Source organism: Ranitomeya imitator, chromosome 5 (genome assembly GCF_032444005.1).
Source record: "Ranitomeya imitator isolate aRanImi1 chromosome 5, aRanImi1.pri, whole genome shotgun sequence".
NCBI classification, from domain to species: Eukaryota; Metazoa; Chordata; class Amphibia; order Anura; family Dendrobatidae; genus Ranitomeya; species Ranitomeya imitator.
The window spans coordinates 98733830-98878008 of NC_091286.1; the positions used below are offsets into that span (position 1 = coordinate 98733830).

The 144179-nt window shown below is 44.1% G+C and overlaps 2 protein-coding genes across 2 annotated transcripts; one reads left to right on the top strand and one right to left on the bottom strand.

Annotated features, from left to right (window-relative positions):
• Positions 1-7273: 7273 nt before the first annotated feature.
• DSTN (destrin, actin depolymerizing factor) lies at positions 7274-50065 on the top strand. The gene is made up of 4 exons (XM_069768966.1): positions 7274-7410; positions 32798-33069; positions 42134-42210; positions 49286-50065. Exons 1-4 carry the CDS (start codon positions 7408-7410, stop codon positions 49393-49395), a joined length of 462 nt encoding a protein of 153 aa, XP_069625067.1. The 5' UTR covers positions 7274-7407; the 3' UTR covers positions 49396-50065.
• A 7595-nt stretch (positions 50066-57660) lies between these two features.
• On the bottom strand, positions 57661-91708 carry LOC138681452 (cystatin-like). The gene is made up of 4 exons (XM_069768969.1): positions 91541-91708; positions 77546-77766; positions 63174-63278; positions 57661-58011 (listed from the first exon to the last, which is right to left on the bottom strand). The coding sequence occupies exons 2-4, from the start codon at positions 77756-77758 to the stop codon at positions 57928-57930; spliced, it is 402 nt and encodes a 133-aa protein (XP_069625070.1). The 5' UTR covers positions 77759-77766; positions 91541-91708; the 3' UTR covers positions 57661-57927.
• Positions 91709-144179: the final 52471 nt, after the last annotated feature.

Here is a 144179-nt window from a genome sequence, read left to right on the forward strand (position 1 = left end):
TGCACGAGATTGTGATTTAAACGGGAATCCCCTGGGAATGCGGGCCGCTTCACAGGAATGAACTTTCAAGGCCCAACACCCTGGCACGACAGGTACATCGGAAGACGACCCATTATCCCTATCGTGCTGGACGGAATGCCCCTCAACGCTTTGCTGGACACAGGTTCCCAGATTTCATCTATACCGTATATCCTTTATAAGAGGTACTGGGCTGATGCAGATATTGATAAAGGGCCCTCTGATGTTGAACTAGATATATGGGCCAGTAATGGTAAGTTGGTACCGAAACTAGGATTCAGGGAGATGACCATAAAGATTGGTAAAGTAGAATTGAAGAAACAGGGTATAATTGTTGTTGATGTTGACCGGCGGAACTGTGAACCAACTGTATTGATAGGAATGAATGTGTTAGAGAACTGCTTTTCCGAAGTCATTTCTGTCTTACAGCAAATTGCTGAAACTGCCCAATCCTGCCAGCAGAGAGTTCTCCGGAGGGAAATAAAAGTATTGATGTTAAGGCAACAGGTAGAAGTTGCAGGTGGAGAAATCGGCAGTGTGAGGGTAAGTGATCCAACATCTATTGTAATCCCACCAAAAACAGAAATGCTGGTATGGTGTAGAGCAGCCATTGGTACTAAGGGACGAGATTATCAAGCCTTAATAGAACCAGTGTACACCGACAGCAGGCCCACTATACTCACAGCACGAGGGATAGTCGAGGTACACCGGGGACGAGTGCCGGTACGACTTTTGAACTGTGGAGAGGAAGAGGTCACTTTGCCAAGGTATGCTACAATGGCAAAGCTATATACTGTTGACAACAATGCCATCACAACCATTGAGCCCTTAGAACCAACCTGTCAGGTGGAAGGCAATGGCTCAGATGGAGAAATGGAGGATTGGTGCCAACAGCTACACGTGGGCATAAATTCAACACCTACCCATCAAAAACAAGGGGTGTATAGGCTAGTGACGGAATATGAACAAGTCTTCAGTAAACACCCATTGGACTTCGGACGGATAGAAGGGGTAGAACACACAATCCCCACCAGTGACCATCCCCCAATAAAAGAAAGATATAGACCCATACCGCCCGCTCACTATCAATGTGCAAAAGATATGCTGAGGGAGATGAAACAGGCCGGGGTAATAAGAGACAGCTGTAGCCCCTGGGCGGCCCCTCTAGTGATTGTCAAAAAAAAGGACGGAACCATGAGAATGTGCGTAGACTACCGGAAGATTAATAACATCACCCATAAAGACGCCTACCCCTTGCCTAGGATAGAAGAGTCCTTAACTGCTTTGAAATCTGCTAATTATTTTTCCACCTTAGACTTAACAAGCGGGTATTGGCAAGTCCCTGTGGCTGAGCGAGATAAGGAAAAGACGGCATTCACCACACCAATGGGTCTATGTGAATTTAATCGCATGCCGTTCGGACTCTGCAACGCATCCGGTACCTTCCAGCGGCTGATGGAATGCTGCCTCGGACACAAGAACTTCGAGACCGTCCTCCTGTACCTAGATGATGTGATCGTCTACTCAAAGACTTACGAACAACACTTAATAGACCTGGCAGAAGTGTTCGAAGCCTTATCCAGGTATGGCATGAAAGTCAAGCCATCCAAATGTCACCTTCTCAAGCCAAAGGTACAGTACCTGGGACACATCGTGAGTTCGGAGGGAGTAGCACCAGATCCCGAGAAAATAAGCGCCATAAGGGATTGGCCAAGACCTACCAGCGCAAAAGAAGTGAGACAATTCCTGGGATTGGTGGGTTACTATCGCAGATTTATAAAAGGATTTACCAAGTTGGCAGCACCCTTGCAAGACACCTTGGTAGGGCAGACGAAGAAACCTTCAAACCGAAACCCTCCTTTTCAGTGGAACGACGAAAGGGAAGACTCCTTTGAACAACTAAAGAAGGCACTAACCGGAGAAGAGGTTCTGGCATACCCAGATTACCATCAACCTTTCATCCTCTACACCGATGCCAGTAATGTGGGACTAGGAGCGGTGCTGTCACAAAAGCAAGAAGGTCGGGAGAAAGTCATCGTCTTTGCAAGTAGAAAGCTCCGGCCTACTGAAAGAAATTCAGAAAATTACAGCTCCTTCAAATTGGAACTACTGGCAGTAGTTTGGGCTGTGACTGAACGTTTCAAACACTATCTGGCCGCTGCAGAATTTATTGTCTATACTGACAACAATCCGTTGACCCACCTGGACACAGCCAAATTAGGTGCGTTAGAACAGCGATGGATAGCCCGGTTATCTAATTACAACATCAAGATCAAGTATCGAGCAGGTCGCAAGAATGGAAATGCCGATGCCCTATCCCGGATGCCACACTTGAGAGATGTAGAAGAAGAAATGGGGGAGCTTGAAGAAATTGAACTACCAGCCTTCCATCATCCCAAGGCAAAACATCATCAGTCAAGTACCTATCAGAAACAACAAGAGGTGAATTTAAATCCGTTAGCACACCATAGATGGGCTGACACCCAAGACAGCAATCCGGCTGTGAAGTTGGTGAAGGAACTGTTAACTGAGCAAAGTGCATATCCCGATGAGGATGCCCCAGAAGAGACGCATCAACTCTGGAAAGAGAGAGGCAAAATGTTCCTGTATCAAGGGAAGCTCTGTAGAAGGTACACCAATCCGAAAACACATGAATTGGTTTGGCAGATTATCGTGCCTAAACAAGATGTCAAGATGGTCCTCGAAGCTTACCATAATGGTGCTGGTCACTTCGGTTGGAAAAAGTTAGAATTACTTCTAAGAGAAAGATTTTATTGGGTCGGGATGAGAAAATCAATCGAACAGTGGTGCAGAAATTGTGGCCCGTGCAACCTCAGAAGAAACGATCAAAAGAACCAAAGAGCACCACTGCAGCCCATAATCACCAAACAACCACTTGAACTTGTAGCCATGGACCACGTGAAGTTGACACCAAGCCGGTCTGGCTATGTCTATGCCTTGACCATCGTGGACCATTATTCACGCTTCTTGGTAGTAGTACCCGTAAAAGATCTGACAGCAAAAACAGCAGCCAAAGCGTTCCAAACGTACTTTTGTAGACCCCATGGATATCCGGAACAGGTTCTCACCGACCAAGGTACAGCCTTTGAATCAGAGATCTTCAGAGAATTCTGTAATATGTATGGTTGCAAAAAGATCCGGACGACGGCCTATCATCCACAAACAAACGGCTTATGCGAGAAGATGAACCATATTGCAATAGAACTACTAAAGACTTTACCTGAGGCAGAAAGAAATCAATGGCCAGAGAAATTGCCTGACTTGGTGGATCTGTATAATCATGTCCCGGTGAGTTCCACCAATTGCACCCCAGCTTACCTTATGCGTGCAAGACCCGGCCAATTACCAATCGATCTAGAAATGGGAATTCTGAAACCAGACGCAGAAGTCCAAGACTCCAATTGGGATATCATACGGCAAAAGCAGTATCGCCAAGTGCAAGAGAGTGTGGAAAGAAGCCTTCAGCAAACTAGAGAAAGACAAGAGCGAACTTTCAACCAGAATGCTCTAGCGACCCCATTAAGACCAGGTGACCAAGTGCTCAAGAGAAATCGTCGAACCAATAAACTGGACAATCAGTGGGAAGCCGTACCCTACACAGTTTTACCAACAAGAGTGGATAATCCTAAAATGTGTCTCATTAGCAAAAACGGAGGCTTAACATCTGTACTAGTGTCAAGAGACAATCTTAAATTATGTCCGGAAGCATTGAAAGAGCCAGACGTTGTCCAGCCAGAACCAGAAGTTATTCAACCCATACAGGTTCAACCAGTAAAGGAAAAAGAAGAGGAAGTGTATCACACCTGTATAGGAGACTTTCCCAAAACCCTACTAACATACCATGGTGCAGTAGTGGTTCCCATGGTGGCCTTTTACCCAACATCAAACCCAATACCAGAAGTCCCAAGACAGGAAGAGGCTGACCCCGTACTACAGGAGGTTCCAGGCCAGGAAGAACAGATTCCTGGTCAGAGTAATCCCATTCACGGTGGACTTGCCAACTCCATAGTCGTGGAATTATCTTTAGCAGAGCGGGCAGATACTACATCCGCAGTAGACAGTAGTACACCACATGAAGAGACACCGCTATTACGTAGATCACAGCGTAGTACCCAGGGTCAATTACCGGCCAGGTATGCAGATTACCAACTATAAAGCTCATAATGTGAATTGTATATATGTTATGCCGTATATAGTTAAACAGAAAATGTAGTATAGTCATTGTTATCAGTCTGCAACGTTTAAGCCCAGTGCCTACAGAGACTTGTCTGTATGAACTTCTTGCATATTCTTGAACTTTTTATCAGCCCGGAGGCACTAAATCAAAGCTCCGGAAAGACTGCTTTTTGAACTTTGCTCCTCACTCTTTTTGAACTTTCTTTAGACTTTATATTGATAACTCCGTTGGAAAAATGGAACTAAATTCCTGGACACAAAGTGCAGTGCCTTTCCTAGTACCTTCAAGGATAGAACTGTATTAATGGACGCTATTTGAAGTGACTTTGTACAGAACTATATTTTTGTTTCCTCGAGTGGTTTTTGTAACTTTTCATTTTTAAGACTCTGTACATATTAATTGTTATTTCAAAATGTTATTGTCCCACAGTCCCGGAGTACTGTTCTTAACTAAGGGGGAATGTGGCACCCCTAGGGGTATTTGCCACAAAAATAGTTACTGACAGTAAATGCAAATACTAAAATAGCAAGACTGCACTACCACCTCCGGCCAGAAGGGGGAGCTCCAGAGACTCCCCTTGATCCATTCTGGTCTGAGAGAAGAACTGGCAGTTGGGCTAAGGAGCTGAAAGTGAGAGGTCATACAGTTGAATCTCTAACAGCCCTGTGACTGTTACCAGGCCTAAATCACCGGCCTGAGGAGAAGAGGGATAGAGAAAAAGGACATTGTGAGAACCGGGTAGCATTAATCACTACCCAGAACAGGCGCAAAGACGGATACCGGATCCGTGGCTGTATTCATTACATATAATACAGCAACCGGAAAAACGTGAGGTGATATCAGCTTCACTAGGGTCGGACGCAGCAACAGACACAGAGTTCAGCGGTACTCCTGGAGGGGGTAAGCCGATAAAAGGGCTCGGGTTGCCCGTCGAACCAGGACCCGGAGGGGACAGATTGGGCCGGCAGCCAGTTCACATACAGCAGCAGGGCCACACAGATATTGCGTACAACAAGAGGCGAAGATCCCGGCAGGGTCAAAGTAACTCAGAGTTCCCATACAGACTCCGGTGACAGGACTGGTTGTAAATCCTTTTTTGTTAAAGTAAACTGGTTAAACGTTTCAGTGCCTCAGTCTTTCATTTGGACAATAGCCATCTATCCAGGATTGGGATCATCACCGCTGGGAGAACCTGCTGCTGATCAAGTAAGTGCCTGTTCCCTCACGATACCCTTTACACTGTGCATTGCCTGAGGCCACAGCACCGGGTCAAGCCACCCGTGACACCCCCCTCAAGAGACAGACCCCATTGGTCCGGTGCTGGGTACCCCGGTCTCTTGGGCGTCACACCATCAATATTTCAATGTCTATGGAAGCCATCAATTTTTCAAAGTCTAAGGATACCATCAATTTTTCAATGTCTACGGATGCCATCGATTTTTCAATGTCTACGGATGCCATCGATTTTTCAATGTCTATGGATGCCATCCATTTTTCAATGTCTATGGATGCCATCCATTTTTCAATGTCTATAGATGCCATCCATTTTTCAATGTCTATGGATGCCATCAATTTTTCAATGTCGATACTAGGGGCTCATTCATCATCAGTGTTTTGGATCAGACTCCTTGAGTCCATTTTTATTATCAAACCATCATCCTTTTCTGCAGCCATGTCTGATTTTGATCCTGTTTGTGGAGCGAAACCACCCATTCAAGTTAATGGGCCTGTGAAAAAAAACAGACAGCCCAAAGATGCCATCAATTTTTCAATGTCTATGGATGCCATCAATTTTTCAATGTCTATGGATGCCATCAATTTTTCAATGTCTATGGATGCCATCAATTTTTCAATGTCTATGGATGCCATCAATTTTTCAATGTCTATGGATGCCATCAATTTTTCAATGTCTATGGATGCCATCAATTTTTCAATGTCTATGGATGCCATCAATATTTCAATGTCTATGGATGCCATCAATATTTCAATGTCTATGGAAGCCATCAATTTTTCAAAGTCTAAGGATGCCATCAATTTTTTAATGTCTATGGATGCCATCAATTTTTCAATGTCTATGGATGCCATCAATTTTTTTAATGTCTATGGATGCCATCAATTTTTCAATGTCTATGGATGCCATCAATTTTTCAGTGCCTATGGATGCCATCAATTTTTCAATGTCTATGGATGCCATCAATTTTTCAATGTCTATGGATGCCATCAATTTTTCAATGTCTATGGATGCCATCAATATTTCAATGTCTATGGATGCCATCAATATTTCAATGTCTATGGAAGCCATCAATTTTTCAAAGTCTAAGGATACCATCAATTTTTTAATGTCTATGGATGCCATCAATTTTTCAATGTCTATGGATGCCATCAATTTTTCAATGTCGATACTAGGGGCTCATTCATCATCAGTGTTTTGGATCAGACTCCTTGAGTCCATTTTTATTATCAAACTGTTATCAATTTTTTATTTGCCCACGCAAAGTTTTCTGAAGCTTCTCCTATCAAACATTAAAACTGGACAGCACACGGACGGCACCCAAATGCTTTGAAACCGTCATTTTTTTTCTTTTGAATACATGTAAATTGGTTGACAGATTAATGATAAAAACAAAATGAAAATCGAATGCAAAACTGATCAAAAGCAATCAGTTATTCTTTAAGCGAAAGAAAAAAAAAATGCATGAATTCGTCCCGTGTGTACATATAAAGTATGGTTTTACAAGTCAATTAAATACACTGCATATTTTATATGTTTCCTGATACCTTGCAATAATTTGGAGCTTCAAATTAAGCAACCAGTCTTTGACAAGTCCTTAACTTACGAGAATGGGAGAAGCTACACTCTACAGCTTAGATCAAAGTCAACGCGTCTCAAAAATCAGACTTTAAAAAAAAGCAATAAAAAGCATCACAGGTAAAACACCACATTCAGCCTTTGTACAGCAGCGTCTCCTCCTCTTCGGCTCTGAATAACCTGTAAGCCAGTGCCACCACTAAAAGCTACGCCCAGGGATAGGCTGTCGTCAGTGATATTCTGTGACCCTCCAGAACACTTCACCTGCCCAGCATCAACAGGTGCGAACACAAAGAAAGTCCTACCCCTCCACTACCTCTCCAGTACCTCTCCAGTTTCTTCCAAGTCCATCCTAGACTCTGTGAGATAGCACTAAACCAACATGGTGAGTAAAGAGAAAAATTATTATATGATTTGTAATGTTGAATTTTAATTTAGTTTAATATTTTTTATAATATATATATTTCTAGAAGAGTAATTTAAACATATTGCTTACTTGTTTTATTTTTATTTCTGTGCTTGTATATAATAATTTTATGCTTGATTGGTTTATAGATTTTTAAAAAATGTTAAAATAGTAAAAAATTATAATGATAGTATGGTAGAATGGTAAATACTCACGTAAAAGGAAAATATGAGCGCTGGGCAGCTCTGATATTGTACAATGGGGCCAATCAATGTAAAGTGCTTTCCTTTATATTTTATCTGTAGAAGCCCCAAAAAAAACATTTTAAGAAACTGTGGCAATTACGAAGCTAACAAAAATCTATTACCTAGTTTTATTTGCATTAGACCATTGTACAGAATTTGTGTTTAGGCAAATATACCTGCGCACTGAGTCGATGCATTCTGTAAGGACCAGTGACATTTAGTTATCTATGCCTTAGCAATGAATAAGTGAAATATTATACTTCCTTAAAGATGAAAGGCTATACATTAAAAATGATGTAAGATCTGTTTTCATTAAATATTTTATCTTTCCTATGAATTTAAAAATGTTAAGTTCCAAATGTTTGTAAAAGAACCAGAAGTTAAAGCAGAAAGCGAGCAGCAGGCGGTCTTCTCAGACACCAAGAACAAAGACCTTTTTGGTTTTGAAATACGATTTTGGAGTAGTGTGACATAATCTATTCCGAATATATAATTAAAGTTCTTAATATTTGCTTCACTATAGGCAGTTTTGTTATAAGATATTTACACCTTTACATGTAACATATTCTTTACAGATTTGCAAGTGTTAGGCTACTTTCACACTAGCGTCGGTACGGGGCCGTCGCCATGCGTCGGCCCGACGTACCGATGCAAACTGCGAAAATAATGAACAACGGGGGCAGCGGATGCAGTTTTACAACGCATCCGCTTCCCCATGGTATGGTTCGGGGAGGAGGGGGCGGAGTTCCGGCCGCGCATGCGCGGTCGGAAATGGCGGACTCGACGCACAAAAAAACGTTACATGTAACGTTTCTTTGTGCCGACGGTGTGCCAAAACACGACTTATCCGTCTCACGACGGATGTGATGTGTGGCCATACGTCGCAATGCGTCGCTAGGGCTACATTCACATTTGCGTTGTTGGGCGCAGCGTCGTCGACGGATACCGACGCATGCATCATGCGCCCCTATCCTTAACATGGGGGGCACATGGACATGCGCCGGTATGCGTTGTAATGCGTTTTACGATGCATGCTTCATTTTGACGCACAAGACAGGGCGCAGACGACGCTACTTGTAGCGTTTTCCCTGCGTCGAATTTCCTGATCTTTACTATCTTATGACAACTCATGCGTCACAAAACGCTGCGTTGTGTATATGCGTTGTGGGTTGCGTCGCCGACGCTGCGCCCAACAACGCAAATGTGAACGTAGCCTAATGCAAGTCTTTGGAGAATAAACGCATCCTGCAAGCACATTTGCAGGATGCGTTTTTTCTCCAAAACGACGCATTGCGACGTACAGCAAACAACGCTAGTGTGAAAGTAGCCTTAAATGCAGCTTGTGTTGCAAATTTTGTCAGAATTTACAGCTGATTTTTTTTAATTTTTCCTCTGTGTGAATGGGGTTTTGGGAACACTTATCAATATGTATAATATTATAAATTTACAGCAAATCTGCCATGTCTGAATATCGTCTGACATGATAAAGGAAATTTACAAGAAGTCCTCACTAGATGGTTTACCCATCTTATAAATGGAAAGCGGATCATTAAGGTGGCTTCACATTCTATGGATGGATGGGGCTCCAACCTCTGAGTCTTTCATGAAAGTGCCACTCCAGCTTTTTTTAATTTTACCTCTGGAATGGTAATCTACTTTCCCTGCACCAATCATATCTACCAGCCTCCGTCTTCGACTGTTACTGGCGCCGCTCCGCTTGTCTTCTGTAGGTTGTGCCCTGCCGGATCGTTGCAGTGTTTGCTGGGTGAGCTGGGAGTCACAAGTCAGTGCAAGTCTATGGGAGCCAGAATGTAGCCAGAACGCCGCTCTCATAGACTTCCACAGAGCTGGTGACCGTTACCTCTGACTTCCGGTCAGTCAGATGTTATGGTAAAAAGATGGCGGTGCGGGACCGGGGCGGTGCCTGGAACAGATTAAGACGGTGGCTGGTAAGTGTAATACTAGGGTCAGTGAGCTTAAATTAATGGCACCACTCCAGCGCAGATACAAAAAACAAACGCTGACGTGACATGGTGCTTGAAGGGAACGTTCTTTGGTCATCAGCTGTGTGGAGAACGGCAGCAGGCCCCATTATTTTAATCAGGTCTGGCTCTCTGCATAGCAGGTGGAAAGGGTAAAGCTATATAGGAAAATAATGCTAAGGTCACGTTCACACATTGAGCATTTGGTAAGTTTTATAACTATCATTTGTAAGCCAAAACTAGGAGTGGGTGATAAATGCAGAAGTGGTGCACATGTTTCTATTATACTTTTCCTCTGATTGTTCCACTCCTGGTTTTGGCTTACAAATACTGAGGTAAAAACCTCACCAAATACTCAACTTGTGAACGTGACCTATAGCCCATGAGATTTCACCTCTTTATAAGACTTGAATACCCCTTTTGCATGACTATTTTGTGTCTGCAGCCACTATATGTCCTGCCTACCTTGAAGGGAGCAAATGACCTTACAAACCCCCCGTGGTCTGAACAGTGATACTCCTTTCCATCTATATTGTACTTCTTGTAAATTACAGGACTACAGGAAGGAAATCTGGTTTTATAATCAGGCTTTGTTTGTAGTCTGTTACCATAGAGACACATTGGTCTGTATAGGAGCTGTATACACTAGATCATTTTTTAGTGCTGTGTAGAAGACATAAAAGGTTTAAGGGGTGGGTGTATCTTTTAAGCATGTGTTCCAGGAAGACATTACAGGTTAGATCCACAGATTCAGTGATTCTTATTCCTTATTAATAAGAATAATTGTATATTTCATTAAAATATGTTCTCCAACAGTTTCATGCAATAAAATAGCACTGTTCATCTGCTCTTCCTGGTTCATAAATAGTACAGTAAATTGATTATGATCATTAATACAAAGGTAAGGCCATATGTGAAAATTGGGTATTAAGAGAAACCACCAAGAGTCAATATAGACCAGTGGTAAATAAAATGTAACCTTTAATTAATCCTATTAAAACCTTACACACAATTATTAAAATGGAACATAAAGTGCACTGGCAGAAAAGAAAATCCACTAAAGGGTCATCCATAACAGAGACAATCGCACACCCCGTGGATTTATACAGAGAATGTTTAGTCCTCTCTCAACATTAAATATAATAACCAGTGTTTTGTATCATAATCTGTGGCTAGATAATGACGAAATATAATGGGTAGAACTGCTCCTATCAAGGTAAAGATCTTCCACTTAACTCTCTCAATAAATACTGGAACGATTTCACCATATAATGTGACCGGAGTCAGATCCGCGTGACAGTCCTGGTCCCATGATAGTCCTGTACGACACTGCCATGCCCGGGTCTATAGAAAAATGAGGTGCGTTGCTCCCTACGCGTTTCCTCTTAGGTAAGATTCCTCAGGGGAGACTGTAACTGGTGAGTCTGTCCCAACACTGTGCCTGCACCCTAATTCCACTGGTCATACTCATCCCACCGTCTGCGCACATCTGCCATAGTGCAGGGGGTAAAATCAAGCAGAACAAAGCAGCAAAATAAGACAATGGAGACTGTGAAAATCTGTGTAACTTCCCACGTGAGCCTCGTACTGATACACACCAGTGGCTGTCACTCTGTACCACAGCGGGCGAGCTAAACTTCACACAAGGGGACAACGAAACAACATTTATTTAGGTTCAATATTTTACCAATATAATGAAGTTGAAGAACACAATTCACATGGGGGACATGTTTCCATAACACATTGATCTCTATGATTAAAGGCTGTTCTGAAAATGTAGCTTATATTAAAGCAATGGCATCAACACAGGTTTCAGGTTCCAAATGCAACAACAAAAATGTTTTTTTTTTTACAAAGTCTTGATTAAAAAAAGTGCTAGCATTTTGTGTATACAGCTCCTATGCAGACATAAATATCGCCATGGTGACAGACCACAAACATACCATGTCCACAGTATAATATTACAATCAAAATTCCCTTAAAGGGGCTGACCACTTCATCCTTATTTTAACACGTGTTAAAGGGAACCTGTCACCTCATTTTTTCAATGTGTCTTGCTGCTGCGCAGTGCAAAACAGGCGAAAACGGCGACTTTTCCTTGGTATTTTGGCAGCAAAGGTGGGGATTCAGGGGACAATAAAGGCACTATTGTAACGCACAGCTCAGGCCCTATTTAACGCTATTTAACGCTATTTTTAGCTCATTTTGAAAAAACGGGGTGACAGGTTCCCTTTAAGTAAATGGCATGCGGCACATTACAAATGCATATACAGTGCCTTGCAAAAGTATTCGGCCCCCTGGAACTTTTCAACCTTTTCCCACATATCATGCTTCAAACATAAAGATACCAAATGTAAATGTTTGGTGAAGAATCAACAACAAGTGGAACACAATTGTGAAGTCGAACGAAATGTATTGGTTATTTAAAATTTTGGGGGAAATTCAAAAACTGAAAAGTGGGACGTGCAATATTATTCGGCCCCTTTAACTTAATACTTTGCTGCTCCACCTTTTGCTGCGATACACCTGGATACGTTTATTTGTGAACCATTCCATTGTAGATTTTTCTTTGTGTTTGGGATCATTGTCTTGTTTGAAGACAAATCTCTGTCCCAGTCTCAGGTCTTTTGCAGACTCAGGCTATGTGCACACGTTGCGGATTCTCTGCGGATCCACAGAGTTTTTTGAGGTGCATAAAAGCTGCAGATCCGCAATTGATTTACAGTACAATGTAATTCAATGAGAAAAAAAAAATGCTGTGCACACTTTGCGGAAAATTCGCTGCGGAAAAGCTGCGGTTTAAAAGAAGTAGCATGTCACTTCTTTTTTTGTGAATCTGCAGCGTTTTTTTACCCATTCCATTATAGAAAACCGCAGGAGACATGCTACTTTCACACTAGCGTCGTTTGGCCTCTGTCGCAATGCATCGTTTTGGAGAAAAAGCGCATCCTGCAAAGTTGCCCGCAGGATGTGTTTTTTCTCCATAGACTTTCATTAGCGACGCATTGCGACTGATTGCCACACGTGCGACAGATGCGTCGTGTTTTGGCGGACCGTCGGCACAAAAAAACGCTACATGTAACTTTTTTTTGTGCGTCGTGTCCGCCATTTCCGACTGTGCATGCGCAGCCGGAACTCTGCCCCCTCCTCCCCGGACCTTACAATAGGGTAGCGGATGCGTTGAAAAACTGCATCCGCTGCCCCCGTTGTGTTTTTACTTCACGGCATGCGTCGGTACGTCGGCCTGAAACACTGCGACGGGCCCGAACCGACGCTAGTGTGAAAGTAGCCTAAAAAATGCAGCAAATCCGCAAGAAAAACGCAGCAAAAACGCACTAAAAATGCTGCGGAACTGCACAAAAAAGCGACAATTCCGCAGGTGTGTTTTCTACCAGGAGAGGCAGAATCCGCACCAGAAATTCCTAAGCCTAATCCGCAACGTGTGCACATAGCCTCAAACAGGTTTTCTTCAAGAATGGTCCTGTATTTGGCTCCATCCATCTTCCCATCATTTTTAACCATCTTCCCTGTCCCTGCTGAAGAAAAGCATGCCCAAACCATGATGCTGCCACCACCATATTTGACAGTGGGGATGGTGTGTTCAGGGTGATGAGCTGTGTTCCCTTTACGCCAAACATATCGTTTGGCATTGTTGCCAAAAAGTTCGATTTTGGTTTCATCTGACCAGAGCACCTTCTTCCGCATGTTTGGTGTGTCTCCCAGGTGGCTTGTTGCAAACTTTAAACAACACTTTTTATGGATATCTTTGAGAAATGGCTTTCTTCTTGCCACTCTTCCATAAAGGCCAGATTTGTGCAGTGTACGACTGATTGTTGTCCTATGGACAGACTGTCCCACCTCAGCTGTAGATCTCTGCAGTTCATCCAGAGTGATCATGGGCCTCCTGGCTGCATCTCTGATCAGTCTTCTCCTTGTCTGAAATGAAAGTTTAGAGGGACGGCCGGTTCTTGGTAGATTTGCAGTGGTATGATACTCCTTCCATTTCAATATGATCGTTTGCACAGTGCTCCTTCGGATGTTTAAAGTTTGGAAATCATTTTGTATCCAAATCCAGCTTTAAACTTCTCCATAACAGTATCACGGACCTGCCTGTTGTGTTCCTTGGTCTTCATGATGCTCTTTGTGCTTCAAACAGAACTCTGAGACTATCACAGAGCAGTTGCATTTATAAGGAGACTTGATTACACACAGGAAGATTATATTTATCATCATTAGGCATTTAGGACAACATTGGATCGTTCAGAGATCCACAATGATCTTCTGGAGTGAGTTTGCTGCACTGAAAGTAAAGGGGCCAAATAATATTGCACGCCCCACTCTTCAGTTTATGAATTTCCACAAAAATTTAAAATAACCAATAAATTTCGTTCAACTTCCCAATTGTGTTCAAGTGGTTGTTGATTCTTCACCAAAAATTTACATTTAGTATCTTTATGTTTGAAGCATGATATGTGGGAAAAGGTTGAAAAGTTCCAGGGGGCGAATACTTTCGCAAGGCACTGTATATACAGGTTCTTCTGCAGCCCTTTTTAATGAGGCCTTTCTTACAGTGTACACACCTCCTTTTCTTTTAGCGGCTGCTGATGGAGGGGGTGTGATCAGTCCTGCCCATTATTCTCCTCCAATTAATAAACACTGTCTACGGGAAAGCTGTTTTTCAATTGGAGGAGACTGATGGACAGGTCTGGTCACATGCTCCCACATCAGCAGCCATTATGTGGTCAGGGACTGTGCAGACTGTAATAACAAGTACCCGAAAACTTGTATATTAGTAAGTGCCACAAAATCATGCCCCCGTCACAATTATTAAAATAAGCAAAAAGTGGTATATCCTTTTTTTACTGTCCTCAGGCATAAGAGAATGAGTCAGTTAAAGTAACACATGACTACAGCATCGGAATATACAGTGTTTTTACATAGTCTGAAAACGTGAAAAAGTGCACAAAAACTATAAATGAAAAATAGTTGGATTTTTCTACATAATTCTTTCACCTTATATTTTACGCTCTTTGTAGGAATGAGAGAAATTGGTGACAAAAATGTATGTACCCTCTCATTACAAAATATATCCATACCATACATGTCTGCGTCCTCTACATCTGCCACATTGTGTCATTCCATGGCCACCGTTACTCAGTTACCTTTATACACTATTGCCTCATATACCGTTGCACTGTTATTTAGACTGAAAGTTAACTACAGACTTGTAAAAAGGAAATAATTACAAATATTTAAATTCATGGAGCATATGTCACATGAGTATAAGGAGGGGAACAAACTACAGAGTGAATAATTTATCACAGCACCAGGTGCATCATCCGTGTGAAACAAAGAAAGCATCTGCATAATTTAGGAGGGAAAATATTTTAAAAACCATATAAACTGCTGTCTGTCCCTGGCGCTCTTCTTCTCTGCACTCCTCCTGTACTGGCTGTGAGCGTCGGTCAGCCGGAAAGCAGAGCGGTGACGTCACCGCTCTGCTTTCCGGCCGCTGTGCTCCCAGCCAGTACAGGAGGAGTGCAGAGAAGCAGAGCGCCGGGGACAGACAGCGGTAGGTAAGTAAGTACTGTTTTTTTTTTTTTTACTTTTACGCTGGTAACCAGGGTAAACATCGGGTTACTAAGCGCGGCCCTGCGCTTAGTAACCCGATGTTTACCCTGGTTACCGGCATCGTTGGTCGCTGGAGAGCTGTTTGTGTGACAGCTCCCCAGCGACCAAACAGCGACGCTGCAGCGATCCGGATCGTTGTCGGTATCGCTGCAGCGTCGCTTAATGTGAAGGGGCCTTAAGGTCATCGATGTTCTGGGGTACAGTCTCTAGCAGCTGTTCCCTAATAATACAACCACGATTAACTGGAGCATTGTTGTCAATGAAGATGAAATTAGGCCTATGCTTATCTTGTAGAGGCACAGTGATTGATGGTATTCAAGTAGTTGGGGCTTGTTACATGAGTAGGGCAGTTCTCTATTGATTAGACATACCTGTCCACACTGTAAAGCTTTAGTCACACTAAACGACTTACCAACGATCACGACCAGCGATACGACCTGGCCGTGATCGTTGGTAAGTCGTTGTGTGGTCGCTGGGGGGCTGTCACACAGACAGCTCTCTCCAGCGACCAACGATCGGGGGAAAGACTTCGGCATCGTTGAAACTGTCTTCAACGATGCCGAAGTCCCCCTGCAGCACCCGGGTAACCAGGGTAAACATCGGGTTACTAGTGCAGGGCCGCGCTTAGTAACCCGATATTTACCCTGGTTACCATTGTAAAAGTAAAAAAAAAAAAACACTACATACTCACATTCTGATGTCTGTCACGTCCCCCGCCGGCATCCACAGGGTTAAAACTGCTTTCGGCAAGAGCGCTGCTAATGCACGCGCTGCTGCCGAGAGCTTCCCTGCACTCTGTCAGTGCCGGCAGTAACAACGGTGATGTCACCGCTGTGCTCTGCTTTACGGCCGGCGCTGACACATTAGCAGCGCTCCTGCCGAAAGCAGTTTTAACCCTGTGGACGCCGGGGGACATGACAGACATCAGAATGAGTATGAACTGTTTTTTTTTTTTACTTTTACAATGGTAACCAGGGTAAATATCGGGTTACTAAGCGTGGCCCTGCACTTAGTAACCCGATATTTACCCTGGTTATAAGTGAACACATCGCTGGATCGGCGTCACACACGCCGATCCAGCGATGACAGCGGGTGATCAGCGACCAAAAAATGGTCCTGATCATTCCCCAAAGACCAACGATGTCCCAGCAGGGGCCTGATCGTTGGTCGCTGTCACACATAACGAGATCGTTAGCGGGATCGTTGCTATGTCACCAAAAGCGTGATGTTGCAACGATATCATTAACGATATCGTTATGTGTGACTTGAGCTTAACACCAGCCCCACCAAAGGCTCCCCTGAAGACAACATAGCGTTCTCCTTGACATCTCCAACATCATTGGCGGCTATCATTTCTGGTCAGTATCAATCCATTTTTATCAGTGAATAGCACTGAGTCCCATTAGTCCCTTGTTCAGCGTAGATGCTCCCTGGCCTATGCAAGATGATGATACCTGTGCCTGATGGTGTGGTCAGGTACCCTTGCAGATTGTGTAACACGCAGGTCATGATGATGATAACGGTTCCAATGGCAATGGCGAGGTCCTGTTGACCAATTGTTGGGTGTCATCTTGGTCTCATGATGTCAAAATGTGAACAGCATGACGTGGAGGACTGATTAATACCAATTCTAATTAAACCCAGAAATGTATTTGTTGATTCATGAATCAAACACCTGTTGGAAATTTTGCCATTAAGCTTCTTGTTTGAAAACAGCAAGTTGTTCAAAAAGTACTGAAACATTGAACAGATGGACATGTTGGGCATTCAAAAGTTTAGAGACAATCACATTTAGTTTAACTGAAAAGGTTAGAGTGTATTTTAGCATCATCCTGAAATTTCACCCGAAATCCAAATATCCCTAACTTATTGTGAGTAATGTACAGATTAACACAAATTTTGGTATTCACAAAGTTTTCTGCTTTGGTGTTTTTGATCTTGTGCTCAGATGTTTCTATGGTTACTGAAGTACTAAGGTACAGTTATACTTATAACCATTTCATAAGTTTTAACATTTTGACAAACGCATCAAGTTTATGCAAAAACTCAATATTTAGGGTATGTGCACACGTCAGGATTTCTTGCAGAAATTTTCCTGACAAAAAACGAACATTTCTGCCAGAAAGCCGCATGCGTTTTTTCATGCGTTATTGACGCGTTTTTCCCACACAAATGCATAGAATAGCGGGAAAAACGCAGAAAATCTGCAACATTAAAGAACATGCTGCTTTTTTTTACCGCAATGCGTTTTTTTTTTCGCTGAAAAAAACGCATCATGTGCACAAAAATTGCAGAATACATTCTAAATTATAGGATGCATATGTCTGCAGTTTCTAATGCGGTTTTATCATGTTTTTATCGCGAAAAAACGCAAAAAAAAATGCGAAAAAACCTGAACGTGTGCACATACCCTTACAGTGTTGACTTTTATTTTACCAAACTGCTCTTCTCTCTGGCATGCTGGATATCAGCTTCAGGGCCAAATCCTGACTGATGGCAGTACATTCTTGTCTGATCAGTACTCGGAGCTTATCACAATTTCTGTGTTTGTATTTGTCATCTGCTTTTTGAAGATTGATAACAGGTTCACAATTGGATTGAGATGTGGGGAGTTTCCTGGCCATTAACTCTACTTCATTATATTATAAGTTTTGCCTTGTGTCATGGTATTCCATCATGCAGGAAAAAGCATTGTTTATAACTAAAATGCTCCTGTATCATTTGGGGTAGTTGCTCTTTGAGGATGTTTAAATTTCATTCTTTATTTATGGCAATGTTCTTTGGCAAAATTGTGATTGAGCTCACTCTCTGGGATGAAAAGCAACCCCAAACATGAAGGTCTCAGGATGCTTTACTCTTGGCATAACACAGGACACCTTTTCTTCTCCAGATTGTTCTTCCAGAATGTTTAACGAGCGCTTGGGAAATCAAACAACACAGCCTTAGGCCAGTCTCACACGTCCAGATAATTCCGGTTCCGGAATTATCCGTGTCCCTGTGCTTACCATGAACATCAGTGTGGCACATGTGCGGCAGCCGTGTGCCGCCCGTGTGCCAACTGGGTACCACACGGACCGTGCAGGAGACAGCGCTACAAGTAAGCGCTGTCCCCTGCATCTGGTGCTGAAGCCGCCATTCATATCTTCTCTCCAGCAGCGTTCGCTAGAGAGAAGATATAAAAATCCTTTTTTTTTTTCGTGTTTAAAATAAAGATCCCTGTCCCCACCCCCTCCCACCCCCTGTGCGCCCGGCCGCTGTTACTAAAATACTCACCCTGTTCCCTCGAAGCGTCCTCTCCACGCCGCACCTTCTCCTGTATGAGCGGTCACGTGGTGCCTCCCATTACAGTCATGAATATGCGGTTCCACCCCTATGGGAGGTGGAGCCGCATATTCATGACTGTAATCGGCGGCACCACGTGACCGCTCATACAGGAGAAGCTGGCGCTGAGAGGACGCTGCGAGGGAGCCGGGTGAGTATTTTATTAACAGCGGGCGGGCGCACAGGGGGTGGGAGGGGGTGGGACAGGGATCTTTATTTTAAACACACAAAAAAAAGGATTTTTCATATCTTCTCTACAGCGAACGCTGCTGGAGAGAAGATATGAATGGCGGCTTCAGCACCACGCTGGGGGGACAGCGCTTACTGTAGCGCTGTCTCCTGCACGGCACACGGACTGTTTTACACGGACCCATTGACTTTAATGGGTCCGTGTAATCTGTGCTCTCCCACGAACACTTACATGTCTCCGTGTTTTGCACACGGACACACGGTCCGTGAAAACACGCTGACATGTGCAGAGACACATTGATTTCAATGTGTCTACGTGAGTCAGTGTCTCCGGTATGTGAGGAAACTGTCACCTCACGTACCGGAGCCACTGACGTGTGAAACCGGCCTTAGCATGGTGTACTAAGCAGGGTTTCTGGTTTATTAATGCACTGCTCAAGTTTCAATAGTTTCACACACAAAGAAAACTTCCTGTCGAAAGATGTAGCCAATAAGAATTTTGGAGCAGAAATTTGAAACATTTTCACCCAGCAGTGTTATTTGATCATAAATCAAGAGTTATGTGACAAAATGTATACAACAGAAACAATGTAATGGAGCTTGGGGTGGTAGCCATGGGCAAGGAACTTGTTTTCTGCACCTCGTCCAGCTACAGAAAAACAGGGTCCAGTTTCAGTGTGTGTGCTCTGCAATGTTTTCAGGTAAGAACTGCTTCCAGCTCTGGTCGGCCATGCAGAGTGCAGCGTCGGCTTACTGAGATCCCACGACAAGGAGACCAGACCAATCCAAGACAACAAAGTCCTTTTTACTAGCATTCAGGCGTGTGCCCAAAGAGTAACAGGAGATAACGTTTTCATGTTTCTTTACACAAAACAATGGTATATTTCAAATAGATACGAACAGCATCATCATTGCTGAAATAGGGACTAATACAGTACTGCAGGTTAAGCCCAGACCTCAATTCTTTTCCTGGTTGGTGCTACTTTAAGCGGTGCTCACTCTTATTGCCACTATTCTTCTGCCCAGTTCTTGGGAACCGAGTAACGATCCATCACTTGCTGTCACCTTACGCTAGGTTCACATTGTGTTAATGGGTTAACGCTAATGGACTGCGTTGCACAGCGAAATTGTCGCAATTAACGCCATGCAATGGGTCCGTTAGCGCACCCATTGACAGCAATGTGATTTTTCTCTGTAGCGCATCGCTAGCGTATGCCATTTTCGGCACGCGCTAGCGATGTGCCGTTATTTTGTGACGGACCTCGGACGCTGCTTGCAGCGTCCGAGGTCCGTTCCTCGCTAGTGCAGATCGGGGATCTGCGCTAGCGGGAATGACAAACTCGACCCCTCTAAAGACATTGCGTTAGCGCCCAGGCTCAACCTTATAAACCCCCATGCCCCAAGCCTTAGAAACTCTATCTTCCTGACTGCAGCTTCCAAGACCTCCCTTAGCTTCTAGCTTCAAAGAGCCCCTTAGGGATCTCCCACAAGCTCCTGTCTGAATATTTCTCAGACACTCCTGCTTACAGAAGAATGCTACCACTGTTTGGTTCTTCTCTTGGTGTTTCTTGAGCTTCCTGCCCTCTTCGTCCACACACACCCGGTGAAGATCACCTTTTCTGAGGGTGTCCTAACTTCTCTCTTTCTCTTTCTCTCTCTTTCCTAACTTACCACAGAAACTGAAACTAAAGGCTTCTTTCACACTAGCGTCGGTATCTCCCCGTCGCAATGCGTCGGGGAGAGATTCCGACGCTAGCGTTTAGCGCATTGCACAATGGAGGCAGCGGATGCATTTCTCCGGCGCATCCGCTGCCCCATTGTAAGGTGCGGGGAGGTGGGGGCGGAGTTCCGGCCGTGCATGCGCAGTCGGAAAAAGCGGTCCGTCAGGAGCAAAAAACGTTACATGTAGCGTTTTTTGCTCCCGACGGTCCGCCAAAGCATGACGCATCCGTCGCTCGACGAATGTGATGTGTGGCAATCTGTCGCAAATGCGTCGTCAATGCAAGTCTATGGGGAAAAAACGCATCCTGCAAGCACTTTTGCAGGATGCGTTTTTTCTGCAAAACTACGCATTGTGACGGATTGCAGAAAACGTTAGTGTGAAAGTAGCCTAACACATAGATCCACATTGCTCCTCCCCAACCCTGGGCCGGCCCTACAGTTAACCCTTGTCATATCTGACTAGGAGGAACTGCAGCCTAACAGGAGGATGTCAATAAAACTCAGTATATTTTCACACATATAAAACATCAGGAGCTGTCAGTGGAACGCCATCCTCTCCACCCTCACAACAATATAGCATCTGTTCTCTCACACCACGCAAGCACAAGGAGAACATCATACTCATTGTAAATGTTTCCCTTGGTGGGATTGAATCGATATCGTAGTTATGTCCTCTTTAGTAGATGTTTGCTGCACTTACTAACCTTTCTTGGGCTCCCTAAAGTTTTCTTCACAGCAATTGAACACCTCTAAAAAATGTTGATGATCCGATAACTGATTTAGGGCAATCTTACAAGCAGAAATGTTCTTGCATGTAAAGCCCTTTAGCTGCAAAGTAATGATGATTGCACGTGTTTCCTATGGGAGGAAACCCATGGTTAACAGAAGAAGACAATAGTTTCAAACTTTGTAATTGTAAAGTGACAAGTCTGCTTTTATAATTCAGTCAGCATGACAAAGTGATATTAGCTGATTTGTCCTTATAAAGGGCTCATGCAGTCGTCTGTACAAATCAGTCCAAGGATGGATCGCTAATGCATGGGCTGGCCATGGGTCCCGGAACTGAACTATGCCAGCTTCATGTATTTCTGTGAAGCAGTCATGCGTGGGTTGGGAGTCCTGCACCCAGCCTATGCATTGTGGTCCAAGATCAGACCGAGATTCACAAACGTCTACATGAGCCCTAACACGTTCTCCAGTCCTGAGCTAATGAGAAGGCCACTGTAGTAACGTAAGCAGGTCATTTAGAGGCAGAATTAAAAAACAGTGTAAAATATGTTTTTGTGATTAATGACTGCAATTTTTTTTGCAATTCATCAGATTACTCTTCATCAGTATCTTGAGTTAATGGAAATTACCACTAGAAAGTCTTAAATTTCTTCTCTCTGATAGCATGAAAGTGAGGGCAGAGAAATATATAGTCAGATAGATGTGTCACTTTAATTTTTCACTGATAAAATTTACCTCAAAGTTCTTCAATTCCTGTTTGATTTCTAGAGATCTTATTCCCCAGAATGTCTGAAGTAGAACTGATACTCAGACTGAGACTACATTGGGGTATGCAAATGATGAGTGTTGAGCGCTTGATTTTGTGGCACTTATATAATAAGTAATTTAGATTCTTCTCCTGCACTTGTTAGTTTAGCCTTCCTCACATAGTACACAGACCTTCTGTCCACATAATGGCAGCTGGTGGATGAGTGAGTGACTAAACCAGTCCATCAGTCTTCCCCAATTGAAAAATATGTTTTTAGTTGTAGGAGGAATGTCCCCATGCTCCTCCATCAGTAGCCATTTTGTACACAGGAGAGCTGTGCAGTCTGTTGGGAGGGCTGCACTAACAAGCATATGATGACCTGTAATTAGAGATAAGCAATTTCTTAAAGTGGAATCAAATTCTCATCAAATTTTGCAAAACTCCAGAATACAGAATCATAAAGGGTCAGGCAAACAGTTAAATACCCTGCAGCCCACCATTTGGTTCTCTGTTTTTCATCTTTTCCCCATACTTCATCGAGCACAATCTATTTGGTCGCTTCTGGAATGCCCGCCAGGGCCGTGGGGTACTCGGTACCTAAAGGGTTGTGTTACGGCGACGGTGACCCGGTCTGTGGCCCTGGGCGCCCATGTTAAAGGAAAGGTCTTTAAAGGGGTTTTTGAAATAAAGAAAGTTTGTGACACCACCTGGGGTATTTGGTCAGGGATGACCGACGCTGCTTTAAGGGGTCCACTGGGGTGATGTTATGGCAGCTGGGATGGTGCAGCTTCCCACAGGTGAAGCTTGGTCCCCAGGGCTCTCGGTGTAGAAGATGAAGATGGTGAGTAGTGCGATAAAGAACAGAGGACACAGGTTTGCAGTCTCTTTACCTGGTTTACTGATGGTAGCAGGCAGCCCCAGTCCAGGGCACCAGATCACAGGTACATGTAGGGTCCGGCCGGCTTGGAAGCGAGTTCAGAATTCCCTTTAACCAGGTGGAGTTAAAAGTCTTCCTTTTAGCGCTGTGGTATTGTAGTCCCTTACTGCCTAAGGCTTCTGGCAAGGTCTCAGTTCTCTCTGTCCCCTTTAGGTAGGACTCAAATCCGTATGACAGGTGACTCAAGCCTTTTTATAAGGTTTCTATCAAGACCCAGGCTCTATGTGTCACTGTGTCTCATGGGTGTTAGGTGGACAAGTTACATGTAGTCTAGCTGTCCTACCAGTTTCTGCTGTGCCTCCTAGAGTATGACACAACCTCCATTTTCCGGTTACCGGTATCTGTGCTCTGTCAGGGAGGTAGCCCAGTAGCTGCTATTCTCCCTTGTTGTCACTCTCCTGTGCTTCGCTCTTTGGCATGTTATCTAAAAGCTGTTCTTTCTTCTGTATCTCGCTATCTAGGAGCTACAGCACCTCAGGCTGTACGGCCCCTCACCCGTCCTTCTGCCTCAGACTGCTCCGGTCTGCTGTCCGGCACCAACTGTCTAAATCTTCCTAACTGCCTAGCAACTGCCCAGCAACTAACTCCTCCTCCCGACCAGAGAGAGAAGCTCCTGTGAAGTCGGGTGTAGAGCTCCCCCTTCTGGCCTGGGGACAGAACGGCATTGTATGTGCTGATTACCTGTTAAAAGGAATCTTCCATCGCTTCCAAGCGTGACATCACTCTCCCCGAGAGGAAAGCAATGCCACTGTGACAACCAGGACCCTGGGGCGTCACACTTCACTCCAGGCTATGGCATAACGTCATGATGTTACACCTGACCTGGCAACAAGGTGCTAAGTGACATCAGGGGCCTACATATTTTATGATCTGGGGTCTGGAGGTACCCCAAAGCGTAATAAATGCCATTCAATTCGCTAATAATTGTTAAGTTAAAGGTAAAGTGGCCAAACCCTTTAAACATATTGACTTTTTGGTACTTTAAATTGATACCATAAAATGGACAACAGTCTCAGAGCCAAACAAAATGTCTTGATTCCTGCTTCTTACATGGAATAAGCCCTTGTAAGCAGCTAAAAAACAGAATTGTTTAGCTACTTATACCCACAGGATTTCTTATGTTCAGGGAATTTGTTGTCCCATAGCAATTTTAAAAGCTGTGTCTTGGCAGGTACACCACAGGTGTGAGTCATTCTTTATATGCTGCACATAGTATACACCTTCTGCCACACAACTGCATTTATAAGGGCACATGCACAAGTTGAGTATTTGGTGAGTTTTCAGGAATGGGTAAAAAATACAAAAGATTTAGAAGTGTTTCCCATTTCAGACATTAATGCCGTATTTGGAATGCCCGCCAGGGCCTAGGGGTACTCAGTACCGGGTCCGGTGGTCATTAAAGGGGAAGTCACAGTGGCAGCGACCCGGTCCGTGGCCCTGGGAGTCCAAATTAATGGAAATATCTTTAAAGGGATTATTGAAACAAGAATATTCGTGACGCCACCTGTGGTATTTGGTCAGGGGTGACCGACGCTGCTTAAAGGAGTCCTCTTGGGAGTGGTGGCACTGCAGCAAGGGTGGTATGGCTTTCCACAGGTGAAGCTGGGTCCCCAGGGCTCCCAGTGTATTTGGCAAGGATGGTGTGGAGGACACAATATTGCAGTCTCTTTACCTGATTTACTGATGGTTTACGGCCACAGTCCAGGGTACCAGCAATAGGTGACGGTGGAGTCCAGGCTGAAAACGAGTTGAAATCCCCATGTCAGGTCAGATTGGAAGCCTTCCACTATGCGTTGTATAATAGTCCCTTGCTGCCCATGGCTTCTTCCAAGGTCCTCTCTTACTCTCTCTCCTGAGACCATTCCTACATGGTAGAGGACACGAGCCGTTTTATAGGGATCTCTTTCCACGGTGACTCCAGGCTCTGTATGTCGCTGTACCTCAGGGGGTAGATGTGGGCAAGTTATCCTACCCTCCGGTTTCTGCTGTGGGGCATACAGTCCCTCACAGCTTCAGGCTCCCGGTGCCCAGTTCCTGCGCTTCAGCTTGGAAATGAACCCAGTCACAGCTCCCTTCCAGCTCCTCAATTCTCCTGTGCTCCTTCCTCTTTTACTGTCTCTACAGACTAACCTCACTCCTCCTCCAAACCAGACTGTATGGGGAAGTTCCCCTGAAACAGGCTCTAGAGCTCCCCCTTCTGGCCTGGAGTCAGAACCTGTTGAATGTACAGATTACCTGTCAAAGGGGATCCTCCTCATTTCCAGGCATGGCATCACCCTCTCCGAAAGAAGGCAATCTATAGAAGGTTCAAAAATAGCAATGGACACTTACTGCTTGTCCATTCTAAGCTGCCCAGTATGGGCTTCATTCTTGAGCAATTTGCAGGTCCAAATTCTGGGACCATAGTCTGTGGACATGAATAAATAAATGTCTGACATGTGAATTCTTGGTTAGTCCATGTTCCCACATAGCATAAACACAGCGTTTACTCTGTTGCATTTTATTGTGCAGACAATGTACTATATTTATCTATTTAACCAGACTGGATGTGATTTCATAAAATTTTATATACACACTGCATTTATAGATATCCTTTTACCAAAACTGGACACATTATGTAAGAGGGCTGCAGAGTAGAATAAAGCTGAGCTGACAGTGTTATGAGAGGAGGAGAGCTGATAGAAGGGTTTGCAAAACTCAGCTAAACTCAGTTGTGCTTCCCTTCCCCCCACAATGACCTTATCTGAGAGGTGTGAGCCATCTGTGCCCTATACCCAACATTGTCTAATCATGCACAAGGTTAGGGTACCGTCACACTATACGATTTACCTACGATCACGACCAGCGATATGACCTGGCCGTGATCGTAGGTAAATCATAGTGTGGTCGCTGGGGAGCTGTCACACAGACAGCTCTCCAGCAACCAACGATGCCGAGGTCCCTGGGTAACCAGGGTAAACATCGGGTAACTAAGCGCAGGACCGCGCTTAGTTACCCGATGTTTACCCTGGTTACAAGCGTTAAACTAAAAAAAAACAAACAGCACATACTTACATTCTGGTGTCCGTCAGGTCCCTTGCCGTCTGCTTCCCGCACTCAGTGACTGCCGGCCGTAAAGTGAAAGTGAAAGCACAGCCGCTGTGCTCTGCTTTCACTTTACGGCCGGCAGTCACAGTGCGGGAAGCAGACGGCAAGGGACCTGACGGACACCAGAATGTAAGTATGTGCTGTTTGTTTTTTTTTAGTTTAACGCTTGTAACCAGGGTAAACATCGGGTAACTAAGCGCGGTCCTGCGCTTAGTTACCCGATGTTTACCCTGGTTACAAGCGAACGCATCGCTGGATCGCATCGCTAGATCGGTGTCACACACACCGATCTAGCGATGACAGCGGGAGATCCAGCGATGAAAGAAAGTTCTAAATGATCTGCTACGACGTACGATTCTCAGCAGGATCCCTGATCGCTGCTGCGTGTCAGACACAGCGATATCGTAACGATATCGCTGGAACGTCACGAATCGTACCGTCGTAGCGATCGAAATGTTATAGTGTGATGGTACCCTTAGAACAGGAGATCAGAGCTGCTGAAATACATCCCACACTGAGAAGCCTAAGATATCGTGGGGTGTGTTCTTTTTCTGCTGTGTTTCTGCCTGCTTATGATTGGGTAACTTGAACAGGAAAAAAGTACACGCCCTCATTGAAAACTAACCGATAACACCCATTGAAGCTTTAATGTTTTTTATCTTATTAGGTACCAATACTTTGATTGCTAATATCTTTGTTACGGAGGCGAAATCAAAGAATTAAAAAAACATTATTCCACTCTGTAGCCACTAGAGATGAGCAGATTGATCCGTGTAGGATGGAGTTTGCGCCGAATCTCCTGAAATTCCTAATTTCATGGTTCGCAAAAAAAAATGGGTTCAGCACTATTTCCCATGCTGCTGAATCATTGGAGAGCAGGCAAATGTCAATTTGTATTGCCGCGCGGGCTTCCCCATAACGCCCTGCAGCTGTGACATCTTATGGATTATAATTATCATACGTTGTACAGTGGTGGTCAGTACTTGGGACATTACACATCCGCATTTTCCAGTGGAGCACAGTTTGTACAGCAGAGTCATTTTCAATTAACAGAATCACTGGGTAAGTCTCTCTCTTCTGTAGAATGTAATCTCTTTTATGGTCAGCAAGGTCCTCTCTCTTGCCTGTAATATGTAAGTTCTTATGATCAGCTGAGTTTTCTCTCTTCTGTAGAGTGTAAGCTGTTATCGTCAGCAGGGTCCTCTCTCATGCCTGTAAAGTGTAAGGCTACTTTCACACTGGCGTTTTTTGCCAGACGTCGCAATGCGTCGTTTATGGCAAAAAACGCATCCTGCAAAGTTGTTTGCAGGGTGCGTTTTTGCCCCATAGATTAACATTAGCGACGCATTGCGACGCTTTGCCACACGTCGCAACCGTCGTGCGACGGTTGCGCCGTGTTGTGGCGGACCGCCGGGAGCAAAAAACATTAAATGTTACGTTTTTTGCTCCTGACGGACTGCTTTTTCCGACCGTGCATGCGCGGCCGGAACTTTGCCCCCACCTCCCCGCACCTCACAATGGGGCAGCGAAGAAATGCATGCGCTGCACCTGTTGTGCAGTGTGTCAAACGCTAGCGTCGGAATCTCTGCCCGACGCATTGCGATGGGGAGATTCCAACGCTAGTGTGAAAGTAGCCTAAGTTCTTATGATCGGCAGGGTCTTCTCTCTCTGGTAAATTGTATGCTTCTATGATTTTCTATGTATTTTCTGAGCAATTTTTTGTGTATTTTCCAAGCAATTGCAAGCTATCCAGTATTGAAATTTGCACAAATTTCTTCACCATGAATCAAATTTACAGGGAAAATTCAGTGAAGTCGGCTAAGGCTACGTTCACATTAGCGTTACGCTAATGTGCGTCGCTGTTGCGTCGGCGACGCAGCGGCGACGCGCCCCTATGTTTAACATAGGGGACGCGTGCGTTGTTTTGGTGGCGTTTTTCGCCACGTGCGTCGTTTCCGACGCTAGCGTCGTACGCAAGAAAACGCTACATGTAGCATTTTCTGTGCGTCCGATTTTCGTCAAAAACGACGCACGCGTCGCAAAACGCGCGCGTTTTTGCGCGCGTTTGCGCGCGTTTTTCCGTGCGTCGCCGCGACGCCAATGTGAACGTAGACTTATTCACATGTCCTGAATCCACCAGCAAGTTTTCCCCACTGCTCACTGTGTTTGTCATTGGCTGCAGTGTTGCCATCACCTTGACAGTAAAGCAGTCAATCAGTGAGCTCAGCGGGCATTCCCATTTAGATGAAACATTCCGTTCAGAGCCGTTGAGCTCATTGGTTAGATGCTGTGCTGACTGCTAGATGTCAGAGCTGTATCCAATGCCAGACACTGGGAGCAGATGTGTAAATGGTAGGTTGGTACGTTAGCACAGCATGATTTTTTTTTATAGCAAACTGCAGCCAAGGGACAAATTTAATTGAAAGAAACAACCCTTTTGCGGTGGTTTTCTTAACCTTAAACCTCAATAATGTCATTTTTACTGTACATTGAAGAGGGTATCCCCCATTACCCATTATAGCGCATTAATTTAAGAAGGGGTTAGTGTGACAGTAAATATCCGAGCATTAGGTAAAGTGATATAAATACCATTATGAGAGTATATATCCTCTTGATCATCTTACAATTGTTTAGTAGGAAAATATAAGGCCTGATTCATATAAAAAAAATTTTGTCTAGTTTTTGGTGTTTTTCAACAGTCTTTCATTTGAGCCTAAGCCTATGTTCCTGTAACAAGGTGGCACGGGGTGGTAGTCGTGGGCGAGTTCACTCAGCAACAGTCAGTGAGCACCCTGGCACCTTGTAAATGAAAAGATAAATAAAGTCCCGGTACTGCAATACAGTTGATTACCTCCGTTCAATGTTCACTTCTCCTTCCCTGGATGGCGGAGAGGCAGACAATGACACTTGCAATGCTTTTTATAACGGAAACATTTACTTGCGGAATAGATGTCTTCAGGCACAGATTACAAGAAGGTTTAGCAGTATCAATATCTTCAGTCACCGGTTATAATTAGCAGGCAGTCCTTCACAGTCAGCACACTCTCTGTCCTAGTTGCTGAACCTCTACTCTGGTCCTGGGAAGCCGTGCTACTCAGATATGAATTCTATCCCTTTTCAACAGTCTCTATTCAGTCCTCAGCCTCAGCTGCTGACTTTCTTCTTGTGCACCAGTCCATGCTCCATCTTGCCCTGTCTTGATCTGAGGCTGATGGACTCTCGTCTAGTACCCTAGCACGTGCATCTCCTTGACCCTGTCCTGGTCGCAGGCTGACGGACTCTTTTCTAGGACCCTAGCCCACGCACCGTCTTGACCCTGTCTTGGTCTCAGGCTGCTGGACTCTTGTACTCCTGTGGTCTCTTGGCTCAGCGTGTACTGGCCTCTTGTCTGAGTGTGTTACCACCATCGCTGGTCCACACTGTTTCTGTACTGCTGCTTTGCCTGTATGGGGTATCCACAGGATGATACTCCCAACTGCTGACTCTGGTCATAGAGGTCTGGAATCTTCCTACTATTGCCCCGTCTCTGCAACACAGCTTCTATTTACTCCTTGTCCAGGGCATGGCCACCCAGGCACTGCACTCTATTCACATCTTGCCCGGGGCATGGCTGCCCGGTCTCTCCCCTGACTTCCTGCTGCTGTTCCCTTATCTACTTGCTCCTTTCTCCCAGTTAACCCTTGCCTGCTTGTAGTCTACCACTGCTCTCCTTCTAGTGCCTTCTGCTGTTCCCTCCCAGTGGCCGTCCTGTCACAACATTCACTCACATGCACAACACATTTGCAGTATATTAGAATACACATGTGGGGATGAGTAGCAAGAGAAGAAGAAGTACCATACCACCCCCCACATTCCCATGATGAGCTTTTGGTGAGCATTTGATGTAGAATTTCTGCACCTGCGTTTTCTTCACATGCGTTTTTGTCACGTTATTGATGCTGCGGCTTTTGTCTCTTATTGTGTCAAAGCTGCTTTGTTTTTGAAACTTCCTGCTATTTGGTTTTGACAAAACTTTATTGACTTTCTTAGGTTTGGGTTACATGAGTTCTTGCTGTGTTCAGGCTACAGAGACGTACTTAGTCCCTTAATGACTGCCGATACACCTTTTAAAGGCGACATTTATGGGTATTTATTCCTCAGCGCTTCTTATTAACAGTGCTGAGAAATTAGGGGTATAGCGCCCCCAGCGTCAGAAAATCTCTGGGGTCTTGGCTACCAGAGAGAACCTGGAGAACATGACCAGGGCCGGTTTTTACAGTCCCCTGTCATGTGTAATCGCAGTTATTTTTGAATAATGACAATTACAAAAAAAAGTCTGGTTTTCAATTCATTTCTCTCACCTCTGATATGATCTAGCAGGTAGCTGCTGGTCGTGTTCGGAGGTGCGACAAAAAAAAAGAAAGTTGACTTAAAAAAATGCAAATGATGAATTGGACTCATACGTCCCGATTCATCATTGCCTTTGTGCCATTTTTTCTCTGGTTTTCTGTATTTTGTATCTTTTGTTTGTTTGCACCCAATTCATTATTCTAGTTGTGAATTTTTAAGTCTATTTTAGATTTGCTTGTCTGTTTTTTTTTTTGCTTCTTGGGGGAAATCTAGCAATTCAAGATGGTTTAGCTTAACTCATCCATGAATCAAAATTTGACACAAGTTCACTCCAGTCCCTTCAATGTATTTTTGCGTATGTCAAGATTGTGTGCATACTTTGCAACTTTTTATACCAATGTTTGACTTTTGCGGCCAAAAGTCGCAAAATCGGTTCAAGACAAAGAAAAGCCCATTTTTAACTTTGTGCCAAATTCAGGAATTGTGTTCTTCATTTTGATGAATTTGGCACCAAAAACAACAGCTAAGGTAATACAGTAAGACAAAAAAAGTGACTTTAAAATGCAAATGATGGGTAGGGGCCGAAGTGATTTTCCTTGGACTCACTGATATTGGCGTTTTTCAGTCTGATACCATTCACTAGGCAACTCTTGAAGGATATCTCCTCTCCTGTAATGATCTCCACTTTGTTGGCAATATGATAATGGCACAAAGACGGCATTTTTTAAGTACACACAGCTCAGAGCATAAGTACAGCATGTGCAATCCAACCTTCAATAGGTGATCCTGGAGGAATATAAAACATTGGCTCAAAGCCTAGGAAAGTATTCAGTCTATTCAAGGAGAGTGACCTAGTCAATTGGTTTTAAATTACTCTCTAGTCTTTGTGAATAGGCTTCTCTGTACTCAGTTCTTTAACAATACGGTAAATAACAAAGAGTGGATTTTAGATCACTTTCTATTGTATTTCTATTTTTGGCGAATGGAATATATTATTAGCTTATACATTTTTAGTCTGAAAAACTGCTTTTAATGTTTTCTCTGGCATAAAATGAGTTGTCCATCAGAGAAAACTTTTGGAAGCTAAAGGCTTACTTTTAGGGCAATTTAAGACGGCCATATAACACGGATGATGACTGCATCGCAATTCTTGCACTGGCCTGTGGCTCTCCTGACCTGAGCATGAGAGCATGTATTTCTATGTAGCGGTCACATTCGGGTCAGGAGAGCCGGCGGCAAATCCGTGCACAGTGATGCAGTCGTCGTCCATGTTAGATAGCGGTCTGACTGCACTCTTAAAAAGTATACACTGAGGCATATTCACTTTTTGTACAGGGTGCACTCTGGTGGTTAATGATGAAGTCTTGTTCACTGGTTACATGGCTGCCATAGTTAGGTGACTGGAATGGTATATCATTAGAGTCACATCCTATGATATGCACTTCCACCATTCCTACCATTCACAAGCATCAGTGATTAGATGATTGAAGAATAGGACGTCATCGCATCTGGTCACAGCGGAGCGTTCTGCGCCGGATCCACAGGGGTGAGTGAATATGTCCTAGTTTATTGCTTTAAAGCAGTGTTCCCCAACTTCAGTCCTCAAGAGCCACTAACAAATCAAGTTTCCAGGATTACCGTAGTATTTTGAACAGACAATAATTCGATTACCTGTGCAATTCTAAGGAAATCCTGAAAAGACAATATCTTAGTAGCTCTTGAGGACTGGAGTTATTGAACACTGCTTTAAAGCATGCCAGTGTTTTCTTATTTATTTTTTTATTTTTACATGTTGGACAACCCTTTTGATAATTAAAATGTTATTGTAATGCTACATGCCCACTTTAGCACCTGTTTCAGAAAAAATGTTTGGCTGGCATCAGCTGTCCCTGGCTCTTTACTGGCTGTCTTTTATCTCAATCTCAAAGTTCTGTGGGCATTGTATGCTTATTAACAAGGCAGCTTTAAAGGCCCATACACATTAGATGGCAGTCACCTGAACGATTCAGTCATCTCGGCCATCTCTCTCATACACCAGAGTGCTCGATTGGCCAAGATCTCCCGTGTTCTCTCTGGGAGACCAATGCGATTGGCAGTGTGAAACTGAACATGCCCAATTGACCTCTTTCCTGATGGCCAGTGCCACATGCACAATAGACCATCGCCGAACCTGTGAATATTGGTGTTTTGGGCTGATATTACTCTAACATGAATGGGAGGCTTTAATTTTTAGGGTAATTTTTTTTTAATAAATCATTTCATGTATGTGTTCACTTACATGTACATTTCCTCTAAGTTTGATTTACTTTAACCATCGCTGAAACACCAAAGTAATTAGCTGGGGACTTATTCTTTCTTCTTCTGGTCTCTGAACCCATATGGGTGAATAGGTTCTTTGTCCAGCATTACAGAACTTTAGTAATTGTGCATTTTGCTTTTTATACAGGCATCCGGGGTCCAAGTTGATGACTCAGTTGTCTTTTTATTCCAAGAAATGAAGCTCAAAAAGTCTGGGAAGAAAGCTGTTTTCTTTGGCTTCAGTAGTGATGAGAAATACATCATTGTGCAAGAGGGGAAAGAAATTTTGTCGGACGACTCTGCTAATTTTTTCCCACGTTTAAAAGCATTATTCCCTGAAAACAAATGTTGTTATGCCTTGCTGGATATTCACTATATTACCGGAGAATCAAAAAAACAGGACCTGATTTTTGTTATGTGGTAAGTTGAGGGTTCCAAGAATGGGGAGTTATAGATAACTAGATGGTGGCCCGATTCTAACGCATCGGGTATTCTAGAATATGCATGTCCACGTAGTATATTGCCCAGCCACGAAGTATATTGCCCATCGACGTAGTATATTGCCCAGCCACGTAGTACATTGCCCAGCCACGTAGTATATTGCACCGTCACGTATTATATTGCCCAGCTTCATAGTATATTGCCCAGCCACGTAGTATATTGCCCAGTCACGTAGTATATTGCCCAGTCACGTAGTATATTGCCCAGTCACGTAGTATATTACCCAGCCACGTAGTATATTGCCCAGCCACGTAGTATATTGCCCAGCCACGTAGTATATTGCACAGCCACGTAGTATATTGCCTAGGCACGTAGTATACAGCACAGAGCCACGTAGTATATTGCCCAGCCACGTAGTATATTGCAGAGCGAGGTAGTATATTGTTGAGCCACGGCGAGGTAGTATATTGTTCAGCCACGTAGTATATTGTCCAGCCACGTAGTATATGGCACAGTGACGTAGTATATTGCCCAGCCACGTAGTATATTGCCCAGCCTTGTAGTATGCAGCACAGAGGCACGTAGGATATTGTCCAGTGAGGTACTATATTACCGAGCCACATATGTCACAGGTTCCAAAAATAAAAAATAAACATACTCACCTAACGATCCGAGGGCCCCTTGTAGTTGAACATACTCACCATTCTCGTCGCTGCTCCTCAGCGTCCCATCTCTGCGCTTCCTGGGATCCAACGGCGCTGTGCCGATGGGCGCGCGGCTGCCACCATCTTGCATTCCCAAGATCTTTGCGAAATTACCCATATGACTTAGCGGTCTCGTGAGACCGCTAGGTCTTATGGGTAATTTCGCAAAGCATCCTGGGAATGCAAGATGGCGGCGGTCGCCAGCGGCTCAGCGGACAACGGAGGGTGAGTATAGCAGTTTTTTTGTTTTTGTACTATTTTAAACATTACTTTCTTTTACTATTGATGCCGCATAGGCAGCATCAATAGTAAAAGGTTGGGGACACACAGGGTTAATAGCGGCGGTAATGGAATGCGTTACCGCCGGCATTAACCCTGGGTTAGCGGTGACCGGAGGGGAGTATGGAGCGTGCGGGGAGCGGAGTGCCAGGGACACAGTGCGGGGAGCGGAGCGCCGGGGACACAGTGCGGGGAGCGGAGCACCGGGGACAGTGACTACGGGTAGCGGAGCACTGGGGACACAGCGCGGAGAGCGGGCGCCGGCCACTGACTGCGGGGAGCGGAGCGCCGGGGACTGTGAGTGCGGGGAGCGGGCGCCGGCCACTGACTGCGGGGAGCGGAGTGCCGGGGACAGTGACTGCGGGGAGCGGAGCCCGGGGACAGTGAGTGCGGGGAGCGGGCGCTGGCCACTGACTGCGGGGAGTATGGAGCGGCCATTTTCTTCCGGACTGTGCCCATCGCTGATTGGTCGTGGCTGTTTTGCGGCGACTAATCAGCGACTTGGATTTCCATGATAGACAGAGGCCAGGACCAATGAATATCCGTGACAGAAGGACAGACAGACAGACGGAAGTACCCCTTAGACAATTATGTATATAGATTATTTCTCTCGGAGGGACTTTATAATTGCTAGTCTCACAGTTGTCTATCTTTACATCAATTTTGTGGATAATTCTAGGTATGAAATAGTACTTATTCTGACTCTTCAAGGCAGTATGAGTCTCTAAATCCTTAGCCATCAATTCCTTAGATAACTGTATGATTGTTGTACTCACATGCCAGGCGTCCACAGATAGTGCCAACTCAGCCAGCAGTGACTTGTAATAAGAGTCCAGGAGAAACAGAGTTGATATTCTCTGAAATCTTGTATTAAATACAATGCAGCAGGTGGAAAGAGTAATTCCAAACAGAGAAGTATACATGTGCATCCAAAGATGGCTACAACAAACTTATAATGAAGATGAAGGGAGGAACAAGGGCTAACATAATCAACTACAGAAGGGAAGAAGGGACAAACTTCAAAGAGCGGGGCTTCTCCCTAGCAGCAACAGAATGCAATGCATAATATAGAAATACTTAACAAGTTGTTTCCATTCATGGGACACAACAGTACTGTAACTATAAAGCAGCCATTAAATCTGAGTCTTATTTCCTGGGATATATCAATGGCTGGGTTCATACAAGCACATTTCACAGTTCGTATACGGGCCACAATGCCCAGAACTGACTGCGGATCCTGAAGTTTCAATCTCATATGTCAGTGAGTTCATTTGTTGTGGTCTGTACACAGGCTGTAAAATACACTCATGTGAACCTGGCCTAAAGCTGGCAATGTATATTAGATACAGTAACTGTCAGTCCAACAATGATTTGGGAGACTGCTATTTCTCCTGAATCCTCCATATACAGAAATGCTTAGCTCAGCCATTCTTGTCCATCTGTTCTTTATAGGGAGAAGCGGAGTACGCCAATGGCAGAGTGATCTGGCAGGAGCTTATCTCCCCCCCAAAATAAAAGGATTGGATGAATTAAAACCGCCTGATCCTTAAGGTACCGTCACACTCAGCAACTTTGCAACGAGAACGACAACGATCCGTGACATTGCAGCGTCCTGGATAGCGATCTCGTTGTGTTTGACACGCAGCAGCGATCTGGATCCTGCTGTGCCATCGCTGGTCGGATCTAGAAGTCCAGAACTTTATTTCGTTGTCAGGTCGGCGTGTATCATCATGTTTGACATCAAAAGCAACGATGCCAGCAATGTTTTACATGGAGCTAACAACCAGCGAGAACGATAAGTGAGTCGCCGTTACGTCACTGGATCGCTCCTGCATCGTTCTGGAGTTGCTGTGTTTGACGTCTCTACAGCGACCTAAACAGCGACGCTGCAGTGATCAGCTCGTTGTCTATATCGCTGCAGCGTCGCTGAGTGTGACGGTACCTTTAGGCCCCTTGACACAATCACTTCTGGGAGAGTCATGAGGCCTCCATACATGTTAGATGGTCAGTCAATCCCAACGTGTACAAATCTCCTGTTTCCTACAGTGGCAGGAGCGTAAGGACAGCATATTATAAATGTAAATCTATAATACTATGTGCCAAAGTGGAAAAAAATATTGTCCTGTGTCGCAGAATAAATATTGGAAGACTCAGACTTATGAAGAAAGGGCTACTGTCCCTCATCTGTCGCTTCACTGTGACATGCTGCCATCAATATATACATAGGAGTCAATAAGTTAAGGCCCGAGGGGTAAGTGTCGCATGTTGAGTTCATGAATGGGCCATTTACCCCCTTATATCAGCAGTACTTGGCATAATACACTTGATTTACTATGTACATACAAAGGTAGCATTTCATCAGTGGGAACAGTAGACCCCAGAGTCAATACTACTGGTTGCCCTTGGCACCCCAATTCAATACTGTATCCAGTACATTTTGGACAGTAAGGGGCCAAATCATAATTTACAGGGGTTTTTTTTTAAGCCACATTTCTTTTTCTACCTTGTAGTTTTTGCTGATGTTTATTGTGCCAAATTCATCAAAATGCCACACACAGTTAATAAAGTTCAGAGCACCTGCGGTGGTTACTGGTGAGCTGGCTAAAACCCCTTTTGTTTTCATCAATAAATTTTGCACAAAGGAAAAAATTATCCTTTTTTCTGTGTTTAATGATTTTTAAAACTTTTAGAGCACAAAAATACTTTTTTTTTTCAGAGATGCTCCAAAAATTGCATACGTATTTAAAATCACTCGAAGGATGGACTGGAATACATTTACAACAAATTTTATGAGTTTTTGAAAAGTTTCAGATGATGAACCAGCAAAAACATCTGTAAACACTAAACCCTAACACAGACAAACACATAAACTCACCATGACCCGAGCTGCCGCCTCACCACCACCAGAGCTGCCGCACCCCGAACCCCCTGTCTCTTCCCCATTATCCCGGAGAATGTAAGTTCCCAAGGACAGGGTCCTCTCCCCTCTGTACCAGTCTGTCATTGTAAATTTGTTTACTGTAAACAATATCTATAACTGTGTTCGTAACCCCTTTCTCATGTACAGCACCATGGAATTAATGGTGCTATATAAATAATATTAATAATAATTAATAAAATAGACTTCAAAAAAGGCATAAACGGATAGGTGAAAGTGATGAAAAAAAAAGATGTCTCAATGACAATGACTAGTGGTGAGCGAATATACTCATTACATGAGATTTCCCGAGCACGCTCGGGTGTCCTCCGAGTATTTTTTAGTGCTTGGAGATTTAGTTTTCTTCACCGCAGCTGAATGATTTACATCTGTTAGCCAGCATAAGTACATGTGAGGGTTGCGTGGTTGCTAGGGAATCCCCACATGTAATCAAGCTGGCTAACAGATGTAAATCATTCAGCTGCGGTGAGGAAAACTAATTCTCCGAGCACTAACAAATACTCGGAGGACACCTGAGCGTGCTCGGGAAATCTCGAGTAACGAGTATATTTGCTCATCACTATCAATGACTTTTGCATTGACACATGGTCATGAAGAAACACATAGAATCATACAATGTCAGAGTTGGAAGGGACATCCTGGCTTATTGTGTCCAACCCCCTGCTCAATGCAGGATTCACTAAACCATTTCTGACAGATGTCTGGGGATCGCCCCCAGACACAGGGCCACAGGTTACTTGGTACCGGTCCTGTCTGTCTCAGTTCTGAGGTTGTCACGGTGGCTGGACCCGGTCCGTGACCCTGCTAAGGGGCGTCCAATAAAGGGTGATGGTGCGTAGTGCGAGGAATAACGAGGACACAGGGTTGCAGTCTCTTTACCTCTTTACTGAAGACTTCAGGATCCTCAATCCAGAGCACGTTTAACAGGGCTATCAGAGACCGGCTGGTCCGATGGGCACATCCAGAGTTTCCTTCGCACATGGAAATCGTTGCCTACCACTAGCGCCTGTGTGTTGTAGTCCTACCCTGCTGAGCATTCGGAATAATCCTCAAAACTGCTGTTCTCGTTCGTTCGTTCTCTACAGCTCTCTCTCTCTCTTTAGTTCCAGATGTTACTAGTTTCTCGTCCCCCAGTATGTTTTGGCTAGGACGCACCCGTATGACGGGAAGGCTTGGAGGTCTTCCGGGACCCTAGAGACGCCCCTCTCCCAATGTTGTCCCCTATGTCTTCTTAGGAAATTTAAGGTAGACAGCCAACCTATGATTAACTGTCCGGCGGAGTTTGAAGTAAGGCCTGAAGTCAGTTACTCCTGCGGTGTTCCGGCCACCGACTACGCGCCTCAGTAAGATGTTGCCTCTCTCTCTCGGCACGACTCCTACTGGCTCTCCTTTGTGCTTGATCTCATTTACACTGTTCCACATTATCCTTCCCTTCGTGTCTCTCTCCTGGATACCGCCGCAGGGTGTGCAGGCACGTTTCTGTTACGTTCTGTTCTGTTCACTAGGCACCTGCCAGGTTCCCACGCCTGAGAGTGACCCCCCTGTGCCTTCTCCCTGCAACACCCCCTGCCACGGGATGTTGCCTGAATCCAACCCAGTCAGCTTCTGACTAACTTCCTCCCCAGCCCCTAGTTTTACCAGTGTGAGGAGTGCCCCAATAAATAAAGCCTTTTTCTCCCCCTAGTGGCCGGAGTGTGAAGTGTAATGTGTTCTGGTGATACCTGGTCAGGAGAACTCCTTAGTGCCATCAGACGTACCGCCACTCTCCTTAGCGGCAGAGTGCCATACTGCAACGACCAGGTCTCTGGGGCGCTGCATCTGTCCAAGCTCTGTTTGAAGACTTCCATTGAAGTACATGTGAATAACATCATAGGTTATAATGGGTACATGTTGTATCCATGAAAAAAATGGATTGAACTCATATGTACAACATGGATATCTAAATGAGGCCTTAAGATGCTGCTGACAAGAGCAATAGTACCGTCAAAATAATTAAAAAGGAGGGGATTTTGTATGACAGTCCATCGCTCCTCTCACTCCTCCCCTCCCCATGTCCAGATTGTGCGACCAGCAATGAATTGTCATGCCAGCAGAGGGTCTAAAGTTGCAACCTATGTGTGCTATTTCAGTTCCCCAATAAGACTAGAGGCTGTTTGTCAAGGTTATGCAGAAATATTTCAGTGTATTATACGATCAGGCTCATATAAATTTAAGTCCTTTAGTGGAAACAATAAAAATAAAAAAAGGTTTTCAAACGATAAACATAAAAAAAATAAAAAACAAAACACAGTTCTGTAAATAGCTGTTTAATTATGTAAAAAAGAACGCACATAATCAGCATCTTCATGTTAGTAACAACTAACAAAAAAAACATGCTATTTAACACTCTGCTGTACATTGTGAATAAAAAATAAACAAACAAAAAATAACTCAAAGCATTCTTCTACCTACCAAAAGATGGAATAAAAAGATGTACGGTATATACAAAATTGCACGTAAAAGTAAACCCATGAACCCATCCTCCAAAAGAAACAAGCCCTCTCACAGCCCTGTATAGATATACTGTAGAAGGATAGTGTTACGGTTCCACCCCTCAGTGTGTCTAGGATGCAGTTACTGACAGCTCGGCCGTCTAATCTGGTATAGGGGTGTGCTGAAGCTGTTGGTACTTTGATTGGATGGCCAAGCTGTCAATCTGTTACATGGGCATGCTGAGCTGTCAGTGTGTTGATTGACAGCTCACCTATCCAATCTGAGACTGTGAGGCATCGACTATCTCCATGTGTTCATTATTCCAGTTAATTGCCATGCTCCTTAACTGAACTGTGTCTCCCAGAACTCTGCCAGACGTACATACAGCCTGTGAGGTTTGTGCTTTCCTGTGCCTAGAGTTCTATACGCTTGATCTGTTGCCTGACTTTGGACTTTGTTCTGACCATCCACCTGTTTAACCCCTTCAGCTCTGATCCGTTATCCTCCCGATACTCTGACCTTGGAACGTTACCTGACTACGCTTTGTCTCTTCTATTTATGACGTACCCTCCTGGCTTCTGACCTTGGACTCCTTGACCACTCTGACTCACGTCTTGCCTGTGAAAAGTGACTAGCGTCACAGATGGAATATGACGGCATTGTGCACATACAAGTTATATTAATAATATAAAACCCACAAGAGAAAAAAATGAGCAAAAACCCTGCTGTAAATAAGTAAAAAGAAAAAAGTGCATCTAAATTACACAGAGTTTTTAGTAATACTGTTTTTGATCAAAAATAGCACAAAAGCCATCCCACCACGACAAGGTAACTCTGATGGGGACAGTCCTACATTGTCTAATATTAAAAACCTTACCATATGTCAATGTTGACCTCAGTGTGAATAAGGGCAGACAACAGGACTGGGCCCAACCAGTAGAACACTAGCCTGGGGGAGCTTTATATACAATCTCCAGCTCAGAAAAGGGTGGCCACACCCCGACTTGCACAGAATGCAATAATACAAAGCAAAAACAACAAAAATTGAGCTTGATTTAAGTTGGTACACATGCAGCACTTAAACGCATGTTCACATTGGCCATAAAACATATAAAACCTATAGGAGAGAAAAAATGAGCAAAAACCCTGTTGTAAATAAGTAAAAAGCAAAAAGCGCATCTAAATAACACAGAGTTTTTAGTAATGCTGTTTTTTAGTATTAGCTAGGGATTGGCTGAAGAGGTCACATGCCCATCAGGCCAGAATCTGATGTTAGGACACCGATCAGAGGAACAGCAGCAATAGGGGTGCTGGGGTATACAGTGCCTTGCGAAAGTATTCGTCCCCCTTGAACTTTTCAACCTTTTCCCACATATCATGCTTCAAATATAAAGATACCAAATGTAAATTTTTGGTGAAGAATCAACAACAAGTGGAACACAATTGTGAAGATGAATGAAATTTATTGGTTATTTTACATTTTTGTGGAAATTAAAAAACTTAGTGTTCAAGGGAACACTAAGGCTATGTGCACACGTATAATGGTCCACTGCAGATTTTTCCGCAGCGGATTTGATAAATCTGCAGGGCAAAAACGTGGATTTACCGTGTTGCGTCTTGCCTTGCGCAGGCGTGTACTACGGAGGACATAGAATAAACTTCAATCCAATATTGCGGGCAGCATGCAGCCAGCAGGTAAGGAAAGGGTGAATCAAACACCCGAAAACTCCGCCCATATGACCAAAAACTGGTCCTGCCAAATTCAGGTGACAGGTTCCCTTTAATGGGGGTTGTCATGCTATTTGCCTATCATTTCTACCTGCTGTCTGTTCCATTTGCACAACAGCAGGATAAATTGATTCACGGTCAGTGTTGCCTCATAACTGGATAGGTTGATTTCACAGAAGTGGAATGACTTGGAGTTACATTGTGTTGTTTAAGTGTTCCATTTATTTTTTTGAGCAGTGTATTTTGTGACTTGTTCCTCTGACATCTAGATACTTACTTTCATAGCATTTTTCTGGACAGTATTCTCCCTATGCATGAAGCCTACATCCTCTAATTTTTCCTGTTTTAGATTTTTTTATATGTTTTATTTCGTAAGTGGTATTTATCTTATTATTTTATTATCACATCTTTTTTAAACTAATCAATAAATTTATTATATCATAAAATGATATTATTTTCATCATTTTAAGTCTTGCACTCATCCAATTTTCTTTGAAACATTGATGCCATATAAAAAAAATATATGCCATAAATGTATGATAGGTGCTGATCCCTTCTGGAACGCACATCTAATGAAATAATGGGGGGAAGTGGGAGGATTTCATATTCTTTGTGCTGTAGAAAGAGAACACAAGACGATGCTCTTATATGAATCTTGCACTGAATGGCTGGAACTACTCTGCACTACACTACTACCATAAAACTAGAATGGAGATAGTGGAACACATGGAGGGCTACCTCTCCCTCCCCCCAAGGCTGCAGGTTGCAGTACCCGGCTCTACACAAAATTCTGAAAACACCATGACAAGTTTGGTTAATGATAAATATGGAAAATATTGATCTAGGTTCACGATGGCTTACATCTTCTCTGAATTTTTGCTTTACATATGAAGTGATAAACATGTTATATTTTTTTACATAGGGCTCCAGAGGATGCACCTATCAAAGAGAAGCTGTTGTTTGCAAGCTCAAAACCATACTTAAAGCAAGCATTTTCAGGTATGCCTAGCGTCATTGGGTCAAAAGTCCTGTATGAAAAGAAAATGCACTATACCTAAATATAGAAATACTACTCACAGATGGATGAATGTCTTAAAAGGAATGGGTGGTCTGCATATGATTCTGCAAGACACAGGATTTCAAATAATAGAAAAGAGAGAGCGTCTGATTCTTGAAAGTGTTTTTGAACCTTTTCTGGTGTAAAACACTTTCAAATGTCGCAAAATTTATGCACAACATGAAGTTGCACAAAAATTTTGCAACTTTTAGCATTTGTATTTCTGGTGGAGGCGCTTAATTAATTTAGTAATTAGTAAATAGGCAAGAGTCAGCTCATCAAGCAGTAATCAGAAATACCTAGAGATCTCATAGTACTGCAAGTCTTAGAAGGAATAGGTAAAGTAAATCCAGCATCCAGATTCTTTCAGACATTTATTGAAGACTAGATGGTGGCCCAATTCTAACGCATCGGGTATTCTAGAATATGTATGTATGTATGTATGTATATAGCAGCCACAGAGTATATAGCACAGGCCACGTAGTATATAGGGGCCATGTAGTATATAGCAGACAAATACTACGTGGCCTGTGTATACTATGTGGCTGCTATATACATACATACATACATATTGTAGAATACCCGATGCGTTAATACAGGCCACGCAATATATAACAGTGGCCACACAGTATACAACACAGCCCAAATAGTATATAACATAGCCCACGCAGTATATAGCAGCCACGCAGTATATAACACAGGCGACGTAGTATATAACACAGGCTATGCAGTATATAACAGTGGCCACGTAATATATAGCACAGGCCACGCAGTACATAACACAGCCCACATAGTATCTAACACTGGCCACGTAGTATATAGCAGCCACATGGTATGTAACACTGCCCACATAGTATCAAACACTGGCCACGTAGTATATAGCAGCCACGCGGTAAATAATGTAGCCCACGCGGTATATAACACAGCCCACGCGGCATATAATGCAGCCCACGCGGTATATAACACTGCCCACGTAGTATATAACACTGGCCACGTAGTATATAGCAGCCACGCTGTATATAACGCAGCCCACGCGGTATATAACACTGCCCACGTAGTATATAGCAGTGTGGGCACATATCCGTGTTAAAAAAAGATAATTAAAATAAAAAATAGTTATATACTCACCCGCCGGGATCCAGCGAAGCTGTCCCTATGCGCGGCTGCCGCCATCTTCCGTTCCCAGGATGCATTGCGAAATTACCCAGATGACTTAGTGGTCTCGCGAGACCGCTAAGTCTTCTGGGTAATTTTGCAAAGCATCTCTGGGAACGGAAGCTGGCGGCAGCCGCGAGCGCATCGTCGGACTACGGAAGGTGAACACAGCAGGGTTTTTGTTTTTTTATTATTTTTAACACTACTTCTTTTTACTATTGATGCTGTATAGGCAGCATCAATAGTAAAAAGTTGGGGAGACACAGGGTTAATAGCAGCGTTAACGGAGTGAGGTACCCGTGGCCCGTTACCGCTGGCATTAACCCTGTGTGAGCGGTGAGTGGAGGGGAGTATGCGGGCGCCAGGCACTGACTGCAGGGGAGTAGGGAGGGACTAATCGGACTGTGCCCATCGCTGATTGGTCGCGGCAGCCATGACAGGCAGGTGGCGAAACCAATCAGCGACGCGGGATTTAGGTTACGGAAGTTGCAGACAGACAGCCAGACAGACGGAAGTACCTCTTAGACAATCTATAATATAACGCTGTGAGCGTCACTCTGTCCGAAGCCTTTATAGACTGCGCAGGCGCAAGCGCCGGCGCAGTCTGGGCCTCACAGAGTGACGCTCCCGGGAGATCGCGGTATGCGTTCACACTGAACGCACACCGCGATCCCAACAGAGAAGCAGGGACCGCCAGGAGGGTGAGTATCGGCCATATTCACCTGTCCTGCGTTCCACCGCCTGTGACCTTCAGTTCAGAGGGCGCGATGACGCGCTTAATGCGCGCCGGCGCCGCCCTCTGACTGAACAGTCACAGCCAGGAGACCGGGAAGATGGCGGCGCGCAGCGCTGGAACGCAGGACAGGTGAATATAGTAAGTGCTGGGGGGCCTGAGCTGGCGGCGATACCGGCACCTGACCCCCACAGCGCGCCGGTGTCCCCGCCTGCTCAGGCCCCCCAGCACTCGGCGCCCAGCGACCATAGGTGAGTATGGTATATTTTTATACGGGGGCATATAGAATGGAGCATGTTAAGGGGGCCATCAACCATAATGGAGCAGTGTACGGGGCATACACTATGGAGCATCTTATGGGGCCATAAACCATAATGGAACAGCGTACGGGGCATACACTATGGAGCATGTTAAGGGGGCCATCAACCATAATGGAGCAGTGTACGGGGGCATAGAGTATGGAGCATCTTATGGGGCCATAAACCATAATGGAACAGCGTACGGGGCATACACTATGGAGCATGTTAAGGGGGCCATCAACCATAATGGAGCAGTGTACGGGGGCATATACCAAGGAGCATCTTATGGGGGCCATAAACCTTTATGGAGCAGTGTACGGGGCATACACTATGGAGCATCTTATGGGGCCATAAACCATATTGGAACAGTGTACAGGGCATATACTATGGAGCATTTTATGGGGGCCATAAACCTTTATGGAGCAGCGTATGAGGCATATGGATGGGAGCAGCAAATTAAAGAACGGTGGCGCAGGATGGGAGCAGCACATGACAGAACGGGGGCGCAGGATGGGAGCAGCACATGACAGAACAGGGGCGCAGGATGGGAGCAGCACATGACAGAATAGGGCAGCACATGACAGAACGGTGGCGCAGGATGGGAGCAGCACATGACAGAACGGGGGCGCAGGATGGGAGCAGCACATGACAGAATAGGGCAGCACATGACAGAACGGTGGCGCAGGATGGGAGCAGCACATGAAAGAACGGGGGCGCAGGATGGGAGCAGCACATGACAGAATAGGGCAGCACATGACAGAACGGTGGCGCAGGATGGGAGCAGCACATGACAGAACGGGGGCGCAGGATGGGAGCAGCACATGACAGAATAGGGCAGCACATGACAGAACGGTGGCGCAGGATGGGAGCAGCACATGAAAGAACGGGGGCGCAGGATGGGAGCAGCACATGACAGAAAGGGGGTGCAGGATGAGAGCAGCACATGAAAGAACGGTGGCGCAGGATGGGAGCAGCACATGGCACAACGGGGGCACAGGATGGGAGCAGCACATGACAGAAAGGGGGTGCAGGATGGGAGCAGCACATGACAGAACGGTGGCGCAGGATGGGAGCAGCACATGACAGAACGGGGGCGCAGGATGGGAGCAGCACATGACAGAACGGGGGCGCAGGATGGGAGCAGCACATGACAGAATAGGGCAGCACATGACAGAACGGTGGCGCAGGATGGGAGCAGCACATGACAGAACGGGGGCGCAGGATGGGAGCAGCACATGACAGAATAGGGCAGCACATGACAGAACGGTGGCGCAGGATGGGAGCAGCACATGAAAGAACGGGGGCGCAGGATGGGAGCAGCACATGACAGAATAGGGCAGCACATGACAGAACGGTGGCGCAGGATGGGAGCAGCACATGACAGAATGGGGGCGCAGGATGGGAGCAGCACATGACAGAATAGGGCAGCACATGACAGAACGATGGCGCAGGATGGGAGCAGCACATGAAAGAACGGGGGCGCAGGATGGGAGCAGCACATGACAGAAAGGGGGTGCAGGATGGGAGCAGCACATGACAGAACGGTGGCGCAGGATGGGAGCAGCACATGGCACAACGGGGTCGCAGGATGGGAGCAGCACATGACAGAATAGGGCAGCACATGACAGAACGGGGGCGCAGGATGGGAGCAGCACATGACAGAACGGGGGCGCAGGATGGGAGCAGCACATGACAGAACGGGGGCGCAGGATGGGAGCAGCACATGACAGAATAGGGCAGCACATGACACAATGGGGGCGCAGGATGGGAGCAGCACATTACAGAACGGGGGCGCAGGATGGGAGCAACACATGACAGGATGGGGGCGCAGGATGGGAGCAGCACATGACAGGATGGGGACGCAGGATGGGTGCAGCACATGACAGGATGGGGACGCAGGATGGGAGCAGCACATGACAGGATGGAGACCATATACCAATATAAATGCTCGCCACCCGGGCGTAGAACGGGTTCAATAGCTAGTTATATATATAGATATAAGAAAAAGCCACGAAATCCAACACTAAAATAATTGGTAAACGAGTTTCAGTCTTTAGTCATTGCAATTACTAAAAACTTTGTCTGAAATGCATTTGACAATTTCACTGGTATTTGTTTCTCTGGCTTCAAAAGATACCTGTTTTAGAGGATCGAGATGCTGGATTTGCTTTATCTAATCCATTAATAATTAAGCGCTCCTTAATCCCATATGCCAATCATGAAGCCTGGTATCCACAACGCCAGTCTTAATGAATCAGGCCGTGAATTCTTATGTACAGTGGGGAAAAAAAGTATTTAGCCAGCCACCAATTGTGCAAGTTCTCCCACTTAAAAATATGACAGAGGCCTTTAATTGACATCATAGGTAGACCACAACTATGAGAGTCAAAATGAGAAAACAAATCCAGAAAATCAACTTGTCTGATTTGGCAAGATTTATTTTGCAAATCATGGTGGAAAATAAGTATTTGGTCATTAACAAAAGTTCATCTCAATATTTTGTTATATATCCCTTGTTGGCAATGACAGAGGTCAAAGTTTTCTATAAGTCTTCACAAGGTTGGCACACACTGTTGGTGGTATGTTGGCCCATTCCTCCATTCAGATCTCCTCTAGAGCAGTGATGTTTTTGGCCTGTCACTGGGCAACATGGACTTTCAAATCCCTACAAAGGTTTTCTATGGGGTTGAGATCTGGAGACTGGCTAGGCCACTCCAGGACCTTCATATGCTTCTTACGAAGCCACTCCTTCATTGACCTGGCGGTGTGCTTGGGAACATTATCATGCTGAAAGACAAATCCACGTTTCATCTTCAATGCCCTTGTTGATGAAAGGAGGTTTCAACTTAAAATCTCACGATACATGGCCCCATTCATTCTTTCATGTACACGGATCAGTCATCCTGGTCCCTTTGCAGGGAAACATGCCCAAAGCATGATGTTGCCACCCCCATGCTTCACAGTAGGTATGGTGTTCTTTAGATGCATCTCGGCATTCTGTCTCCTCCAAACTCAATGAGTTTTGTTTCTACCAAACAGTTCTACTTTAGTTTCATCAGACCATAAGACATTCTCCCAATACTCTTCTGAATAATCCAAATGTTCTCTAGCAAACTTCAGAGGGGCCTGGACATGTGCTGGCTTAAGCAGGGGGACACGTCTGGCATTGCAGAATCTGAGTCCCTGGTGGCATAGTATGTTACTGAGGGTAGCCTTTGTTATGGTGGTCCCAGCTCTATGCAGGTCATTCACCAGGTCCTCCCATGTGGTTCTGGGATTTTTTCTCACTGTTCTTATGATCATTTTGACCCCACAGGGTGAGATCTTGCATGGATCCACAGATCGAGGGAGATTATCAGTGGTCTTGTATGTCTTACATTTTCTTATTATGGCTCCCACAGTTGATTTCATCACACCAAGCTGCTTGCCTATTGCAGATTCAGTCTTCCCAGCCTGGTTCAGGGCTACAATTTTGTTTCTGGTGTCCTTCTGCAGCTCTTTGGTCTTCACCATAGTGGAGTTTGGAGTGTGACTGTTTGAGGTTGTGGACAGGTGTCTTTTATACTGATAACAAGTTCAAACAGGTGCCATTACTACAGGTAATGAGTGGAGGACAGAGGAGCCTCTTAAAGAAGAAGTTACAGGTCTATGAGAGCCAGAAATCTTGCATGTTTTTAGGTCAGGGGTGGGGAACCTCAGTCCCCAGGGCCATTTACGGCCTTCGATGACCTTTTATCAGGCTCCCGGGCAGATTCTCAGAGACCGCATTTTAGGGCATGGAGCAGAATGCTGTAGATAAGCCCCTGATGCCGGTGGACTTAGCTCATCTTCGATTTTGGGGGTGACAGGTTCCCTTTAAGTGGGAGAACTTGCACAATTGGTGGCTGACTAAATACTTTTTTCCCCACTGTAATAATTACCCTCTCAGATACTACACTAGGCATAACACAGTTTATCAGTTCTACTTCAAGTCTTACTTTTTTACATTACATTTTACACTTAAAGAATAACTAAACTTTAATTTCCTCTGCTAATTATATGCAGTATAGAAAGTCATTTAATTTTGCAAATCACTTTATTAGCGATTTAACTTTGGTCCTGTAAAAAACTTCCATCTAAGTGGCCTCAAAACCATTGCTTAATTTTTAGTTCACTCGTCTGGCTTTTCTGCAATTTGTTACTATGCACTGGGAGTACAAAGTCTGGCAGTAGAGGGGGAACTCTAATGTGCTCACTCCCCTGCAAGGTATTAAATGCAGGAAGCTTCCTCTCATCGCTCAGGAGGATTGTGCTGTGTCGTCAACATAAGCAGACTCGGACTGGCCCACAGGAAAACAGGAGATTTTCATTGTGACCCCTCTGCTGGATTGAGTCTTCCATCACATTGCGTAAACAGTAGTTGGTATAATACTCTTGATTTGCTGTATAGAGACCGAGCCACTAATTTATAATTTTATAGAAACATAGTTACATTTGTGAATTAGGATAATGCAATATATATTACTTTTGGGCCCTTGGCTGCCCAGTCTGCCACTGTACACTGCCTGCAAATTAGTCAGTGCTGCTGCCGTTCCGACTCTATGGGTTTCATGAATGGGCACAGCAGTGCTGCTTAATCTCATTAGTGCTACGTACAATTGTGCTGGACGAGTTACTGTTGATGGCACTCTGCAGGACACATATGATGATGTAGTGCTTATGAAGGACACCTTGCAAATTAGCAAAAATGAATGTAATAGTTTAGTTACCCTACCACATTTTGCATAGTTATGATAAACAAAATGAATTTTTGTATAGTAATTACAAGTCTTTTCCTTATTTTTTTTTTAGGAGTTAATAAACAGTGGGAACTTCACTGTCAAGATGACCTGACCGTTGATCAGCTGGCGCAGAAACTCACTAGTGGCAAAATTAAATCTTTGGAGGGACATATTTTATAGATAATTAGTGCCAGTAACACACTCGCTGCTTAAAGTGGATCTAAGTCTCATTGACAAAAAATAAATAATAGTATCAATTTTTTTTCCAATAAATATCAGAATACTTGTCTCCTTAATGCTTTAAAGGGAACCTGTCAATCCCCCCAGGCGTTTGTAACTAAAAGAGCCACCTTGTGCAGCACTAATGCTGCATTCTGTTAAGGTGGCTCTTTTAGTTCTTGTTCCTGCCAATGCTGAAATAATTGGTTTTATAATTTGTCCCTCATACCTTGAATTTGTCGGGGGGGCAGATCTTTCCCCTCTAACACAGACGCACCATAGCCGTCAGTTACTTCCTCATGTCTCCCTGGCGCCGCCTCCTCAGCGTTATAGCATTTTCCTGGCGCCTGCGCTGCAATCTTATTTCAAAAACCTGACCTGCACATCCAAACATAGACTCAGTGTGAACAGGTGCTGAACCTAGAGTCGCCAACTCGTATATAGTTAAGTAAATAAGGCAGCACACTGCAGCGCTAAAACATGCAAACTTGAAAACACGAAATTTGAACTGCATTACTGCACTAGAAATATGAAAAATGAGAGCTTTTAGCGCATAAAATGGCCAATTTTATGTGTACCTGGTAGCCTCTTTACGGCATCTCTCTTATACCAGGTCAAAAACCTGACCTGCACATCCAAACATAGACTCAGTGTGAACAGGTGCTGAACCTAGAGTCGCCAACTCGACTATATACGAGTTGGCGACTCTAGGTTCAGCACCTGTTCACACTGAGTCTATGTTTTAGTCTAGTAAGAGGTTTTCACATGTACCCATTCAGATGGAGACGTTTATTCTCAGCGAGGTAAGGCAAGCGTAGGACCTATCCTTAAGATATGTCATCAATGTCTGATTGGTGGGGGTGCAATCATTTGGGGATGGATGTGCAGTACCCAGCAGCGGCCACTATCAGTAGATGGAGCACTTCCATTACTGAGTACCTCCAGCTGCCGCTGTGAGGTGGCGAGCATCGCACCCCCACCGATCAGACATTGTTGACATGGGTCATTTATGTTAAAGCAATGTACAACCTCTTTAACTATGGACGTGGTATGGCATTTAAAGGGAACCTGTCACCCCCCAGGCGTTTGTAACTTAAGGAGCCACCTTGTGCAGCACTAATGCTGCATTCTGTCAAGGTGGCTCTTTTAGTTCTTGTTCCTGCCAATGCTGAAATAATCGGTTTTATAATTTGTCCATCATACCTTGAATTTGTTGGGGGGGCAGGTCTTTCCCCCTAACACAGACGCACCACAGCCGTCAGTTACTTCCTCATGTCTCCCTGGCACCACCTCCTCAGCGTTATGGCATTTTCCTGGCGTCTGCGCTGTAATCTTATTTCTCGGGCATGCGCAGTTAGCGCTGCCCATCCACTGACATCACATGATGTCTTTCTTATTGTGCTTGCATGGACGCGCATCTCGAGATCCCGCCCTGCAGTCTCTTCTGATTTATTCACATTGTGGGTCTGGGAATCTTGGGCATGCGCAGTACTTATCTGCGGATCTCCCTCATCTCCCTCCACCTCTTTCCTACTGTGCAGCATCATAGGAATCGTCAGATATCATCAGATTCTTATGACGCTGCGCAATGTGAATAAATCAGAAGAGACTGCGTGGCGGGATCTCGGGCCGCGCATCCACGCAAGCACAATAAGAAAGACATCATGTGATGTCAGTGAACGGGCAGCGCTAACTGTGCATGCCCAAGGACTAAGATTGCAGCGCATAAGTAAGTAAATAAGGCAGCACACTGCAGCGCTAAAACATGCAAACTTGAAAACACGAAATTTGAACTGCATTACTGCACTAGAAATATGAAAAATGAGAGCTTTTAGCGCATAAAAATGGCCAATTTTATGTGTACCTGGTAGCCTCTTTACGGCATCTCTCTTATACTAGGTCCTACGCTTGCCTTACCTCGCTGAGAATAAACGTCTCCATCTGAATGGGTACATGTGAAAACCTCTTACTAGACTAAAACATAGACTCAGTGTGAACAGGTGCTGAACCTAGAGTCGCCAACTCGTATATAGTCGAGTTGGCGACTCTAGGTTCAGCACCTGTTCACACTGAGTCTATGTTTGGATGTGCAGGTCAGGTTTTTGACCTGGTATAAGAGAGATGCCGTAAAGAGGCTACCAGGTACACATAAAATTGGCCATTTTATGCGCTAAAAGCTCTCATTTTTCATATTTCTAGTGCAGTAATGCAGTTCAAATTTCGTGTTTTCAAGTTTGCATGTTTTAGCGCTGCAGTGTGCTGCCTTATTTACTTAACTATATACGAGTTGGCAACTCTAGGTTCAGCACCTGTTCACACTGAGTCTATGTTTGGATGTGCAGGTCAGGTTTTTGAAATGTATTCTCTAGCCTTCTGATCGTGCACTCCGCCTCCTAGCTTCAGGTGTTTTAATTACAGCAGGTCCAATACCCCTCCACAGAGAGAGAGAATTTTAGTCTAGTAAGAGGTTTTCACATGTACCCATTCAGATGGAGACGTTTATTCTCAGCGAGGTAAGGCAAGCGTAGGACCTGGTATAAGAGAGATGCCGTAAAGAGGCTACCAGGTACACATAAAATTGGCCATTTTTATGCGCTAAAATCTCTCATTTTTCATATTTCTAGTGCAGTAATGCAGTTCAAATTTCGTGTTTTCAAGTTTGCATGTTTTAGCGCTGCAGTGTGCTGCCTTATTTACTTACTTATGCGCTGCAATCTTAGTCCTTGGGCATGCACAGTTAGCGCTGCCCGTTCACTGACATCACATGATGTCTTTCTTATTGTGCTTGCGTGGATGTGCGGCCCGAGATCCCGCCCCGCAGTCTCTTCTGATTTATTCACATTGCGCAGCGTCATAAGAATCTGATGATATCTGACGATTCCTATGATGCTGCACAGTAGGAAAGAGGTGGAGGGAGATGAGGGAGATCCGCAGATAAGTACTGCGCATGCCCAAGATTCCCAGACCCACAATGTGAATAAATCAGAAGAGATTGCAGGGCGGGATCTCGAGATGCGCGTCCATGCAAGCACAATAAGAAAGACATCATGTGATGTCAGTGGATGGGCAGCGCTAACTGCGCATGCCCAAGAAATAAGATTACAGCGCAGACCCCAGGAAAATGCCATAACGCTGAGGAGGTGGTGCCAGGGAGACATGAGGAAGTAACTGACGGCTGTGGTGCGTCTGTGTTAGGGGGAAAGACCTGCCCCCCCAACAAATTCAATCAATGAGGGACAAATTATAAAACCGATTATTTCAGCATTGGCAGGAACAAGAACTAAAAGAGCCACCTTGACAGAATGCAGCATTAGTGCTGCACAAGGTGGCTCCTTAAGTTACAAACGCCTGGGGGGTGACAGGTTCCCTTTAAATGCCATACCACGTCCATAGTTAAAGAGGTTGTACATTGCTTTAACATAAATGACCCATGTCAACAATGTCTGATCGGTGGGGGTGCGATGCTCGCCACCTCACAGCGGCAGCTGGAGGTACTCAGTAATGGAAGTGCTCTATCTACTGATAGTGGCCGCTGCTGGGTACTGCACATCCATCCCCAAATGATTGCACCCCCACCAATCAGACATTGATGACGTATCTTAAGGATACGTCATCAATATTAAAGTCGTAGACAACCTCTTTTAAAGAATCTTCCTGGGGAATTGGTAGTAGTTTTTCTAATTGATATAACCTTTAGGCCGGGGTCGCACTTGCGAGTGTGATATGAGAAACTCGCGTGAGTCTCTCGCATCAATTACTGGCACAGCCACCGGCACTTGGGGCCAGAGCGTGCGGCTGCATGTATTTCTATGCAGCCGCACACTTCGGTCCTGAGTGTCGGTGGTAGTGCCGGGTATTGATGCGAGAGACTCAAGTGAGTTTCTCGCATCACACTCGAAAGTGTGACCCCGGCCTTAAAAGAATGCTTGCGTGGGCTGACATTTCTGCAAAAAGGTGTCAACTATGCTGCCCTGTATATGTTGCTACAGCTGTATTACATATGTTATGCTTGTAGGGTAATATGGGCACAGGGTCTTACATCCGAACAGTACAGCCTTGGTTTTTATTGTTTAGAGTAAAACTTTCATGCAAACCGGGTCTGCAAAAATATGATGTTATCGACTACTTCAGCTTCCATAGGTCATTGGAGTTTTGCATGATATCCTATGTAATAAAGCCAGGAGATTGGTACCATAAAGTTCTCAGGCAATATTTAAATATACTGCCAAGTTTTAATACTATTCTAGTATATCTGAATATTATATGCACATAAACATATACACTGCCTGCTTCACCTTTAATGGGAGCATACAAGGGCAGTGCTACTATCCCCCAGAGACGAAGCGTGATACAGTAGCACAGCTTGAGAGCCTATGTGATAGATCATGGTAGCCCATAGATTGTAAAAATTATAAGTGTACCCTTGGTGTGGCGGATCAGTTCCTTGCACTTTTGCACTCATTTGCATAAGCCCTGCTTTGCTTCCTGTGAAGCCAGAGCTGTAAATCAAGGAAGAGGATGGCGGAGATGAATGTAAAACAACTATTCGAGAAGGTGCACTCAACTATTTGGCCCCATTCGGCACACAGAGCCCATGCTTGGTGTTAAGACTTACGGTATTTTCTGGTGACAGACTCCCTAACATATGACCATTATTTGATATAGAAAAAACTGCTTGAGATGTCTTGATTAGTTTGCACATAGCCATATAGTGACAATCGATCCATGTGCTGAGGACATACATATCATAGGCAGACGGTGAATGGATCTTATTATTCAGTACATATATAAAATATTTTAGGGTTTAGCTCCACATTAGGCCTTGTGTATTATAGGCTGGTTCAAATATTTTCCTATAAATCTTACAGATTTTTATATTTTACAATTGTTGGTAATACAGGTAAACAATGGATGCAAACTCAATTCTTATGGTAATGATGGTAGTGTGCAAATTGAGAATAAGTGATTAATTTGCAAATACCTAGCTTTTTGGTTCCCTCATCTGCAGATGTCTTGTAGTGTAGACAATCTGGAAACATATGTTCACTTGAATTTACACTTGAATTAAAGATGTGGTCCACTACAGTGTATAATTCACCCATCGATTTACACCTTCTAAATAAGTCTGTGAATACCTTCTGTTGTTATATGTGCCTGTGAGTGGCGCTATTGCTGCTTGCTAGGATCGTATCATGTGACCCAGACCGCAGCTGCCGCTGACATCCGCTGATGTCAAGTCAACGTCCAGACTTTCTGGATCCATCCAGGAGTGACCCGGTCATGTACACCCCCTCTGATTGACTTGGCTGTGGGCGACGTCTCACCGCACGTGACAGCGCTAAAAGAAAAAAAGGGTTTGGTTACGTGTTAGCCAAAAAAAATGCTCTAAGTGGGAAAAACAAGATAATCTTGTAGTTATTATACCTTTTATTGGCTAACAAAAGGAAAATACATGTCACAATGTAAGCTTTCGAGACTTCTTAGGCTTATTCCTACCATGCCACTGAGAGGATAATGGGCAGTGAGATGTGGTGAAATGCCAGCCAATCAGAGGGGGTGCTCACAACTGTGTCACTCCTGGGGGAATCCAGGGAATACGGAAATTGATGTGACATCTGCTGCAGCCGGGGCCACGTGATACGGACTGAGTGAGCAGCAACAGTCCGGCTTACAGACATATATATCAGAAAGTATTTTCAAAAAGACTAAGGGTAAGTTCACACTAGGCGTTTTTTTCAATGTTTTTCTTGCACTTTTTTTGCGGCGGTTTTGACATGCTAGCTTTCTCTCTTGTGCATGCTGATATTTTAGTGTTGCAAAAAATAATTTTATTCCATAGAATCAGGTTTTGGCACAAACAATGCAGCAAAACATGATACCTGCATTTTTTTTTCAGCGTTTCTTCACCACCCATTCAAGTCAATGGGTGAAAAACGCTGAAAAGAACACTGAAAATAAATACGTGCCATGCTCTAGGTACAAAAAAAAAAAACACGAAAGCACAAAATATTGATGACAAACAAACCAATGTGTGTGCATGAGATTTCAGAAATCTCATAGGCTTTGCCGGTACTGTAAAACGCAGCTGAAAATTAGCATAAAAAAGCAATAAAAAATGTTGCAAAAACATCTAGCGTAAACTCAATGGACGAATTATACAATGTAGTGGACCACCTTTTTAATGTACGCCAAACAAAGTAGATAAAAAAATTAAAAATTATGTAGTTATTGGCTATGGTTGGATATTGATCTTTGATATGAGTTTATACCTTTCCTAATATCCACTTGTGGAATTTTCTAGCTTTACATTTTCAGCTAAGAGTCTTCTAAATCAGTCCTAGAGAGAACAGTTTTACTGTAATTTCTTATTTATAATGTATAATATTACCATTTACAGCCTCCATATGAGCATGTATATTACTGACAATGGTCAAAAAATGAAAGATTGTAAGTAGAATAAAAGACAGAATAAAATATTGAATTTTAGATTTCTGTTATGTTACAACTGTGTTGGTGTGTTAATCTTAAGTCAATGAAAAAAAAAATCCTATAACACAAGAAGACTGAGCCAAACACGTGTCACATTATTTGGTAATGTCTATTCATCTACTGAGGAAATATTGATCTCATCTCTAGATACATATTTTATATATTGAAAAAATGAATGACGTGCACTCTGTTGGGATATTAGGCGCAGGCTGAACCTGGACAAAGTCCAGATAGCATAACAGGAAAAGAGTAACAGCCGCACTCAAAAAGGTCCTTTGCTTTTGCAAATTAGTTCTCAAATTTATTTACAGTACACCACAGAAAAGGATGTGACACGAGAATGCGGTAACGTTTCGACCTTGATCCGGGTCTTTATCAAACCTCACTTATGCAATTGAGAAGAACGTCCAAGGGGCTTCAGCAGAGGTATAGAAAACAGGAGTCCCAGCTGGTAGCAGGTTGGAGCCGTCTGCGGTGGTGTGTGTGACTGTATTTTATATAGTCAAAACCACACAATAAACTAACAAAAGAAAAACTTTCCATGAGAATAGAAATGTAGGAAAGTCTAAAAACCCTCAGTAGCATTAACCCAAAAAGTGCGAGATTTTAGTTATTCAGCAGAGTATCATGAAACTAGAGAAGCAGGTATCATAGAATCACATATTTTGGGAAAGTGAAGCGAGATTCTGCTAGTGGTAGAATTTTATATATTACCAGGTGTCACGCTGTCACACAAGTGGATCATGGACCCACTGTGCCACAGGTTGGGCTTACCCAGGAGGGGCATGGCTAAGCAGCTACCTTGCCTTTGCTAGAGCTCCTGATGGTGGAGTTAGGCTGGCATTGCAGGTAGCCACCAGGTACCACTTTTGGGCAGTCCTCAGCACTGCAGCTGCTGACCCCAGGGGTTAGGTTATCAGTCATGTACAAGGACTCGGAGTCACTGACAGGCAGGATTCGGATACTGGTATCAAAGTCTGGCAAACACGGAATACTGGGATAGGTTCACGTTCAGGCAATAAAGGTTTCTGGAATTGGTTCAGGTTCAGGCACTGCCAGAGCAGCTCTAGGTTCTTGTTCAGAAAACTCAGGATGCAGGGTAATGTTCAGACTAAACAGGTTTACGGGAACACAAATAAGTTACACAGGATACTGGGATGGGAACCTGGCAATATACAGGTGCACACACACAATACAAGGAACTACAGGGGTTGCTCAGGCACCTCCCTATTGGGCAGGGCGCTTCATTTACAATATGCCTCCCAGCTAATGGCTGGCGGCATTTTCAGAGTGCGAACACTGCCTCTTTCAGAACAGGGGATCATACGCGTGCACTAGGTGCGCCACCGGAAACCTGTGCACAGACCAGGAAGCAAGGATAGAGCACACCATACGGCCAAAGCAATGAGTATGTTGGTCACCCTACATCGAAGAGGATGAGGAACACACAGGGTCGCCGGCAATACTGTTTCACAAGAGTACCGTGAAACCCCTAAAAAAAAAAGCCAAAGAAAAACTGAGTAGGTAAGAATAGCATAATTATTAGACGTGGTTAAAGATTGATCTTTGCTTCCATATCTTACACAATGTCCATTTTTTGAATGTTATTGCTTCCCAAACTTTTATCTAGAATAGTTTAACAAAACATTGCATACTATATCCATGGTTATTTTTTTCTTCTGCATAAAACACATCTACATAACCTACACAAGAGCAGTAACGACAATGGACAAGAGATTAAATCAAATGCAGATAAAGATTTAATGTTGGATTTCTGTTCATTGAAAAGGTGCTTGTGTGGATGGTAATACGTCACTAAATGCGCAGGTTCAGTAGAAGCCTTTTTTTCCCATGTTTATTTGTACATTAATATAAACAGTGACACATTTAAATAGAAGTAGATTAATCCATTTGTAATACCCTTAGTAATGTAAACCCAAATTATAGACTTTATTCTTCTGCGGAGTATTATGAAACAGGAGCCGGTCTCACTGAATTGCGTCTTTAAGGGTCACAGGAAAACTTAGTGAGACTGAATGTTATATCAGGTGGGAGGCTTTTAAAAACTATACATGTACAATGCTTCACCTGCAAAACAAACATAAAAGATATGTTAGATAAATGCAACCTCAAAAGCTAAAAAAGTATATAGTGAATGTAATTTTATAATTAATATCTTCACTTGAGAACATTTTGAGAGATTCTTCTGGAATGAAGTGTTAGTATCGGGTCACTGGCCCTTCACCTCTGATTAGCCCCTTTTTTGCTTTCAGTAGCTGATCATACCCTAGAATGGAGATATATTGACTTTAGGTACATTTAGTCAGATCTTAATTGATCTTGATAAAGGTCCTATATCTGTAAAGTTCGTCATAGCCAAGAAGGATGACCCATCAAATTACCGTAGTAGGGGACGCTGACCCTAAATATTTGGGGTCTTAGTGTGGTCAAAGTTAGAATTAGCCCCTCTTTTTTAGATTTGTATAGCTCCATATGGTAATGTAAGATCATCTTTATGGTCAGACAATATGTGCCTAGTCTTTGTGGGTATCCTAGCTCAGATTGCACCCCCCCTTGTTGATTCCTATAGCCAACACTGCCAAGCAAGACATTCCAATTGTTCTTCGGCCACATATAAGCTTATTATTAGTGGGGGTGATAGCTATGAATGCTGTGACTCTTTAATGTAGCACTAGCCACACTGCATATAACTGTTCCTAGTACATTCCAAAAGTTTAAAAAAGGAGTTCCCACTATTAAACAAGGTTACCTTAATGGGCCTATTAAAAAAAAACATTAAAAAACTTGACACTTTTTTTTCCTGCCGGCCTCCTGACATTAAAGGAAATTTTTCTCCAGGTTTTTGCTACCTCATCTGAGAGCAGCATAATGTAGGAAAATAGACCCTGATTTCAGCGATGTATCACTTAGTTTACTGGGTGCCGCAGTAATGATACAATCTCTGCTGTAGAAAAAGCAGTGCTCAGAAAGCTAACCCCCACCACTAATTAACAGCTTTTATGCACATTGTATATTGACAGTAAGCTGCTAATCAGTGGTGAGGGCGTGGTTGGACCAGTTCAGCAACGTTAATCTCCTGGTAATAAATCAATGATTGTATTGAAACTACAGCACACAGCCTAATAAGTGACACATAACTGAAATCAGTGATGTAGCCCCTACCTTATTCTGCCCTTAGAATACATAGCAAAAACTTGTTGACAGATTCTCTTAGATATTACATGACTGCTGAAACCAATCAGTGGGCAATGATCAGATTCTATCCTGCCAGTTTCTTCCTGTTTGGCTGAAATGGTAAGAATCCGGCTGATTAGTGGCAACTGACTAGATGCAGCAGTTGATCATGTGACATTCCCCAACAGATGTTGATGGCAAGAGACCAGTGAGGGACCTGATATGGAGTGTGGAGGAGCAATGCTGGTTCAGGAGCATGGTTTTTATTAATTCTCTATCCCAAACTGTAAGCAGAATAAATCAGAGTCTGACTCCATGATTGCAGCCAGGTATATTTTTCTCTGAGACACAGTTTAAGAACACGGCCAGGAGAGAAGAGTCTGAGGTGGCTTCTCCCCACCTTGCTCTGTGAGGTTTATTCTCATTTGTGTACATAGAGAGATTTGTGAATCGATTAGAGCAGGGCGGAGAGAATAAAGTAGGCGCCCACAAGTTTTGACCTAAGTGAAATTCCCATGTGGACAGGAATTGTGCCATGGTGTCCTTCCTAATGGACGTCAAGGCTATTTTCACACGTTGTGTTTTTGAAGCGCTATTTTATGTAGGCAAAACCTACAGTATTCTCTTGGCAGGAAAGAAGCTGCTTACAAAAAGCAGGTTTTCCAGATTTTTTTGGTGCAGATTATATGTGCCGTCTTTCTACAGTTCATGTTTATTATAGTTCGCTTTATTCACCAAAAATGCAGCAAAGTCATCAAAAACATATGGTTGCGTTTTTTGCACTTTCATTGCTTTCTTTGGGTGGAAAAATGCTGAATAAACGCTGAAAGAATTGACCTTCCTCAAATTTCAAAGACCATGCAGTTTACCATTTCAGTAAAGCAAAAAAAAAATCTGCGTATGAGATTTCTGAAATCATATAGATATTGCTGGTACTGTAAAAAGCAGCTTCTAATTTGCATTAAAGAAAACCCACGCTGCAAAAATGCAATGTGTGAACATAGCCTAATAATTGCCCTCGGTCCTCCCATGACCCTCCTCACTATGATGCTGCTGTCCGCCTCCTCTCCCGATACTTTAACAACAGGAAGAGCCAGGATGGAGGCAGAGTGTGTCTCGAATGACCATGCCAATAAATGTGTTGCCCTTTAGCTCCACAACAAAGTGGCAAAAAAAAGTATAAATGTACAGGTTATAAGAGAAAATGTGGTGAAAGGTCCTCCTTAACAATTCATTGCGATTGTATTAGAATATTACAGTGTTAATGGGGTTGTCCACTATGGGGACTTCCCCTTCTCAATCTCACCTCCTGTGCCAGCACCATTGCCTGGTGTTAGCACTTGCTGTCCCTGGGCTTACGTGAGATTGTTATGCCACGTTAGCCCTGTGCCCAATTATAGCTCTCTCCCACCTTTGGACGAAGCAGACATCAAGAGGAAGTCAAAACTGCGGCTGGCCACTCACTTTCTCTTGATGTCTGATACGTTCAAAGGCGGGGAGAGTGATGCCAGCCATAATTGGGTGTAGGGATTACGTGACATTACAGTGTAGCATGATCCCTGGGAGAGCGAGTGCCAACACCACTGAAACAGCGCCGGCACTGGATAAGTGTTGTTTAGTGATGAGCGAGTGTACTCGTTGCTCAGGTTTTCCCAAGCACGATCGGGTGACCTCCGAGTATTTATGACTGCTCGGAGATTTAGTTTTCATCGTGGCAGCTGAATGATTTACAGCTATTAGCCTGCTCCATTACATGTGGGGATTCCCTAGCAACCAAGCAACCCCCACATGTATTCAACCTGGCTAATAGCTGTAAATCATTCAGCTGCCGAGATGAAAACTAAATCTCCGAGAAGTCATAAATACTCAGAGGTCACCTGAGCGTGCTTGGGAAAACCTGAGCAACGAGTACACTCGCTCATCACTAGTGTTGTTATTTTACTGAGGGCAAACAGATTATTTTTATAAAATCCCCTGGTTTACTTAACACATCCATAATGTAATAAACAGTATGTCTCCATGTAGCTGGCATTAGGGGGAGCTCGCTGCACAGGGATTTTTACTACTCTCGCTAAAAAAAAAAATCAGTCACCATGAAAATGCTGCCCAAACTGATGGCGGCTTGACATAGAGCAAAGGAGACGATCAGATTGATACACAGTTTTGTGGGAAACGATTCAGTATAACCTGTGTTTATTTAGTTACGTATTTGGTCCTAGTCAGTGATTGACCGACTCCTTCGTATAATGCAGATCTCACTCTCGTCCCTTGACTAAAAAGCTCATAAGCGATTTTACAGAATTTTGTAACACAGATTATACAGATTCTTGCCCCATAAAACTATACGTATATCAATGTGCTAAGCACGCCCTGCTCTATAGCATATTGGCTACAGATCTGACTACATTTTCATGGTGACAGGTTCCTTTCAGGCTATGTTCCCATAAAGAGTATTTGGTGAGTTTTTGAAGTTGCCCAGGAGCTGTGGTATGATCTGACCATGTTCCCGAACAGTCAGACACAGCCATGACACAGTACACAGAAAGGATACATACATAAGATTATCTCAGCACAGGAACATTTTATTTAATCCCTTAATGACCGCAGATACGCCTTTTAATGGCGGCAGTTTCAGGTACTTATTCCTCAGTGGCACTGAGAAGCAAGGGTATAGCGCCTCCTAGCGTAGGAAAATCTGTGGGTAGCCAAGACCCTGGAGAACATGATCATGGCCGTTTTTTATGGTCTTATCACTGACAGTCGCAAAACATATCTAACAGTCGCAAACATGTCTAACAGTGGCAAAACATGGGGGCAGGGACTTGAACATGTCACCGTCGACCACCGGTGAAATTCGGTGCATACCCGAGCACCCGGTGTAAACTGGAGTAGCGAGCACTTGCGCTGAACACTAATGACGACATATTCAATCTGACAACCTAATGTAATCAAATTCTGTGTCGTATCTGTGGGTTCAAAATGCTCACTATAACCCTTGATAAAATCCTTGAGGGGTGTGGTTTTAAAAATAGGGTCACCTGTGGGGCGTTTCCACTGTTTAGGCATATCAGGGGCTCTAAAAACGCGACCATTCTTGATTCAAGCCAATTTTGTGTTCAAAAAGTCAAATAGTGCTGCTTCCCTTTTGAGCCCTGTGCCAAACAGTGGATTTCCACCACATGCAGGCCCCTCAAAGTCACTTCAAATGTGATGTGGTCCCTAAAAAAATGGTTTTGTAAATTTTGCTGGAAAAATGAGAAATCGCTGGTCAACTTTTAGCTCTTCTAAGTTCCTAACAAAAATAAATTCTGTTTCCAAGATTGTGCTGATGTAAAGTAGATATGTGAGAAATGCTATTTATTAAGTATTTTGTTTGACATAACTCTCCTATTTAAGGGCACAAAAACTAAAGGTTGAAAAATGCTAAATATTCAAAATGTTTGCCAAATTTCCGTTTTATCATATATAAACGCAAGTTATATAGACAAAATTTTACCACTATCATGAAGTACAATATGTCACAAAAAAATATTCTCAGAATAAGTAGGATACGTTGAAGCATTCCAGAGTTATTACCACAGAGGCCGGGGTCACACTTGCGAGTGTGATATGAGAAACTCGCGCGAGTCTCTAGCATTAATACCCACCCCTGCCGCCGGCACTCGGGACCGAAGTGTGCGGCTTCATGTATTTCTATGCAGCTGTACCCTCCGATCCCGAGTGCCGGCGGCAGCGCCAGGTATTGATGCGAGAGACTCGCGCGAGTTTCTCACATCACACTTGCAAGTGTGACCCTGGCCATAAAGTGACACCGGTCAGAATTATAAAATTTTGCATGGCCATTACTGTCAATAATTGGCTTGGTCACTAATGGGTTAAACACATCCAATTGTGGAATGTATTATTATTCCAAGATCTGTTGATTAAAGGGTATTTTGTTTGTGGGACAACCTCTTTAACAATAATTCATAAGCGATGGGACAGTAAGTTAATTTTATCTCCTAGAAGTAAAGAATGAAAATACTGAACAAGCTAAGGGTTATAATAGATGTTACCTGTGATACTTCTGAGTTGGCCAAATCACAGTTGCCAGCATGGTTTTTTGTGCATGACGACCTCCCAATATCTAAATCAAGTTTGTAATTCGTTCCAGCAACAACCTACATAAAAAAAAAATTACAATTCAAAAAATGTACAAGTAATTACATGTATACTGCTGGTACATATTATGAGAAATTCAAGAATTCCATTAGTAATAAATACTGTATATCGTGTATGGTAGTGGTGTCAGAATAAACTTAAAGTGAACCTGTCAGCAGGATTATGCTTAGTAAACTACAGATACTGTCAGCATGTTGCCATTATACTTATTAAAATGATACATTGGTTGATTAAATCTGTCATGTGGTTGTTGTTTAATCTTTATTTGCAGTTTTCAGTTAATGAGATTCTTGTGCTCTGGGGCGGTCTGTGGGCGGGACTGTGGGCAGGGCTCTATGTGGTTCTCTGCTTAGAAATTCATCTGTGTGTGCTTACGACAGCTCACTGATCCTTCCCTGCCCTGCCCCTATTTTACATATGTAACACCCCAGGTAACCGGTTGTTACAGTGGCATTGCTTTCCTCATGGGGAGAGTGATGTCATACTTGGAAGCGAGGAAGGATCCCATTAACAGGTATTCAGCACATACAACACCGTTCTGACTCCAGGCCAGAAGGGGGAGCTCTACACCCAACTTCAGGGGAGCTGCTCTCTCTGGTCTGGAGGAGTCAATTGCTAGGCATTTGGGGAAAATTAGTCAGTTGGTGAGAGGAGAGAGAGGAGTGAGGAAGGAAAGCTGGGGCCATGCAGATGAGTGATTCTGCAGCTCCTGGGAAGGAAATAGAGAGCAGAGCAACTTGTAAAGAGACTGAAAGGAGGAAGGAGCAAAGGCGAAGTGAACAGCTGGAGAGAGAAGTTGTGACTGAACTTCCTCCACGCTCAGCGCATATACCGGCAGCCGACAGACCAAGGTTGTGGGGGTAACTTCATGCCCCATGGCAGAAACCAGCGGACAGCTAGATTTCAAGTTACCTGTCCACCGTTAACACCCGAGGACACAGTAACAGACAAAGCCCGGGTCGTGATAGAGATCCTGTAAAAAGCCTCGAGTTACCCGTTGTACGGGTTAGTGTCCTACCTAATGGGGGACAGAGAGAGAACGTGAAGACCTTGTGAGAGGCCTAAGGCAGCAAGGGACTACAACACAGCTAAAAGGAAGGCTTCCAACTCCACCTGGCTAGAGGGATTCCTGAGACGCTTCCAAGCCAGCTGGACCACCACCAGCACCTGGGATCTGGTACCCTGGACTGTGGCTGCCTGAATCATACAGTAAAGAGGTAAAGAGACTGCAAACCTGTGTCTTCTGTTTCTTTCTACACCCCCTACCACCTGTCCCCACTACACCGGGAGCCCTGGGGACCCACCTGTGGGAAACCATACCATCCCTGCTGCCATAACATCACCCCAAGAAAACCCTTTAAGCAACGTTGGTCACCCCTGACTGAATATCACAGGTGGTGTCACGAACATTTATTATTTCACAAACCCCTTTAAAGACTTTTCCCTTAACATGGGCGTCCAGGGCCATGGACCGGGTTGCAGCTGCCGTGACACATCCCTTTAAGTACCGACCCAGTACCGAGTACCCCACGGCCCTGGCTGGTGTTACATTTTGGCGTAACGAGCAGGATGAACTGACCGAGCAAACGGGTCTTGTAAGCCTAGGAGACTGTGTTTAAAAGAAAGACTTTATTAATTGTGTGCCAGAAACTTTAATGGGTTTCTAAATCATCGCCATAACTGCGTCACATGGTGCGCACGATAGAATTTAAAAAAAAAAATTGCCGCCAAAAACTGCCGCCATTACAGTGCCATGGGAAGCAGAGGGGGCGTGCCATCGTGGGAGGCATCCAGAAGAAAGAGCGCGAAGTGAAGCTCTGGCGCATTCTGTGTGAGATGGTGGAAAGCAGGAAGCCCCGACTTGGAGGCTTGAAGGCATTCTTCCACCCCGCTGGATGAGCAGCCACTGACCAAGGTAATAGGGAGCAGGGCCTGGCTGAAGTTAAAAGGGGGGAGAAGGAACATGTCCAGCCGTAGTGGAGATGCAGCGCAGGCGGCAGCCACAGCTGCAGCCCCCATGATACCGCCAGACCAAGCGGTGGCTGCAGCCCCAGTAATGCCGCTAGGCCCAGCGGCGGCCGCAGCCCCAGCTCATATAATGCCGTTGTCCATGCCCTGTCTACCGGGAGCAGCCTGGTTGCCACAATGCTCAGGGGAGTCCGACACGCTGAGTGACTTTAAAGAAAGACTCTGCAGACCTACATCTCCAGGTCCAAGAACTGTCCAAAAGTATGGCTGCACTAACCAAAATTGCGCAGTCCATGCAATTGCCCCCAAAAGAGAAGATCCAGCTGGCCTCCAGTCCAGGAGGATGCAGGCCTGAAGACCTGCCCTGGAACCAGAAGTAAAAGTGTTAGTAATGTAACGTTGTGCACTTGAAAAATGTTTGCACTTGTGTTATGTAACTTTCAAGAAAGAAACCTCCCATAAAGGGAGGAAAAGTTATTTTCTGCACTTGTATATACAGTATGTTCCTGCAACGTTTAAGAAAACAGCCTCCCATAAAGGGAAGAAAAGTTTACATAACCTATTGCAATGCATATTTTATAATTTTTGCATATGTCTTAAACCATTTATTGTCTTTTTGTTTTCACAGTCCGGGAGTACTGGATTTAACGGGGGGGAGTGTAACACCCCACGTAACTGGTTGTTACAGTGGCATTGCTTTCCTCACGGGGAGAGCAATGTCATGCTTGGAAGCATGGAAGGATCCCTTTAAGAGGTATTCAGCACATACAACACCGTTCTGACTCGAGGCCAGAAGCGGGAGCTCTTCACCCGACTTCAGGGGAGCTGCTCTCTCTGGTTGGGAGGAGTGTTGTGAATTCTGTGGCTGAGTTCACTTCTGTGGTCACAAGTGGTATTGCAGTCTCTGGGCTTCCTCCCTCAGGTGTTTTGGTGAGCTCGTTGGCTGCCTTGCTATTTAGCTCCACCTGAGTCTGTCTTCCTTGCTCCTTGTCAATGTTCCAGTGTTGGATCTGAGCTACTGCATCTTTCCTTGGGCCTGCTGCTCTGCTAGATAAGTGCTTCTAGTTTGTTTTCTGTTTTTTCTGTCCAGCTTGCTATTAACTTTTGCTGGAAGCTCTGAGAAGCAAAGGGGTGCACCGCCGTGCTGTTAGTTCGGCACGGTGGGTCTTTTTGCCCCTTTGCGTGGTTTTCGTTTTAGGGTTTTTTGTAGACTGCATAGTTCTCTTTGCTATCCTCGCTCTGTCTAGAATATCGGGCCTCACTTTGCTGAATCTATTTCGTTCCTACGTTTGTCTTTTCATCTTGCTAACAGTCATTATATGTGGGGGGCTGCATATTCCTTTGGGGTATTTCTCTGAGGTAAGTCAGGCTTGTATTTCTATCTTCAGGCTAGTCAGCTCCTCAGGCAGTGCCGAGTTGCATAGGTAGTGATAGGGGCAATCCACTGCTGCTTATAGTTGTGTGAGGATAGATCAGGTACTGCAGTCTACAGAGATTCCACGTCTCAGAGCTCGTCCTATTGTTTTTGGTTATTGCCAGATCTCTGTATGTGCGCTGATTACTGCACGCTGTGTTGCCTGATTGCCAGCCACAACAGTACAAGGAGCCACACCAATGATTCCCAATAGAAGGAAAAAAGAAATCCTGACATCATTTTTTTTTCTTAGCTCTGTCTTCAGTCTTTTTTTTCCCCTAGACATTAGAGTGCTTCAGGACACAGCTGTGGACATGGATATTCAGGCTCTGTGCTCCTCAATGGATAATCTCGTTGTAAATGTACAAAAGATTCAAGATACTATTGATCAGAAATCGATGCTAGAACCAAGAATTCCGATTCCTGATTTGTTTTTTGGTGACAGAACTAAGTTCCTGAGCTTCAGAAATAATTGTAAGCTATTTTTGGCCTTGAAACCTCATTCTTCTGGTAATCCTATTCAACAGGTTTTGATTATTATTTCTTTTTTGCGCGGCGACCCACAGGACTGGGCGTTTTCTCTTGCACCAGGAGATTCTGCATTGAGTAATGTTGATGCATTTTTCCAGGCGCTGGGATTGCTTTACGATGAGCCTAATTCAGTGGATCAAGCTGAGAAAAATCTGCTGGCTTTATGCCAGGGTCAGGATGATGTAGAAGTATATTGTCAGAAATTTAGGAAGTGGTCAGTACTCACTCTGTGGAATGAATCTGCACTAGCGGCTTTGTTCAGAAAGGGTCTCTCTGAAGCTCTTAAGGATGTAATGGTGGGATTTCCTATGCCTGCTGGTTTGAATGAGTCTATGTCCTTGGCCATTCAGATCGGTCGTCGCTTGCGCGAGCGTAAATCTGTGCACCATCTGGCGGTATTGTCTGAGAGTAAACCTGAGCCTATGCAGTGCGACAGGACTATGACTAAAGTAGAACGGCAAGAACACAGACGTCTGAACAGACTGTGTTTCTATTGTGGTGATTCTACTCATGTTATTTCTAATTGTCCTAAACGCACTAGGCGGTTCGATAGCTCTGCCGTTATTGGTACTGTACAGTCCAAATTCCTTTTGTCCATTACCTTAATGTGCTCTTTGTCATCGTATTCTGTCATGGCGTTTGTGGATTCAGGCGCTGCCCTGAATCTGATGGATTTGGATTATGCTAAACGTTGTGGATTTTTCTTGGAGCCTTTGCGGTGTCCTATTCCGTTGAGAGGAATTGATGCTACACCTTTGGCCAAGAATAAGCCTCAGTACTGGGCCCAGCTGACCATGTGCATGGCTCCTGCACATCAGGAAGTTATTCGCTTTCTGGTACTGCATAATTTGCATGATGTGGTCGTGTTGGGGTTGCCATGGCTACAAACCCATAATCCAGTATTGGATTGGAACTCTATGTCGGTAACCAGCTGGGGTTGTCAGGGAGTACATGGTGATGTTCCATTTTTGTCTATTTCGTCATCCATTCCTTCTGACATCCCAGAGTTCTTGTCGGACTTTCAGGATGTATTTGAAGAGTCCAAGTCTGATGCCCTACCTCCGCATAGGAATTGTGATTGTGCTATCGATTTGATTCCTGGTAGTAAATTCCCTAAGGGTCGTTTATTTAATTTGTCCGTACCTGAACACACCGCTATGCGCAGTTATGTGAAGGAGTCCCTGGAGAAGGGACATATTCGCCCATCGTCGTCACCATTGGGAGCAGGGTTCTTTTTTGTAGCCAAGAAGGATGGTTCGCTAAGACCGTGTATTGATTACCGCCTTCTTAATAAGATCACTGTTAAGTTTCAGTATCCCTTGCCATTGATTTCTGACTTGTTTGCTCGGATTAAGGGGGCTAGTTGGTTTACTAAGATTGATCTTCGTGGTGCGTATAATCTGGTGAGAATCAGGCAGGGAGATGAATGGAAAACGGCATTTAATACGCCCGAGGGTCATTTTGAGTATCTGGTGATGCCGTTCGGACTTGCCAATGCTCCATCTGTTTTTCAGTCTTTTATGCATGACATTTTCCGTGAGTATCTGGATAAATTCTTGATTGTTTACTTGGATGACATTTTGATCTTCTCAGATGATTGGGAGTCTCATGTGAAGCAAGTCAGAATGGTTTTCCAGGTACTGCGTGCTAATTCCTTGTTCGTGAAGGGATCAAAGTGTCTCTTCGGTGTGCAGAGAGTTTCATTTTTGGGGTTCATCTTTTCCCCTTCTACTATCGAGATGGATCCGGTTAAGGTTCAGGCCATCCAGGATTGGACTCAGCCGACATCTCTAAAAAGTCTGCAGAAATTCCTGGGCTTTGTTAATTTTTATCGTCGCTTCATCTGTAATTTTTCTAGCATTGCCAGACCATTGACCGATTTGACCAAGAAGGGTGCTGATTTGGTTAATTGGTCTTCTGCTGCCGTGGAAGCTTTTCAGGAGTTGAAGCGTCGTTTTTGCTGTGCCCCTGTGTTGTGTCAACCTGATGTTTCTCTTCCGTTCCAGGTCGAGGTTGATGCTTCTGAGATTGGTGCAGGGGCGGTTTTGTCACAGAGAGGTTCTGGTTGCTCAGTGTTCAAACCATGTGCTTTCTTTTCCAGGAAATTTTCTGCTGCTGAGCGTAATTATGATGTGGGCAACCGAGAGTTGCTGGCCATGAAGTGGGCATTCGAGGAGTGGCGTCATTGGCTTGAGGGTGCTAAGCATCGCGTGGTGGTTTTGACTGATCATAAGAACCTTACTTATCTTGAGTCTGCCAAGCGCTTGAATCCTAGATAGGCCCGTTGGTCGTTATTTTTTGCTCGTTTTGATTTTGTGATTTCTTACCTTCCGGGCTCTAAAAATGTGAAGGCGGATGCTCTGTCTAGGAGTTTTGTGCCCGACTCTCCGGGGTTATCTGAGCCGGCGAGTATCCTCAAGGAAGGAGTCATTGTGTCTGCCATCTCCCCTGATTTGCGGAGAGTGTTGCAGAAATTTCAGGCTAATAAACCTGATCGTTGTCCGGCCGAGAAACTGTTCGTCCCTGATAGGTGGACTAGTAAAGTTATCTCTGAACTTCATTGTTCGGTGCTGGCCGGTCATCCAGGAATCTTTGGTACCAGGGAGTTGGTTGCTAGATCCTTCTGGTGGCCATATCTGTCACGGGATGTGCGTGCTTTTGTGCAGTCCTGTGGAATTTGTGCTAGGGCTAAGCCCTGCTGTTCACGTGCCAGTGGGTTGCTTTTGCCCTTGCCGGTCCCGAAGAGGCCTTGGACACATATTTCGATGGATTTCATTTCTGACCTTCCCGTTTCTCAAAAAATGTCGGTCATTTGGGTGGTCTGTGATCGCTTTTCTAAAATGGTCCATCTGGTGCCCTTGGTTAAATTGCCTTCCTCCTCTGATTTGGTGCCTTTGTTCTTCCAGCATGTGGTTCGTTTACATGGCATTCCTGAGAATATTGTTTCTGACAGAGGTTCCCAGTTTGTCTCGAGGTTCTGGCGAGCCTTTTGTGGTAGGATGGGCATTGACCTATCTTTCTCCTCGGCCTTCCATCCTCAGACTAATGGCCAGACCGAACGAACCAATCAGACCTTGGAAACATATCTGAGATGTTTTGTTTCCGCTGACCAGGATGATTGGGTGTCATTTTTGCCGTTGGCTGAGTTCGCCCTTAATAATCGGGCCAGCTCGGCTACCTTGGTCTCTCCATTTTTCTGCAATTCTGGGTTCCATCCTCGTTTCTCTTCAGGACAGGTTGAGTCTTCGGACTGTCCTGGTGTGGATTCTGTGGTGGACAGGTTGCAGCAGATCTGGACTCAGGTAGTGGACAATTTGACCTTGTCCCAGGAGAAGGCTCAGCTTTTCGCTAATCGCAGACGCCGTGTGGGACCCCGACTTCGTGTTGGGGATCTGGTTTGGTTATCTTCTCGTCATATTCCTATGAAGGTTTCCTCTCCTAAATTTAAACCTCGTTTTATTGGTCCGTATAGGATTTCTGAGATTCTTAATCCGGTGTCTTTTCGTCTGATCCTCCCAGACTCCTTTTCCATACATAATGTATTCCATAGGTCGTTGTTGAGGAGATACGTGGCACCTATGGTTCCATCTGTGGAGCCTCCTGCCCCTGTTTTGGTGGAGGGGGAATTGGAGTATATTGTGGAGAAGATTTTGGATTCTCGTGTCTCTAGACGGAAACTCCAGTATCTGGTCAAATGGAAGGGTTATGCTCAGGAAGATAATTCCTGGGTTTTTGCCTCTGATGTCCATGCCCCAGATCTTGTTCGTGCCTTTCATGTGGCTCATCCTGGTCGGCCTGGGGGTTCTGGTGAGGGTTCGGTGACCCCTCCTCAAGGGGGGGGTACTGTTGTGAATTCTGTGGCTGAGTTCACTTCTGTGGTCACAAGTGGTATTGCAGTCTCTGGGCTTCCTCCCTCAGGTGTTTTGGTGAGCTCGTTGGCTGCCTTGCTATTTAGCTCCACCTGAGTCTGTCTTCCTTGCTCCTTGTCAATGTTCCAGTGTTGGATCTGAGCTACTGCATCTTTCCTTGGGCCTGCTGCTCTGCTAGATAAGTGCTTCTAGTTTGTTTTCTGTTTTTTCTGTCCAGCTTGCTATTAACTTTTGCTGGAAGCTCTGAGAAGCAAAGGGGTGCACCGCCGTGCTGTTAGTTCGGCACGGTGGGTCTTTTTGCCCCTTTGCGTGGTTTTCGTTTTAGGGTTTTTTGTAGACTGCATAGTTCTCTTTGCTATCCTCGCTCTGTCTAGAATATCGGGCCTCACTTTGCTGAATCTATTTCATTCCTACGTTTGTCTTTTCATCTTGCTAACAGTCATTATATGTGGGGGGCTGCATATTCCTTTGGGGTATTTCTCTGAGGTAAGTCAGGCTTGTATTTCTATCTTCAGGCTAGTCAGCTCCTCAGGCAGTGCCGAGTTGCATAGGTAGTGATAGGCGCAATCCACTGCTGCTTATAGTTGTGTGAGGATAGATCAGGTACTGCAGTCTACAGAGATTCCACGTCTCAGAGCTCGTCCTATTGTTTTTGGTTATTGCCAGATCTCTGTATGTGCGCTGATTACTGCACGCTGTGTTGCCTGATTGCCAGCCACAACAGAGGAGTAGTTAATTGCTAGGCAGTTGGGGAGAGTTAGTCAGTTGGTGAAAGGAGAGCGAGGAGTAAGGAAGGAAAGCTGGGGGCGTGCAGACGAGTGATTCTGCAGCTCCTGGGAAGGAAAAATAGAGCAGAGCAACTTGTAAAGAGACTGAAAGAGGAAGGAGCAAAGGCGAAGTGAAGAGCTGGAGAGAGAAGTTGTGACTTAACTTCCTCCACTTTGAGCGCATACAGTCATGGCCAAGAATTTTGAGAATGAGACAAATATTAATTTTTCCAAAGTCTACTACTTTATTTTTTCTAATGGCAATTTGCATATACTCCTCAATGTCAGAGTGATCAGCTTAACAGCAATTACTGTACTTGCAAAGTCAATATTTGCTCAGAAAATGAACTTTAACCCCCAAAACACATTTCAACATCTTTGCAGTCCTGCCTTAAAAGGAGCAGCTAACATTTTTTTAGTGATTGATCCATTAACACAGGTGTGGGTGTTGATGAGGACAGGGCTGGCCATCAATCAGTCATGATTAAGTAAGAATGACATCACTGGACACTTTAAAAGGAGGCTGGTGCTTGGTATCATTGTTTCTCTTCAGTTAACCATGGTTATCTCTAAAGAAACACGTGCAGCCATCATTGCACTGCACAAAAATGGCCTAACAGGGAAGAGTATCGCAGCTACAAAGATTGCACCTCAGTCAACAATCTATCGCATCATCAAGAACTTCAAGGAGAGAGCTTCCATTGTTGTCAAAATGGCTCCAGGGCGCCCAAGAAAGACCAGCAAGCGCCAGGACCGTATCTTAAAACTGTTTCAGCTGCGGGATCGGACTACCAGCAGTGCTGAGCTTGCTCAGGAATGGCAGCAGGCTGGTGTGAGTGCTTCTGCACGCACTGTGAGGCGGAGACTCTTTGAGCAAGGCCTGGTTTCAAGGAGGGCAGCAAAGAAGCCACTTCTCTCCAGAAAAAAACATCAGGGACCGACTGATATTCTGCAAAAGGTACAGGGAGTGGACTGCTGAGGACTGGGGCAAAGTCATTTTCTCTGATGAATCCCCTTTTCGATTGTTTGGGACATCTGGAAAACACCTTTTTCGGAGAAGAAGAGGTGAGTGCTACCACCAGTCTTGTCTCATGCCAACTGTAAAGCATCCTGAAACCATTCATGTGTGGGGTTGCTTCTCAGCCAAGGGAATCGGCTCACTCACAGTCTTGCCTAAAAACACAGCCATGAATAAAGAATGGTACCAGAATGTCCTCCAAGAGCAACTTCTCCCAACCGTCCAAGAGCAGTTTGGCGCCCAACAATGCCTTTTCCAGCATGATGGAGCACCTTGCCATAAAGCAAAGGTGATAACTAAATGGCTCATGGAACAAAACATAGAGATTTTGGGTCCATGGCCTGGAAACTCCCCAGATCTTAATCCCATTGAGAACTTGCGGTCAATCATCAAGAGACAGGTGGACAAACAAAAACCAACAAATTCTGGCAAAATGCAAGCATTGATTATGCAAGATTGGACTGCTATCAGTCAGGATTTGGTCCAGAAGTTGATTGAGAGCATGCCAGGGAGAATTGCAGAGGTCTTGAAGAAGAAGGGTCAACACTGCAAATATTGACTAGCTGCATTACCTCATTCTAACTGTCAATATAACCTATTGGTACTCATAATATGATTGCAATTATATTTCTGTATCTAATATATAATTGCCTAGAATACTACTTCCTGCAATTTGTGCCAACTTCCGTGGCTTTGTCCGGAGCTAATGTCCGGAGCTAATGTCCGGAGCTAATGTCCGGAGATTAATTGCCTAGAATACTACTTCCTGCAATTTGTGCCAACTTCCGTGGCTTTGTCCGGAGCTAATGTCCGGAGCTAATGTCCGGAGCTAATGTCCGGAAATAATGTCCGGAGCTAATGTCCGGAGCTAATGTCCGGAGATAAGTGACGTCAACAGTGTCCAGTGTCTGATTGGTTGCCGCCTGCTGCGAGCGACCAATCAGAAACGTGCCGTACTGTGACACACTCCGCCCGCCATTTTGGTGTGATTTTTGAATTTTTACCTCACAGCAAGTTTCTACTGCGTGGAGGCGGGCCCAGTGACGTTGCTCTTCAAGCTCCTGCCGAATTTCGTCAAAAAAATGATAATACCATTTACCAAAACTATATATATTTAGTTGTGAAGTGGTTCAGTGACATTTTCACACCAATTTCAAACTTTTGTTTGGTGTTTTCTCCATATACTGCCTATTATTTTTATTCTTTCTTACTATTATTTATTAATTGTATTATTCTTACATTTGAATAAATAAAGTATATATGGATTCTAGACTCCCGATTCTTTAGAATCGGGCTGCCATCTAGTGTGATATAAACATCAGACAGTATAGGGAGCAGAACGGCACTAGAGCAGAATGTTTCCAAGCATGCAGGACTGTTAATGGACAGCTGTGTATTCAGGCGTCACAATCGTAAAGGGTAATGGTGCTCTGCATGAATGTCCAGAGAGTAATCGGTATGCAGTAAAAGAGAAGAAACTAATGCGGCACTCACCCCGAATTTGCTGTGAAGATTGTGATCTTTAATGGAGAAAGATGAAAATTACATCCATCAGGACATCAGGTACATATGAGGGTGCGGTATAGGAGCACGGACGACGGCCGTTTCGCACACACAGGTGACCTGGACCCGTAGAAGCACCTGTGTGTGCGAAACGGCCGTCGTCCGTGCTCCTATACCGCACCCTCATATGTACCTGATGTCCTGATGGATGTAATTTTCATCTTTCTCCATTAAAGATCACAATCTTCACAGCAAATTCGGGGTGAGTGCCGCATTAGTTTCTTCTCTTTTACTGCATAAACATCAGACAAACACTAATAAAAACCAGAGGGCAGCAGATCATGTGAAAATATAATTTTGGTGTCATTCTCAAAAATTTTGGCCATGACTGTATACTGGAAGACCGAGGTTGTGGAGGTAAATTCATGCCCCACGGCAGAAACCAGCGGACAGCTAGATTTCAAGTTACCGGTCCACCATTAACACCAGTAACAGATAGAGCCTGGGTCGTGATCCGGTACCCTGGACTGTGGCTGCCTGACCGAATACCACAGGTGGCGTCACGAACATTTATTATTTCACAAACCCCTTTAAAGACTTTTCCCTTAACATGGGTGCCCATGGTCACGGACCGGGTCACCACCGCTGTGACACTTCCCTTTAAGTACTGGACCCGGTAGCGAGTACCCCATGGCCCGGGCGGGTGTTCCACATACTGCATAGAATATTGTTTGGAAAAAAAGAAAAAATGAACATTCATCAGGCCTGCGCTGCATCATGATACAGTGGATGATATTCATGTATTCATTTGATTTAGTCACATACATTAGTTTTGTTGTAAAAAAATATATATTTTAGTCAAAATAGGGCCGGTGGCCACCGCTGCACAGTGGCATCTCTCATGTTACGGTAGATAATACTGTGCAAGCGCTGCCACCGGCGCCATTTTGCTATAGAAAATTTTTTTTACTCCATCAAGATGGCTTTGGCAGAGCCTGTGCAGTGACGAATGTAATTTTTTTTTCCATACGATATTCTATGCAGTATGTAAAAAAGGGGACAGGCCACTGAAGGATCAGTGACCTGTCATAAGCCATAGAGAAGAATTTGTAAGCAGAGCACCACATAAAGCCCCGCCAACAGGCCGCCCCAGATCACGAGCATATCATTAACTGAAAAGTGCAAATAAAGATTAAACAACAACCACAAGACGGATTTCATCAACCCAGGTATCATTGTAAGCAGTATAACGGCACCGACCTGACAGTTGATGTAGTTTACTGAGCACAATACTGCTTTAGGTTCACTTTAAAGGGAACCTAACAGCTGATACATGATGCCTGATCTAAGGGCAGCATGCATCAGACACTGGCTGCAGGATTTCAGCTATATAGGTTGACTCTGAAACGCTGCAGTATTTAAGAGACAAAACAGTTTAAAACAGGCACGTGACTTCTCTCTGCCCATTACCAGTGATGGACTGGTCTCTCCCTGTATGTGCATGTAGGGAGAGACCTGTCACACCAGGGGAGTGGGCAGGGAGATTCCACCAGGACCCCCCTGTTTGACTAGTCTGTTATGCAGTGCAGCTTGGTCCCTGGAATCATGCAGCCAGAGTCGTATATATGCTGCCCGTTAATTCATTATTGCCTTGGTACTTTTTTTGTCTAGTTCTCTGTGTTTTTGGCCAGTTTTCAATCGCGCCTTTTATAGCTTCATTTTAAATTTTTCTTCTATGTTGTTTATTGTGGACCATGTTTGGTGTTTCCAGATGCTTTCTGCTGATTCATCAATTGTGAATTTTTAAGACGTTGCAAAAAGTTTTGCACACATGTACTCTAGCTCCCCCCTCAATCCTCCTCCTCCAGAGTGATTTTACAGCCTTCTGCATTTCTTGGGTCCAAATTTTTGTGACATTTTAGCAAAACATATGATTTTTTTGGGCTAAAAAGTCACAAAATAAGAGCATTTTTCATTTTCCACATTCATTCATGAATGGTGTGCCCATTTTAAAAATGTCTGAAAGACAATTCGAGCGATTGGAGCTGTATGGAAGAAATCCAGTCTCAGCTATGAAAGGCTGAGATGGCATTAACCCTTTAAGGGATAATTGTCTTGGTTTCTTCAAGGTTCCCAGACATTACTAGCAACTTAACAGATAACCTTTATTGATGATCGAGCACAGAAATGCTTGCGTGCTCGGTGCTCGAATTTACCACGTTGGACGCTCGGACGTGTTCGACTCGAATAGCGAGCATAATGGAAGGGAATGTGAAACTCAAGCATTTTTCTGGGGAACGGTCGGTTTCTCTCTCTCTATAAGAGTCTGGCTGACAGAGAAATATTCTACTTCAGTGCGGCTCAGATGATTCATATGAGCTTCTTATGGGGACCCAAGCCCTCGAGCACCATTTAACCGGCAATGCTCAATACTCAATTGTGCACCCCAATGCTCCATCGAGTATCAAGCACTGTCATGCACGCTCGCCAATCACTAGTAACCTATGAATCTGGCAATAGGCTTCTTACAGACAATTAAATAAAGATATAACACCAAGACCTCTAGAGACACAATTATAGGGGGTGCAGAATTCATAATCACTACTGAGCCCCTCAGAATAGACACCAGTTTTATTATGGCACATGATCATTATGGGGCGCTCCTGTACAGTTATTTAGGGCTCAGTAGCTTTAATACATGCTTCTGCAGTCACCCTATAGTTATATTAGGCTGAACGTAAGCTGGTATGCATTCTCTATGAGAAAACTGTCATTGGATGTGTCTTCTGTGCTAGACAAGAAAGCTATCGGCAGTCTGAAATCGGACATGCTCAATCAACACATTCCCTGATGATCAGTTGTCTGAGGCCCCCTCTACACTATACACTGTCGTCTGAACTCATCAATATTAGCGGGTTTAGCAGACATTATTCTAATGTGTATGGGGGCTCTAGACCAACACTGGGCTCAATGGTGATCGGAGACTGGGTTCAGTTAAAATGCGGGAGACTATTCAGATCTTGCATGGAGAAGGAAAATACATTGTTTTGTATGGGGAATCAAGAGAATGTATTCTATGCAAACTAGCTAAATCTATCGGTGCTAAATTATTAATGAACAGATTGACATTATTCTCATAGTGTGATTTGCACATTTACATGAATCTCTCATAGTAATATTAACTTCTTTCAATTACCTGACTTTGAGCCCACCTAATGCGGTTTACTTTGTAGAGGTTGGCATCATTCGTTACTTTATTGTACTCTCGAACAGCAAAGTCCGCAGCCTTTTGCACATCGTCCCTATTGGGATTAATAGGCGCATAACCTCCCACTAACATAACGCCACCAGTGACAGCAATCGCGAGGAACGAGGCGGCAATAACGCACATGTACAAGTATACAGCCATAGTTTTACCTGAAAGAAAGAGTAAATCTATAAACGTCAACTCATGGAGAGAAGTATACATATAAAGGCTCATTTGAATTGAAAAAAATCTTACTGATAATAGCATTTGTTAAATTACCTGCTGGCACTAAGCCAGTAACAGAGTGACCCACATGGATCTAAGCTCGTGTACTTGAAGGCGTTCCAATACAAAGCATACAAGCAGCCACAGTCAGAAAAGATAATAGGTCAGACATGTAGAGATCTTCAAGCATTGCTGGATCAGTTTAACCAAGATTACTGAAAAGCAGAATTCAATTACTGTATATACCAGGCCCACACTTGTAGGAATTGGCCAGACTACTCTTATAGAAGGAAACTTCAAAGTCATTTTTCAACTTTTTAACACCCTAGTTTAATTATCAGCTCCTCCTTGAAAGAATGGGTGTATTTTTATTATTATTATTATTAATAATAATTTTAAGATATAACCATATAACCAGTGACTGATTATACAGCTCTGGCAAAAATTAAAGGGAATCTGTCACCCCGAAAATCGTATCTGAGCTAAGCCCACCGGCATCAGGGGCTTATCTACATCATTCTGTAATGCTGTAGATAAGCCCCCGCTGTAACCTGAAAGATAAGAAAACCAGGTTAGATTATACTCACCCAGGGGCGGTCTCGCTGCGGTCCGGTCCGATGGGCGTCACGGTCCGGTCCGGCGCCTCCTATCTTCATTCGATGACGTCCTCTTCTTGTCTTCTTGCAGTGGCTCCAGCGCTGGCGTACTTTGCCCTGTTGAGGGCAGAGCAAAGTACTGCAGTGCGCAGACGCCGGGCCTCTCTGACCTTTCCCGGCGCCTGTGCACTGCAATACTTTGCTCTGCCCTCAACAGGTCAGACAAAGTACGCCAGCGATGGAGCCGCTGCAAGAAGACAAGAAGAGGACGTCATCTGATGAAGATAGGAGGCGCTAGACCCGGATCATGATGCCCATCGGACCGGACGGCAGTGGGACCGCCCCTGGGTGAGTATAATATAACCTGTTTTTCTTATCTTTCAGGTTACATCGGGGGCTTATCTACAGCATTCCAGAATGCTGTAGATAAGCCCCTGATGGTGGTGGGCTTAGCTCAGATACGATTTTTGGGGGTGACAGGTTCCCTTTAAGAGACCACAGCAAAATGTTCAGTTTGTCTGATTTTTTTCTTTATATGTATATTTTTGAGTAAAATGTAAATTGTTCTTTTATTCTATAAACTTTTGACATGTCTCCGAATTTCCAAGCAATAAATTTTGTATTTTTTTTCTGACAAAGAAAAATGGTCAAAATTTTAAAAAAACAAAACAGTGCTTTCAGACCTCAAATAATGCAAAGAAAACAAGTTCATACAAGTTTACAAACAACAATCCTAATGTTTTACCTCAGGAAGAGTTCAGAAATCAATATTTTGTGGAATAACCATGATTTTTAATCACAGCTTTCATGCGTCTTGGCATGCTTTCCACCAGTCCTTCACACTGCTTCTGGTGCAAAAATGTAATCAGTTCTTCTTTGTTTGATGGCTTGTGACTTTCCATCATCCTCTTGATTACATTCCAGAGGTTTTCAATGGGGTTCAAGTCTGGGGCTTGGGCTGCCCATGACAGGGTTTTGATGTGGTGGTCTCTTAATTTTTGCCATAGCTGTATATTACAAAACCAGTTTTACTACTATATTTATACTACTATATGGCATTCCCAGCCATCCTGAAATGCTAGATATACTTTCTTTGATATTGAATGTCACTATTATGCAAGTAGTTGAGAACTTGTGTGGCCTGGACACTAAACAAGGAGCCACAATAGAAGGAGCAAATATCACCTTATCATATGGTCACTGAACAAAACCACTATATCAAGACAAACAGTGCAACATTACACTATATATATATATATATATATATATATATATATATATATATATATATATATATATATTGCTATACTGACTGAATAAAAGAAACAAAATAAAAAACACTTTACAAAAGACCAATATTACCACCATACAGTGATACATACCAGTCCTACACAGGCACCCTACATACTGTATGAGTGGATAAAGATTACATCTACTGACTCAATTTGAGATTGGAGCAGTTAAAGGGTTGTCCCCTTTCAGAAAATCTTGATCCCAAACTGCAGTTGTAACAAACAGCACTTTTAATCACATTCCCCGGATCCAGCATTGAGATTTTGGTGCTGCTACAATGTCTTCTATTGGCTGCGGAGCAGGCGTCACGTCAACACCCAATCAGTGAGCTCAGTGGCTCTGCCGGTGTATATGGAAAAACCCTTTGAGAGCCGCCGAACTCACACTTAATGTCAGTGCCGCAGCCAACCCCAAATATTGGGAGCATCATCAAAGAATTGGTTTATAATAAACTGTAGCCGATGCCGAACATTTTCTGAAAGTGGACAACCCATTTAACTTCTTCCAGCACTCATTTGTGGATGTAGAATTAGCTACCTGGAGATTTCTGTTTCCTGTCTTCAACCAAAATCCTCCTTCTCAAGAAATGCTAGGTACACGTCCAACAAAACAGCAGCAGGTATGCTTAAGTATATGGATGTCAAATTTGACAAATTAAATTGGTGTGCAAAAAAAAGAAGTAGTTTGTGATATGAACACTTTATCGGGTAGAGAGCACAATGGTGGTCTGTATATTTACAGTATAATTCTCTTTTGCATTTTTTTAAACATAGTTATTTCCCCATTCTCAAAAAGAATGAACAAGACATGGTAGCTTCACATCTAAAATCAGCATTGTAATTATGTACTGTTGTCTGTGACATGCATTTATTGCCTTAAATTGAGACCGGCATTTTAGTATTCATGGATAACAAATTGAAAATTATTTGAATTTGTCACGTTCCGCAAAGTCCCCAAAATTTGACACAAATTGAATTTACAATACATTTTTTCTCTAATCTGAACATACAATGGATGACCCTTATCTTATTATACCCCTTTCACTGTTTACTGCATTCAGTCCAGTTTAGCTCAGGACAGCCCTACCAGGATGAAGCCCAGGCTTCTAGGGCTACCAGACTTTAATGTAGCTATTTACTGGCATTCAGGATTTAAAAAAAAATAGATTTCCACAGAACAAAAAACTTCTGGCAACTGCATCATCTACTTTTCTGACATGGAACAACATCACTCTTTGCTATTTAGCTCTGAAACCTTTTATGATTGTAAATGCTAACATGCATCACATAACGTTTCTTGAGGGATCAGTCATCCGCATAACATAAGACAACGTCATCCAGTAATCGCCTAAAGACTTTGCTTAATTGCTTAGTCACATTTCACCGAAAACAGCACCCAAACCTTGACAATTAAACACTCCGTGTGTAACATATTGCGGCAACATACTCGTGCTTCTTGCCGTGGCACGCTACATGAAAATAAGAGTCCTGGCTGGGTGTGTGGACTTTATCTGTGATTGCGCTATGCCCTTGCAAACTGCATTGTGCTGTTGTATTCGGCCCGCCAGGACCAGATGATATAGAGTTCAGTGAGAGAGACCATAGTCCATAAACATATTTTTACTGAAGAATAACTTATGAGTAGCAGATAGTAGGCATTCGTCTTCGTGGACATTTCTGTTTTGACATGGAACATTATCATGCACTTTCCTTTCTCTTACCAGAAGCCACTCTCACTTTCTAGTTAGCTCTTCTGCCTCAAAACAGACCAGAACACTATCCTCCTCGTCCCCAATAATGGCACTACAGCCCAGCAAGAAAGAGCCATATACATCCACCTGCGGTTCCGCATCCTTCTCCCTTTAAGGGAGTTTTAAATGTGAATATGGCCGCTACTTAGCGTTTCGCTTTATTGATGCCTCTGGACTACCATGCAGGGCATTTTCTCCTAGTTTCACTTATCCTTCCTTCTCTGTCCCATTACCTGACTAACAGACAACAGTTGCCTGGCAACTCATTACTGTCCCAGTAGGCTTCTTTCCCCAGGAAACTTCTTCCTTTCCTCTCTTTCACTCTTAACTAATTCCTGATACTAGTCACTTCCTTCTCGTTGTTGCTTCTTTTGTAGGAACATATAACCCGTCTTGGTCATTCCTCTCTTTAAAAAAAAAAAACACTGCATGTGATTCTGCTACTCAGCCAGACCCAAGGTCTGCTACTAATGAAGGCTTGTCCCTATCTGATGTTTTATAGAGAAGCTCTCAGTTGTGCCCTCACTTATCTCCTACCCTCTGGGCTAGTCCCAACTATTAACTCTAATGTTCCCTGTAAACTACCAATTGCTGGGCCGAGCACAACTCTATCACTAGCAATACAAATTACTAAACATACAAACATCATAATGTTTAACATCGCATATCTTCAAGGAGAAATGTGGCCAACACTAAGAAGGAAAAGTAGTGGAATTATAGAAATCACAGGATCAAAAGGCATGGTAATGATTTGCATATGGGGAAAAAAGTCTTGATTTATTCAGTATCGAGTATAATTACCACATGCAGAAATACACACATTTACACGCATTGGCTGCTATCCGTGATGTTATTAATGGTGGTTTGAAGGATGTTCAGAACCCTCGAGCCTTCATTCCTGTTATATTCAGCATTACATTAATTTGGTCATGGCACCAGTGGTACGATCATTTCTCAAACTGTCCCAGCAGCCATTTTTCAACATGACAATGAATGTTGCATGTTACTTGTGCTAAAGTGAGCAGCATGTGTGGCTCAAATGTGCTACCATGGCCTGCAGCATCTCTGGACTAGTCTCCCATCAAGCACATCTGAAACGTCATTGGTCAACTGCAAAGGGAGCTACTAGCAGCAGATTTGTGTGCTTTGAGTGTGGCAGAACATTCCTCATACAACCATTAACCTCTTTCTGACTTTAGACATATCCATACGTCCAGGTTGCCTGGTACTTACTGACTTTTGACATATGGATACATCCACGCAATTTTGCGCACCTGATCACTGCCAGATGTCAGCTGATTCTGACAGCTGACACTCAGCACTCAGTGCCAAGTCCTTTTTGACATTGGGCGTAATAGTATGCCGATATCGGACTCCCTCCCTTTGATGTGGGCTCCGGCGTTGAGCCCACATCTTTTCCAGCACGTCAGCTGTTTTGAACAGCTGACATGTGCCTCTAACCGCCGCAGGTGGAATTGCGATCCACCCGCGGCTGTTAACTCGTTAACTGCCACTGTCAAACTCTGACTCTGGCATTTAACATGGGCTTCCGGCAAGCGCACTGGAAATCTCACCCATCGGCGCCCGGCCGTGTCACATGACCGCTGGTCGCCGATGGGTTGGCATAACAACCAGAGCCAATCAGGTTACGGCAGCTTCTAGTCTCCCATAGAGACTATTGAAGCATGGCAAAAGTAAAAAAATGTTTTTAAAAATATTTAAAACATAAAAAATATATAAAAGTTCAAATCACTACCCTTAAATGCAATAAAGGGCAATCTAAAGGTCATATCTTCACCAAAATGGTATAATTACAAATGACAGCTCGTTGCACAAAAAAATAAGCCCTCACCCAACCCGAGATCATGAGAAATGGAGACGTTATGGGTATCGGAAAATGGTGTAATTTTTTTTTTAAACAAATTTTGGAAGTTTTTTCACCACTTAGATAAAAAAAAACCTAGACATGTTTGGTGTCTATGAACTTGTAATGACCTGGAGAATCATAATGGCAGGTTTTAGCATTTAGTGAATATAGTAAAAAAGCAAAACAAAAAACTATTGTGGAATCGCACTTTTTTTTGCAATTTCACCACACTTGGAATTTTTTTCCCATTTTCCAGTACATGATGTTAAAACCAATGGTGTAGTTCAAAAGTACAACTTGTCCCGCAAAAAACAAGCCCTCACATAGCCATTTTGACCAAACAATAAAAAAGTTATGGCTCTGGAAAGAAGAGGAGCAAAAAATGAAAATGTAAAACTAAAAATACCTCTGGTCGTTAAGGGGCTAACCCTTAAAATGCTGCGATCAAACTCGATCACAGTATTGCGGAAGCAGGCAGAGGGAAGAAAGCCCCTCTGCCCTTGGATCGGATCATTGCCATGGTTACCCGATGTCGTCATGATGATATCTGGGTCACCAGAGCTTGAAAAGTTGCTTGATCATGCTCAAAACATGATGAAACAAGTTCAACTGTCAGTGCAGCGATGACAACTTATGCAATACAAGCGATCAGCCTGCAAAAAATGAAAGTCCATAGTAGGACAAAGTATAAAGGTGAAAAAAAGAAAAAAATGGTAAAAATATATAAAAAATATATTGTATCCATAAATAAATAATTTTATGAAAAAAAATATAAACAATAAAAGTACACATCATTGGTATCACTACATCCGGAACAACCCAACCTATAAGGGTATGTGCACACGTTGCGGATTCTCTGCGGATCCGCAGCGTTTTTTGAGGTGCAGAAACGCTGCAGATCCGCAATTGATTTACAGTACAATATAAATCAAGGAGAAATAAAATGCTGTGCACACTTTGTGGAAAATCCGCTGCGGAAATGCTGCCATTTAAAAGAAGTAGCATGTCACTTCTTTTTTGTGAATCTGCAGCGTTTTTGTACCCATTCCATTACAGAAAACCTCAGGGGTAAAAAACGCAGCAAATCCGCAAGAAAACCGCAGCAAAAACGCACAAAAAACGCTGCAGAACCGCACAAAAAATGCGACAAATCCGCAGGTGCGTTTTCTGCCAGGAGAGGCAGAATCCGCACCAGAAATTCCTAAGCCTAATCCGCAACGTGTGCACACAGCCTAAAACTCCCTTTACTGAACACCATAAAAAATAAATAAAAAACAAGCCAAAAAACAATGCTTTATCATCATACCGCTGAAGAAAAGTGGAATAAAACGCAATCAAGAAAACAAATATAAATAAACATGGTACCGCTGAAAACTTCATTTTGTCTCCCAAAAAACAAGCTGCCATTCAGCTCCATCAGCGGAAAAATAAAAAAGTTATAGGTCTCAGAATAAAGCAATAATTATGTTTCCTATAAAATAACTTTCATTGTGTAAAATGCGCCAAAACAGAAAAAAAATAAATGTGGTATTGCTGTAATCGTACTGACCCGAAGAATAAAACTGCCTTATCAATTTTACCACAAGTGGAACAACATAAAAAAAAAAAACAACAATTCCTGAATTGCTGGTTTTTGTTCATTCTGCCTCCCAAAAAATGTAATGTGTCTGAAAATGGAGCCAATAAAAATATCAACTCGTCCTGCAAAAAACAAGCCTTCACATGACTCTGTCGGATGAAATATGGTAAAATTATAGCTCTCAAAATATGGTGAAGTAAAAACTAGTTTTTACAATAAAAAGCGTCTTTTAGTGTGTGACAGTAGCCAAACATAAAAAATAATTAAATCTGTTATTGCTGTAATCGCACCCACACGAAGAATAAAATCGCCTAATTACTTATATAAATAAAAACAATTCTTCATCTGCTATTGATTTGTTTATTCTGCCTTCCAATGATCGCATAAAGGCTTGGCTTACATTTATCCTGCGCTCTGCGCTTAGCCCTTACACCGGGGTTTCCGTGTAAATCTTTGAAATACGTGATTCAGATGGAACCCTCGTCGGAAGATTCCCTAAGAGGCAGATGGAGTGACTGTGGACACCATAGGACCTGTGATCCAGAGGTGTCCGTCTTTTTAATCAAGCATAAAAGTGCAGTCGGCCACAGTTTTGTGCACTTCTGAAAAGAAGGACAAAGTTGTACAGAGGCCAAATTGAGTCCAGAGTTACTCTGCTGCTTCATTATAGTGAAAGGATCTCTCAGGGGTTTCATCTGAATCATGTCTGTAACAACTCTGCTGGCATCACGGCATTGCCTCTCATTTCTCACACTATCTTACCCACTGCTCCAGGCCATGATGTGGTTTCTGTTTCATGCCAGCTTCATATTCTGTGCCTCTACTCTCTGCATGCTTCCTGGCTGTGTGCATAGGGGGCCGGCGCCTGAACTCTCTGGTTCTTATAGGAATCAGGTGCATCTGTCTAATTTGTTCCTGACCAATTACCAAGAGGCCTCCAGTATATAGTGCAGCTCCACCCTGTGGTCTGGGCCTATGCAACATGTTAGCTCAGTTTGTGTCTTGCTTCTGAGTTTGCCAGGCCTTGCTCTGTGTTACTCCCTCTTTAGTGGTCTTTCGCTGTGTTCTTGCCTTGATCTTGTTGTCTGCCCTCCAGGAGGCAGAATATCCTGGTCCCTGTGTCTTTGTCCTTGTATCTTGTTCCATTGCCTTGTCTGTACTTAGTATTATCTCTGTCTCCTTGTCTGTGGCTTCCTTCCCTGGTGTGTCTTTCCTTGTGTTCTCAGTCTGCGTACATTCTGCACTCTTGCGGCTCTGTACCTTTGTGGTTTTACCTCTGCTCTGCACTCCTGTGGTTCTACTCTGCTCCCGTTGCTGCAGAAACCTCTTGCTGCAGATCCTCTCCACATTCCTTGTGGCTCCGCTCTGCCTAGCTTCTGCAGAGATCTCTTGCTGCAGCTCCTCTCCGCATTCCTTGTGGTTCTGCTCTGCTTAGCTTTTCTTGCTACGCTATCTCTTGCTGCTCTTCCGCTCATATCTGCAGCCTTGCACTTCTCTTCCTGTGTGAACAGGTCCCAACCTGTTCCTTCATTCTCCTTCCCTTCTGGCTTGTTTCCGTACCTGCATCTCCTGTGTGAACAGGTCCCAACCTGTTCCTTCATGCTTCATTACTTTCTGCTTGTTTTCTTATCTGCATCTCCAGTGTGAACAGGTCCCTACCTGTTTCTTCATACTACATATCCATACCTGCACCTCCTGTGTGAACAGGTCCCTACCTGTTCCTTCATACACCACACCATCCAGTCCTGTGTTCCTGCCTTTCCTGCCAGCCCTGTGTTCCTACCAGCTCTGTGTTCTCTGCCAGCCCTATGTTCTCTGCTGGGTCTCTGCCAGCCCAGTGTTCTCTGCCGTGTCTCTGCCAACCCTGTGTCTCAGCCGTGCCAGCCTACTCGTCTGAGTTTCAGCCGTGCTCTTCTGCTAGTCCTACCTGATGCCCAAGCAGCGCCCCAGAGTCCTGGTCGTTGCAGTAATGTCGCTCTGCCACTAAGGGGAGTAATGTTATGTCTGATTGCACTAAGGGAGTTCACCTGACCAGGTATCACAGTCACACACTACACTTCACACTCTGGCCACCAGGAGGAGCAAAGGGCTCTATGTATTAGGCCACTCCTCACACTTGGGTAAAACTGGGGGTTGGATAGGAAGTCAGGGAGAGAAGCAGCCTGGGAGAGTTCCGGGGAGGACCTGTCAGGGGTGGGTTCCTGGCAGGGACCTAGCAGAAAGGACAGATCGTTACGGAGCCGCGCCTGCACTACCTTGCGGCGGCATCTTAGGGAAGGACACGAAGCGAAGTATATTGTGGAGAAGTGAGAAACAAGATCACAGCACAAAGGCGATAGAACCAGTAGGAGTCGTGCCTCGAGATCGGCAACATCCTACTGAGGCGCGTGGCCGGAACGCCGAGGAAGTAACAGACTTCAAGCATTACTTCAAACAGCGGCAGGACAGTTAATTATAGGTTGGCTGTCTAACTTAAATCACCTAAGCAGACATAGGAGGCAATCATGGGAGAGGGGCGTCTCTAGGGTCCCAGAATAACTACAGGCCTACCTGTCATACGGGTGCATCCTATCCATATTATCTGGGGGACGGAGAGAGAGAAAGAACAGTTACGACAGTTGTGAGGACTATCCCGTGGTGCTCAGCAGGGAAGGACTACAGCGCTAGTAGGTAGGCACTGATTTCAACCTGCAAAGGGAACTCTGGATGTGCCTTCGGACCGGCCGGTCTCAGCCAGCCCTGTTAGCAGTGCTCTGGATTGCGGATCCCAAAGTCTTCAGTAAAAAGGTAAAGAGACTGCAACCCTGCGTCCTCATTATTAACCGCGCCTCACATCATCGCCACCTACACTACTGGGAAGCCCTGGGGATATACTTCGCCTGTGGGAAGGTATACCATCTAGCTGCCATTTCATCACCCCAGTGGACCCCTAAGCAGCGTCGGTCACCCTGACTGAATACCACAGGTGGCGTCACGAACACTTGACAAACTTTCATCACCTTTCATTGGACGCCCATTAGCAGGGTCACGGACCGGGTCTAGCCACCGTGACAACCCCAGGACCGAGACAGAGAGGACCGGGACCGAGTACCCCGCGGCCCTGCATCTGGGGGCGCTCCACCCACACCTGTCCTAGTGTTCCTGTTCTCCAAGTGGGATCAGCAGCCACAGCCAGACACCACCCTGGAGTAGCACCTGGCAGCTGCCTGCTGCACAAGCCTGACCTCACCATCAGAGGCTCCAGTGAAAACCCAGGCAGCTGTCATAGTCACGCCCCTTCCAGGGCAGTCTGGTTTGTGGCACAGTGGGGCCACAAACCCCCCGAGCTCACGCCCACCAGTCAGGGCATGAGCGTGACAACGTCACTCAGAGATTTAGATAAAAATCCAGATGTAAGTGCTCAGCATAGAGCACAGGATAAATGTGATTCCAAACGTTGTGTAAAATGCTTCAAATCAATCCACAAAAAAAGTCCCCACTCAGGTCCATCATCTGTTAACAGATATATAGGGGGCTTCCATGTTCCTGGCAGCAAAAAGTGTCACAACTCAGTGGTTGGGTGACCTGGGACCAGGGGCACTTTCACTATCCCTAACGCTAGGGAACATCCTGTACCCCAGGTTATTTCTGAAGGTGATGCCAGGACCATGCACCGCGCCTTATCTTCTGAATCTGCCCTCTGTACCCTTTCCCCACCCAGGGAAGAGAGGCGTAGTTGTGCACTGTACCACACCAACCAGACGAACTAGGTAACATGAACAGGAGCAATGGAAATACCAGGCATACAAATATTCACTCACATATAACAGAGGAATGCACTGGGGAAAAAAAAACAAAGCAGGAAAGGGAATTATCACATTTACTAAGCAAGCAACAGTCACAGATAAATCCACCAAATGCCTTCTCATATAATCACTAACTTCTATCCTCCCAGCCATGCAGAAAAAAATAGCTCTGACAATGTGTGTCAGTCAGGACCCAGATTATATAGGGGATAGGAGTGGCTAACCATGCTCAGCTGAGAGCTCTAGCTCCCAGAGCTCCAACATGACCGATTAACCCCTGTACTGCTAAAATAAATTTACACCATTTAAAAAGGTGAAGTGCTACTTTTCAGCACAGGAGTAGGAGCAATCAGACGCTGCAGTCTTCTGGCTCCTCTCTGTCGCAGTAACAGTGACACAAAGGCTCTGGAAAAGCAAAATGGCTCCTCATCCTCCAAAAGAAATTCTGCTGCTTGTTTCTGGAAAACACCCATGGAGTCAAAATTGTCGCTACACCTGTAGATAAATTCCCAAAGTTGTATAATTTCCAAAATTGGGTCTCTTGAGGGAGGAATTCTGCTTTTCTAGCACTTAGGGGCTCTGTATGTGGAGTCTGCAAACTATTCTAGGAAAAGCTGAGCTCCAGGAGGCAAATAGTGCTTTGTTCATCCCGAGTCTCGCCGTGTGGCTAAGCAGTACTGTACAGCCACATATGGGGTATTGTCACGTTTAGTAGAAATTGTGGGACAAATCATAGTGCCATTTTTACCTACTTCTTATGTGAAAATATAAAATCTGAGGCTAAAACAAAATTTTGGTGGTAGAAATGTAATTATTTTTTCTTTACTGCACAGTGGTATAAACTTCTGTGACCAACCTGTGATGTCAATATGATCACTACACCCTTATATGAATTCGTTGAGAGGTGTAGTTTGTAAAATGGGGTCACTTATGGGGGGATTCTGCTGTTCTGGCAAATCAGGGGCTCTCCCAGTGGGTCATAACACCCGCAAACCAGAACAGGAAAATCTGCACTATAGAATGCTTTATAAAGCGATCAAACTGCAAAAATTGAAAGTCCCGTAGAGGGACTAAGTGAACAATGAAAAACAATTGGCGTACTCAGGAGAAATTGCTGAACAAACTGAGAGGTCCATTATTATCTATTAGCCCTTATAAAAATTTTAAATCTGGGGCTACAACAACATTTTAGCGGAAAAATGTAATTATTCTTTCTTCGCCTCCCAGTGGTATGCATTTCTGTAAGGCAAATGTGGTGCTAACATGCTCACTGCACCCCTATATGAATTTATCAAGAGGTGTAGTTTGTAAAATGTCATATGTGGGGGTTTGTGCTGTTCTGGCACCTCAGGGGCTCTGCCAATGTGACATGACATCCTTAAACCATTCCAGCAAAATCTGAACTTCTATATGGCGCTTCTTCACTTCTGAGCTTTGCACTGTGCCTGAAAAATATTTCTCAATTACATGTAGGGTATTGGCGCACTCAGGAAAAAATTGACCTCAGTTTTTTGTAAAAAAAAAATCCTATTAACCCTTAGAAAAATTAAAAACTTGGGGCTAAAACAACATTTTAGCAGTAAAAATGTAATTTATTTTTTCTTCACTGCTCAGTGGTATAAAATTCTGTGAGGCACATGTGGTGTCAATATAATCATTGCACTCCTAGATTAATTCATTGGGGAGCGCAGATTGTAAAATGAGTTCACACATAGGGGGTTTCTATTGTTCTGGTGCCTCAGGGGCTCTGCCAATGTGACATATAAGGAGATCTTAAGAGGGCCTATATAACAGAAAATTTCCAAAATAGACACCATTCTAAAAAAATGCACCCCTCCAGGTGCACAAAACCACATTAAAAAATGTATTAACCCTTCAGGTTCTTGCCAGAAATTAATGGAATGTGCAAGGAAAAAGTGAACATTTAACTTTTTTTCATAAAAATGTTACTTTAGACCCATTTTTTTATTTTTACAAGGGTAACAGGACAAAATGGATGCCAAAAATTGTTGAACAATTTCTTCTGAGAATGCTGATACCCCATATGTGGGCGAAAACTACTGTTTGGGCGCATGGCAGGGCTCAGAAGGGAAGGAGTGCCCTCTGAATTTTTGAACACAATGGAGAGCAGTTGATGTGCCTAAACAATGGAAATCCCCCACAAGTGATTCCATTTTGGAAATTAGACCCCTGAAGGAATGTATCTAGCTATATGGCGAGCACCTTGACTCCCCAGGTGATTTGCAGAATTTTATAATGCAAACCCATGAAAATAAAAAGAAATCACATTTTTTCCACAAAAACCTTCTTTTAGCCCCCATTTTTTTATTTCACAAGGGTAACAAATTGCAATATATACAATATATAAGTCCCAGTGACACGATGTGGCTGGCCAATCACAGTAATGCCAGTAGTCATCATGGCTACGGCATTACTGTGTATGGCAGGTAATCCACCCATATTTATTGGCAGTCTAAAAGCTGCAAAACATGTGGGGCAAGGATTCGAGTGTGGCGGTCGATGGAGTAATGAGCGTACCGAAGTACCCCGATGCTCGATCGAGTATCGGCAAGCACGCTCGCTCATCACTGGCACTGATTTTTTTCTATAGACCAGATAACAACAATGCCATCAATGACAGCATTATTATGCGCAAATGTGGGTTTATTCTCCATAGTAAGGTAATGCATTTTGATTATACTACAAGTCTATTCTTACTCTACTGGGGCTAGATGAATACCATCTGCTACTTTTCCATTTTGATTCCCATGTTTGATATCACCCTCAGTTTGGGCCTAAATGAATTTTTTTTGCTTCAATTTACATTACAGATAGAAATTGTTACTTACTGATCGCACGTCAACAGCCACCGCTTCTCGTGTCACCGGGGTTTGCTTCCAAACTGCTGGTAGCTGTATGTGAATCAGGTGCTCAGTGTGCAGACGGAACTGGTTATTCAGGAATCAGCAGCTTATAGCTACGCCTCAGACAATGAGAGGAAAAACACGGCCACATACGTCATCCCCCAGCAATCCAGAAGGAAGGGAAAGAGGGAGAAGCAGCTGGGCTCTGACTCTGAACTCTGACTGGGCATGCTTGTTGCTAATAAAAATAGATACAAAGACATACAAAAGTAATACAGGGTAAAAAAGGCCATCTGTGCTGTAAACACAGTGACATGAGGAACTAGAGTTACTAACCCACGGTTTTATCCTGTGCAGGCTTGCAATGAAGCCATGGACATCTGTCAAAACAAAATGGAAAGTCATCTCAAAATGCTCTCTGAGGCTTTTCCAAAAAGTGCTCGTCATCATGGCAACATGATTCACTCTTTACATAATTCTTAATACTAAGTAAAAAAAATAATGACAGAATTGTTATAAAAAAGTCTAATAAGGGAGGTTCAGTTGTCATGATGAATACTGATGATTATATTGAATGAGTAACACATGTACTGTTTGATAGGACTATTTAAAAACCATTGCGAAATAATCCTACTGATTTATGCAAAATATCCCTTTACACGTTCATAGATGATGGTTTGGCACTAAAGGTACCGTCACACTTAGCGACGCTGCAGCGATACCGACAACGATCCGGATCGCTGCAGCGTCGCTGTTTGGTCTCTGGAGAGCTGTCACACAGACCGCTCTCCAGCGACCAACGATCCCGAGGTCCCCGGTAACCAGGGTAAACATCGGGTAACTAAGCGCAGGGCCGCGCTTAGTAACCCGATGTTTACCCTGGTTACCATCGTAAAAAAACAAACAGTACATACTTACATTCAGCTGTCTGTCCCTTGCCGTCTGCTTCCTGCACTGACTGCTGGCCGTAAAGTGAAAGCACAGCACAGCCACAGCGGTGAGTCACCGCTGTGTGACTCACCGCTGTGCTGTGCTTTCACTTTCACTTTACGGCCAGCAGTCAGTGCAGGAAGCAGACGGCAAGGGACAGACAGCTGAATGTAAGTATGTACTGTTTGTTTTTTTACGATGGTAACCAGGGTAAACATCGGGTTACTAAGCGCGGCCCTGCGCTTAGTTACCCGATGTTTACCCTGGTTACCAGTGAAGACATCGCTGAATCGGTGTCACACACACCGATTCAGCGATGTCTGCGGGGAGTCCAGCGACGAAATAAAGTTCTGGACTTTCTTCCCCGACCAGCGACAGCACAGCAGGGGCCTGATCGCTGCTGCCTGTCACACTGGACGATATCGCTAGCGAGGACGCTGCAACGTCACAGATCGCTAGCGATATCGTCTAGTGTGACGGTACCTTAAGTTTCTTTTCCACTAAGGATGCGGGGTAACTTAGAATAGATAATTTAACTACATTGATTCAGTATGCCCTTCCAAAAATCCCCCAAAATCTTTCTCTTCCTCCTATGTTGTCCATTGCATCTGGTATTGGCTCTCTAGTTGAGAGGCTGAGGGTGTAGCTTGAATGTCTTCTTCAGCCTCTTGTCTAGAGAGTACCTGGTTTCCTGAGGAACACTGACAATGTCCTTCAGATTACTAAAGTTTTTGTTTGGGGACATATAAGCATTACAGGAGGGGCAGGAGCTTCATATATACATCGCTGTAGATGCTAGGGCCATGTCCATGACAGTAGATGCTGTGGCAGATAGAGTGCAAGTAGTGAACCATTCAGGAGCTTGGGAAAACTGAGTGTGTGTGTGTACTAGTGTGTTACCCAGTGCAGGCATCTTGCTTGACTGGTAAAACTGCGAGTGATGGCAGCATAAAGTGTTGCATGAATATTGTGATAGATGAGTGTACCACTTTTTGGTGGCATCCAAGGCGCATGCGTCGTGAGTAGTGATGAGCGAATTTGTTTGGAAAATGACTGCCAAACATAAATTTAGCATGAATATGGCACATTTGGATTCGTGATCAGAAACACTAGAGAAATTTTATAAAATTGGGAAAAATTGGTAACATTCGGTAAAAAGTGCGAGAAAATATTTGCGCTGCCACAAAAGTATTTTCGTCATTTTAGGAACAATAATGGTGGTATATTATGAGCATTTGGTACATGTTTGCTGAGGGGAGGGGGTTTGCAGACCTCAGAGGAGTGGCATTCTTGTAAACAGCTATTTTTTTCCCTTAACTTTATGTGTGCATATTGTGGCTGGCCAAACAGGACCCAGAAAACATATCCACAATGTCCTGACACAATGGCTTGTGTCATTGGCTGCTGAAATCACATGTCCCTCTCCATATAAAGAGCGGACATCTTGTTTTAATGCCATTTTGACACTGTAAGCGCAGAGAGGCTTCTCCTGACACTGGCACTGTTAGCAGCAAGATTTTAGCTAGTTAGCTAGGCGGTTGTATATCAGTCAGATAGTGTAGCTAGCTAGTGTCCAGTGTGGCTATTAAATTTACCTTCCAGCATTTCATTTTGGCCAGGCAAAGCCAGTGTGTTGTGCACTGCTTCTATTGTGCTCCGTGCACGACTATAACATTCAAAATAATATTTTTTCACTAGCTAAATGTGAAACAGCCTGCTGTGTCCCACGTTGTCATTTAGTGCTGTGGTGATATGAAACTGTCTGCAGACCTAACACACATTAAAAATAATTCTAATTTTTCAGTTGCAAAAAGTTAGACAGCCCGTCGTATCAAACTTTGTCATTTTGTTGGGTTGAAATTAAGCTGTCTGCAGATCTCACGCACATAACCAAACAAAAAATGTTTTCTGTTGCTATACGTCATACAGTAGAAGACCTTACTTTTAAGTAGTTTGTAGCATCTAGTGTGTTATAGAGGCCTGATCCAGAGGCCACCAAAACATTATTCTGTTCCTAGTGTCATACAGTAGGGGATATCTCACATTGAAATAGTTTGTAGCATCTAGTGTGTCATAGAGGTCTGATACAGAGGCCACCAAAAAATTATTCTGTTCCTAGTGTCATACAGTAGGGGACATCTCAAATTCAATTAGCTTTTAGCATCTAGTGTGTTATAGAGGCCTGATCCAGAGGCCACCAGAAAATTCTTCTGTTCCTAATGTCATACAGTAGAAGACATCTCACATTCAAATAGTTTGTAGCATCTAGTGTGTTATAGAGGCCTGATCTAGAGGCCACAAAAAATTGTTCTGTTCCTAGTGTCCTACAGTAGGGGACCTGATTTTCAAATAGTTTGCAGCATCTAGTGTGTTATAGAGGCCTGATCCAGAGGCCACCAAAAAATTCTTCTGTTAATAGTGTTATACAGTAGTTGGTGGAATTCCACTCTGCACATGTAAGGACTGCGGCAGCAGCAATGAGCCCTGAAGCAGTAGGTCATGTCGTATAGCCTAGGCCAACACAGTACGGACATGGTGCATATCAGGTTTCGATGAGAATGAAAGAGGAATCCAGCTCAGGAAAGTATATAAAATCAAAAGTTTTTATTCCAAATTATTTTAAAAAAGAGGAAACACTGCATGTCAAAAATCAGCAATATCCAATGAACGGAAGGACGACCATGATACAGCTGAACGCGTTTCGAACACTAGGTGTTCTTAGTCCACAGCAAGTGATCCAAGTGAAAACTTCACATATAAAAGCATCCATCACAGGTGAAATGAATACATGACATAATTGAAAAGACACACCTACTGCAATACAAAAAATGGTATATGTGATACAAAAAAAAAAAAAATTGCAAAAAAAGAAATAATTACGTTACATGCAATCACAATGACAAAATGAAACAAAATATATAAACTAATATAAATATGATATGTTTGAAATGAGAAAAAGTTTGATTTAATAATGCAACATAATTTCTTTTTTAAGGTTTAAACCTGTAGGAGTACGTGTGTCAAGTAAATAAATCCAGAATGCCTCTTTGTCCCGCAGTTTTTTCTCTCTATCTCCTCCTCGTATATCCCTATGTACTTGTTCAATGGCATATACTCTTAGGTATGTAGTCTGTCTGTTATGTGTATTAATAAAATGATTTGAAACATTAGAAATGTGACGTAAAGTAGGCTGAACAATGTCATTGAGATGCTCCCGAAATCTTTCTTTTAATTTTCTGATGGTGGAACCAACATACAACAAATTGCAGTATGTGCATTCAATAATATAGACCACATGATCAGAGTTGCAATTCATGAAATTTCTCATGGAAAAAATCCTTGAGTCATTAGAACCGCAAAATGTTGATGGTTTTTTTACATATGTGCATGTTTTGCAAGGATATGTGCCACATTTAAAAAAGCCCTTTGTAGGTAACCAATTTGAAGAATTTGCATATTTTTTGGAATGCACAAAATTCGGAGAAAGAATGTTACCTAAAGTTGGAGCACATCTAGATACAATACGAACCCCATTTTGAAGAATTGTGTCCATAATGTGATCATCACGTAAAATGTTAAGATTTTTCGACACAATATTAGAGATAGACTTAAAGTGTGTGCTATACGTAAGCACTAGTACTGGTTTGTCCAGAACATTACGATTTGGATTTGATGATCTATGATTTGAGTGAAGGGACTGAATAAGATCTAATCTAGACCTATTGTGCGCTATGTCAAAAGCCCGGTCAAGAGACCAATTTGGATAATTTCTGTTTCTCAAACGTTTTTTAATAACAAGTTTTTCCTGTTCAAATGCTGAATCATTGCTGCAGTTCCTTCTGGCTCTAATAGCCTCTCCCACTGGTATCGCACGAATTGTGTGGGATGGGTGGAAACTCTGAGCATGTAGAATAGTATTCCCGGCACCTGGTTTGCGGTGTGTGCAGCTTTGAACAATTTGATGTGGTAATCCAGTGAGAACTAAATCTAAAAAAGATATGGAATTGTAATCAGAAAAAAAAGTAAACTTGAGATTAAAAGGATTATTATTTATGTAAGATGAAAATTGTATGATAGATTCCTGATCTCCGTTCCATACCAATAGTAAATCATCAATGTATCTAAAAAATAATTGGATATGTCTAGAAAAAGGATTGTCTACACAAAAAATATATTGTTCCTCCCACCATGACATGACTAAGTTTGCTACAGAAGGTGAAAATTTGGCCCCCATGGAAACTCCACTTTTTTGCAAAAAAAATTTGTTTTCAAACATAAAATAATTATGTGACAACAAAAAAGATAGAACTGAAATAATGAAAGACTGTAAATCATTAGAGCAAGAACTATAATTTATGAGATGATGATGTACTGCATGTAATGCAATTTGATGTGGAATGGACGTATAGAGTGAAATGACATCACATGTGAGCCAACACCAGTTAGAAATCCATGTCACATTTTTCAGCATGTTAAGTATATCTCTAGAATCTTTTAGATAGCCTGGAACTCTCTGGACTAAGGGTTGCAGGATACTATCCAGCCATTCCCCCAGATGTTCACTATAGGACCCTATATCTGAGATTATAGGACGCATGGGCGGTGGTGTGACATGTTTGTGTGTTTTAGGCAAACCGTATAAAAACGGAATTTTCGGATTATCAATATATACATATTCAGCCTGTTTCTTGGTAAAGAAATTTTGATGTAAACCAATATCGATAATCTCCTTGCAAAGTTTGAGATATTCTGAAGTTGGATCAGATTTCAGCTGGATATAAGTGTTTTGGTCTAATAGCATGTCAGACATGGCTTTCATGTAATCACACTTATTAAGCACTACCACCGATCCCCCTTTGTCCGACATTTTAATAATAATATCGGGGGTGCTACGGATGTTTTCCAAAGATTCTCGCTCACATTTACTTAGATTAAATTTAGAGACATGTGTGTCTGATTTTAGTACTAAATTGCGTATGTCCCTTTCCACGTTTTCCTGGAATCTGTCCATAGCTTGTGTTCTAGTTTGAACAGGATAGAACGTGGGATTTTTTGTCCTAAATGAGGGAACCGAGTTTTCATCTTGCTGAGTTTCTTTCTGAGTGTCCAAATCCATGAGACATAATAGCCCATTTTGTTCAGCAAAATCCATGCCAAAAAACTCATTGGTGTGGTGGGGCACAGATGAATCTGAAGTATCCTCTTCTGAAAAAAAATGTCTTTTGACCGTCAGGTCTCTTACAAATTTATTAATGTCTTTGAGTGTAGAAAAAATATCCAAATTGGTGTTGGTAGGAGCAAAGTTCAGACCTCGTGACAATAGTTTTAAGTCCGAGCTAGAAAAAACACATGAAGACAAATTAATCACATCTAGCGGGGTGTTTTGTTGTGGCTCCTCAGACAATTCTGGAATATAGTGGGCACATCTATGATGTTTTCTGCCGCTCCTCCTGGTGCGCTTTTTGGTGCGTTTTTTGAAAAACCAGTGTAACTTTGTTTTGACTTGCGATAATGCATAAGGGATACCATCAGAAAATTAAAAGAAAGATTTCGGGAGCATCTCAATGACATTGTTCAGCCTACTTTACGTCACATTTCTAATGTTTCAAATCATTTTATTAATACACATAACAGACAGACTACATATCTAAGAGTATATGCCATTGAACAATTACATAGGGATATACGAGGAGGAGATAGAGAGAAAAAACTGCGAGACAAAGAGGCATTCTGGATTTATTTACTTGACACACGTACTCCTACAGGTTTAAACCTTAAAAAAAGAAATTATGTTGCATTATTAAATCAAACTTTTTCTCATTTCAAACATATCATATTTATATTAGTTTATATATTTTGTTTCATTTTGTCATTGTGATTGCATGTAACGTAATTATTTCTTTTTTTGCAATTTTTTTTTTTTTGTATCACATATACCATTTTTTGTATTGCAGTAGGTGTGTCTTTTCAATTATGTCATGTATTCATTTCACCTGTAATGGATGCTTTTATATGCGAAGTTTTCACTTGGATGACTTGCTGTGGACTAAGAACACCTAGTGTTCGAAACGCGTTCAGCTGTATCATGGTCGTCCTTCCGTTCATTGGATATTGCTGATTTTTGACATGCAGTGTTTCCTCTTTTTTAAAATAATTTGGAATAAAAACTTTTGATTTTATATACTTTCCTGAGCTGGATTCCTCTTTCATTCTCATCGTTTCCAGAGAGCCTTGGCAGAAGCTCTTTCCGTGCTCGGACTGAATAAATCCCATGGAGATTACTCAAAAAGGGTGAGCTGAAATTTTGTGTGTGTTTTTCGCATATCAGGTTTACAGAGTGGGCAAAGACTAAGGACTTCTGCACCCTTCTGCACAGTTTTAAAATGGCTACTAAGATGGTTAGCGCTGACGCCGCCAGCATCTACATATCAAGGCCTCCTGATGATCCGCTGGGGTGAAACGCGTAGAGGCGTATGAAATATCAACACTGATAAGTATCGGTCTCACCCTCTGTTTACCATGCATATATCTAAGCACTAGGCTATCTTCGGCTGAAGATAAAGGGTTTTTTTTTCTTTCCCTGCAGCTATATATGTTTTTGTGCCTTGCCATTTTTGTGTATTTACACATCTGTGTCTGATCATTATCAGGCTGGGATTTAATATTTGGGCTTCCCAGGGCCAGTCGTCGCTGAGTGGGGGCGCCATTCCGCTGACCAGTAGGGTGCCAACCTCCACAGCTAGGCAGGCTGCACAGCAGTAGGGTACAGAGGTAGTGAGGCCTATTTTTAATACACGAGCACTTTTTTGTTATGCACATTGTTGGTCTTTAGTCCGTGTATCTCACCCTGTCACAAACCTAGTTTATATATATATTAATCATAAATATATATATATACAATCAGCCAGTTAGTCTGCCTATCTTTTTCCTATCTAGTGTACGTGCTGGTCTGTATGTGACACCTATATTAGGATCCATACTAGGAGACATAGGGACAGCCGACGGTGAGTGGGGGCGCCAATCTCGTATCTGTGTTTAGGGTGCCAACCTCCACTGATAGGTAGGCAGTACTAAGAGGTATTGTTTGGCAGGGTTATCCCAGAGTGCATGGTTGTGTGTTTTATGTGTTTATCTGGTTGTATTTGTGGCATGGTTTTAATTGGTATATTAATTAAAAGCTATATTTTATCTGTGTTATCTTTAGTACATAAAGGGTTCCTATTGGTATAAGTTAGCGCTGACGCCGCCATCATCAGCATCACTATTTCGGTCATCTATATGCTGGAGCAGACTTTGAATAGCCTGCGGGAGATGGTGGGCCCAGAGGAAGAGGAGGAGGCAGAGGAGGATGCATAAGGGATATCATTGTCTCTAACTTCCAGACTGTCATCACACATGCGGTTGGCAAGGTGGGGTAGATTACTGTGATCAAGGGGGGCCGGTGATAACAGACAAGCTGTTATTGAAGGTGCAAGATCTGAGGAACAAATGGAGGAGGAAGAGGTGATGGGTGAGCAACTGTCAGATGAAGAGGATAATCCTCCCCTCTCTGATGTTCATGGTTGGCAGAAGGGGACAGAGGTAACAAGCATCATTGTTACCCAATCGCCAACACAGCATGGGCTTGGACCTCATGGTAGAGCCCGACATATGAGTGCCTTCTTGATGAACTATCTGCAGCATGATCCCCGTATAGTTATGATTAGTAATACTGCTGACTACTGGGTTGCCGCTCTGTTAGATCTATGATGTAAAACCAAATTTTGTCAGATGCTTCCCGCTCTGGAATGGGACCCGCGAATGCTGGAGTATGGAAACACACTTTTACACAACCTTAAGACAGCTTTTCCCCAAGACAGCACTGAAGCACGCAGTTCGCATTGCAGCTCTAGACTTCCAACCTCCGGCACGTCAATTCATCAACGTCAAAACATTAGCAGCAGCAGTAGCAGCAGCACTGGTGTAAGTGGACACTTTTTTTAGACCAGCTCGTGCACCAGCACAACAGAGTCCCAGTTTTACACGTGGTGAACGAATGGAGAGGATGGTGCAGGAGTATCTAGAACTGAATATGAATACCATCAGGAAGGTTTTGGACCCTTTTACATTTTGATCTTCCAAAATAGATGCGTGGCCTAATCTCGACTCACACTGGGTTAGCTGGTGTGGAAGACATGTTGGTCCCAATTATACTATTTCTATTCTCATGACATTTATTCCACTTCAATGATGTCAGGCCCTGTTTTTTACATGTGAAAACTCCAGGTTGGGTGTCCATCTTCTGGATTTGGTGTAGTAGAAGACCTGTTGGTCCCTATTATACTATTTCTACTCTCATATAATTTATGCTACTTCTGTGGTGTAAGGCCTTCATTTGTTTAAATGTGAACACTCCTGGTTGGGTGTCCATCTGTTGGATTGGGTGTAGTGGAAAACCTGTCGGTGCCTATTATACTATCTATACTGTGGTGAAATTGAGGCCACTTTGGTGGTGTCTGCTAAGAATTTTTGGAAATGTGAACACTCCTGGTTGGGTGTCCATCTGCTGGATTGGGTGTAGTGGAAGACCTGTCGGTCCCTATTATACTCCTTCTACTCTCGTGAAATTTATGCCACTTAAATGGTGTAAGGCCCTCATTTGCTTAAATGTGAACACTCCTGGTTGGATGTCCATCTGCTGGATTGGGTGTAGTGGAAGACCTGTCGGTCAATAATATACTATTTTTACTGTGGTGAAATTGATGCCACTTTGGTACTGTCTGCCAATAATTTTTGGAAATGTGAACACTCATAGTTAGTAACATAGTAACATAGTTAGTAAGGCCGAAAAAAGACATTTGTCCATCCAGTTCAGCCTATATTCCATCATAATAAATTCCCAGATCTACGTCCTTCTACAGAACCTAATTGCATGATACAATATTGTTCTGCTCCAGGAAGACATCCAGGCCTCTCTTGAACCCCTCGACTGAGTTCGCCATCACCACCTCCTCAGGCAAGCAATTCCAGATTCTCACTGCCCTAACAGTAAAGAATCCTCTTCTATGTTGGTGGAAAAACCTTCTCTCCTCCAGACGCAAAGAATGCCCCCTTGTGCCCGTCACCTTCCTTGGTATAAACAGATCCTCAGCGAGATATTTGTATTGTCCCCTTATATACTTATACATGGTTATTAGATCGCCCCTCAGTCGTCTTTTTTCTAGACTAAATAATCCTAATTTCGCTAATCTATCTGGGTATTGTAGTTCTCCCATCCCCTTTATTAATTTTGTTGCCCTCCTTTGTACTCTCTCTAGTTCCATTATATCCTTCCTGAGCACCGGTGCCCAAAACTGGACACAGTACTCCATGTGCGGTCTAACTAGGGATTTGTACAGAGGCAGTATAATGCTCTCATCATGTGTATCCAGACCTCTTTTAATGCACCCCATGATCCTGTTTGCCTTGGCAGCTGCTGCCTAGCACTGGCTGCTCCAGGTAAGTTTATCATTAACTAGGATCCCCAAGTCCTTCTCCCTGTCAGATTTACCCAGTGGTTTCCCATTCAGTGTGTAATGGTGACATTGATTCCTTCTTCCCATGTGTATAACCTTACATTTATCATTGTTAAACCTCATCTGCCACCTTTCAGCCCAAGTTTCCAACTTATCCAGATCCATCTGTAGCAGAATACTATCTTCTCTTGTATTAACTGCTTTACATAGTTTTGTATCATCTGCAAATATCGATATTTTACTGTGTAAACCTTCTACCAGATCATTAATGAATATGTTGAAGAGAACAGGTCCCAATACTGACCCCTGCGGTACCCCACTGGTCACAGCCAGTTACTAACCCATTTACACACATTTTCCCCCAGACCAAGCATTCTCATTTTGTGTACCAACCTCTTGTGCGGCACGGTATCAAACGCTTTGGAAAAATCGAGATATACCACGTCCAATGACTCACCGTGGTCCAGCCTATAGCTTACCTCTTCATAAAAACTGATTAGATTGGTTTGACAGGAGCGATTTCTCATAAACCCATGCTGATATGGAGTTAAACAGTTATTCTCATTGAGATAATCCAGAATAACATCCCTCAGAAACCCTTCAAATATTTTACCAACAATAGAGGTTAGACTTACTGGCCTATAATTTCCAGGTTCACTTTTAGAGCCCTTTTTGAATATTGGCACCACATTTGCTATGCGCCAGTCCTGCGGAACAGACCCTGTCGCTATAGAGTCCCTAAAAATAAGAAATAATGGTTTATCTATTACATTACTTAGTTCTCTTAGTACTCGTGGGTGTATGCCATCCGGACCCGGAGATTTATCTATTTTAATCTTATTTAGCCGGTTTCGCACCTCTTCTTGGGTTAGATTGGTGACCCTTAATATAGGGTTTTCATTGTTTCTTGGGATTTCACCTAGCATTTCATTTTCCACCGTGAATACCGTGGAGAAGAAGGTGTTTAATATGTTAGCTTTTTCCTCGTCATCTACAACCATTCTTTCCTCACTATTTTTTAAGGGGCCTACATTTTCAGTTTTTATTCTTTTACTATTGATATAGTTGAAGAACAGTTTGGGATTAGTTTTACTCTCCTTAGCAATGTGCTTCTCTGTTTCCTTTTTGGCAGCTTTAATTAGTTTTTTAGATAAAGTATTTTTCTCCCTATAGTTTTTTAGAGCTTCAATGGTGCCATCCTGCTTTAGTAGTGCAAATGCTTTCTTTTTACTGTTAATTGCCTGTCTTACTTCTTTGTTTAGCCACATTGGGTTTTTCCTATTTCTAGTCCTTTTATTCCCACAAGGTATAAACCGCTTACACTGCCTATTTAGGATGTTCTTAAACATTTCCCATTTATTATCTGTATTCTTATTTCTGAGGATATTGTCCCAGTCTACCAGATTAAGGGCATCTCTAAGCTGGTCAAACTTTGCCTTCCTAAAGTTCAGTGTTTTTGTGACTCCCTGACAAGTCCCCCTAGTGAAAGACAGGTGAAACTGCACAATATTGTGGTCGCTATTTCCTAAATGCCCAACCACCTGCAGATTTGTTATTCTGTCAGGTCTATTAGATAGTATTAGGTCTAAAAGTGCTGCTCCTCTGGTTGGATTCTGCACCAATTGTGAAAGATCATTTTTCTTGGTTATTAGCAGAAACCTGTTGCCTTTATGGGTTTCACAGGTGTCTGTTTCCCAGTTAATATCCGGGTAGTTAAAGTCCCCCATAACCAGGACCTCATTATGGGTTGCAGCTTCATCTATCTGCTTTAGAAGTAGACTTTCCATGGTTTCTGTTATATTTGGGGGTTTGTAACAGACCCCAATGAGAATTTTGTTACCATTTTTCCCTCCATGAATTTCGACCCATATGGACTCGACATCCTCATTTCCTTCGCTAATATCCTCCCTTAAAGTGGACTTTAGACAAGACTTTACATAGAGACAAACCCCTCCTCCTCCACTCCTGATTGGGTGTCCATCTGCTGGATTGGATGAAGTGGAAAACCTGTTGGTCCCTATTAAACTATTTCTACTGTTGTGAAATTGATTCCACTTTGGTATTGTCTGCCAATAATTTTTGAAAATGTGAACACTTCTGGTTGGGTGTCCATCTGCTGGATTGTGCGCAGTGGAAGACCTGTCAGTCCCTATTATACTATTTCTACTGTGGGGAAATTGATGCCACTTTGGTGGTGTCTGCATAATTTTTGGAAATGTGACCACTCCTGGTTGGGTCACCTTCATGCATTTCATGTGTATTGGCTGTAGCAGTAGGCCTCTGAGACCGTCAGGCCTCCACTTACTTGGGCTCAGCTACCCGTGTTACTATCCTTAAATTGTTCTGACAATGGTAGTCTACAAAACTGATATTTGGCTGTGGCTCAGCATAAAAGCAGGTAGAGGTGTTGCATGTGTTATCAGGGCTCACAGCAAAGGAGGCCTAGACCGATCCCTCACCCACCTCGTCTTACTATGACTTTCAATTGAAAGCTGTAAATGCTGTCCCAGACCCCGATACCTCATGCCTGACTGATTGCTGAAGTGCTACAATTTGTACTGTGGGTGAATTGAGGTCACTTTCCAGGTGTCTTTCCCTCATTTAATGTGTTTTGGCAGCATTTGGGGCCATTATAAGATGTAGTGCATGCGTTTGTTTTTGCCTCCGATTGACATGAATGGCATTCGGTTATGTTCGGCAAATATTTGACAAATTAATCGGCGAATATTGCAAATTTGGTGATCGCAATCCGAACCAAGTGATGTTCCTGACATATTGGTTAGAAACTTGATTTTTTTGCCACATATCTGACACCTGGTTCCAGTATTTTAGCTAATTTATCATCCTGCTATAACAAAAGAAGAGTCTCTTGAATACTGTAGGTTTAATGAAGCTTTTATGGTTCATAACAAGTGATGAGCGAGAGTACTCGTTGCTCGGGTGATCTCCGAGTATTTGTTATTGCTCGGCGATTTAGTTTTCATTGCCTCAGCAGCATGATTTACGACTGCTGGACAGGCTGAATACATGTGGGAATTCCCTAACAAACAGGCATTCCTCACATGTATTCATCTTATCTGGCAGCCGTAAATCATGCAACTGAGGCGATGAAAACTAAATCTCCGAACAATAAGGCTGCCTTCACACTAGCAGTATTTGGTCAGTATTTTACATCAGTATTTGTAAGCCAAAACCAGGAGTGGGTTATAAATACAGAAGTGGTGCATATGTTTCTATTATACTTTTCCTCTATTTGTTCCCCTCCTGGTTTTGGCTTACAAATAATGATGTAAAATACTGACCAAATACTGCTAGTGTGACGGCAGCCTAAGGCCTCAGGCCTCATGGTGTCAGTCATTTTTCTTGTATGCAAAAATGGTCCGAGTTTCAGTAGATTTTTTTTTATCAGTGTTAGGCCGGGGTCACACGGACGAGTGCTATGAGAGAAAACATCGCATAACACTCGAACCAGTGTTAATAGCTCACATTACCGTATTTTTCTCAGACGTATGCGACCTGCGTATATCGTTCGAGACTCGCCAATGCAAGCCTATGAGTGTGAGAAAAAAAAAAAAAAAAATCGCACAGCACTCGGACCAAGTGAGTGCTGTCCGATTTTTATGCATCAATGTCCTTTGAAAAGTCGGCAATTCATGTCCACGAACAGTAAAATCACACTGACAGGTTAGAATAGAATAGATATAATCGATACATATATACACATAGAATACATAGATATATAGATGTCAGTGACACACACAAATACACAGGTGCATATCACAAAATTAGAATATCATCTAAAAGTTCATTTATTTCAGTTTTCCAACACAAAAAGTGAATCTCAAATAATATAGAGTCATTACAAACAGAGTGACGTATTTCAAGTGTTTATTTCTGTTAACCCCTTCATGAACGGAGCTTTTGTTTCAGTTTTGCGTTTTTGTTTTGCGCTCCCCTTATACCCAGAGCCATAACTTTTTTATTTTTCCATCAATATGGCCATGAGAGGGCTTATTTTTTGTGGGACGAGTTGTACTTTTGAAAAGTATCATTAATTTTACAATGTCATGTAACAGAAAACAGGAAAAAAATTCCAAGTGCGGTGAAAATGGAAAAAAAGTGCAATCACACACATGCTTTTTGTGTGGCTTTTTTACTAGGTTCACTAAATGCTAAAACTGACCTGCCATTAGGATTCTCCAGGTTATTCTGAGTTCATAGACATCAAACATGTATAGGTTCTTTTTTATCTAAGTGGTGACAAAAGATTCCAAAATTTGCTAAAAATAACCCAAATTGTGCCATTTTCCGATACCCGTAGCATCTCCATTTTTTGTGATCTCGGGTTGGGTAATAGCTTATTTTTTGCATGCCGAGCTGACGTTTTTAATGATACCATTTTTGTGCAGAGATTCTCTATGGGGTTAAGGTCAGGCGAGTTTGCTGACCAATCAAGCACAATGATACTGTTGTTTTTAAACCAGGTATTGGTACTTTTGGCAGTGTGGACAGGTGCCAAGTCCTGCTGGAGAATAAAATTTCCATCTCCAAAAAGCTTGTCGGCAGAGGGAAGCATGAAGTGCTCTAAAATTTACTGGTAGATGGCTGCACTGACTTTGGACTTGATAAAACACAGTGGACCTACACCAGCAGATGACATGGCTCCCCAAACCATCACTGACTGTGGATACTTCACACTAGACCTTCGTAATCAAGTTACCAGAGTCAGGAGGAAGAGTGGAGAGGCACACAATCCAAGCTGCTTGAGGTCTAGTAGCGGTGGCTACTAGCAGCCCTGTAGCGGTGGCAAGTGGGGTGATAGTTGGGGGTTGATGTCACTGTCAGGTGACATCAAGCCCCGAGGTTTGTAATGGAGAAGCGTCAATAAGACGCCCCATTACTAACTCCATAGTCACATTGTAAGAAAACACAGACACCCAGAAAAAAGTAATTTAATGAAAGAACATAAAGGCACAGATGATTGGCCTCGGGGAGACCAAAACATCCAACACTGCGGAGACACCATCACGTGTTTCTCAACGCAGTGATTCCAGAACACTGCCCCCATCCCTTATGGGAAATATGCAGATGCATGTAAAGAAGCTGCGGAGACACCATCACGTGTTTCTCGACGCAAGCAGTGAATAGCCAGGCCTTTCCCCGGGAAGGAACAACCACGGGAAGGGCAGCATCCTATGAAGGAAAGCCACCTATGCCAAGCATGGTATCCATCCACAGACAGTTGTTTCGGGGTTTTGCCCCTCATCAGTGTGGAGTAGGAATCTGGCTATTAGGAGCAGTGCCTAGTAAAAAGGCTATAAAGGCACAGATGATTGGCCTCGGGGAGACCAAAACATCCAACACTGCGGAGACACCATCACGTGTTTCTCAACGCAGTGATTCCAGAACACTGCCCCCATCCTTTTTGGGAAATATGCAGATGCATGTAAAGAAGCTGCGGAGACACCATCACGTGTTTCTCGACGCAAGCAGTGAATAGCCAGGCCTTTCACCCGGGAAGGAACAACCACGGGAAGGGCAGCATCCTATGAAGGAAAGCCACCTATGCCAAGCATGGTATCATTCCACAGACAGCTGTTTTGGGGTTTTGCCCCTCATCAGTGTGGAGTAGGAATCTGGCTATTAGGAGCAGTGCCTAGTAAAAAGGCTATAAAGGCACAGATGATTGGCCTCGGGGAGACCAAAACATCCAACACTGCAAAAAAAGGATTTACAACCAGTCCTGTCACCGGAGTCTGTATGGGAACTCTGAGTTACTTTGACCCTGCCGGGGTCTTCGCCTCTTATTGTACGCAATATCTGTGTGGCCCTGCTGCTGTATGTGAACTGGCTGCCGGCCCAATCTGTCCCCTCCGGGTCCTGGTTCGACGGGCAACCCGAGTCCTTTTATCGGCTTACCCCCTCCGGGAGTACCGCTGAACTCTGTGTCTGTTGCTGCGTCCGACCCTAGTGAAGCTGATATCACCTCACGTTTTTCCGGTTGCTGTATTATATGTAATGAATACAGCCACGGATCCGGTATCCGTCTTTGCGCCTGTTCTGGGTAGTGATTAATGCTACCCGGTTCTCACAATGTCCTTTTTCTCTATCCCTCTTCTCCTCAGGCCGGTGATTTGGGCCTGGAAACCGTCATAGGGCTGTTAGAAATTCAGCTGTATGACCTCTCACTTTCAGCTCCTTAGCCCAACTGCCCAACTGCCAGTTCTTCTCTGACCAGAATGGATCAAGGGGAGTCTCTGGAGCTCCCCCTTCTGGCCGGAGGAGGTAGTGCAGTCTTGCTATTTTAGTATTTGTATTCAGTGTCAGTAACTATATTTGTGGCAAATACCTCTAGGGGTGCCACATTCCCCCTTAGTTAAGAACAGTACTCCGGGACTGTGGGACGAAAACATTTTGAAATAACAATTAATTTGTACAGAGTCTTAAAAATGAAAAGTTACAAAAACCACTCAAGGAAACAAAAATAGAGTTCTGTAAAAAGTCACTTCAAATAGCGTCCATTAATACAGTTCTATCCTTGAAGGTACTAAGAAAGGCACTGCACTTTGTGTCCAAGAATTTAGTTCCATTTTTCCAACGGAGTTATCAATATAACATCTAAAGAAAGTTCAAAAAGAGCAAAAAGCAAAGTTCAAAAAGCAGTCTTTCCGGAGCTTTGATTTAGTGCCTCCGGGCTGATAAAAAGTTCAAGAATATGCAAGAAGTTCATACAGACAAGTCTCTGTAGGTACTGGGCTTAAACGTTGCAGAATGATAACAATGACTATAGTTTTATAGTTGGTAATCTGCATACCTGGCCGGTAATTGACCCTGGGTACTACGCTGTGATCTACGTAACAGCGGTATCTCTCCATGTGGTGTACTACTGTCTACTGCAGATGTAGTATCTGCCCGCTCTGCTAAAGATAATTCCACGACTATGGAGTTGGCAAGTCCACCGTGAATGGGATCACTCTGATCAGGAATCTGTTCTTCCTGGCCTGGAATCTCCCGTAGTACGGGGTCAGCCTCTTCCTGTCTTGGGACTTCTGGTATTGGGTTCGGTGTTGGGTAAAAGGCCATCATGGGAACCACTACTGCACCATGGTATGTTAGTAGGGTTTTGGGAAAGTCTCCTATACAGGTGTGATACATTTCCTCTTCTTTTTCCTTTACTGGTTGGACCTGCATGGGTTGAATAACTTCTGGTTCTGGCTGGACAACTTCTGTCTCTTTCAATGCTTCCGGACATAATTTAAGATTGTCTCTTGACACTAGTACAGATGATAAGCCCCCGTTTTTGCTAATGAGACACATTTTAGGATTATCCATTCTTGTTGGTAAAACTGTGTAGGGTACGGCTTCCCACTGATTGTCTAGTTTATTGGTTCGACAATTTCTCTTGAGCACTTGGTCACCCGGTCTTAATGTGGTCGCTAGAGCATTCTGGTTGAAAGTTCGCTCTTGTCTTTCTCTAGTTTGCTGAAGGCTTCTTTCCACACTCTCTTGCACTTGGCGATACTGCTTTTGCCGTATGATATCCCAATTGGAGTCTTGGACTTCTGCGTCTGGTTTCAGAATTCCCATTTCTAGATCGATTGGTAATTGGCCGGGTCTTGCACGCATAAGGTAAGCTGGGGTGCAATTGGTGGAACTCACCGGGACATGATTATACAGATCCACCAAGTCAGCCAATTTCTCTGGCCATTGATTCCTTTCTGCCTCAGGTAAAGTCTTTAGTAGTTCTATTACAATATGGTTCATCTTCTCGCATAAGCCGTTTGTTTGTGGATGATAGGCCGCCGTCCGGATCTTTTTGCAACCATACATATTACAGAATTCTCTGAAGATCTCTGATTCAAAGGCTGTACCTTGGTCGGTGAGAACCTGTTCCGGATATCCATGGGGTCTACAAAAGTACGTTTGGAACGCTTTGGCTGCTGTTTTTGCTGTCAGATCTTTTACGGGTACTACTACCAAGAAGCGTGAATAATGGTCCACAATGGTCAAGGCATAGACATAGCCGGACCAGCTTGGTGTCAACTTCACGTGGTCCATGGCTACAAGTTCAAGTGGTTGTTTGGTGATTATGGGCTGCAGTCAACGGATTGTTGTCAGTATAGACAATAAATTCTGCAGCAGCCAGATAGTGTTTGAAAAGTTCAGTCACAGCCCAAACTACTGCCAGTAGTTCCAATTTGAAGGAGCTATAATTTTCTGGATTTCTTTCAGTAGGCCGGAGCTTTCTACTTGCAAAGGCGATGACTTTCTCCCGACCTTCTTGCTTTTGTGACAGCACCGCTCCTAGTCCCACATTACTGGCATCGGTGTAGAGGATGAAAGGTTGATGGTAATCTGGGTATGCCAGAACCTCTTCTCCGGTTAGTGCCTTCTTTAGTTGTTCAAAGGAGTCTTCCCTTTCATCGTTCCACTGAAAAGGAAGGTTTCGGTTTGAAGGTTTCTTCGTCTGCCCTACCAAGGCGTCTTGCAAGGGTGCTGCCAATTTGGTAAATCCTTTTATAAATCTGCGATAGTAACCCACCAATCCCAGGAATTGCCTCACTTCTTTTGCGTTGGTAGGTCTTGGCCAATCCCTTATGGCGCTTATTTTCTCGGGATCCGGTGCTACTCCCTCTGAACTCACGATGTGTCCCAGGTACTGTACCTTTGGCTTGAGAAGGTGACATTTGGATGGCTTGATTTTCATGCCATACCTGGATAAGGCTTCGAACACTTCTGCCAGGTCTATTAAGTGTTGTTCGTAAGTCTTTGAGTAGACGATCACATCATCTAGGTACAGGAGGACGGTCTCGAAGTTCTTGTGTCCGAGGCAGCATTCCATCAGCCGCTGGAAGGTACCGGATGCGTTGCAGAGTCCGAATGGCATGCGATTAAATTCACATAGACCCATTGGTGTGGTGAATGCCGTCTTTTCCTTATCTCTCTCAGCCACAGGGACTTGCCAATACCCGCTTGTTAAGTCTAAGGTGGAAAAATAATTAGCAGATTTCAAAGCAGTCAAGGACTCTTCTATCCTAGGCAAGGGGTAGGCGTCTTTATGGGTGATGTTATTAATCCGCCGGTAGTCTACGCACATTCTCATGGTTCCGTCCTTTTTTTTGACAAGCACTAGAGGGGCCGCCCAGGGGCTACAGCTGTCTCTTATTACCCTGGCCTGTTTCATCTCCCTCAGCATATCTTTTGCACATTGATAGTGAGCGGGCGGTATGGGTCTATATCTTTCTTTTATTGGGGGATGGTCACTGGTGGGGATTGTGTGTTCTACCCCTTCTATCCGTCCGAAGTCCAATGGGTGTTTACTGAAGACTTGTTCATATTCCGTCACTAGCCTATACACCCCTTGTTTTTGATGGGTAGGTGTTGAATTTATGCCCACGTGTAGCTGTTGACACCAATCCTCCAATTCTCCGTCTGAGCCGTTGCCTTCCACCTGACAGGTTGGTTCTAAGGGCTCAATGGTTGTGATGGCATTGTTGTCAACAGTATATAGCTTTGCCACTGTAGCATACCTTGGCAAAGTGACCTCTTCCTCTCCACAGTTCAAAAGTCGTACCGGCACTCGTCCCCGGTGTACCTCGACTACCCCTCGTGCTGTGAGTATAGTGGGCCTGCTGTCGGTGTACACTGGTTCTATTAAGGCTTGATAATCTCGTCCCTTAGTACCAATGGCTGCTCTACACCATACCAGCATTTCTGTTTTTGGTGGGATTACAATAGATGTTGGATCACTTACCCTCACACTGCCGATTTCTCCACCTGCAACTTCTACCTGTTGCCTTAACATCAATACTTTTATTTCCCTTTGGAGAACTCTCTGCTGGCAGGATTGGGCAGTTTCAGCAATTTGCTGTAAGACAGAAATAACTTCGGAAAAGCAGTTCTCTAACACATTCATTCCTATCAATACAGTTGGTTCACAGTTCCGCCGGTCAACATCAACAACAATTATACCCTGTTTCTTCAATTCTACTTTACCAATCTTTATGGTCATCTCCCTGAATCCTAGTTTCGGTACCAACTTACCATTACTGGCCCATATATCTAGTTCAACATCAGAGGGCCCTTTATCAATATCTGCATCAGCCCAGTACCTCTTATAAAGGATATACGGTATAGACGAAATCTGGGAACCTGTGTCCAGCAAAGCGTTGAGGGGAATTCCGTCCAGCACGATAGGGATAATGGGTCGTCCTCCGATGTACCTGTCGTGCCAGGGTGTTGGGCCTTGAAAGTTCATTCCTGCGAAGCGGCCCGCATTCACAGGGGATTCCCGTTTAAATCACAATCTCGTGCAAAGTGGCCTGGCTGCTGGCAACGGCGGCAAATGGGCTGTCCATCCGGTTGGTAGCGGTCGCGGGGTCGTCCTCTCCATGTCGGGTATCTCCGGGGTCTCATCCATGGAACATCCTCTCTACGGTTTGCGAACTCTATCTTGGGTCCTCTCATCTCCTGCATGGTTTTAGCCATTGAAGCAAAAACATCAGTTAAAGAGTCAAGCTTTTGTTGAAGAGCCTCATTAGTACTGGGCCCCAGGGGCTTAGCAATGGCCCCGGACATAGCTGATGTCACTGGCACTCCCTGTTGTTGAGGTGCCTCTGCCATAGGTTGCGCAGGATCCTGATCCCGAGGTGCCTCTGCCAGCTGGAGACGTATAGCGCTCTCCTTTAATTGAGCAAATGTCAATTCAGGGTTCTTAAAAACAAGCATGCTCACATGCCCCCAGTGAGAAGGGGTGTAGAGTCCCTCCATAAATTGATCTCTTAGCAGTTTATCCGCTCCGGTGTTAAAAATGGGTACAGCCAGTGTAAGTGATTTAAGGGCTTCCTGCAGGTTTAAGGCAAAGTCTCTCACGCCCTCATTAACTTTTTGTTTGCAATTAAAGAATCGTATTTTAGCTTTGCTGCTGGCAGTGGTTTCAAATGTAGCTTTTAATCCAGCAAATATGCGTTCAACAGTGCCTTTTAGATCAGCTGCCCATGCTGTGACTTCTCGCTTAGCATGGCCACTTAACTGCATCATCAGGAGACTAACACGCTGAACTTCACCCACGGGGAACATGTTAAAATGGGCCAGCATCTTTTCTCTGAAATCGTCAAGGGTATTAGGCTCACCTTCATACATTGGAAGCCACAGGCCACCTGGGGTATATGGCATCAGCACCGGCATGATGGGCGCCACTCCTTGCACCGCTGCGCTACCAGACGCTCTATCGACACTCTGTTTTTCAGCTGCATTAGCGCCGCCGGGTGCTGCGGCGTCTCCGTGCTGCGACATACTGTGCCCCCTTAGTTAATCCGGACCCTTCCGGTCCTCCGCTTCCGTCGGGATAATGTAGATTCGTTCCGCTGTGCAGCAGGATTGGTTTTCCCCTTGCTCTGACGTCAGAGCTCTCAGCTTGGTGCCGCCCACAATGACACGCCCCCTGCTGCTCCCGCCCGCCGCGCGCTCTGTAATGGCGGATTCTGAAGTTTTTCAGTTAGACTGGGGCTCAGGTAATGGCGTAGCTCAATTAACAGTCTCGCGCCTAACGGTTATGAGGTGATTACCTCAGGGGATGGCGGCCATCTTTACTCCATTATAACCAATGGGGAAAAGTCACTTTCAATAGTTTTTAATGGGAAATGGACTTTTCTTTAATAAAGTCAATTTTCACGATTTTTCATCCAAGTTTTCAAAGTTTTGGGCTCCAATCATGGCACACAATACCCGGTATATGGGCTGGCTCCATCTTGTTCGTGACGCCAATTGTGACGCCCGAGAGACCGGGGTACCCAGCACCGGACCAATGGGGTCTGTCTCTTGAGGGGGATGTCACGGGTGGCTTGACCCGGTGCTGTGGCCTCAGGCAATGCACAGTGTAAAGGGTATCGTGAGGGAACAGGCACTTACTTGATCAGCAGCAGGTTCTCCCAGCGGTGATGATCCCAATCCTGGATAGATGGCTATTGTCCAAATGAAAGACTGAGGCACTGAAACGTTTAACCAGTTTACTTTAACAAAAAAAAGGATTTACAACCAGTCCTGTCACCGGAGTCTGTATGGGAACTCTGAGTTACTTTGACCCTGCCGGGGTCTTCGCCTCTTATTGTACACAATATCTGTGTGGCCCTGCTGCTGTATGTGAACTGGCTGCCGGCCCAATCTGTCCCCTCCGGGTCCTGGTTCGACGGGCAACCCGAGTCCTTTTATCGGCTTACCCCCTCCGGGAGTACCGCTGAACTCTATGTCTGTTGCTGCGTCCGACCCTAGTGAAGCTGATATCACCTCACGTTTTTCCGGTTGCTGTATTATATGTAATGAATACAGCCACGGATCCGGTATCCATCTTTGCGCCTGTTCTGGGTAGTGATTAATGCTACCCGGTTCTCACAATGTCCTTTTTCTCTATCCCTCTTCTCCTCAGGCCGGTGATTTGGGCCTGGAAACCGTCATAGGGCTGTTAGAAATTCAGCTGTATGACCTCTCACTTTCAGCTCCTTAGCTCAACTGCCCAACTGCCAGTTCTTCTCTCAGACCAGAATGGATCAAGGGGAGTCTCTGGAGCTCCCCCTTCTGGCCGGAGGAGGTAGTGCAGTCTTGCTATTTTAGTATTTGTATTCAGTGTCAGTAACTATATTTGTGGCAAATACCTCTAGGGGTGCCACAGTATCCATCCACAGACAGCTGTTTCGGGGTTTTGCCCCTCATCAGTGTGGAGTAGGAATCTGGCTATTAGGAGCAGTGCCTAGTAAAAAGGCTATAAAAGGCACAGATGATTGGCCTCGGGGAGACCAAAACATCCAACACTGCGGAGACACCATCACGTGTTTCTCAACGCAGTGATTCCAGAACACTGCCCCCATCCCTTATGGGAAATATGCAGATGCATGTAAAGAAGCTGCGGAGACACCATCACGTGTTTCTCGACGCAAGCAGTGAATAGCCAGGCCTTTCCCCGGGAAGGAACAACCACGGGAAGGGCAGCATCCTATGAAGGAAAGCCACCTATGCCAAGCATGGTATCCATCCACAGACAGCTGTTTCGGGGTTTTGCCCCTCATCAGTGTGGAGTAGGAATCTGGCTATTAGGAGCAGTGCCTAGTAAAAAGGCTATAAAGGCACAGATGATTGGCCCCGAGGCCTGGCTATTAACTGCTTGCGTCGAGAAACACGTGATGGTGTCTCCGCAGCTTCTTTACATGCATCTGCATATTTCCCATAAGGGATGGGGGCAGTGTTCTGGAATCACTGCGTTGAGAAACACGTGATGGTGTCTCCGCAGTGTTGGATGTTTTGGTCTCCCCGAGGCCAATCATCTGTGCCTTTATACTAGGCACTGCTCCTAATAGCCAGATTCCTACTCCACACTGATGAGGGGCAAAACCCCGAAACAGCTGTCTGTGGATGGATACCATGCTTGGCATAGGTGGCTTTCCTTCATAGGATGCTGCCCTTCCCGTGGTTGTTCCTTCCCGGGGAAAGGCCTGGCTATTCACTGCTTGCGTCGAGAAACACGTGATGGTGTCTCCGCAGCTTCTTTACATTTAATGAAAGAATGACACAGACTCTTTAAAGGGAACCTGTCACCCCCCTCAGGCGTTTGTAACTAAAAGAGCCACCTTGTGCAGCACAAATGCTGCATTCTGACAAGGTGGCTCTTTTAGTTATGAACTCACTTCACCTACGTGAGCATAAAATCGTCGCGATGTAAAATCTGGTGCTAAATCAAATTTTTTTGGGTTACAATGCAATTATTGTTTTCTTCATTGCTCAATGGTATCAATTTCTGTGACACACCTGTGGTGTCAATATGATCACTGCACCCTTAGGTGAATTTACTGACAGGTGTAGTTTGTAAAATGCAATCACTTATGGGGTTTTTTTTGGTTATGGCACCTCAGGGGCTCTCCTGGTGGGTCATGGAACCACAACAGTAAAATCTGCACTCATACCCTTCTGAGCTTTCCACTGTGTCTCAAAAGTAGTTCCCGATTACATGCAGGGTATACTCTCAATCATAAGAAATTTCACAACACACAGAGAGGTCCATTTTTTCCTTTTAGCCCTTATAAAACTTAAACATGTATGGCTAAAATATAATTTTAGCTGTAAAAATTTAATTATGCTTTCTTCTCCTCCCAATATAAATTTATGTGTGGCACAGATGGTGTCAATATGCTCAATGCATCCCTAGATGAATTCATTGAAAAGTGTAGTTTGTACAATGAGGTCACATATGGTTATTCTGGTTCCCCAGGGGCTCTACCAATGTGACATGGCATCCTCAAACCATTCCAGCAATATCTGAATATCGAGCTTCTTCCCTTCTGAGCTTTGCACTGTGCCTCAAAAGTAGTTTTCGACCACATATGGGGTACTGGCGTACTCAGGAGAAATTGCACAACAAATTTTGGGGTCCATTTATCCTGGGGGTTCAAGGTGCTCACCACACATCTAGATGTATTCCTTAAGGGGTCTAGTTTCTAAAATGGAGTCACTTATAAGGGTTTCCACTGTTGAGGCACATCAGGGGCTTTTTAAACGCAACATGGCATCTGCTGTCAATTCCATCGATTTTTGGGTTCAAAAAGTGAAAAGTTGCTTCTTCCCTTCCGAGCCCTGCCATGCACCCAAACAATAGTATTCACCCACATGTGGGGTATCAGCTTACTCAGGAGCAATTGCACAACAAATTAAATGGTCCATTTCTTTGTGTTACCCTTGTGAAAATAAAAAATATGGGGCTAAACGAATATTTTTGTGAAAAATTAGATTTTTTATTTTCTTGGCTATACATTATAAACTTCTGTGAAGCACCTGGGGATTCAAGGTGCTCACCACACATCTGGATACAGTCCTTATGATGTCTAGCTTCCAAAATACGGTCACTTGTGGGGGTTTTTCATTGTTTAAGGATATCAGGAGATCTTCAAATGCGACATGACGTCTGCTCTCGATTCCATCCATTTTTTAGTTCAAAAAGTCAAAAGGTGCTCCTTCCCTTCCTAGCCCTGCCATCCACCCAAACACTAGTTGTAACCCACATTTGGGGTATCGGCATACTTAGGAGGAATTGCACAACGAATTTTGAGGTTCATTTTCTGCTGTTACCCTTGTGAAAATAAAATATTGGGGGCAAAAACAATTTTTTTGTCAAAAAAAGTTAAATGTTCATTTTTTTCCCTTCCACATTCCATTAGTTCCAATGTAGCACCTGAAGGGTTAATAAACTTCTTGAGTGTGCTTTTAAAGTGTTTGAGGTGTGCAGTTTTTAGAATGGTGACATTTTTGGGTATTTTCTGTAATATAGGCCCCCCAAAGTCACTTGAAATGTGATGTGGTCACTAAAAAAAATGGTTTTGCACGTTTTATTGTAAAAATGTGAAATCGCTGATCTACTTTTAACCTTTCTAACTTACTAGCAAAAAAAAAATTGTGCTGATGTAAAGTAGACATGTGGCAAATGTTATTTATTAACTATTTTGTGGGACATAACATAAGAATTAAAATTTTGAAAATTTTAAAATTTTTCGCCAAATTTCTGATAATTTCACGAATAAACGCAAGTCATATCCAGCAAATTTTTACCACTATCATAAAGTACAATATGTCACTAAAAAAAAACCTATCTCAAAATCAGTGGGACCTGTTGAAGCGTTACAGAGTTATTACCTCAATAAGTGACACTGGTCAGATTTTTAAAAAATGAGGCTCGGTCATTAACCTACAAAGTTGCATGGTCCTTAAAGGGTTAATCAGGTTCACTTTAAATATTGTTTTCGAGGTGATCGACTCCCTATAAACATAGCCAATGTTGGGTTAGACGCACAGGTTGTCACAGATCTAGTGATTTTGTGGTTATATTTTTTTTTTATAGGCAATAAAGGACAAGAAAGTAGTCTTAGCATGTTTATTGTATGACTCTGCAGGACCATGACAGAAGGTTTTCCTCATTCGCCCAGGGCACATCCAGAACGGTAAACGTGCACAGCAATGTCTGCAAAGTAACAGAAATTCATTAGCTCTGTGGCACTTACATATTATTTTAAGAATTCACAAGTGGCCCTTTCTATATTCCTGAAGCATCCTTCACTATATTTAACCTCTACATTATTTATTCTCAAGTCCTGGACAAATAAAAGTAATACCCTGTAATTCCCGTTTCTCATGGACAAAGATGTTGTTTTGAATGGGCCAAACTATACCTCCCCTACCATTATCCTACAAACATGAAACCTATATTTTAATCACTCAAATATTCTGTAGACCCGGAAAATCTCTGGGGCACTATTGGCACTTACAGCATATAAATATACAGATGTGTTAATTTGATAAGAGACCCATGACATTGAACAAAATACCCAGGATATTTTCCCAGTTTGGGCACTAATGCAGGGACCAATATAAAGTTTGGGGTTAATGGGGGCCACTATACAGTTTAGGAGCTAATGTGGGGACCATTATACAGTTTGGGGACTAATGCAGGGGCCATTATGCAGTTTGGGGGTGAATACAGTGGCTATTATAGTTTGGGGGCTAATGATGTGACTGGTATACAGCTTTGAGGATAATGTGGGGGCAATTATACAGTTTGGGTTCTATCATGGGGCAATTATACAGTGAGGGGACTACTGTGGAGGCCATTATACAGTGTGGGACCCAAAATGGGGGCAATTATACATTTTGGGGTCTACTGTGGGGGCAATCAAAGACTGTGGGGACTACTGTGGAGGCCATTATACAGTATGAGAACTAATATGGGGGCCCATTATACAGTTTGGGGTTTACTGTGGGGGCAATCATACTGTGTGGGGGGTTAGTATACTGCTTATAGCAGAGCTTTTGGTCCACCATGCTGTGTGTAGGGGAACTATGGGCCCACCATACTGTGTATAAGGGAACTGTGAGTCTAACATACCGTGTATAGGGGAGTTGTACATTGGCAGACTCAGCAGACTTTATTAAAGGGCCTCTGTCACCCCCTCCAGCCGTTATAAACTAAAAGAGCCACCTTGTGCGCCTGCACCAGCCAGTACTAAACAGCACAGGCACCGGATTTCATGGGAAAACAGCACGGAGGGGGTGGCGCCCGGCGCCCCAGAAGATTTGAGTGATGGCAGTGTGGCGTTTCCAGCAGGGGGGTTAAGACCTGCCTCCCTGTCTAAAGAAAGGTATTTTGGTGAAATTATAAAACGCTTTATTTTGGCAATAACTGCACCAAAAACAAAAAGAGCCACCTTGTTGGAATGCAGCATTACTGCTGCACAAGGTGGTTCTTTTAGTTTATAAAGGCCAGAGGGGGGTGACCGTGGCCCTTGAACAAAGCCACTGCAGCAGACAGCCATAAGTGATAACTTTTTCGGGAGGAAGAAGTGCGGTAAGGAGGGACAGAGAGAGTGGTTATCAGCATTGGCAGAAGTTACACTCCCCAAGTTATAAGGAGGAACATCAGATTTTAAACAGTGCATTCATGAACCATTCTCTTTATATAATTTTGGTACTTTCCCCCTATAACAAACAAAAGTAAAACAATGAACCCAATTAAAATTGAAAAATAAGTATACAACAGTAATGACCTTGAACAGGTTTGAGTCTTGTAGGTAGTCGCAGGAACCCTTCTCGCTTGTTGAGACTCTGTTGCACGCTGTTCTACCAATTTCTACATCCAAAACATAGCGAACACCAGCGACGATCTGGAAAATGAAAACTTACAGGTTTAAAAGTTTAAATAAAAAATGAGTATATTGAGCCTGATATGTTTAGATCACCAGATCATTGCGTTCCCATGTAAACCTATAACTTGATTTTCTTTCTTCCTGCCTTCCAATCCCCTACTGTATCTATGTTCTTTACTGTTCCAGTGAATTACATGTAGCTCACATCACAGAAATACATATTAATGCTAGACATTAAAGGTTTCAAGGGCTTTCCTATATTGAAATACCCCTGTCCATTGGCTGTAGTTATATATATATATATATATATAAATAAACTGTTCTTTACGCAGCCTCCCTGGGTCCAGCGCTAAGTCTCCAGATGGGGGCTGGAACAAAGCGCAGCTGGGAGGAGGCCCCCCATGACTGCTTTGAGCCGGGCGGTCTTTTTAAATAATGCTACGGCTGGGGATAGGAGAATGGAAAGGGGGGGGAGGGGTTTAGAAGGGGGAGGTAGTAGGGAAAGTGCGGGAAAACCGCCATTCCCTACCTTAATCCAGAGGAAGGAAGACGTGCAGGATGGCGTCGGCGGATTCAATGATGTCCCAGCTGAGAGAGATGGCCAGGTCCAGGAGAGGGGGCTGGCTTGAGGCCCAGCTGGCCTCCATCATCGGTGCTGCAGGAGGATCCGGGCAGAGCTCACGGGGCAGGAGGACCAGGCCCCCAGAGAGACTATCCCCCGAAGTCCCGGCGCGTGGCAGGCGCAGGCTCCGGAGCCCCTCCAGGGACCCTGCGGGCGGTGAGTCCGGCGGCGCTGCCCCCTCCGTTCGCTCCCGCGCCGGCAGGAATCCAAGTGCCCGGTCTGCAGGCGCCGGGAGTCGGGCCCAGGACACCGCCGCTGCTGCCGGGAGCGCCGGACCGGAAGTGCGGCCTGCGCGATCCAGGCAGAGCGCAGCCGCAGCTTCCCCAGCTCCTGTCAGGTCTCCTGCTCCCAGGGGACGCGCGGCCGCCGCTCCACCGGCTTCTCCTGCTGTGCCGGTGTCCAGAGGGAGAGCGGCCGCCGCTCCCCCTGCCCCCTGCAGATCCACAGTGCCCAGGGGGCGCGCAGCGGCAGGAAGAGGAAGAGCAGAGCTGCCAGGAGGAACAGCACAGCCAGGCAGAGTGGCACAGCCAGGAGGAGCAGCGCGGCTAGGAAGAGCAGCACGGCCAGGAAGAGCAGCAGCAGCAGCCAGTAATCCGGACCCTTTACCGGCGGCAGGCACCCACAGCCCATCACCTCCCAGGGTGCCTGCTGGGATGACCACGAGGAGTACACAGGCGGCGGACGGTCAGCGGTCGGGGGATCTTATACGTCCCGCTTGTACCGAACGGCGCAGCGGAGGGAGAGATGCAGGCAGCAGTGTCGAGCTGCCTGCTCGGGAGCGAAGAATGTTACACGACCGGGCGGGCTCGCCCGGGTTGGAACGCGGGGATCGGTCGCGGTCGCCCAGGAGATCTCCGGAACATAGAGCAGCGTTTACCCGTTACCCATCGGACGGTGGGGTGGCGGGGGATACTGACGGCGGACGGAGGAGTGGATCGGTACAGCAGCTACAGCACGCTCGGGTCCCCCCTGGTGACGAGGAGGCCAGGGGCGCGGGCCTGGGGCAGAGAGGGCTAGCGGCGCAGCAGTTCCAGCACGCTCGGGTCCCCCCTGGTGACGAGGAGGCCAGGGGCGCGGGCCCAGGGCATCGACGCAGTGAGGAGGTGTCGGAGTCCAGCGGTGATCGTCAAGGGAGGTCGGAGCGACAGGGATCCGGAGGTCCGGCTGGCGGGGACACAGCACCCGCGCAGCGTTGTGAGTATGAGTCTATGTCTGGTTTGTCGCCCGCAGGGGCCGGGTTGCAGGAAGTTAGGGGAGGTCGGGTGGCGGTGTGTGAGGAACGGCAGAGGAGTGGGCCGATTGTGGCAGAGGTGCCAGGTATGCAGGACTTATTGCAGGGTATGTCACAAATTTTGCATAGATTGGAGGGGGGTCAGCAACTGGGGTTGCCGCATCGCCGGTGGAGGCGTGGTTGGCCGGGCGAGGGGTGGTACCCCCGTCGGGAAGTGGGTTGGTAAGCCCTAGTCGGGTATTGGAGGTGGCATCGGCAGGTGTATCGGTTTCGGTTCAGACAGAGAAGGAGAAAGGCGATACGGTTAAATTAGATGACAGAGCGAAAGGGGAAGTTTATGTGTGCTTTGAAGGGCCGTTGGGAGCGCATTTAAAAAAGGAGGTGAAGGAGAAGATTTGGAGAGACGAGTATGTGGAAATTTTTTCCCTGCTTCCGTTGGAGAAGTTTAACTTGGATAAAGGGAAAAAAGACGATAGCAAAAAGGAGGAGGAAGAAAAGCGGAGGTGGCGGTTAATTCCGCAGACATTTGCGAATTGGTTACAGGCATTCGCAATATTGGCGAGCGTAGTGGGGGAGAAAGCGCCCGAGAATTGCTCGGGTTTGTTTTGTTATCTGGACTCGATTGGGGAGGCGCATCGTACATACGGCGGTCAGACGTGGCTGCGGTATGATGAGCAGTTTAGGCAGAGGAAGGCGGTGAGGCCGGAAATTAGGTGGGACCAGAAGGATATAGGCCTTTGGCTGAAGGTTATGGCCCCAGCTAGACATGGGCAGTCCTTTCATGGGTCCGGGGGTGGTGGCAGCCAGCAGGCGGGACACGGAAGCAGTAGTCAGGGTGCACAGGGAGCAAAGGAGAAGTCTGGAACCTGCTGGCAGTTTAATGACGGGCAGTGTAAATACGGTAACACCTGTAAATTTAAGCACGTGTGTTCCCACTGTAATGGAAGTTCACACGGGGCTTCAAAGTGTTTCAGGAAGGGGAAAGGAAAGCCAGTTGTGGGTGCCGGTCAAGGGGGAGAGCCCGGTGAGGCTTCACGAGATGGCCCCCTTTCTAAATAGGTACCCTGATCAGGTGAAGGCAGGTATTATTTTTAATGGTTTTGCGGATGGTTTTAGGATTCCTCCTCCGAGTCACGAGGTTCCTTTTTCGATTAAGAATTTGCGGTCGGCAATGTTGCATGCCGAAGTGGTTGATGTTAAACTCAAGAAAGAAGTGGAGTTGGGAAGGATGTCTGGGCCGTTTTTGAACCCGCCGACTGAGGGTATGGTGGTTTCCCCTTTGGGGGTGGTGCCTAAGAAAGAGCCGAATAAATTTCGGTTGATTCAACATTTGTCATATCCAAAGGGTCGGTCGGTAAATGATGGCATCGCCCAGGAACTGTGCTCTGTCGAGTATACATCATTCGATGCAGCGGTACAGTGGGTGAGAAGGCATGGCCCGGGGGCGCTGTTGGCAAAGACGGATATTGAATCGGCCTTCCGGTTGCTTCCGGTGCATCCGGACAGTGTTCCGTTGTTAGGTTGCTTTTGGAATGGTGGTTACTATTTGGACAGATGTTTGCCAATGGGTTGCGCCATTTCTTGTTCATTGTTTGAGACATTTAGTACTTTTCTGGAGTGGGTGGTTAGGGACGTGGTGGGAGTTCAGTCGGTTATCCATTATTTGGATGATTTTTTGTTTATTGGGCCGCCTGATTCCGCAGTGTGTCGTAATACGTTAACGGCTATGTTTTGGGTAGCAGAACTTTTTGGAGTCCCATTAGCGGCGGATAAGACGGAAGGTCCCACCACAGTGTTGAGTTTTTTGGGAATTTTAATTGACTCCGAGAGAATGGAGTGTCGGTTGCCGGAGGATAAGTTGGCCATGCTGCAGCAGGAGGTTGATAGAGCTAGAAGGAGGAGGAAGCTGACTTTGAAAGAGTTGCAGTCTCTCTTGGGTAGATTGAATTTTGCATGTCGGATCATACCCATGGGCAGGATATTTTGTCGCAGGTTGTCGGTCGCAACAGCAGGTGTGAAAGAGCCGCATCATTTTGTTCGCTTGAGCAAGGAACACAAAGACGACTTGCTAGTGTGGCAACGTTTCTTGTGCAATTACAACGGGCGGTCGTTGATTCAGCAGGAGGTCTTAACAAACTTTGATTGCGAGATTTATACGGATGCAGCCGGTTCGGCTGGTTACGGGGCCTATTGCGGTGGTCGTTGGTGTGCCGGACGGTGGCCGGGCCAGTGGAGGGAGTTGGGCCTTACAAAAAATCTGGTTTTGCTGGAATTGTTTCCCATCGTGGTGGCGGTTTCAATTTGGGGTGAAATGTTTGCTAACAGGAGGATTCGTTTTCATTGCGACAACATGAGCGTCGTGTCGGTGATGAACAGTTTATCGGCCTCATCCCCCCCGGTGGTTAAGTTGGTAAGGGAGTTGGTTTTCCGGTGCTTGGAGCTGAACGCTTGTATTTCGGCTGTGCATGTGCCGGGTGTGCAGAACTCAATAGCCGATGCATTGTCTCGTTTCCAGTGGGACCGTTTTCGGGAATTGGCGCCGGACGCGGAGATCTCGGGAGAGGAATGCCCTTCGCATCTTTGGAGCGTGATTATGGACGAGCGGGCCGGTTGATTCGGGAGTCTGTGACGAGTCAAACCTGGGCATCATACGAAGCCTCTTGGAGGGTATGGCAAAGTTGGGTGTTGGTGTGGGGCCAGTTGGTGTCTGACGAAGATAGGATGTTGGCGGTGTTATTCTTGATCGGTGAGGCGGCCGAGGAAGGTTGGTCGATTTCGAAGGTAAACAAATTTGTTGCTGGATTGGCTTTTGCTTTTAAGTTGCAGGGGTTGGTGGACGCGACTAAGCATTTTTTGGTCAGACAAGCACTTAGGGGTTTTAGGAGAGGCAATCAGTCGATTGACCGTCGCCGCCCCATTTCGTTTAGCCTTTTGGAACGGTTAGGAGGAGTTTTGGAGATTATTTGTGGTTCGAGTTTTGAGTTGGCGTTATTTCGTCTCGCTTTTTCATTAGCATTTTTTGGGGCATTGCGTGTTGGGGAGCTGGTGTCGAGTTCCAGAGTTCGGGCAGGGGGTTTGTTGGCGGAGGATGTGGAAGTTTGGACGGGGGGTATCGTTTTTTGGATTCGGCGTTCAAAGACTGACCAAATGGGGAGAGGAAAACGTGTGGTGCTGGGGAGGGTTAACGGGTCTCTGATGTGCCCTAGAGGTTGTCTGGAAGCATACTGGCAGTTATGGTCAGGCAGATCTGGCCCTTTGTTGTGTCACGTAGATGGGTCCTTTTGTCACGCTTTCAGTTCATTGCGGTGGTAAGAAGGGGCTTGCGGGAGTTGGGCCTTTCTCCGGATTTGTTTGGGTTGCATTCATTTCGTATCGGGGCGGCATCAGAAGCAGATAGTTTGGGTTTGGGCGCGGAAGACATTTGTAGAATTGGCAGGTGGACTTCCAATCGTTACTTAAGTTACGTCCGTCATTAATTTAGTGGGTGATTATGATTTTGTATTTGACCCAAGTGTTTTTTCTTCATGCATCTTGTTGCAGGTGTGTCCCCTTACTTAGCCTGGATCTTCGGACATTCGTTCGTTCATTGGGGGGCGCTGCGGGCCGAGGTCAGGCCGGACGGTAGGCAACTGGGGTTTAGTAGGCGTCAAGTTGTCATTCGGTGGTTGGGATATAGGGGGATGGTATGGAGTAGGGCCCTTTCTGAATTTTCTAAGGCGGTTCGTTTAGATAGACAACCTGACATTTTAATTGTGCATTTGGGGGGGAACGACTTGGGTGTGCGGCCTGTCAGGGAGTTGATTAGGGACATACGGTTCGATTTGTTGAGGTTGCAGGTATCATTTCCTGGGGTGTTGATGGTATGGTCAGATATTGTGCCTAGGCAACGGTGGAGGGGGGCTAGATCTTTGAAGGGTATTAATAGGGCTAGGGTCAAGTTGAATAGGGCAATAGCGGGTTTTGTTTCCAGGAACGGGGGGATTAGTGTGAGACATTTTGAATTGGAGTCAGGGCTTGGTAACTATTGGTTGGAGGACGGAGTCCACTTAAACGCGATTGGGATTGATTTGTGGACTTTAGCATTGCAAGAGGGAGTTGAACGGGCGTTGGTGGCGTTGGGGCACTCACGAGCCTGAGGTGGTCAGGGCTGTTCGTGTGTGGTGGGGGGGCGGGGGTTCTTGGAGTTGACGCTGATTGGTTGGGGGAAGGAATTGGAGCATAATTGCAGGCAATTCAAAATGTGGTGGGGTTGGATCTGGCATTTTGGTATGGGCTCTGGACGGGGTTTTACCCTGGGAGCTGTCGGTGTTTTTTTCTCTTCCCGGAACGGGATGTACGGTGCCCTCGAGCTGGTTTTCACGGCTGAGGGTAATATGGTGGTCGATCTTCTCTTGTGGGGTTTTTTGCCAGATCTTTTTAGCTCCAAGAACCCTCCCCTCGAATTTATACTGTTGTATTTATGTTTATGTTAATTTTGTTAATAAAAGTTGGCCGCTGTGGCCAAAATATCCAAAAGAATAATTGGTTATGTTTTTATTTAAGGAAAAGGTTTGGTCGGTGGGCAGTCTTGGTGGTTAGGTTACATACGTAGGAAAAGACCGTACTCGGCATATGCGGTCAAGCACTGCAGAGAACGGCACGAGCCGCTGAACTCACTTAGTGGCTACAGCGCAGTCAACATCAGGCACTGGCTGCGCAATTTTAGACTGGTATGTTTGACGCTGCTGAATTTCAGAAAAAAACAAAACAAAACACATACCGGTACTTTAAAAGCCTCTAATGGGAAACTAATCGGACAGGCGGTTTCTGGTGGCGTCTCCCTCCAAATGCCGTAGAGTGACAGGTCTCGCCCTGTGTGAGCATATAGAGAGACTTGTCAGTCATGTGAAGCTGCCAGGAACTCGCCATTCTGATTAGTCTCCCTAACAGCTTGGTCCCTGGTGGCTTTTAAACTTTTTTTTCTCTGAAATGCTGAACATACCAGCCTGATATTATTCAGTCAGTGTCTGATACATGGTTCCCGCAGGTCGGGCAGAATGTATCAGCTCTCAGGTTTCATAAGATTTAACACATCGCATGGTGTGGAACAGACCTACTTTTAAGGGCTCATCTCCACTTGTGTGAGAAAAAAATGGTCCGATTTACGGACCGAAAAAACTGATGTAACGTCTGCGAGTGCCATGCGAGTGTCAGGCGATTTTTTTATCGCAACATCCGTATGACATCCGTATTGCTGTCCGATTTTTACGCACGGGTCTCCTTTGAAAAGCCGGTAATTCAGCGCAGAGTACAGTAAAATCACAGTGACAGGTTAGATGAGAGTAGATATATACACATAGAATAGGTATATATATATATATATATATATATATATATATATATATATATATATATATATCTCTATCTCAGGGAGACACACATATATATATATATATATATATATATATATATATATATATTTATATTTAATGCAGCGCGAGACAGCTTAAAAGCTGGTAATTCAATTACCGGCTTTTGCTTTCTCCTTCCTAAACCCAACATGATATGAGACCTGGTTTACATACAGTAAACCATCTCATATCACCATTTTTTTTGCATATTCCACACTACTAATGTCAGTAGTGTGTATATGCAAAATTCGGGCGTTCTAGCTATTATATTTAAGGGTTAAATTGGCGGAAAAAATTGGCGTGGGCTCCCGCGCAATTTTCTCCGCCAGAGTAGTAAAGCCAGTGACTGAGGGCACATATTAATAGCCTGGAGAGGGTCCATGGTTATTGGCCCCCCCCCTGGCTAAAAACTCCTGCCCCCAGCCACCCCAGAAGAGGTACATCTGGAAGATACGCCTATTCTGGCACTTGGCCACTCTCTTCCCATTCCCGTGTAGCGGTGGGATATGGGGTAATGAAGGGTTAATGCCACCTTGCTATTGTAAGGTTACATTAAGCCTAATTAATAATGGAGAGGCGTCAATTATGACACCTATCCATTATTAATCCAATTGAATGAAAGGGTTAAAAAAACACACACATTATTAAAAATTATTTTAATGAAATAAAAACAAAGGTTGTTGTAATATTTTATTTAACGCCCAATCCAATCACTGAAGACCCTCGTTCTGTAAAAGAAAAAACATAATAAACCAACAATATACTTACCTTCCGCAGATCTGTAAAGTCCAACGATGTAAATCCTTCTGAAGGGGTTAAAACATTTTGCAGCAAGGAGTTCCGCTAATGCAGGCTGCTCCTCGCTGCAAAACCCCGGGGAATGAAGCTAAATATAAATCAATGAGCTATATTTAGCTTCATTTGCGGTGAGGCGCCCTCTGCTGGCTGTTCATAGATCGTGGGAACTTTCCTAGAAAGCTCCCAGGCTTTCTAGGAAAGTTCACACGATCTATGAACAGCCAGCAGAGGGCGCCTCACCGCAAATGAAGCTAAATATAGGTCATTGACATACTTTACCTTCATTCCCTGGGGTTTTGCAGCGAGGAGTAGCGTTGCATTAGCAGAACTCCTGGCTGCAAAATGTTTTAACCCCTTCAGAAGGATTTACATCGTGGGACGTTACAGATCTGCAGAAGGTATGTATATTGTTGGTTTATTATGTTTTTTCTTTTACAGAACGAGGGTCTTCAGTGATTGGATGTTAAATAAAATATTACAACAACCTTTGTTTTTATTTCATTAAAATAATTTTTAATAATGTGTGTTTTTTTTTAACCCTTTCATTCAATTGGATTAATAATGGATAGGTGTCATAATTGACGCCTCTCCATTATAAATTAGGCTTAATGTCACCTTACAATAGCAAGGTGGCATTAACCCTTCATTACCCCATATCCCACCGCTACAAGGGAATGGGAAGAGAGTGGCCAAGTGCCAGAATGAGATGGTTTACTGTATGTAAACCAGGTCTCATATCATGTCGGGTTTAGGAAGGAGAAAGCAAAAGCCGGTAATTGAATTACCAGCTTTTAAGCTGTCTCGCGCTGCATTAAATATAAATATATATAGGTGTCTCCCTGACATATATATATGTATATATACCTATTCTATGTGTATATATCTACTCTCATCTAACCTGTCGGTGTGATTTTACTGTACTCTGCACTGAATTGCCGGCTTTTCTAAGGACACGGGTGCGTAAAAATCGGACAGCACTCGCATGGTGCGAGTGCTGTGCGTTTTTTCTCTCGCACCCATTGACTTGCATTGGCGAGTCTCGTCCGAGAATCTCAGCAATACGCAGCATGCTGCGATTTTTTTTCTCAGCCGACAGATTTTTCTCAGTCCGATTTCGGCTGGGAAAAAAAACAAAAAAAAACAAAAAAACAAAAAAAAACAAAAAAAAAAACGCTAATGGATTGTCACCTATTGAAAAACATTGGGACGAGTGCAATCCGATTTTTTATCGGATTGCACTCGTCCGTTTTTCTTACAAGTGGAGATGAGCCCTAAGGACAGGCACCCTCAGGGGCAGCACACTTTTTTTTCCGGAGTGGTCTTTCTGTTCTGCCAGGACAGTGGTAGGTACTTCCAAGGGAATCACTAGCATTTTTCTTGGCACAAGTAGGCTTTTTTAACATATATACTTATTGGTGAATTTTTCGAGTCAATGCCAGAAGTGGATTCAAGAGGATTAGCAAATATAAGGAAGTGCTGGTTCTCAATCCTGCTGGGTTCACTTTGTGCTTAGGATCAAGAAACAGAAACTAAAGTTGCAACAAAAATGTGTTATTCCAGCTTTACAGATCCACGGGGTTCAGTTCTGTTATACATTGATTGCCATTAGAAATTCAGTATCTTCGTTTGACTCTGATTTTACACTGATGAATAGTGATGAGCGAATATACTCGTTACTCGAGATTTCCCGTACACACTCGGGTGTCCTCCGAGTATTTTTTAGTGCTCGGAGATTTAGTTTTCCTCACCTCAGCTGAATGATTTACAGCTATTAGCCAGCTTGATTACATGTGGGGATTCCCTAGCAACCAGGCAACCCCCACATGTACTTATGCTGGCTAACAGATGTAAATCACTCAGCTGCAGCGATGAAAACTAAATCTCCAAGCACTAAAATATACTCGGAGGACACGGGAAATCTCGAGTAACGAGTATATTCGCTCATCACTACTGACAAACACAATTTGTTTTTCTCATATAACCCTGGAGAATCTTTAATAAAAAAACAAATTGTGGTATTCTCCAACCATGGTATATATTATGGAAATATTCTCCTCTTGAAGCACCGATTCTCAGGAGAAAATAGGCAGAAAGAGAGGAACAGTAAGGCCGGGGTCAATGTGAGAAGCTCGCACGAGTCTCTCGCATCAATTCCCAACACTGCGAGTGCGAGTTTCTCGCATTAAACTCACAAATGTGGCACCGGCCTAAGTGTGCACTCTATACAGCCATACACACTGGACATGGTTTTGAAGTTTTCCCATTCTATTTTGTCTTGCAGTGAAAATTGCAATTTAAAAAATTACACAAAAATTTACCATAACCCACAAATCCGCCCCTTGGCTTTCTAGAGTAAGTCTGACATGAAATATCACATTCGTCATATATCTGAAGAAGGGAAACTGGTACAAAGTAATCGACAACCTCTTTAAACATAACCAGTTTAGGCCAGGATCAGATGCGCTAAAGCCAAGTTTGGGCGCAGGGGCAGCCTGTCATTGCATTCAGTGCATCATCCATAAGGCTACATTCACACATCCATGTGTGTGCTACCATCTGATAGAAATTAACCCATTTTCTTCTAAAGTGTAATCCTAGTTGCAACCATGTTTCTCTCATTTCAGTGAAGAAGGTGGACTAATTGATCTTTTTTTTGTCCATTAACTCTTAGCTATGTATGAAATACAAAAAAGAAAAAAGAAAAGATGCGGGGAGAAAAATAAACATAAAAAACACTGAAGCTTTATGGAAAACAATTTTTAAACAAATAAGATTGAAAAGGAGATCCAAACAGATAAACTAATGTGAAACAAAAGGTGGGTGGGAATACAATTGGTGGCTACAGCATGAGAGTTGTGTAAAAAATTGCAAAACAATAAATCAATGCGCATAGCCAAAGATAGTTCTAAATAAAGTGCTAGTGCAAAGAGGAAGCTAAACCCTGACAGCTGGACTATATATATATATATATATATATATATATATATATATATATATATATATATATATATATATATATATATATATATACACAGTGGGGCAAAAAAGTATTTAGTCAGTCAGCAATAGTGCAAGTTCCACCACTTAAAAAGATGAGAGGCGTCTGTAATTTACATCATAGGTAGACCTCAACTATGGGAGACAAACTGAGAAAAAAAAATCCAGAAAATCACATTGTCTGTTTTTTTATCATTTTTTTTGCATATTATGGTGGAAAATAATTATTTGGTCAGAAACAAACAATCAAGATTTCTGACTCTCACAGACCTGTAACTTCTTCTTTAAGAGTCTCCTCTGTCCTCCACTCATTACCTGTAGTAATGGCACCTGTTTAAACTTGTTATCAGTATAAAAAGACATCTGTGCACACCCTCAAACAGTCTGACTCCAAACTCCACTATGGTGAAGACCAAAGAGCTGTCAAAGGACACCAGAAACAAAATTGTAGCCCTGCACCAGGCTGGGAAGACTGAAGCTGCAATAGCCAACCAGCTTGGAGTGAAGAAATCAACAGTGGGAGCAATAATTAGAAAATGGAAGACATACAAGACCACTGATAATCTCCCTCGATCTGGAGCTCCACGCAAAATCCCACCCCGTGGGGTCAGAATGATCACAAGAACGGTGAGCAAAAATCCCAGAACCACGCGGGGGGACCTAGTGAATGAACTGCAGAGAGCTGGGACCAATGTAACAAGGCCTACCATAAGTAACACACTACGCCACCATGGACTCAGATCCTGCAGTGCCAGACGTGTCCCACTGCTTAAGCCAGTACATGCCTGGGCCTGTCTGAAGTTTGCTAGAGAGCATTTGGATGATCCAGAGGAGTTTTGGGAGAATGTCCTATGGTCTGATGAAACCAAACTGGAACTGTTTGGTAGAAACACAACTTGTCGTGTTTGGAGGAAAAAGAATACTAAGTTGCATCCATCAAACACCATACCTACTGTAAAGCATGGTGGTGGAAACATCATGCTTTGGGGCTTTTTCTCTGCAAAGGGGCCAGGACGACTGATCCGGGTACATGAAAGAATGAATGGGGCCATGTATCGTGAGATTTTGAGTGCAAACCTCCTTCCATCAGCAAGGGCATTGAAGATGAAACGTGGTTGGGTCTTTCAACATGACAATGATCCAAAGCACACCACCAGGGTAACGAAGGAGTGGTTTCGTAAGAAGCATTTCAAGGTCCTGGAGTGGCCTAGCCAGTCTCCAGATCTCAACCCTATAGAAAACCTTTGGAGGGAGTTGAAAGTCCGTGTTGCCAAGCGAAAAGCCAAAAACATCACTGCTCTAGAGGAGATCTGCATGGAGGAATGGGCCAACATAACAACAACAGTGTGTGGCAACCTTGTGAAGACTTACAGAAAACGTTTGACCTCTGTCATTGCCAACAAAGGATATATTACAAAGTATTGAGATGAAATTTTGTTTCTGACCAAATACTTATTTTCCACCATAATATGCAAATAAAATGTTAAAAAAACAGATAATGTGATTTTCTGGATTTTTTTTTCTCAGTTTGTCTCCCATAGTTGAGGTCTACCTATGATGTAAATTACAGACGCCTCTCATCTTTTTAAGTGGTGGAACTTGCACTATTGCTGACTGACTAAATACTTTTTTGCCCCACTGTATATATATAAATTGTAAAGTTCAGCTCGCTAAAAGAAATGAGAGGTGAAACCAGCTTACCAGCTTCACAAGTATGTAAAGTTTAGGCAGCTGAAGGAAGGGAGAAATATGGGAGTAACTTCTCATGTGTTAACATTTAAAGACAAGGGTAGGCATGAGAGTTATATTAAATACATCAATGTGGATCATGGACATCCCAACAGCCAGGGAATGAAGAAATAAGCTAGGGGCATAAAGCCATGTTGCATAAAGGAAACCAGGAAAAACAAAATCCAGCTCACCATACCGACATTCCCAGGAGCTCGGAGCACGGAACCGCTGTGTCAGGGCGTGGACGAACAGGAAAGAGAAGGAGATCCAGCTCAACGAAATAGTGAAAAATCCATAGTTTATTTCACTTAAAATATAGTGAAAGGACAAAACATCAGCATACAGAAAAATTAAAACCAAGGTCAACGCGTTTCCGGTGACTAAGCACCCTTAATCATGATACCTGGTACAAGACATGTCTATACTTTTATACTAGTATCCGGTCATCACTCCGGTGTTGCAATTGGTAGAATTGTCTAATCAAATAAAAATAGGCACACATGATAATGAAAGCAAGACAAGCTTGATGGAAAGACAAAAACAGGTGTTTTAACTAAACAGAAATGCAGAGAAAACAAAAATAGCACAAAATACAAAAACTATATGCAAAATAATAATAACATTACAATAGTCATTAAATAAATCCAAGAATATGATAGTAAAATAGTATGTACAGTGTCATATGTCGTGAACCCACATAACAATATATAAAGAAACCATATTAGTTTACATAGACACAAACTCATGTGAGTTCTTAAGAAAATAAGACATACATGTGAATCTCATAATGAATAGAACTATAAAATTCCCTAGTACCTTTGAAAATAGCGAGCTCACAGACAACCATAGATGGAAAAACAGAACAATCAATGGCAGGAATCTCCCAAGCAGGGAGCTGTAGCAGCCAAACTAGGTTAGAGCAAATAGGTAAAAGCACAGCTGCAGATGCCGTGACAATGTAACAGCGGCCAGCAAGCAAGGGGAAAAAAAAAAAAAAAAGGGGAGGCAAATTGATAGCTATTAGCCTCACAAAGGAGTCATAAATTATACGGGAAATGTAAACTACAAATTTAGTTAGTACTAGATGACAAAAGAGCAACTTCATAGTTTGTAAACCCTCAGAATACTAATAAAAGAGCATGAGATCTTTCCTTTTGTTTAAACCATGTGGAATTCTTGTTCCGAGTTTAAAGATCCACCATGATTCCCTGTTTCTCAGGGTCACCTCAATGTCTCCTCCTCTAAATGGTTTATGAATTTTTTCAATTGCATAAATTTTAAGTGACTCAAGGTTAGAGTGATGATAATTAATAAAGTGTTGTGAAACTTGTGAAATATTCCTATTGACACTAATATTTTCAGCATCATAAATATGTTCACGAATACGTGTTTTTAAAGACCGTATGGTAAAAAATGTGTGCCTATTTTTGTTTGATTAGACAATTCTACCAATTGCAACACCGGAGTGATGACTGGATACTAGTATAAAAGTATAGACATGTCTTGTACCAGGTATCATGATTAAGTGTGCTTAGTCACCGGAAACGCGTTGACCTTGGTTTTAATTTTTCTGTATGCTGATGTTTTGTCCTTTCACTATATTTTAAGTGAAATAAACTATGGATTTTTCACTATTTCGTTGAGCTGGATCTCCTTCTCTTTCCTGCATAAAAGAAACACCCAGCCACAGGAGCATACCCAACATGTGTTTCGCCTGAGCTTTGTCAGGGGCATAATTAGCAATGTATCACCTAAAAATAGATGTAACTCGGCTGGAACTCTGAAATACAAAGTCTGTCTTCCTAGTTTTATAGGTTCAGGGATATCCATGTACTTTAAAGCAGTTGTCCAATGCTCGGACAGTCCCTTCTCAATCCCTATGTTTGCCCCAGTAAAATAACACTTGGGGTCCGCACACACTAGCGTATATTCTCTCATGTGTGAGAATCAGTCCAATTTTATGCTAATGACACTCGGCTCAAACTCTGTCAGAGTTTGCTTTGAGTGTCATCCGATTCTCTCGCTTGAGAGAATTGCCGCACAGCTGCAGAGAAGATTGACAACTTATTTTCTCCATTGTCTCTGCGTGCGTACATTGGATTGCACTCGGATGGCATCCGATTGCAGTCTGTTTCACACACAGTCAGACTTGTATAGGCGTGCAAGGTCCAATTATCGGATGCACTCACAGCATGTTGTGATTATTTTCTCATGACGATCAAGGACGTTTCCCACGGATGTGTGGATATAGCCTAAAACAGATGAGAAGAGTGCATGCTGCACTTACACTTTGGCTAAAATTGGTTAGCGTGCTATTCTGTGCCATCTTTCGGTCTGTGTGTAGTGCACTGACTGATAGTATGCTCTTTTTAACCAAACCTTAACGATCAGTTGTAATTATGTAGTAATTGATTCCTATGTGCTCCTTACCTGAAATTCAGCAGATATAATCCTCATTATCTTGTAATTATATTCATCGTTTAACATTTTATTGAATCCACTGATTGCGATGGTGGCAGCCTTTACAACCTCTGGGATCAACCGGCTGAAGGCCTCCAACTAACATGTCACCATACACACATACAGACAGGAGAGACAGAGCCACTAAGGCTCTACCGCACATTCCTGCTGACATCCTGGTTCCTAGGAAAGGAAAGAAAAGATGGCCGAGGACCAGCTGAGAGCAACTTTTATAGTCTCCAGCTGACTTGCTAGGACACAGCTATGTTTAAATGTTGATAAGACCATTGCATTTCACTTGTGTGTTATCTAGTGAATGAGAACTCAAATAATACCAGGCATTTATTCTATACAGCTGGCAGTAATGGGTAAAATTTTAAGTGGTGCCATATTTTATCACAGGAACAAAGTCATTATTATCTTATCGGAAATTAAGTTTAAATATAGCAAAAATAGCAAATATAAAGCAATGTCACACGTCATCGCTCTTACAATATCATCGGATAAAACCTTTTCATTCATCAGCTTAAACAATGATTGTGCCTAAAGGACATTGGCATATGAGTCAATGACTAATCGCATTGTTATATAATTATATATAAAATTAAAAAAAGATTTCCCCTTAATTTTTAAATAGCTTTCTCCTTCAGAGATTGTACCTGCATTGCTAGGAATGAATGACACGAAGAAGTAAAATGTGTCATGCCTAGTAATATGAGCCAAAAGTAATATATCTTTTATACCATTATCATAAGATTGTGGTATTTTCATCAACTATGCAAATCATAGGGAGACAGACATATATTATTAACCCTGCTGTTCTGTTCGGTCTGGGGAGACCTATTTTGAACTTTGGTATTTTTTGGGGTGTTCAAGATGCGGTTCTGAAACTTGTGGTTGATTGACTTAAATGAGGATGGGTCGGTCGGCCACGGGTTTCAGAGCCGCATCTTGAATATTTTAAAGAATATTGAAGTTCAAAGTCGGTCATTTTTGACCAACAGAACAGCAGGGTTAACATTGCATGTCATGTCCTGCAGGGGCTATGACCATTGATGATATCCTCTGCTCCCACACCTGAATGGTAGAAGCCAGAGGCGTAGCTAGGGTTTCAGCTTAGGGGGGGTGAAAAATCTGAGTGGGCCCCTAACCAGGTAATCCTGACTACAGCTAAGTGGTGCACCCTCATCGGGAGTATAGGGGAACATCACCAGATGAATGCGCTGTGAATCTTGATTGAAAATAAGTCTATATACAAAAACGAACACTGATTACTATATGGAGACCAGTCCTGCAGACCATATAAGAAATCACAGCACAGTTATAGATGGTGACTGACAGCTGATGTTCCTTATTATGGAATCATCCGATGGGTGGTGTTTTCTCTCCTTTCATGCACCCCTTCCTTTGCCGCTGGCTGCAATATTATCTTGAATATGAATCTGTTTCCTCTGTAGTTCATGCGTGCGCAAAGCAATCTTGCCTAGCGCACGCGCAGAATGCTTTGCTGTTCTGAACTGGTGATTTAGAACCACAATGGACCTGGTGGTTAAGAGCACTGAAAATGACCTGATAGTTACTAATAACATAGGACGAGCTCTGAGACGTGGGAACTCTGCTGACCGCAATCCCTAATCCTATCACACCACACTAGAGGTAGCCGTGGAGCGCTCCTGACCAGACCTAGGCGCCTCGGGCACAGCCTGAGAAACTAGCTAGCCTGAAGATAGAAAAATAAGCCTACCTTGCCTCAGAGAAATTCCCCAAAGGAAAAGGCAGCCCCCCACATATAATGACTGTGAGTAAAGATGAAAATACATACACAGAGATGAAATAGATTTTAGCAAAGTGAGGCCCGACTTACTGAATAGACCGAGGATAGGAAAGATAGCTTTGCGGTCAGCACAAAAACCTACAAACAACCACGCAGAGGGCGCAAAAAGACCCTCCGCACCGACTAACGGTACGGAGGTGCTCCCTCTGCGTCTCAGAGCTTCCAGCAAGCAAAACAAACCAATATAGCAAGCTGGACAGAAAAAATAGCAAACAAAAGTAACACAAGCAGAACTTAGCTTATGCAGGGCAGACAGGCCACAAGAACGATCCAGGAGAGAGCAAGACCAATACTGGAACATTGACTGGAGGCCAGGAACAAAGAACTAGGTGGAGTTAAATAGAACAGCACCTAACGACTTAACCTCGTCACCTGAGGAAGGAAAGCCGCAGCCCCACTCACATCCACCAAAGGAAGCTCATGGACAGAACCAGCCGAAGTACCACTCATGACCACAGGAGGGAGCCTGACCAAAGAAATCACAACAGTACCCCCCCCTTGAGGAGGGGTCACCGAACCCTCACCAGAGCCCCCAGGCCGACCAGGATGAGCCAAATGAAAGGCACGAACCAGATCGGCAGCATGAACATCAGAGGCAAAGACCCAGGAATTATCTTCCTGACCATAACCCTGCCACTTAACCAGGTACTGGAGTTTCCGTCTCGAAATACGAGAATCCAAAATCTTCTCCACTTTATACTCCAACTCCCCCTCAACCAAAACCGGGGCAGGAGGATAAACGGATGGAACCACAGGTGCCACGTATCTCCGCAACAATGACCTATGGAATACATTATGGATGGAAAAAGAAGCTGGGAGGGTCAAACGAAAAGACACAGGATTAAGAACCTCAGAAATCCTATACGGACCAATGAAACGAGGCTTAAACTTAGGAGAGGAAACTTTCATAGGAATATAACGAGACGACAACCAAACCAAATCCCCAACACGAAGTCGGGGACCCACACAGCGCCTGCGGTTAGCGAAACGTTGAGCCTTCTCCTGGGACAATGTCAAATTGTCCACTACATGAGTCCAAATCTGCTGCAACCTATCCACCACAGTATCCACACCAGGACAGTCCGAAGACTCAACCTGCCCTGAAGAGAAACGAGGATGGAAACCAGAATTGCAGAAAAACGGCGAAACCAAAGTAGCCGTGCTGGCCCGATTATTAAGGGCGAACTCAGCCAAAGGCAAAAAGGACACCCAATCATCCTGATCAGCAGAAACAAAACATCTCAAATATGTTTCCAAGGTCTGATTGGTTCGTTCAGTTTGGCCATTTGTCTGAGGATGGAAAGCCGAGGAAAAAGACAAATCAATGCCCATCCTAGCACAAAAGGCTCGCCAAAACCTCGAAACAAACTGGGAACCTCTGTCAGAAACGATGTTCTCCGGAATGCCATGTAAACGAACCACATGCTGGAAAAACAATGGCACCAAATCAGAGGAGGAAGGCAATTTAGACAAGGGTACCAAATGGACCATCTTAGAGAAGCGATCACAAACCACCCAGATGACCGACATCTTTTGAGAAACGGGGAGATCCGAAATAAAATCCATAGAGATATGTGTCCAGGGCCTCTTCGGGACCGGCAAGGGCAAAAGCAACCCACTGGCACGAGAACAGCAGGGCTTAGCCCGAGCACAAATCCCACAGGACTGCACAAACGAACGCACATCCCGCGACAGAGACGGCCACCAAAAGGATCTAGCCACCAAATCTCTGGTACCAAAGATTCCAGGATGACCAGCCAACACCGAACAATGAACCTCAGAGATAACTCTACTCGTCCATTTATCAGGGACAAACAGTTTCTCCGCTGGGCAACAGTCAGGTCTATTAGCCTGAAATTTTTGCAGCACCCGCCGCAAATCAGGGGAGATGGCAGACAAAATTACCCCCTCTTTGAGAATACCCGCCGGCTCAGGCAAACCCGGAGAGTCGGGCACAAAACTCCTAGACAGGGCATCCGCCTTCACATTCTTAGAGCCCGGAAGGTACGAAACCACAAAGTCAAAACGGGAGAAAAACAGCGACCAACGAGCCTGTCTAGGATTCAACCGTTTGGCAGACTCGAGATAAGTCAAGTTCTTGTGATCAGTCAAGACCACCACGCGATGCTTAGCTCCTTCAAGCCAATGACGCCACTCCTCGAATGCCCACTTCATGGTCAGCAACTCTCGATTGCCAACATCATAATTACGCTCAGCAGGCGAAAACTTCCTGGAAAAGAAGGCACATGGTTTCATCACCGAGCCATCAGAACTTCTTTTCGACAAAACAGCCCCTGCTCCAATCTCAGAAGCATCAACCTCGACCTGGAACAGGAGCGAAACATCTGGCTGGCACAACACAGGGGCAGAAGAAAAACGACGCTTCAACTCCTGAAAAGCTTCCACGGCAGCAGAAGACCAATTGACCACATCAGCACCCTTCTTGGTTAAATCAGTCAACGGTTTAGCAATAAAAGAAAAATTATTGATGAAGCGACGATAAAAATTAGCAAAGCCCAGGAACTTTTGCAGACTCTTCAGAGATGTCGGCTGAGTCCATTCATAAATGGCCTGAACTTTAACAGGGTCCATCTCGATAGTAGAAGGGGAAAAAATGAAACCCAAAAATGAAACCTTCTGAACACCAAAGAGACACTTTGATCCCTTCACAAACAAAGAATTCGCACGCAGGACCTGGAACACCATTCTAACCTGCTTCACGTGAGATTCCCAATCATCCGAGAAGACCAAAATATCATCCAAGTATACAATCAGGAATTAATCCAGGTACTCTCGGAAGATGTCATGCATAAAGTACTGAAATACTGATGGAGCATTGGAAAGCCCGAATGGCATAACCAGGTACTCAAAATGGCCCTCGGGCGTATTAAATGCTGTTTTCCATTCATCGCCCTGTTTAATACGCACAAGATTATACGCACCACGAAGATCTATCTTGGTGAACCAACTAGCCCCCTTAATCCGAGCAAACAAATCAGATAACAATGGCAAGGGGTACTGAAATTTGACTGATTTTATTTAGAAGGCGGTAATCAATACAAGGTCTCAACGAACCATCCTTCTTGGCCACAAAAAAGAACCCTGCTCCCAATGGCGACGACGACGGGCGAATATGACCCGTCTCCAAGGATTCCTTTACGTAACTCCGCATAGCGGCGTGCTCAGGCACAGACAAATAAACAGTCGACCTTTAGGAAATTTACTACCAGGAATCAAATCGATAGCACAATCGCAATCCCTATGCGGAGGTAGGGCATTGGACTTGGGCTCATCAAATACATCCCGGTAATCTGACAAGAACTCTGGGACCTCAGAAGGGGTGGATGATGAAATAGACAGAAATGGAACATCACCATGTACCCCCTGACAACCCCAGCTGGACACAGACATAGATTTCCAATCCAATACTGGGTTATGGACTTGTAGCCATGGCAACCCCAACACGACCACATCATGCAGAATATGCAACACCAAAAAGCGAATATTCTCCTGATGCGCAGGAGCCATGCACATGGTCAGTTGGGTCCATCTTAGCTCTATCTCCAGAAAACAAATCAGGAATAGGAATTCTAGGTTCTAACATAGAATTCTGAACCACAAAGTCTTGAATATTTTGTACTCTTGCAGTGAGATGATCCACACAAGAAGACAGGCCTTTAATGTCCATCACTACACCTGTGTCCTGAACCACCCAAATGTGTAGGGGAAAAAAAAGACAAAACACAGTGCAAAGAAAAAAAAAAATGGTCTCAGAACTTCTCTTTTCCCTCTATTGAGAAGCATTAGTACTTTGGGCCTCCAGTACTGTTATGAACTGGTGATTTAGAACCACAATGGACCTGGTGGTTAAGAGCACTGAAAATGACCTGATAGTTACTAATAACATAGGACGAGCTCTGAGACGTGGGAACTCTGCTGACCGCAATCCCTAATCCTATCACACCACACTAGAGGTAGCCGTGGAGCGCTCCTGACCAGACCTAGGCGCCTCGGGCACAGCCTGAGAAACTAGCTAGCCTGAAGATAGAAAAATAAGCCTACCTTGCCTCAGAGAAATTCCCCAAAGGAAAAGGCAATAGATTTTAGCAAAGTGAGGCCCGACTTACTGAATAGACCGAGGATAGGAAAGATAGCTTTGCGGTCAGCACAAAAACCTACAAACAACCACGCAGAGGGCGCAAAAAGACCCTCCGCACCGACTAACGGTACGGAGGTGCTCCCTCTGCGTCCCAGAGCTTCCAGCAAGCAAAACAAACCAATATAGCAAGCTGGACAGAAAAAATAGCAAACAAAAGTAACACAAGCAGAACTTAGCTTATGCAGGGCAGACAGGCCACAAGAACGATCCAGGAGAGAGCAAGACCAATACTGGAACATTGACTGGAGGCCAGGAACAAAGAACTAGGTGGAGTTAAATAGAACAGCACCTAACGACTTAACCTCGTCACCTGAGGAAGGAAACTCAGAAGCCGCAGCCCCACTCACATCCACCAAAGGAAGCTCATGGACAGAACCAGCCGAAGTACCACTCATGACCACAGGAGGGAGCCTGACCACAGAATTCACAACACTTTGCCCAACTGAGGGCAAAGTCAAAAAGCATTAGTGTGCAGGCGCCGGCGCACTATGTCCCGGAACACAGCAAAATACTTCTGGGACATAGTTCGCCGGTGCATGCGCACTAACGCTTTTCGGCTTTGCCCGCAGTTGGGCAAAGCATACTGAGCGTGCGCAAGGCAAGATTGCTTTGCGCATGCATTAACTACAGAGGAAACAGACTCATATTCAAGATAATATTGCGGCCAGCGGGAAAGGAAGGGGTGCATGAAAGGAGAGAAAACACCGCCTATCAGAGAGCCCGCCAAATTCAGGTGACATGTTCCCTTTAAGTCCTCATTTAACATTTAATAATGTCCTCTGAGTCCCCCCATGTACAGTAACAATGGCCCTAGTATCACAGATTCGAGCAGGCGGTCATGTGATCACTCTTTCGGCTGCCTTCAATTCTCTTCTATTGAGAGAAATAGTCTCGGACTGGCCCACAGGGTAGCAGAGGAATCCTCCGTGGGCCCCTGTGCAGATCTGGGTCCCAACCCCACTATATAGGCAATAATTGGCATTATTCACTTGATTCACTCTGTACAGAAAAAACAGTTTATTATTATATAGAGATATAGGTAAATTTGTGAACCATGGTAGTGTAATATTTGTATGCAGGTGAAAAGTGGGCCCCCCAAAGTCAGTTACTGGTGGGCCTTTGGCACCCAAGTCCGACACTGACTAGGTGAATACCTGACTCTTCACTAGAGCCCATGATGGTGGGGTTAGACTTGGCTCCCGATGGATACCAGGTGCTACACCAGGGAAGACTCAGACACACGGCAGCTGACCCCCAAGGATAGGTAGCTGGAACAGCCTTGGAGGAGAGTACAGATGGTACCGGCAGTTGCAGACTGATACAGCTGGTATACAGATAGGCACATGCAGATGCAGGTTGTACTGGCAGGCACGGCTCATATACAGGCAAGCTGATGCTGGTGGGCACGGCTGGTATGCAGGCAGGCTGATGCTTAAAGACATGGCTAATATACAGGCCGGTTTGATGCTGGAGAGCACGGCTGATGTCCAAGCAGGCTGATGCTGGCAGATACGGCTTGATATATTGACAAACTGGAAAACAGTCAAAAGGCAAGTACGGCCAGACAGGTATGGAGCATGTAATTGACTGTCGGGCACTGGGGACCTGACATCTATGATGATGCTATGATACCTGGGTTGATGAAATCCATCTTGTGGTTGTTATTTAATTTGTATTTGTAGTTTTAAGTTAATGAGATTCTGGTGCCTTGGGGTGGGCCTTGGCAGATCTTTAAATGGTGCTCTGTTTACTTATTTATCTGTATTGGCTTATTACAGGTCACTGATCCTTCAGTGACCTGCCCCATATTTTAAATACTGCATAGACTACTGTGGGGTTAGAAAAGAAAAATGTATATTTTCCCAAAATTATAGCCACACACCACTAAAGTGTCATCAATTTTTCCAGAGAAGAATTAGTATAATTACGCAGGTTTTCGACAACTTCTGTTACTGGATGGGCTACTTGACTGCCTTTCATGGAAGCGACACAGCGGTGTTTTTATTATTATTTATTGTTATAGCGCCATTTATTCCATGGAGCTTTACATGTGAGAAAGGGGTATACACTGGATCATCGTTTATGGTCTATCATGCTGATATTTGTGCCACCTGAGTATGGCTGGATAAAAACTAGTTTGAGCTGTTGCATGAGGTATCAGGGCTCCCAGCACAGTAGTCTTACACTAGTCCATCACCCACCTCATCTTTAACCCCTTTCTGCCATTAGACGTACTATTGCGTCCATGTGGGGTGGGCTTTTCTTCCCAAGGACGCAATAGTACGTCATATGCGATCGGCAGCGCTCACGGGGGGAGCGCCGCCGATCGCGGCCGGGTGTCAGCTGTTTATCGCAGCTGACATCCGGCACTATGTGCCAGGAGCGGTCACGGACCGCCCCCGGCACATTAACCCCCGGCACACCGCGATCAAAGATGATCGCGATGTGCCGGCGGTACAGGGAAGCACCGCGCAGGGAGGGGGCTCCCTGCGGGCTTCCCTGAGCCCCCCGCAGCAACGCGATGTGATCGCGTTGCTGCGAGGGTCTCACCTCCCTCCCTGCTCCCTCCAGCCCCGGATCCAAGATGGCCGCGGATCCGGGTCCTGCAGGGAGGGAGGTGGCTTCACAGAGCCTGCTCAGAGCAGGCACTGTGAAGCAGCCTGCACTCCTATCAGATCAGTGATCTGACAGAGTGCTGTGCAAACTGTCAGATCACTGATCTGTGATGTCCCCCCCTGGGACAAAGTAAAAAAGTAAAAAAAAAAAATTTCAAATGTGTAAAAAAAAATTAAAAAAAATATTCCAAAATAATGAAAAAAAAATAAAAATATTATTCCCATAAATACATTTCTTTATCTAAATAAAAAAAAAAAAACAATAAAAGTACACATATTTAGTATCGCCGCGTCCGTAACGGCCCGACCTATAAAACTGGCCCACTAGTTAACCCCTTCAGTAAACACCGTAAGAAAAAAAAAAAAAAAACGAGGCAAAAAACAACGCTTTATTATCATACCGCCGAACAAAAAGTGGAATAACACGCGATCAAAAAGACAGATATAACTAACCATGGTACCGCTGAAAACGTCATCTTGTCCCGCAAAAAACGAGCCGCCATACAGCATCATCAGCAAAAAAATAAAAAAGTTATAGCCCTGAGAATAAAGCGATGCAAAAATAATTATTTTTTCTATAAAATAGTTTTTATCGTATAAAAGCGCCAAAACATAAAAAAATGATATAAATGAGGTGTCGCTGTAATCGTACTGACCCGAAGAATAAAACTGCTTCATCAATTTTACC

Coding starts and splice junctions, on each gene's coding strand:
- DSTN (XM_069768966.1), top strand. Junction 33,070..42,133: donor GACCTGATTTTTGTTATGTG/GTAAGTTGAGGG, acceptor TTTTTTACATAG/GGCTCCAGAGGATGCACCTA. Junction 42,211..49,285: donor CTTAAAGCAAGCATTTTCAG/GTATGCCTAGCG, acceptor TTTTTTTTTTAG/GAGTTAATAAACAGTGGGAA.
- LOC138681452 (XM_069768969.1), bottom strand. CDS start 77,758: ATGGCTGTATACTTGTACATGTGCGTTATTGCCGCCTCGTTCCTCGCG. Junction 63,279..77,545: donor TTAGGTGGGCTCAAAGTCAG/GTAATTGAAAGA, acceptor TTTTTTATGTAG/GTTGTTGCTGGAACGAATTA. Junction 58,012..63,173: donor CCAACTCAGAAGTATCACAG/GTAACATCTATT, acceptor TTTGTTTTGCAG/GTGAAGCATTGTACATGTAT.